Source organism: Chanodichthys erythropterus, chromosome 3 (assembly GCF_024489055.1).
Source record: "Chanodichthys erythropterus isolate Z2021 chromosome 3, ASM2448905v1, whole genome shotgun sequence".
Lineage (NCBI taxonomy): Eukaryota > Metazoa > Chordata > Actinopteri > Cypriniformes > Xenocyprididae > Chanodichthys > Chanodichthys erythropterus.
The window spans coordinates 28,613,570-28,740,524 of record NC_090223.1 but is presented as its reverse complement, the minus strand read 5'-3'; the positions used below and the strand labels follow the sequence as shown (position 1 = coordinate 28,740,524).

At 36.4% G+C, this 126,955-nt stretch overlaps 3 protein-coding genes across 17 annotated transcripts; all 3 read left to right on the top strand.

Annotated features, from left to right (window-relative positions):
• Positions 1-5,845: 5,845 nt before the first annotated feature.
• On the top strand, positions 5,846-35,505 carry arhgap27l (Rho GTPase activating protein 27, like). Of its 8 annotated transcripts, none has more exons than XM_067381657.1 (23): positions 5,846-6,070; positions 6,414-6,765; positions 6,901-6,974; positions 7,292-7,521; positions 8,134-8,261; positions 12,489-13,401; positions 24,590-25,063; positions 25,630-25,842; positions 26,609-26,689; positions 26,815-26,931; positions 27,306-27,392; positions 27,813-27,875; positions 29,013-29,077; positions 30,116-30,203; positions 30,726-30,827; positions 31,233-31,331; positions 31,438-31,525; positions 31,617-31,739; positions 31,904-32,002; positions 32,367-32,444; positions 33,569-33,703; positions 33,969-34,074; positions 34,231-35,505. In XM_067381657.1, exons 6-23 carry the CDS (start codon positions 12,538-12,540, stop codon positions 34,403-34,405), a joined length of 3,057 nt encoding a protein of 1,018 aa, XP_067237758.1. In that variant the 5' UTR covers positions 5,846-6,070; positions 6,414-6,765; positions 6,901-6,974; positions 7,292-7,521; positions 8,134-8,261; positions 12,489-12,537; the 3' UTR covers positions 34,406-35,505. The 8 variants fall into 8 exon arrangements, with proteins under 8 accessions (XP_067237758.1, XP_067237759.1, XP_067237757.1 ...); XM_067381658.1 differs by having other exon boundaries at positions 6,901-6,999; positions 7,292-7,381; XM_067381656.1 differs by having other exon boundaries at positions 6,901-6,999; positions 7,292-7,436.
• Positions 35,506-41,397: 5,892 nt separating this feature from the next.
• coa3b (cytochrome C oxidase assembly factor 3b) lies at positions 41,398-45,180 on the top strand. 3 transcript variants are annotated; one of them, XM_067372842.1, is made up of 3 exons: positions 41,398-42,097; positions 42,858-43,052; positions 44,141-45,180. In XM_067372842.1, the coding sequence occupies exons 1-3, from the start codon at positions 42,067-42,069 to the stop codon at positions 44,245-44,247; spliced, it is 333 nt and encodes a 110-aa protein (XP_067228943.1). In that variant the 5' UTR covers positions 41,398-42,066; the 3' UTR covers positions 44,248-45,180. The 3 variants fall into 3 exon arrangements, with proteins under 3 accessions (XP_067228943.1, XP_067228935.1, XP_067228925.1); XM_067372834.1 differs by having other exon boundaries at positions 41,398-42,172; XM_067372824.1 differs by having other exon boundaries at positions 41,398-42,502.
• A 5,873-nt stretch (positions 45,181-51,053) lies between these two features.
• wnk4b (WNK lysine deficient protein kinase 4b) lies at positions 51,054-120,467 on the top strand. 6 transcript variants are annotated; one of them, XM_067381649.1, is made up of 21 exons: positions 51,054-51,598; positions 51,680-51,998; positions 79,858-80,030; positions 82,095-82,315; positions 82,976-83,133; positions 97,172-97,260; positions 99,902-100,121; positions 100,202-100,604; positions 102,698-102,900; positions 105,183-105,256; positions 105,841-105,976; positions 106,164-106,280; positions 107,390-107,563; positions 110,383-110,437; positions 110,741-110,857; positions 113,116-114,005; positions 114,873-114,978; positions 115,689-116,268; positions 116,730-116,944; positions 118,620-118,714; positions 118,867-120,467. In XM_067381649.1, exons 1-21 carry the CDS (start codon positions 51,360-51,362, stop codon positions 118,867-118,869), a joined length of 4,587 nt encoding a protein of 1,528 aa, XP_067237750.1. In that variant the 5' UTR covers positions 51,054-51,359; the 3' UTR covers positions 118,870-120,467. The 6 variants fall into 6 exon arrangements, with proteins under 6 accessions (XP_067237750.1, XP_067237749.1, XP_067237748.1 ...); XM_067381650.1 differs by lacking the exons at positions 51,054-51,598; positions 51,680-51,998 and adding exons at positions 64,855-64,913; positions 66,587-66,623; XM_067381648.1 differs by having other exon boundaries at positions 51,054-51,998; positions 116,730-116,935.
• The last annotated feature ends 6,488 nt before the right edge of the window (positions 120,468-126,955 follow it).

The following is a 126,955-nucleotide window of genomic DNA, read 5'->3' as shown; positions in this document are numbered from 1 at the left end:
CAAGTGTACATTTTTGAGAATTTATTTTTGATAAACACTAGTGATGTGTCCACACATTTGTTACAAAGACATTCATTAAATACATTCAACATGTAAACGAAACATTCATGACCCGGATAAACAATATAAGACAATATAAGTTTATTTTGCTTGATGAAGACATTTTAGTGTAGTCTAGATTAGTTGTTCTGTTCTAATAAATATATTTCTAAACATCACAAGTGCAGAGCCATTAAGCCAGTTTAGACAATGGCAAATATAAATCTGGAAATACATTCATTCATTCATTTTACCAAATGAAAGTGAAAAGTGCAAAAGAAAAACAATAAAATAGCATTTTAATAAATTATGAGCAACATTTAATTTAATTTAACATTTAACTACATTTTACTATTATTTAGCCTATATTAGGCTAATTGTGTCTCCTTTTATGTGTCATTCTCCTGAAGTGGTCCATGACGACCAAAATCTCATTGCGCGCAATCTCCAACGCGCAGCGGCTAAAATTCTGTAAGGAAAGACAGTCACACATTAATCAGTGCAGATTTAAACTACGAAGGTACAAACATCTGCTAAACATTCTTTTATTTTCTGAATATCTCACCTGCTGTGTAAGAAAATTATCAAGCAGCTTGAAGTTCTTGACCAGCGTCTCAAGTTCAGAGCTCGTCACCGGGACCTAGATATTAACAATATATTGCATTACACTCTAGAATTGTTGATAATGAAAAGTAAATGTTGATTCACCCTAACCAATGCCTGTGACTTACGCTGTTTGATTTAGATTGCCGGTCGAGGTGCTCCATTAGATTCTGGAAGGCAGAGTTATTCCAGTGACCATGGGTTATTTTCTTTTTGAAGAGCTCAAAGATAGAGTTATATGATATCTTCAGTGCCTGATGTATGTCCTGTTTCTATCCACATGAAAAAGAAAAAAAAAGACAAAACATTGTCAAACCCCTAGGATTCTAAAACAATGAGTGCTTAACAGTGCACCAACAGTGCTAAATATTTCCGGCGATCAGCCTGCACTTTAAAGTTATAGCATGACACACCTGAACCAGCAAATCAAGTTCTTTGGGCTCGTTGAAAAATACAGACCCTACCCTAACTCTAACTGCATTTGAGTGAGGCATATCTCCAGGATTTAACATTTCTGTGTACTGTATCTTGATATTTTGTTGTCTACCTTTGTGGGAAGACTCGTGAACCGATCTGTCGTCTCATTTTCCACCTCTTTTAGGCATTCTTTTGGACCCTTTAAGAGAGAGAGAGAGAGAGAGAGAGAGAGAGAGAGAGAGAGAGAGAAACATGTTAATGTTCAGGATGTGTTTTTTGCCCGAAGGTTATTAAATATTGCGATCACACTTTTGTTAACATTAAACCATCAGGTATCATGAACTAACAATGAACAATAATAAGTTTTCATAAAGCAGTAGGCCTAGGTCTACAGAAGGTAAGCTCCATATTACAATAAGAAACCACTAGTCCTTATCATTGATTAGTATTTGTTAACATATTGATTACTATTTAACACAAGTTGTAGGCTATAAATTAACATTAAACAAATAAATGAACAATGAACAACAGCATGTATTAACATTAACCTAGATTAATAAAGTGTAGGCTATGTAATTTTGTTAATCCAGCAACTTTTCGCTAATAAATTAAATATGAAATATAAAAGTAAATATTTATAGAGTAATGGACCATGCTGTGGAGTGTGCGTGACATATTTAAAAAAAGAAAATAGATAGATAGATAGATAGATAGATAGATAGATAGATAGATAGATAGATAGATAGATAGATAGATAGATAGATAGATAGATAGATAGATAGATAGATAGATAGACCAAAATAAATTTGACTACTCACCAGTGCACCTAGAAGTCTAATTGTTTTAGAAACATTAATTCCGTCCTGACTAAAGGATTCTGCAAATAGGGTCGTAAAAACGATAAGGCACAGAAAACACAAAAAAGTTCTCATGATGGTTTTATATTGACAGCAGTACAGTGGAGAGCTACAGTTCAAATGATATGAATACTACGATATGGATACTGGTTCATGGTAAGACCCGGCTATATAGTGTTCTCCAAGAGAAAAAAAAATACCCTAGTAATTTGCATTCCGTTCAGCAGGTGCAGCGCGGGAAGCCCAGCGGTAGGCTATTACAATTGGATTCAGAAGGAGAAAATGAAAGAATCATTTCGTCTTGATTATTATTGTTTCACCTTGAAAATAAAGCGAGAGGGATCTCACTCATCTCAGTCAAACTGGGAATTTCATAATCACTATCACTATAGGCGACGCCGCAATGTCATCATCAAGCAAGTGATGTCAACAAATGATGTCATATGTAATCCATATCCCTATCTTTTATTTCTTCCTTTAGAAAAATCTCGCGTTATCTCTGTTATTTGTCAAAAAGAGAGTTTTTCACATTGTTGCACACTAGGCTACATTTTATTTTTTAAATTAAGTTTTTTTTTGTTTTTTTAATGAATAAAAATAAGTTTACACTTTATTTTAAGGTGTCCGTGTTACAGTGTAATTATGCACAATTTATAGTTGTTAGCCTACTACAGTAACTGCATGTAAAAGGCTATGCTTAACAAGGAATGCTGTAATCAAATCAAAAATATTTTTTTAAAACAAGAGCAATTGTATCCGTTCTTGTTTAGGGTGACGTTTGCCGATTGTGTGAGGTGATGACACTTTTCGGGATAGTGGTAATCCCTCATTGTTACAGGGCATTGCTTACATAGAGCATTTCACTTTCACTTTCCAATGTGACGAGCCCCGCTATGACGCAATTTTAAAATGACGCGTAGTAAAAACAATCGTCGATTGCAATGGTTTACAAAATTTCCTTCTTTTTTTTTTTTCCATTTATCTTTCAAAGTATCATCAAAGGATGTTAATCCAGGACCATATGTTATGCAAAACACGTTATGGACGACGAAGTCTTGTAAAAAGAAACAGAACTGTTTTACACCAAAGCGTAAAGAAAAAGGCTACTGGTCACATAAAAAATAAATAAATAAAAAAGGACAACATAGGGCTAAGTGTCTATGTCAGTTCAAAGGAAAAAAATTGTATTGTCTGGAAATTCATTCCAAAATCCCAGTCAGTTTCTTATGTTCAATTTAGAAAAATAAAAAGTAGGCTACCATTCATCTTGTAGGACCAAAACATTGTTGCTCATTCCAATATAATTAGCCTATAGCTTATATAAATTATCAATAGCCTAATTTAAGGACATTTGAACTTAATCTAGTATAAGCTATTAAAATTCACTAAAAATGACTAAATTACAGCTAATAATGAATTTAAAAATAGAAATGTATAATAATTTAATGTCAAACGTTGAGAATAAAAAATAAAAGCGAAAAGTAGAGGATTGTAGCCTATGCTGCTTTAAGGCTAGCACAAAGATAGTCTTAAAAAAGAAACCGCACACCTCATTTTATTAGAGCCCTGATTGTGAGGTAGGCCTACAGCTCCGACAGGCCACAGCACTAAATCATCTAAAATGATAAGAATTTGTTATCCCAGCGTTATTGCAAGGCTCAGTCGGTAGAGGGCAGCGCAACATTGCTGTGGTGAAGATTAATCAAGTCTGTGAGATTCGCAGCTTTACAGTTTACATTTACATGCAAGGTTTTTGCTCTCGAGAAACAGTTTTGGGGAAATAAATGCGGTAGGCTTGTTACATAACACCCATCACCATCGATTTACCACTTGTGTTGTTAACTGTTTGTATTGTTAACTGTCTTCTTATCCTACATATAGGCCTAACTGACAAATAATAAACATTAACCATAAAAGTTTATGTCGTGCACTGCTTGCTAGTTTGTGCTTATGGCTCGATTATGAATATTTGAGAACTGCGTGAATTAGGAAAATGTGTCCAGTGAATTGCAATATTGAATCTGACAGAGGCAAAACGTAGTACTTCGGACTGGAAAGAATTAGACGTTTTGCTAGATTACAAAATTTTATCTAGCTACTTCAAATAAGGGGGAAAAAAAATTCACAGATACATAGACTACTGGGACATGTTCATACTTGATCAAGAGATGCACACACCACCTGCCTTGTGATGTGACTGCCTAGCCTATATGTCTCAGTATGTCATAATATAATGTCTAATATAATGTCTCTTATAGCCTATGTTTATTTTATTTATTTAACCTTTATTTAACCAGGTGAGTCAATTGAGAACCAGTTCTCATTTACAATGACGACCTGGCCAAGATGCAGCATAAAAAGCCAGTACAATACGAAAAACAGAAGACATACAAAAGTATGTCTCAGTATGTCACAGTCCCAGACTCACACATTACCTGTCCTTTACTCCAGAGTGTATTTGGGGCAAGGACATGTGAATCCTCGACAGGAAATGAGATCGTTTGAGAAAAGGAAACTTTATGTGGCTGGCTTACTGAACAGGAAAGAGGGGGGTTCCTTCCAGAGGATGAGGAAGAGGGAGGACTGCAGGGAGAAAGAAAGATGGACAGACATGTGAATGTTTCTAGACCCTGACAGGGACAGTGTCAAAAATATCAATCACTGTTCAATTGATTTGAGCTTTTCTAGCTTTTGTAAATGGTGAATAAAATATGCATTTATATTAATTCGACTATAATACATTTTGATAGAGGAATTATTTTGTGTAGTTCAAATGATTTGATCAGTTTAAAATAAATAAACTGAACTAAAATGACTGCTTTCCCACAAATTATACAGTCAGTTATGACACAAATGACAACATAACGCATACAGTCAGAAATAGTTTGTCCTCTCTGAAACCCGCCATGTGAATCATTCATCATCACCATTCCAAAACACTGAGATCTTAAAAGGCGCCTAAAAACACTGGCACTCAGTCATTATGGAATGTTTATGGTTGCACAACAATCAGTTTGCCAAAAATGTACTTCTTGGAGTTGTTAATTTCAGGGAACAGAAAATATCCAACTACCTGACAGACGTGACTAAATCACACCTGTCTGGGTGACAGTGACAGCCTTAAGCTCTGTAAAGTGCAAAAAAACATGTCAGTGGAGCGGCCCACACTATTGTAGCCAAATCAGAAAAGTTAAAAACACTCTCTGCCTGTGAACCATTTTGCTTATTTAGGCTAGAAAAAATTTGAAACGTTATAAATGGCACTAGCAGCACATTTTATTATTATGTACAAGCTAATCTATTAAGTGAAAATGATTAATTATAAAATGAATTTAGCAAACACAGGCAGCAAAATATTTAGAAAATAAATAAAAAATCCAAAGGAAACTATAACATGTATACATGTTTGTAACAGTTGTGAAAATTTAAAATAAACTAGCCGTTGATGTAGCATTTGACACTCATTTTCCAACAATGCTAAATTCACCATGTGATACATGTGACCATGTGTTCACTAAACAATGTTGAGTAACTAGAATATTGTTTTATGATCTAACTACAGCTGATTCACTTAAATATCCGAACAACTATTTCCACCCTTTTTGTTCCAGAAAGCACTACACATTCCAAGAGCATGCCAAAATGGGGCATCACTGAAAGCACAGAGTCCAAAGGCAACAGTAAATCTTCACATGCCCCACCCAGAAAACATACTTTTTTTCTTCTTCAGGGGTGGGGCATGTTTACCTGCTCACACATCTGAGAACGAGTACCTTCCTCTTGGTTCCTGGTTCACTGTGAGATTTCTTAGTATTTATATTTAGTGGTTGTTCAGTTTTATGCAGCCTAAAAGTGATTAGAAGTTGTGTAAACTGGAAGGGAGGGAAGAAACCACCAGAGCCCAAATGGGTGTGAATCAACCACTGGGTGTTATTCATAGAAACTGCATGGAGAACTCTTGCAATAGCTGATGTTTGTCATTCAGTAGTTGACAAGAGGAGTGCATGAAACCGCCACAAGTGAGTTAGTACAGGGTAGCATAAAAATACCTTTAAAAATACATTTTGATACACACTGGGACCTGAAAGATGTCAAAAACCCCAAAAAAAACAATAATGAACAGAAGAGATGAACGCAGAACTTTCTGTTTGCAGGTAAGGAAACTATTTAAAAGTTAGAACATCCTGTCAGTTGTAGTCTCAGTCATGTGATCCTGTCTACTGCTTTTGTTGATTGATTTCACCCACCAACTTTCCGGTGACCTGATTTGTTGATGAGGCACAACACAACTTGAAACACATAGTAACATTGCAGAACATCAGACTGTTGAGCTTATTTGATAAGCAACATCATCTTTCAGAGTTAATAGAGTATTGCTTTAGTGGGATACAAATTGATTATGAGTTAGGAGGCTTTTCTTTCAAATGACTCAGTTGAACCATACCCTCATCTCTCTCTCTCTCTCTTCCTGTTGCTAACTGTCTGAACCTTCTGAAGCTGTGATGTGTGTGCTGGAACAGGAAATGAATGCAGACAGAGGAGGCAGGCAAGCTGAAACTGGCACAAAGCACTAGCGTGTATACACACCCACCCACATACAAGCATACAGACACACACACACTGGCCCTGAGCAACAACTGTCAGAGCAAGAACTTTGAGCTATAGGTGGAACGACAAAGCGGTGGCGGCAAAAGATCGAAGCCTGTCTAAGACATTAAGCGGAGTGAGTTTCTGAGAAAGGAAAAAAGATTTAAAGACGAAGAAAAACAAGAGACGGATCTAATGTAATTTGAACAAGACAAGGAAACAAAGGTGTGGAGAAGATGGTGCTCCGATCCTGCCTGAGCAGGTAATCTTATATGAATTTGGTTACTTTAGATGTACTTTGTATTCATTCTTAAAGTCCTTTGCATTTTATTCTTAGCCTTAAAATCTGTTTGAGATACCTACCTTCCTTTTTTCTGTCTTGTTATGTGACAAACAGCTGTCTGGCCACATAAACAGCAACTTGTTGCAGTTTACAAAGAGAAGGCACAGTGAGCCATCTTACGCTGTGATGTGAGACCAGAAAATCAGAGCATACGTACTTGATTTTTTTGGTTTTTCAGAGTTTTGCTTTGTGTTGGTGGCACATCAATTGAAACTGTCAAGCTGATTGGTGAAATGGGGATAAAAAGTATTGTGATGAGAGTAACATTGTTATTCATGGTCAGTCTTTGGATCTCATCATTCTCTGACCTTAGTAATTCAGCTTCATTATGCTCAATGGAACCTGTGAAGAAAGATAAGAAGAATCATTTTATATGCATGCTTAATCCATTTACAGTGTGCATGATCAAGCTATCTCCTTATGTTTTAAACGTTTTACTGTGTAGGCTTCAGAGTGAGAGTGCTCTTTCTGCATTCCTGAGGTGACTGGGCTGGTGGGTGTGGGTGTGGAGGAAAATTGGAACACCACAGATCTGGTACAGCTATCCGAGTACACGGCACATTCCGAAGGGAATCTCGGTTCTGCCTCAGGTCTTTGCTTTGTGCGCACCTCAAAATAACCCTTCTGACTTTGAGGCCACTGCTTTGGTTGGGTTAAAATCTGAAAGCACAGCAGGTTTTGTTAAGAATCATACTTCACTTGCAAGCATTTTCAGTGTACACATCTGAGTTTGGTTTACTGGTTAACTTTAAAATTAAAATTCTGTCATTTACTCACCATATTTTCCTTCTTTCAAGGAACACAAAAGGCGATGTTAGACAGAATGATCAGGCTGTTCTTTTCCATACAACAAAAAATAGCTTAAAAATAGATTAAAAACTATCATTAAAGTAGTCCATATGAAAGGAGCACTAATTTCCAAGTATACAATAGCTCCGCATGATGAGCTGACCAAAGATGCTGAGAAATCACATCTGCCATTGCTTTCACATCTCACTGCATATATATCACGATTTATGCAGGCAATGAAGTTGGAGATTATTGACATCAAACCTGGTGCATGTTTGAATGCACACTTGCACAGATCATTTTCAACAAATAACAAGTTAGTCTGTTTATCAAACAAAGCTATTGTGAATTATTTGGTTCCTCAATTCTTTTATTATTGCATGTACACAGTCTCTGGCACAATCTCAAAAAATGTAACAAGGAAGAGGAGTGGAAGACAATAGCTTTTAATATTTGTACATTTTTTGTTCTTGTATTTTTATGTTCCACACCTGACAGGCTATGAAAGACTATTCAAAACACAATGAGGATGTTGAAGACCTTGGACTGACAAAATATGGCAGGGGATAAAATGAAGTGTTAGGACAGCCCTAAATCCAATTCTAAAAATGACTGGGTGCTGCAGGGTGAGTGAACACATTACATAGAGAACCATTTTCCCCCCCGCCATGAACATCCTGTGAGAGATCCAGACAGCACAGCAAGGTCAAAGCAAGTCAGGCTAGAGAAAAACAAGGAGTTTCCGTGTTTAAACAGTGTCTAAATGGGAACGGCCTCCTCCAATTGTTCTGCACTAACAGCCATTTTCAACTGGAAGGACACCCCTCCCCCCCAAATACATCTTGTGCAAATTCCAAGATGATTTCTATTTAAACTGCTCCAACACAATGAATCACACATTGATGCTTCTCTCATTTTTGCTTTGCTGCTGTTCAACTCCAGGCTCAAAAGTTGTTAAGCAGGTTCGGTCTCTCTCCTTCAAAGGGGAACTGTTTGTGAAACACATTAAGTATCCAATCTGCGATCTAAGTTGGCATACTCTAAGTGCATATCGGTATGAAGATATATTCTCAGAATGTATGGCAGTGCTTTTTATCATTTCCTCCTTGGATTGTGTAATGTGCTCCTTTGGTAGACCACAAGGCCTCATCTTAATCCATTGCCACCCCCTGGTTTATAAAGTGAGAAGGGCATTTTGTTTACTCCCTTATTTAAGGAACTGCTCTGTTTGTCTACAAACTCTCTTTGTAAGCTTTTTCAAGTGTGCAAGGGTGGCGTTCTTCATCTTGTTTGTCTCTCAGGAGACATGTCTTAACTTGTTAAAAAAACAGCAGCTGATGTTGTTTCGGCAAGAGGCTGATAAAGTCTTCTGTAGACCACGTGGATTTTTCTCCTTTTCATATTGCTAAGAACAAATAATTTCAGTTTGCCTTATTTTTTGATGACCAATTTCTGGATTCCTATGATGTGATGCAGGATCAGTTAAAATAGTTATTAAAGTCATCTTTTTTTGTGACAAATGAGTGACAAATACTTTTTTTAAAAATATAATTGCTCAAATTACATTTACATTCCAGTATAGTAGTGGCTATAAGTGTACTTCAATCTGTCTGCAAACCGATTGAAAGAGTGTTTTTACAAATGAACTGCTTTTGAGAGTTTCTCAGACATTTTAAATTCATAACTGAAGAACAGGCTTCCTTTCAGTTGATGAGTTGGAACATGAATTTAATTGACCATCCCTTAATGGAAGCTGTAATTTGAATTACATGAAAAGAAATTTACTGAATTACAGAAAGGCAACAGCATTCTGAGAAAATAAGTGTTCTTCCACCCTGATCCACAGATTAATTTATTAATTATGATGAAATATATCAACTAAATACAAATTTACCAATCAGCTCAAACTTAAAAGCTTTTTAAACTTTAAAATATCCCAAGTCTCACGAGTCATGACAGCTGGCTCTATCACTCAAGCTTATACAAAAAAACAAAACAAAAAAAACATCAGGTCTGACAAGAAATTCTAAAGAGATGCCCTTTTAAAGCTAGTTTTACATATCTCTGTGTAAAGTGATTAAACAAAATCAAATATATAATTAATCAAATCAATCAATGCATATAATACATTATTTAATTATATATTTTGACCTGGTCATGTCTGAAATGCTGCTTATCTAATGAAACAGTCCTGTAGCACATGAGTTTACTTTGTTGTTTAGACTCTGCTGTGGTTAGACATAAAAGAACTACATATAAGATCCTTGGAGATTTGTTTGATTGAAGAAGCAAGCTTGCTTTGATTTAACGCAGCTTCAAACAACTACTACACATTGGATATTTAAAAAGAGCATGGCACACTGGGGGTGAGGGACTTGACCAACACAACCAAATATATATACTTATATATGACCATAGCCATAACCAGAACACACACACACACACAAATCTGTAGAAAGCAAATTTGTGTTGCTGACAATGCAACCCATGTCTTCCTCTCTCCTTCTCAGCAAGGGGAAGGAAGTCTTTAAAAAAAAGCCATCATGAAAACCATATAGTCAGTATAGGCTATGCAGCTACTCATTCAGTAATTCCCCCGAACATATCACGTACGATGCACATTATTTATATAATTTATTCATAAAAAAATTAACTCCCAATATATACTTCAGTGGGGGATATAGTCATGAGATACACAATATTGACGTGAGTTTAATACGTTTTAAAAATATATAGAATGTATTAATCTCATATGGCATTACATCCCACATTCAAGCATATTTTATATCCTGATCGATTAAAATGATTAAACTAGTAAGACATATTAATTTTCAACACCACACTGTACACACCTATCAGTCTTTGCATTAATGTTGCAACAGCACAATAATACTGTGCATAATGCACACTTTATGATGGTTACGACAGGAAAATATGAGTTAGAGATGACTTAAGTGTTTATATATATCCAGAAATATCCAGGGTGCGAGTGGTCCTGCTTTATGAATGAGAGGATCAGGCTTGCGTGATAAGGGAGCTGCCAATCATTTCCCCAGCATGTCGCTAAAAATACTCTATACATCTCAATGTGCATACTATCCACCCTAATAGTACTAAATATTACTAATGTCACATAGACTACTATTTAGGATGGCTAGTATGCACGTTGAGACGCAGGCACTGTCTTTACAGCACATAGAGCGCGATAATGCACAGCCGCGCCAAACAGACACAAAGAATATAACCAGATTAACCGCCATCACTTTGAATTATTTATTAAATGTAGCTCTTAATGAGAGCTCTGTAGTCTCACCAATAATTCACCAAGAACGTTCAAACATTTTCATGACATTTAATTCGTAAAATGACTTTGATTCCCGAGCTGGTTCTGATCGAGGCTATCTATCACTGTAACCGGAAAAACATTTACCCAGTGTGGATCATTCCAGATGCCAAAAACACGGAAGTATGAACAAGGTCTATAGATCAAACAATCCCTGCATCCCAATGTGCATACTATCCACCCTAAATAGTATTGAATATTACTAGTGTCACATACTATTTAGGATGGATAGTATGCACATTGAGACACAGACAATGTTCCTTAGAATGACAATGACATCATTTCCTATGTCTATACCTTAATATCTGAATTTCTACATAATTTGCTGGCAGCTGAATCCAAATAGCACTTTGATTACTGACACTATGCTGTTATCTGTCTTTCATATTACAGTAAACTTCCTTTTCAGTAGTCAAACCACACAGAAAAGATTATCAAGTGATAAACGATGCTTAGCAAACATTAACCACTTTTGCATCAAGGGTGAATCTCTTCAAAAGTACTTTGAGTACTTAGTAAACAAGATGAATTGTCAATCAATATAATCCTATACACATATATAAATATACACTGTAAAAAAAAATTTATTATCACAAAATTGTTTTATCAAATCAACTGTGGTTCAGATAACAACCAATCGACTTTTATTGTATTAACTCAAATTTGTCATTTCAATGAACTCAAAATTAAGGCAGCCAGGTATCTAACTTTAAGTTAAACCAACAATTCTTATTTACAGTGTAATAATAATAATAATAATAATAATAATAATAATAATAATAATAATAATATGTGACATGTATATAATCCGATTGATCTGGGCTGCGTTTTCCAAAAACATTGTGAGTTATGATGATCGTAGAGACCATTGGTAGTCTCTTTAAATTTTCTCTTCCAATTTTCTACGATGTTATCCTGTTCATTGAAACTACTAGAGCACTGGAAACAGGGGTGCTCTAATCTTACTTGAGTGGCTGTGGAGGTCACGCTAAATTGATTACTTCGGGTCATTGATCAGAACGATGGCATTTAACCTCAGTTATTGGTCCATATCAGTGCACTACATCACAGTTTCCTGCCTTAAATTTTCTTAAGTTAAACATCAGCTGTTGACAAAAGGTGGAGGTTAATGATCTACACTGTCAGCTTAAAATGATCCAGAGCTCTGGGAATGTGGTAATGTGATGTAATGAAATACTGTGCTTGCTTTTACTGCAGAATTTGTAGTCACTGCAACATGGCATGGAACTCATAGTTAAGGAAAAATCTTTAGATATAACTTTCCGGAAGGAGTAGTATGATTTATCTCATTTTGATTGAATCAGGCTTGTTGGGCAAAGTCTGAACAGCTGGACTAGTAGAAAGGTCAGCCAAAGTGCTGTTGTTTTTGCACTTATAGAGCAGGTGCTCTTTGCTTATGACTCAGATGTGAGAACAGCTATTAAACAGTAATCTGTGTCTTATGCTCAAACTGCTTTTTATAATCCTCTCATTTGTTTTCTATCCACAGGAGGGCCTTTCCTGAGCCTTGATTCCAGCTTGATTCCCTTAAGGGCTGAATGGGTGAGACGGGTAAGATGACGTCCTTACACAGTCTGGGCCTGGTATTGGTGGAGTTTGAATATGAATACGAGGGACGGGATGGCCACATGGTGTCCATTAAACCCAACGAGCGCTACATCCTCCTGTCCAAAACAAATGATCATTGGTGGCATGTGCGCAAAGATGAACAAGCCAAGCCATTTTATATCCCTGCTAAATATGTAAAAGAGCTTCCAGCCAACATCCCTTCACTTCTGGACTTCAGAGAGCCTCCAGCCCCTGATGTGAGGCTTGCAGTGCTTGACCTCGCAGATAAACGCAAACCAGATGAGGTGACAATTAGACATCGCTCCAAAGGGAATTACCACAAGACAGATAACCGCATGTCGACATTTGGCGTTCCTTTGGATTTACATGAGCCCCCTTCTTACAAACATGGGGGACCTTCAGATTCTCTCATCTCCCTGAACCCTGTTTCTGCTTCAGAATCATCACAGCAGAAGAAGAGGATGAATCACCCAACTAATCTGCTGTCCGGCTCTCGCAATGCTCCAGCTGAAACAGTGCCTGAAAAGCTTAGAGTTCCTAGCTTCAGCCCAGCTGACCCTCTCCATAGACCTACCCCTGCCAAACCTGTGGAGCTCCCCGTCATCAAGAACCTAAATGAGACCAGGCCTCACAGGAAGTCTCCCGAGCTGGAATCCCCAATAGAGCCTGAAAGTGAAAGTTCCAGTTCAGAACCACTGCCATCACCAGACTCGGAGAATATTTATGAATCCATATCAGACCTGAATCTAGACCTGATGTCACTGACAGATAAAGCACCTGCTGGATTGCCAAACCCTCAGACCAACACTTCATGCTCACCTCCAACAATAAAGGTAGAGATTTACCCGTTTATAAGCGTTGTGCCCCATTCAGAATTGAATTGATAATGCCTTTTAGATTCCAATTCAAATTTAAATTCATGCAGAATTCAAATTAATTGAAATTCAAACACATATAACTGCAATAAGTGTAATTTTAAATTAAAATTTTAAAGTTAATTCAAAGTTTGCGTTAAGTTTAAAATACCATATATGCCTTGCAGTTTACAGCCTTGGTTACTCTGCTGATAGAAACAAGAATGTGCATTTTCAAATCCTCTTTGTAGCTGTGGTTTCCCTTTTAAAATTTCACTTCTGACAGTTCCTTAAATGACACTGACTTATTTCTGTATGGACACAACCAGTGCTGATGCTAAAAGATGTGAACAATCTTTTAAGCAAACTGACGACATTGCCTTTTGCGCATATACTGTTATGTTATTTCAAATTTGTGCTTTCTATCTTCCTTAGAGAAATGTTAGCTTGAATGGAGTACCTTCAGAGATTTGTGATCAGTTTGTAGAACAAAATAAGTGCTGTAATGACTTTCCAACTTTAAACTGTGTATTTTTGACAAATATATTCTTTCTGTTTGGTTGGATTGGTAAGAAACAAAGCATTAATCCTTATGAGGGAAAACAGTAGGACAGAAAGTAATGTTTGGGTATGTTATCAAAATGGGCCACTGGGAGGCGATGTTGGCATGCTGCATAAATCCATGTGTAGACTAAAAATTAAGTTTCACTGTATGATCTAACACTAAATATACAGTACAGCTTTACTTGCACCCAAATTCATTCAGAATTTGAGACAATCATGATCTTGATGTGATCAAGTCACCATCAAAGTGACATTTTGTCCACTGAGTAGTAGTTACTCAGCTGTTTTGGAGACGGATGAAATAAAGCACCGAAAGCAATGGGAAATAAAGGAGAGCCGCTTCACAATACAGCCTTCCTACATGACATCAGAACAGGATATTACAGCTTTTCCTACAGTGAGGGAAGGATATAGTGAGGCAGCCTAAAGCTTGTGTGTTTTAGCATTTGAAAGACATCTAGAGACACTGTCATCTTATAAAAACGTATATGCCATTAATATCCCGTGATAGCCACAACCCTGTAAACTGACAAACTGCATCAAAAGAAAACATTAAAATCCATTTTCTGTTTGCATTCATTCTGTAATGAACTTACTCGTGTCTCTATACAGGTTGTCAGGGTGCCCATCCCCTTTTTTCAAGTGTGTGAACAAATTTTAGAGGTTACCGTGTTACAGATTTCATTTAATAAGAGCTACAGTGCGTCACAACAGGGTTAATGTCAGCTGTCTCTTAAAGAATACAGGATGGACATGTTTGCATATCACTTCTAGAAAGTAATGTTTTCAGTCAAATTCATACCTGAAATATAATAAGATAATATTCCTAATTGTGTTATTCATTTCTAAATACGGCTTTGGCAGTAGAGTAAAAAGAATAATTTAGCTTTTTGCATGTTCACTTCAAGGGGAACATGTTAATCTCCTGAGACACTGTTAGCACAGATCTTGGGATCTGAGTCAGGCTTGGTGTTGTAGCTGCAAGGTTACTATTGTTAGCACAGATGCTTTCAGCTTCTCAGTTTCAAAAACAGTAAATGATCCTGAAGATCATTGAAATTTGCCAGAAAGTGAGGGAGAGTGATAATGACCGAGTATGAAAGAAAGAGAAGGGTTTTTGTTCTCATTTTCAAATTGTTGTCTCATTCACTACTACTTTGGTAATTTAAATAATTATATGTCATAAAGCCACTGAAACATTGAAACTAGCAAGGAGGAGAGTGAGAGCGAAAGAGAGAGGCTTTTGGGTTACCTTTTAAAGAAGTAAGTTCCTAAGAAAACATATTTCATATAAGATGTTCATTTTCATTTCAGCTTCACCACAAAGCATTTTTACAAAATTCCAGGGAAAGTTCATTGTCATGTTCTCAGTTTCTCTGAACTTTACCTCATTCCAAAGAATTTGAGTTATGGAAGACAGTCCCAACAAAGTTCAACTAAACGGTGATGTTTTTCAAACTTTTTTTTTTTGTCTTTTGATTAAATATCACAAGAAATAGATGAAAGCAGTGACTGTCGGTTCCACTATTGTTTGGGAATAGCTTGGAATTTGTTTGGAAATGGAGAGGCACAGTGGGAGTGGAGCTCTCAGTGCACCTGTATCAGGTTTCAAAGCCATTGTTAGTCTGTCTACATCAGTGTGAAAAATGTTTCACACAAAACCAGTACTGTGTGTGAAGCTTTAAATGTCCTCCTCAGGTGACTTTATGCTTCTATATAGTTTGTCTATAGAAATGTCTTTTTAATTAGACTAAATGTCTTTTTAAAGGATTAGTTCACTTTCATATTAAAATGTCCTGATAATTTACTCACCCTCGTCATCCAAGATGTTCATGTCTTTCTTTCTTCAGTTGAAAAGAAATTAAGGTTTTGATGAAAACATTCCAGGATTTTTCTCCATATAATGGACTTAAATGGCCTCCAAACGGTTGAAGGTCAAAATTACAGTTTCAGTGCAGCTTCAAAGAGTTCTACATGATCCCAGACGAGAAATATGGGTCTTATCTAGAGAAACTATGTCATTTTCAAAAAAAAAAAAAATAAAATAAAAAAATAATAATTTTTTATAAATTTTAACCATGAACGCTCATCTTGAACTAGCTCTCTTCTTCTCTATTATAATTCCAGCAGTGTAGACAGTGCTAAGTGTACTACTGCCCTCCACAGGTCAAATTTTGAACTAAATTGTCATATATAATATGCTAGTGCAAGTATATAACAATTAGTTCAAACTTTGACCTGACCTAATACACTTAGCAGTGTCTACACTGCTGGAATTATAATAGAGAAGAAGAAGAGAGCTAGTTCAAGATGAGCATTTATGGTTAATCTATACAATTTTATTTTATTTAAAAAAAAAAAAAAATGATTGAAGGTTTCTCTAGATAAGACCCTTATTCCTCGTCTGGAATCACATAGAACGCTTTGAAGCTGCACTGAAACTGTAATTTTTAACCTGTCTGGAGGCCATTAAATCCATTATATGGAGAATAATCCTGGAATGTTTTCATCAAAACCTTAATTTCTTTTCGACTGAAGAAAGAAAGACATGAACATCTTGGATGACATGGGGGTGAGTAAATTATCGGGAAAATTATATTTGAAAGTGGACTAATCCTTTAATGACTGTAAAGTCAAGGTACATGGTTGTCACCATAATCATGCCCATGAGCTCAATTCAGCAACTGATTTTACTATGGGCTCACTTTTACTGAGTCAATATTATAGCTAAGTGTAGACAATTGTACCTCTATTTGTCTACTGGCAGCAACCATGAGAACAGACTGCTGGTCCATTCCTGCAAAAATGCCCCTCAGCCACCAGCACGTTTACAAAACAAAGGAGGAGTTCTTCCTGAAGGCCTCCAAATCTCATTTTACTGCTTAAAACCCAAACAAGTTAAGAACAACTCCCACCCTAACCAACACCACTGGCACTGTGTATACCCAGCTAACCGTGTCCTCTCCTCTGACCCTCAGCCGGACAGATGGCCGGAACACTGTGAAGAGGAATACACTTATAAAGGATACACCACTTTCGTTTTACACCGCAAGTACTCTTCGTATATCTGCCCTTGTGTTTGGTAGAGAAAGAGTTAAAAAACGAAGGTGGGTCGACGCTCCCTTAAACCTGTTGTTGGTAGCTTACCTGCTCGAGCGACTCTCTGCTAAGGAGTCGGAGAAACAGGTGAGATTTATCGCAGACGTCCAGCGGAAATCAAATACAGGTATTATTATAATTTACAAATCATTTATTTAGTAGCGATGAAGGTAGAGCTTAACCGACTCGCGCGGGTTTTGGACGGCTTCGTTGATTACAATGCGCGTTCCCGAGACTCCACCACAGCTTTGCGCGCGAATGATCACAGCGCTCGCGCTACTCTGCACTTGTAGTTGCCACAAGAATCAAGTCATTTTTGTTTAAATTGTATTTTTCACAGTACATATTGTTTTTAAGCAGCGTATGCCTTAATACCTTCCCCTTTGATTATTTGTAGCTGTAAAGTATAATAATGCTTTTAAAACAACCTTTTAACCCGGTATAAAATGTTTTACCGACCCACCTGATTTAGCATGGCTGTTTTTGTTCTGTGGTGTGCATTTCTGAAGTACTAAAAACTTATTTTCTCTAACTTCTGATTTCTTTTTTTAGATTTTTTCCCCTTTCCCCTCTGTTCAGTCATTTCTTTTTAACCATCTCTCCTCTCACACTTACACACAAACTCAGCAGTCTGTTTTGCCTTTCTCAATGGTGTGGAGCTATTATGAGCAGATAAGGCTACTTGCTCTCTGAACTGCTCTGATAAGCTGTAAATCAGGTTTAATTGATTGATATATGGTGCAAATTGTTTATTTAAAGCCCTTCTTGCACATTTGTGGGACTTTTTTGTAAGGTTAAATTTCAAGTTGATTAATGCCGCCTCATTTGGATATGAATATTTTGCAGTTAACAACATGAGCAAACCAAAAAACTCTCAGATGTATGCAAATATGATTTAAGTTTAGTTTTGTGTCCTCAACTTTAGATAATTATTATTTAGCCTACCTGTGTTTAACCTTTGATAGGGTGTCACCACTGATCATTTTAACTGACCGAACAAATCAGTGTCCACGTGATTTTTGTTGTGACTAATAGTTGTGTCATCTGGTTTGATATGAATTCCTTTTAATCAGATACATGTGACCCTGAACCACAAAACCAGTCATAAGGGTCATTTTTTGTTTTGTTTTTTTTTTTTAAATTGAGATGTATACATAATCTGAAAGCTGAATAAATAAGACTTTGATGGTGGAACAACTATTACATACTAGTAGATACAAATCTGAGGGTGTGAAAAAAAATCAGAAAATGGCCTTTAAAGTTGTCCAAATTAAGTCCTTAGCAATGCATATAACTTACAAAAATAGATTTTTGATGTATTTACAGTAGGAAATTTACATAATATCTTCATGGAACATGATCTTCACTAAATATCCTAATGATTTTTGGCATAAAAGAAAAATCGATAATTTTGACTTATACAATGTATTGTTGGCTATTGCTACAAATATACCTGTGTGACTTATGACTGGTTTTGTGGTCCAGGGTCACATATATTTTTTTAGGATTGCTTTTAGTAAGACCTAAGGGATAAGGAACTAAGAAATCTCAGTTTAAAGAAAAGGACTTGGTTGGATTCCTAGTTTATGTTATTGTTTGTCTTGAATAAGGAAGAACTGTTTGAGAAGTGGATAATCAAGAATGGAGTCAAATTACACTGGAATGTCAAGTCATAAGACTATTTTGAGACTTTATGCAACGTAAATGATTAACCAAACATCCCACTTAGTGAACATTGATTTTCAGCAGTTTAAAGTATGTTGAGAGTAGTTCCTGGGTTTACTGGGGAAATATGTTTAATTACCTGTAACCTGAGGGATTTTGATTGGGATTTTGGTTTTGTTTGATTGTTAAATCTGGCCTGTTATGTCTCTTTGTAAACCTGATTATTCTCATTGCAGTGCTGGATCTGTTTGGAAGAAAAGGTCTGATCCATTAAAACTTTTGTTTGAGATACAGATGAGTCCATAGGGCCAACTTTAAAGTGAAATCAGGCTTTTGAGGTTTTATTTGAATGACAAAACTCAGCCTGTAATCTCTTACCGCTTGATTTGATTACACCAGAAGCCTGTCTCACCCAGTTCTTCGCACATAGCTTGTTCAACAGGAAAGAGGAAGTAGCCTAATGGGAAAGACTAAATTTGTGATTTCAGTTTGCAAGCATTACTTCCCCTAATGGAATTAAGTGGCTTTGCAAACACTAAAGCTTATTACGTGAAATTTAAAAACGTAAAATTGCAAAAATCAGCATTTATAGTTTTGGTTTTACTTCAAACGCTTGACTGTTGTCCGGGTAACCTTTTGACAGATCACAGGATGTTTACTGAGCCTATATGATTGTTTGTTTATTTTAATTAGCATTACTCCACCTCAAGAGGAAATGATAGTCCCTCCACCCACAGCAGTTAGTTTGTGTTCCCAGTTGAGTTTTCTGTGTTTGTATGTGCGCTTTAAAATGCGTATTGGACCCTCAGGAGATCCCCTTTAGCTTTCCTGTCAAATAATCTGTTCCCCTCCCCTAAAGCCTGATGACAATTCACAAATTTCTGTGAATCTCTACTCGCTGTATACCTGCTGATAATGTACTCTTAGCCAGAAGCTAAGCTTTATTTCAGAGGGAAAGCGTTTCCACATCTTGTGGTGTTTTGAAACTCTCGCTCCCTCCATATGTGCTATGAACACAATAATTAGGGCCCGAGCACTGATGGTGAGAGGACCCAACTGGAATTGCTCCGTTTATTGAATTTTTGTATGCTTTCTGGTCCTTAGAGGAATTTTATTTTGATAACCGTTTGGATGGAAGTGAAAGAGGTGATCCTTAAGGCTTGCCGTACGCTTATGCCCAGGCTGCAGACCTTTCTGAGGTTTCGTAAGGTAAGCGGTAAACACAAGGTAGCATTGTGAAGCTGAGACTGGGTTTTGTGGGAATGCTGTGACAGATACGTAGGTAGGATATCGTGAACGCATTGATTGCATCAGTGCTTGTGAGACTACCTTTGTTTGCTTAAAAGAAACTGTTGTTTACCCATTAAAAGTTTTCTACTCAAAGTTTGTTATTACTAGAAAAGAGAATGATTTACTTTCGTTCTGCTGCCTTGAACTGACACCATAAATAATTTGTAATTGTTACTGGGTCATTCCTAATTTAATTTCATAAAAGAGGTTTTGGATGACAATATAGCCTGCATGGGACCAGAATTTGAATTGTAGATAATGCAAATCCATTACTTGCACTTGTTAAGAGTTTTGCATTATTATTTTTTTTTTTACTGTTTATTTTAATACTATGACAGTATTATGAATAATATTATGATAAATAATGGCTTGGTTTTTTTTTAAACAACATTTTTCTAATTCTTGTACAAGTACCTAACATGCAATTTTATGATTATATTAATTAAAGGAACACTCAACTTTTTTTGAAAATAGGCTCATTTTCCAACTCCCCTAGAGTTAAACAGTTGAGTTTTACCGTTTTCGAATCCATTCAGTCGATCTCCGGTTCTGGCGGTACCACTTTTAGCATAGCTTAGCATAGTTCATTGAATCTGATTAGACCGTTAGCATCGCGCTTAAAAATGACCAAAGAGTTTTGATATTTTTCCTATTTAAAACTTGACTCTTCTGTAGTTACATCTAGTACTAAGAACGACAGAAAATAAAAAGTTGTGATTTTCTAGGCTGATATGGCTAGGAACTATACTCTCATTCTGGCGTAATAATCAAGGAACTTTGCTGCCGTATCATGGCTGCAGCAGTGCAATGATATTACGCAGCGTTTGTCACAAACGTCTCCATGGTTGCAAGGCACGTTCCCTGTGCAAGCAGGGGCTCACGGGCGCTGCGTAATATCATTGCACTGCTGCAGCCATGGAACGGCAGCAAAGTTCCTTGATTATTACGCCTGAATGAGAGTTCCTAGCCATATCAGCCTAGAAAATCACAACTTTTTATTTTCCGTCAGTCTTAGTACACGATTTAACTACAGAAGTGTAAAGTTTCAAATAGGAAATATATCAAAACTCGTCATTTTTAAGCGCGATGCTAACGGTCTAATCAGATTCAATGAACTATGCTAAGCTATGCTAAAAGTGGTACCGCCAGAACCGGAGATCGGCTGAATGGATTCAAAAACGGTAAAACTCAACTGTTTAACTCTAGGGGAGTTGGAAAATGAGCCTATTTTCAAAAAAAAGTGGAGTGTTCCTTTAAGAGATTAATACATTAATTATTTCTACTTAGTCACACTGTATGAACATAAAAAAGCTAAAATGTAATTCAAAATTCTGGATCTATTTACAGCACTTGCAATATAAACACTTTTATTAATATAATACACATACACAAACACAAACATATATGGTCTGTTTGCTATAAATTACAAATATCTTTCAGATGTCACACAGAGACAGAGTTGATTAATTTTACATTATTTGGACATAACTCTCTTTAGCTGGCACGTGTGATTGAGTTTTTTTGTGAGACGGCTGTACATTTTGGCAGTCGTCCACACTCCACCATTATGCGTGTATCAATCTCTTCTCAAATGTCTAGCGTGCAGCGGAAACCTCTGCCCGTTGTTCTGTTTTGATCTTGGCTTCCCTTCCCCAGAGAGTGTGCTGTGCTTTGGAAAACACATTATCTGGATGCATCCAAATTTTGGAAGGATGTGGTATCCAGAGAAACTTTCACTTGGACTAAACAAACACAGGTTTTCATTAAAAGGGCCTGTTGTTGATGTTTTTCAGACCTCACATTGTGGATTCCAGTGAGCTTTGACTGGTGTGCGGGTCAAAAGTCTGCAGCCATGCAATGATAGTTCTAAAACAAATTCAAATCATGTCATCTACTCACCCCTCTTGATGTTTGAAACGCATATGATGCCATTTTCTCCTCAAGAGGAGTTGGCTATAGCAAAATGTCCAGGTAGCTTTTTTCCATACAAATGGTGATTATGACTCTACTGCAAGTTGTCCATACAACTCTATATTCTTATATAATGCTATAAATGTTTCAGGCAAGATGAAGAGAATAATACATTGAGCAAACTTTCCATTTAAGTGCAGAGACATGTTCTGTTTGATTGAAGCTCCCTATAAATGGGAGAAAAATTGAAGGACTTAATATGAAAGCTGATGAGAATTTGATTCCACATAAACGTCTTTGTGTCTTTCCTGAATCGAGGGAGCGGTTCCAGCAGGATTTTCTCCCCATAGCTTTGTTTTCATGAGGTTTCTATAGATCTTTGTACAGATGAATACTGGATGTTCTTGCATGGGTTATAGATAGATACACTCCTCACTTTGACATGATGTCATGCAAGTGCTGTGTTCCATGGGAACCCCATAAACATTTAATTAAAAATAAAGGTTCCAAAAGAGGGTATTTGAAGTGATGCCATGGAAGAACCATTTTTGGTTCCTCAAAGAACCTTTTACCTAACAGTTCTTTAATGAACCAGCGTGAAGAACCTTTTTATAATCTAAAGAAGCTTTTTCCACTATAAAGAACGTTTTGTCCAGTGGAAAGGTTCCATGGATATTAAAGGTTCTTCATGGAACCATCAATGCCAATAAAGAACCTTTATTTTATTAAGAGTGTGGTTTTCACTGCTTATGTACACAACAAAATTAGAAAAGACCAATGATATGTTAAGATTTTCAATCTTTGCTACACTGTAAACCCTCAAAATAATTAATTGGTTTGAGTAGGACAAACAAATTAGTTCAGTCAAATAAACTTTTATGAGTATTTAGAACTTTTTTTCTTTCAAGTTCACAAAACTGATATATTTTAAGTAAACTGAACTGTTTCATTGTTTTATGAACTTATTTCTTTTAATTTAGATGAACTTAATTTTAACTGAAACTGGGCTGGGATTACTGTTTCCCAGCATGCTTTGCCTATGGTACTCAAAAGGGAGAGTAAATGCTGACAGTGTTATATAATTTTTTTTGCACAAGATTAATGTAAAGTGGGAGATTTAGTAGTGATTAATGTTTTGTTATGCTAATTCAGAAGAGTTTCTGTTAATGTGGGTTTTTGGATAGTTACCATCATGGTGACAAGCAGTGCATGCAGGTTTGAGAGCAAGTATGTTAAATATTTAAAATGTTTTTCTGCACTCATTCAGCAAGTGTTATACCATGCTAGTGTTAACATGCTAGCAAATTAGCAAGTTAGCTTTTTCTGAATTAGCTTGTTATAGCTAAGTTTACACTAATAAAAATGTTTATATTGCGGTTACATGATAATTATAAGTTAAATGTATGAATTAGTGTACTCAAACATTAAGTACAATTAAAATGTATAAGTACAAAATAAAAATCTACCAGTTCTGCTTACTTAAACTTTGAATTTCTTATCTTAAAAATTGAGGCAACTGATTGCCTCAAATTTATTGAGTTTTGCCAACTTATTTGGGTTTACAGTGTACTAAAGTCAAACTATGTCAGAATTCCTCCTTATTTTAAGGACCTCCCAAAATAACACATGGAACCTTTTTCTGACTGAAATAACAATTCTTTGCTTTTGTCATCTCCTTGTAATTCAGTCAAAAAGTGACTTCAGTTAATTTAAATATGATAACATTCCTTTATGTAACCTTAAAGGAACACTTTTTGAAAATAGGCTCATTTTCCCACTCCCCCAGAGTTAAACAGTTGAGTTTTAATGTTTTCGAATCCATTCAGCCGATCTCCGGTTCTGGCGGTACCACTTTTAGCATAGCTTAGCATAGTTCATTGAATCTGATTAGACCGTTAGCATCGCACTTAAAAATGACTAAAGAGTTTCGATATTTTTCCTATTTACAACTTGACTCTTCTGTAGTTAAATCGTGTACTAAGACCGACGGAAAAGTTGTGATTTTCTAGGCTGATATGGCTAGGAACTCTCATTCAGGCGTAATAATCAAGGAACTTTGCTGCCGTATCATGGCTGCAGCAGTGCAATGATATTACGCAGCGCCTGTGAGCCCCTGCTTGCACAGGGAACGTGCCTTGCAACCATGGAGACGTATGTGAGAGACGCTGCGTAATATCATTGCACTGCTGCAGCCATGATACGGCAGCAAAGTTCCTTGATTATTACGCCTGAATGAGAGTATAGTTCCTAGCCATATCAGCCTAGAAAATCGCAACTTTTTATTTTCCGTCGGTCTTAGTACACGATTTAACTACAGAAGAGTCAAGTTTTAAATAGGAAAAATATCAAAACTCTTTGGTCATTTTTAAGCGCGATGCTAACGGTCTAATCAGATTCAATGAACTATGCTAAGCTATGCTAAAAGTGGTACCGCCAGAACCGGAGATCGGCTGAATGGATTTGAAAACAGTAAAACTCAACTGTTTAACTCTAGGGGAGTTGGAAAATGAGCCTATTTTCAAAAAAAGTGGAGTGTTCCTTTAAAGGTTGGTAGACGATGACTGAATTTCCTTTTTTTCATCTTTAGATGAGATTTAGTCTTGTAAAAGCACCTTTCTTCTTTCATCTCTCCCATCAGACTGAGAATGACCCCACCACTGCAGTGTATGCTAATGTTTCTGACCTGAAGAAGACCGTTCCTCGCTCTTCTAACTCCTCTGCCTCCACCTGCTCCTCACCCGGCATCGCCCTCAGTCCCGCCCCAGATACCGTCTCCCCGCCCAACTCGGCCGGATGGCAGGTCCATACTGACCACGACAGCGGAAAGGATTACTACTACCACCCTGCTACAGGACAGAGCAGTTGGTCTGATCCCCGTAACCCCCACCCAGGAGCTGGTATGGAGTCTGTGACCTCAGCCATGCCTGAGCCCACCCCATCCTCAGCACACTCGCTGGGCTCTGACTGGGTGCAGCTTTTGGATGAGACAACTGGGAGACATTATTATTATAATAGCACTTTGAAGCAAACCTCTTGGACTGCCCCAGAGCCATCGTCATCTCTGTCCTCCACGGACGAGGCACACAGTCATGGCAAGGAGGCAGATTTCCCGGTAAGATTCTGCCTGTCTCTGTAGCTACTACCGTTTGAAGACTTTTTTTTTAAAGAAATTAATCTTTTATTCAGCAAGGATGTATTAAATTTAAATTACATTTAAACTGACAGTTTAAATTTTTATTTAGATATAGATTTTGTATTTCAAATAGATGCTGTTCTTTTGAACTTTATATTCATCATCATCATCATCATCATCAAAAAAAAAAAAGTATCATGGTGGTTTACACAAAAATATTTAGCAGCACAACTGTGTTCAACATTGATAAGAATAAATATTTTTTGGGAGTACGTAAATGCTTCAAATCATCATATCGGAATGATTTCTGAAGGATCATGTGACACTAAAGACTGGAGTAATGATGCTGAAAATTCAGCTTTGACCACAGGAATAAATTACATTTTAAAAATAAATAGAAAGTTAAAAATAAGTTATTTTACTGTTTGTACTTATTGATCAATTTAATGCAGCTTTGGTGATCTTCCACTCTAGACTCTTGACCTGTCTGTCTGTCTATCTATCCATCCATCCATCCATCTTTTATTCATTCTTTGCATCCTCAGCCACCTCTTCCAGATGAGGACTACCCAACGAATCAGTGTGAGGATTCGCACATTTCACTTCAACTCCCTAAAGATTTTCAGTTGCCCTCAATCAAGCGTGCCGTCATCCCCAGGGCTGTTATGGACCCACGTAAAGATGCCCCTCTGGGCTGGACTCACTCTGTAGGGGCCGATGGCAAATCTGTCTACACAAGTGATCTCGCTCAAGAAAAGGTAATGAGGGTTTATCAGAAAACACAGACTGGGAGTACTAATGAATATACTACAGTGATCATAAACTGCTAAACAGGCTGTGAAAAAGCAATCATATTTTTATAGTTTATTTTTATAGTTTAGGAGCCCTGATCCAGTCCTGTTTTTTCCCCTTTCAGTGCTGTGAGTGAAATACTTAATTATCATAATTTTTAATACTCATATATGTCAAAACATGTGAGTTCTCATTCATATTTATTTCATATGATATCAGAAGATATATTCTTTGACATTTTTAATGCTTGTCACAGTAAATAAAACATAGCAGAATTATGACTATTGTTTTGTGTGTATTAGCGCCTTCTTCTGGCACCTTCATGATATTGCAACTGTGCACATGGCAACATACTGAGGACATGTTGCAAATGAATCCAACCAGCTCCTTTTTTCACATTTATTCCTAATTTAATGGACAGTCATAGGGGAAATAATTTTAAACATGTTTAAAATGGAGCTGAGCTTACTACTTTCTTATTGGTAGCTAAATGCACAATCAAATTAGCTAAATTATTTAATAAATTAACATGCTAGAAGAGGTAAGAAATGTGTTGAACTTTGTGAAAGATTTATCAGCACATTAAATAAACTCAAAATATTTTATTGGAGTCTAAATAATTTTGTGGCTAGTCCAAGTCTGAAACGAAGTTTTAAATAAATAGCTTAATAAATAAACCAAGACATTTATTTCACAAAATGACTGCCTAAAATTTTTGTCTCCCAATTGCAGTGGATCCAGTCTAAGGATGAAAAAGGGAAGTTGTATTACCACTTAAAAGATGGGTCTAAATGTCAGTGGACCCTTCCAGAGGTCTGTGCATGTTTTGTTGTTGTTGTTATTTGTCAAAATCGAAAGCATTTTATATTTTTTTTACAAATGTATGTCTCACCCTGAACTGTATTAACTCATAAGACCTTTATTGACTCTTTGTGAAGGCTTCAGCCCCGCCCAGTCAGCCAATGAATGGAAACGGAATAGACCAAGATGCTCAACCTGTTTTGAACAACTGGAGATACACAATGGCCCAGTTCAGCATGTCTCAGGAAGACCTGGTGAGTGTCAGCTCGGGACACTCTTAACCCGGATCTTTTCATCCCCATAATTTAAGATATACACAATTCTTTGACTCTTTTTATCCTTTTGCTTTTTAAATAGTTAACATTTATCTGATTTATAAACCCCTAGAGAGCACATAAACCTAAATGTTTCTTCACAGTTTCAGCAAATTGTGTGAGGGATGCCCTTAAAGCAAAGCCTGTTCTCTCTCATGTGAGACATTTCATTTTCAGCTATTTTCTGCAGCTGACATCACAGTGACCACAATAGGAAGGAAGGAAACATCTGGTACCTGATCTGACACACAACTGCACCTCTTTCCACCACCTAATATTCATTTATTTTTCTTTCTCTTCATTTCCTCCAACAGAAATTTTCCCCCTCACACAGGCGGATCGCCTCTGACAACGCCAGTGATGCATCCAGCACAGGGAATTCACCGGAATCACAGCATTACGTATGTAACGTGACCTCTGTTATTTCCAACCCTCGCTAGAGCCTATAACTTCCCCAGAACTCATTCATGTGTAACAGTCTCATTCATATTTTATTATAATTTCGCTCTTATTCATGTTAAGTTTCTCTAACGGAATACATTTGCATGCATGATCTTAAACCGATATTAACCAGTCATGTTAATAAAAGAAAAGATGTTTTTAAGTCTCAAGTATGTGATTTTCTGATGTTCTTGTTTAGTTATCAGTGTTTGGTGTGTATATATATATATATATATATATATATATATATATATATATATATATATATATATATATATATATATATATATATATATATATATATATATATATATATAAAAAGACAATAAAAAGAAGTCCAAGATTATGTGAGAACCCATGATTTTGTTTCCTTTCTCAAGGATAAAAAGTTAAGACGGCGGAGAAACCTGTCCAGTCAAAGCTCAGATTCACATTCTCATCATGTACGCATCCTGAGCTTGTTTAATAGGCCTGTTAAGTTGTCTGCATTGGAGTCCAAAACTAACATGTCATGCATTAGACAAAAACTAACTTCACTGCTTGTTCTCTGATGGTCTTTCTTAGCTTTAAAATGTTTGACGCTCATCAGTAGCTGTAGATAATGTTGTTTTGTGTCATGCTATTCCATCATTACTTACTTATGTAACTTTCTACCAACAGACCTGCACTAACACACACTTTTTAACAACTGTTGCACTCACATCACACAGCATTTTCTAGCTCTCTAAGCTCTGAAATTTAGTTCTTGTTTACTTGTCATTATGAAATGAACAAATGGTTTATTTTTAAAAGGTTAGTTCACCCAAAAATGAAAATAATGTCATTTATTACTCACCCTCATGTCATTCTACACCCTTCATTCATCTTCAGAACACAAATTAAGATATTTTTGATGAAATCTGATGGCTCAGTGAGGCCTCCATTCAAAGCAATGACATTTCCTCTCTCAAGATCCATAAAGGTACTAAAAACATATTTAAAACAGTTCATGTGAGTTCAGTGGTTCTACCTTAATATTATAAAGCAATGACAATATTGTGTGCCAAAAAAAACAAAATAACGACTTTTCAACAATATAGTGATGGGCCGATTTCAAACACTGCTTCAGAGCTTTACGAATTGAATCAGTGACTCGGATCTCCTATCAAACAGTTAAACTGCTGAAGTCACGTGACTTTGGCGATCTGAGTCACTGATTCGATTCGTAAAGCTTAGAAGCAGTTTTTGAAATCGGCCCATCACTATATTGTTAAAGTCTTTTTGTTTTGTTTTTTGGCGCACAAAAATATTCTCGTCGCTTTATAATATTAAGGTAGAACTACTGAACCTTTATGGATCTTGAGAGAGGAAATGTCATTGCAGAGTCATCAGATTTAATCAAAAATATCTTAATTTGTGTTCTGAAGATGAACGAAGGTCTTACAGGTGTAGAACGACATGAGGGTGAGGAATAAATGACATTATTTTCATTTTTGGGTGAACTAACCCTTTAATGTTAAAAAAGAGCTTTTTGTTTGTCCATGGATTGAATTATTTTTTTTAAATCTGACAAACAACCCCTTGTCTTTTGCATTTAACAGTCATCACTGGAGAAGGCTGGGATTCTCAACAAGACCAAAGTGGCTGAGAATGGAAAGAGGCTGAGGTGTGGCCTTAAATTAACAGCTTTTATCTGTGGTTAAACAGTATAGTCATACTTCACCTAAGTATTGATGGGGGAAAAAATCTGTCATGTAAATCAGTCATCTGTTTAGGGGCCATTTACACGACACCATTTTCAACTAAAAATGATTTTTTTAGATGCGTTTTGGCTGTTCATTTACACAACTGTGTTTTGGGGGCCTGAAAATGCAAAGTTTTGAAAACGGGGTTCAAAGTGCACGTTTTTGAAAGTGATACCGTTATTGTCTCTGCGTAAACTCCAAAAATTTAATTTCAGTAGTAATATGAATATTTATTTCAGTAAATATTTTAATAATTTGACTACAAATTTGCATGTTTATGGTACTTTGATGTGCAGGTAAACAAAACAAAAAAACATTTTATCCTTTTTTTTTTTCATTTTTATGATTTAATTTATTATTAACTTCTCATCAACTCATGAAACCCTGGTTTGGGAAACCCTGCATTTCTTTATGCGCTTCTGGCTAATGAAAGTGTAACAATGTTCAAGGCTCAGGGAAGAAGGAGGTGGGAACCCGCAAAAACCTAACATAATATTACAGCAAAATAAACATAAACAACAAAATGAAAGGAAACGGCACCCCCTCACTGACGACTGCCGCATATAACACAACTTGCTGAATGTTAAATTTGGAACTGCATGCTAGCATGCTACTCTTACTCCTCCTGCCATAAAAAGAGATGTTAAAAATAGTAAGCGAAGCATGCTAGTATGCGGTTCCGAATTCAGCAAAAGTCCCAGGCCTGGTCCTCTCTTGTCATGCACTGTTGTCACTCCTCCTTTTATCCTTCCGGAGCTCCTCCCCGGGACTCGATACAGAGTGTCACGCAGGTGTCGCTCATTAACATCCGCTCCCACGGCTCTCGGCCCCACCCTGCTTCACGCCACAGAGAGTTTACATGAAGATTCCCTTTCATATATATTGCTCAGATGCTGAGAATAGAGTGAGATTAAAGAAAATGTGTTTCTGCTCTGAAATCTCTGCTGCTGTCTTTGAAGGAAGAACTGGGCGCAGTCGTGGACTGTTCTTCATGATGGCATACTCACTTTCCACAAAGACCCTAAATTTACACCTGCTGGGATGTCTGTAAGTTCACCTAATCTGCTTACTTAATAATTTGAAATACACAATAGATCAGTAACATATCACTTATCAGCTGATATTGTTTTTGTTTTTTTTAATTATCATATTAGACTATATTGGATATATACTTGTTTATATTCATTTCCACATGCTCATTTCCTCTATTTTTACATACAGATTACCTTTGTCATAATCTTTAAATCTTGTAAAAGATAATTTAATAATAAAAAAATTAATTCAATCTTTAAATCAGATCTCAAAATGAATATCCATTTTTCATACTCTACATTATTATGTTGTGTTGCCTAAATTTACATGTACCATTTCAACATTTGCTTTTTTTTAGTATTCAATTTTATTTATTTATTTATTTATTATTTACGGTTATTGGCACCCTTAGTTTGGTACAATACAGATATAAAGAAAACACATAGCACCTATGTAGGAAGGGGCTGTTTTCTTGATTAAGTCTACAAAAGAAAGCAACTTTCATATACACTGATTGCCATTGGTTGACTCCTGCAGACCAAGTCCAATCAGATTGTCCCAGAGTACACAGTGGAACTCAAAGGAGCAACTTTATCATGGGCGTCTAAAGAAAAGTCAAGCAAGAAGAATGTTTTAGAGGTAATCACTGTGACTTAGTACAGTCTCTCAAAATATATAAACAAAGGACTTGCATCCTGTGAAATTTATTACATTGCTTTTCCACGAATTAAGACTGAATTTGCCTGAATTGTTTCTCTGAATTCAAATCTGTTCCATTGTGATGAGTTTAGTCATAGGCCAGTGTGACTGGTTACCTTTGTTTTGGCAATAAAACACAAATGCTGCTAAAACTCTTGCACTATGAAGAACATGTGTTGCAGTTTAAGGAGTGGTAAAGCCAAGAAGTATGTTATCTGATGCACGAAAATGTTATTTATTGCTTTGATATTGATTGCTGGCAATAATTGTTGACACTTGCCCTTTAGAGATTTTCTTGTAGTATTATTTTTTAATAATAAAGCCTGTAATACCGTCCATGAACAGCTCAAGACACGTCACGGCTCTGAGTATCTGATACAGTATGACACAGACAGCATCATACATGACTGGCACAAGATTATTTTGGACACCATCAGGCTGCTGGTGAGTGCTGCCCCTGCTGGCCACATACAGTATAACAGAAAATCTGAAGTTGTCCAGATCACATTTGCTTAAAACGATGCTGAAAATATGTTGTGATCTTTCACAGCAGGACCATGGCCATTACTCAGAGGACGAAGTGGAAGACATCCCAGAAAAATCTCAATTGCCTGCAGATAAAGACAAGAAGACTGAATGTGAGGAACTGAATCAGATGTGCATCAAGTACATCACTGTTGTCAACGACTTAATTCAGCATCTTTGTGTTTTTACATATTTTTCTTATAGCAACAAGACTGAGTTCATCAAGTAACACAGACATAGAACAGGGCCGAGTCCGTACCAAGCTACGCAAGTTCCTCCAGAGGCGGCCCACCCTGCAGTCGGTCAAAGAGAGGGGCTACATCAAAGGTTAGTATCAACATTTGTTGCCTTTCATCAATGACACTGTTCAGTCCATAAATACAAGCAGATCAATGAGAAGCTGACAGTCCTGCACTGGTTGTTATCTTCTATTCACTTCTAATATAGTAAATCATTTTAACTTTCAATTTGTTCCTTCACTTTGTTTACAGAGAATGTGTTTGGCTGCCACATAGACACCCTCTGTCATAGAGAAAACACAACCGTGCCCAAGTTTATGGAAAAATGCATCAGATCTGTTGAGAAAAGGGGTAAGCATTCATTTTGATGTGTGATAATGAGTTTAAGTTATGGCCTGATCACACCAAGGACGATAACGGTAAAACAGTTATTTAAAAAATCATTCTAAATGTAAACAGCAGAGTCCACACCACAACTATATCAATTACAGCACAGAAAAACAATGTCGTTGCAATCACTTTCACAAAATTTTTGTTGTGATAAACGATAGAAACATTGACATCTAATCAGAATCCATCCTGCTTTAGAGAGCCCGAGCATTTAAAGCGGCAGACGACAAAACTGCAGCGCAGTTATGATGAAATTAACGTTCTTGGTGTGAATGGGCCTTAAGAAAAGTCATCTAAAGTGTCAGTGTCTGTTTGCCTGGTGCAGGTCTGAAAATAGATGGAATCTACAGAGTGAGCGGGAACCTGGCTGTCATCCAGAAGCTGCGATATAAAGCTGATCATGGTAAACAAGAGCTGGACACATCATGAAAGATCACCGCAATGTTTCAACCGTTTCACTGAACACATCCACCATTCACGACTGAGCTGTTCACTATACCACAGTGCATTTATAGAATGCTCAGCAAATAAACAAAACACCATAATTGCTACAGATATTTTTAAAGATTTTATTTCAACATTTTTTTTAAAGGTGCTAAATAGGATGATTTGTTTTATACATTTTTGCAATATTACTTGAAACTGTCTTTACTAAATGATAAAAGACTATTTATTAGGTGCACTGAAAGGAATAATATTAATATACATCATCTGTGCACGAGGTAGGGCCTTAAAAACATCAGCCATCGTCACGTAAACGACTGGCCCTCTGGCTTGTCAATCACTGACGTTCCTCGTGAGATACGTGCGCGGCTGCGCGCTCCAGTAACGTTCCACACTCCACAGGCGCTGCATGCAATGTTTTTGTCCAGAGACAGGAGTAACAACTGCAGATTATGAGTTACTTGCGGTGAGTCCGACACAATGAATCCACTAACACCACACAGTGAATGCCGGTGGTAAACAAACACTCCTGTTCCAATACTCGTGCACGAGTTTTGGGAGGCGTTCCCTCGAAATGAGCTGTGAAGGAGGGGGGTTATTCTTACGCATGCGCTCATTTCAAAAACTCACTAACAGTCTTTGGTTTCTCAGTCGACGAAAAAAATCCTCTCTATCACCTTTAATCAATGTTTTTAAAAAGTTCTCACCAGGAGGATTTTTTTTTAGAATTTCATCAAATGTTGAATTGAAAGAGCTTACATAGTTTTCTTACAAAGTGGTAAAAGTTTGTTTTTAAATGTTTGTCGTTGTACTGTTCTGTTCTAGCCATGTGCTGACATAAAATTATATATATATATATATATAATATGTGTGTGTATATATATATATATATATATATATATATATATATATATAATGTATGTGTGTGTGTACACATATACACACACACACACCCATATATATATATATATATATAATATATATATATATATATATATATATATATAATATAATATATATTAGTATTTAATTATTTATTTTTGTTTTGACATTACAAAACTATATATACCTTTCTTTCTGTAGAAGAGGATCTGGATCTGGAGGACGGGCAGTGGGAAGAGATCCATGTGATTGCAGGAGCTTTGAAGCTTTTCCTACGTGAACTTCCTGAGCCTCTTTTCCCCTTCAGCTTTTTTGATAGGTTCATTGCTGCTATTCGTGAGTGTGACTGTCCTGTTTTAGAGAACAATTGAATCATATACATAATGTTTTTTTTTTTTGTTAGATATTAAAAATAATGTTTTTGACATGGAAACTAGTGATGTACAGTATATTTGCTTTGACAGTGATTTGATTTGGTATGATTCTTTATTAAATGCTGCATTGTTTCATGAACTCAATGTATGATTCATGATTCTTTTTGACTTAATTGATTATTTTTTGTTAAAAAGGATAAAAATCAAGAATTGTATTTGTTTTCTAGAAATGAGTGACTACAGCCAGAAAGTGTCATATATACGAGATCTGGTGAGAAACCTGCCTTTGCCCAACCACGACACCATGGAGGTTCTCTTCAAACATCTCCGCAAGTATGGACCTCTTTTTTTTGTTTTGTTTTGCTCAGTTTTAATGTAGTATATGTCAGTAGTATTATGACCATGTTTGTCTCTTTGTTCGTCTCGGGTATTAACAGCGATCAGACAATTCAAGAAAGTCTTAAATCCATTTACCCTTCTGTCCTCCAGGGTGATTGAGCATGGTGAGCAGAACCGCATGTCTGTCCAAAGTATGGCCATTGTGTTCGGCCCAACGTTGCTGAGACCGCAGGAAGAGTTCAACATCACCATGCACATGGTCTTTCAGAACCAGATTGTGGAGCTCATACTCAACGAGTTCAATGAGCTCTTCCAAACCAAATGAAATTACCCGATAATACAACCATCAACACAATCTTCTGACATTCCCATTATCTCTCCAGAGAAAGGTTACTGACTAAGTGGATATCAACTGCCCCCATCACAACAAATAAGAGGATCTGCACTTCGAAACCGAATACAATCTGTGTTTTTGGTACTACTGAAATCAAGAGAACAAAAAGCTGAAGGGATCATCAGCCGATATGATCAAACCGATCTTATAAAGAAAGACAAATTCTGATTTGTCATGGTTTTATGTTTGAGTTGAGACAGTTTTGGAGTCGACGGTAAGAAAGAAATAACGTACAACAATTGCTTTGAAGATATTAGATAAGCAAAGCACATACTTGTACTTGTTACAGAATAATATACTGTATATTATTGCTACTCATCCAAAATGGTTCCTGTGGAACAACAACATTTTTCAATTAGCCAAATGAGATTTTTGTGCAGGTGTTGATTGAACAAGCAAAGGTCCTCTACAAAGGTATGGACATTTGCTTGATTTGTAATTTTTCTCTGAACAAAGATCTTGATGATGAGAGACCAATGTGGAGGAAGCACAATTAATCTCATCGCTGAGGAGACTGAGATTTTGAGACATACATCAACTGTATGACTAACGTTTTTCTTTAATCTTTAAGATCAAACATTGTACTGACAGTACAATGTACAGAAGTATGAAAATGAATATAATGAACAGAACAGTATGCAGTAAAGTAAAATGGTGGATGTGTGTTGAAAACAAAGTGTTTGGATGTAGACTAAAGCTGTACATATTTTACATATGTTGTTTATATAAAAATATGGTTAAAGAAATAATTGGCAATTTAATTTCATTACAGAGATAAATATTCTGTAAATAAAACACCATATTTAATTTTTTGCAAATATGTGCATAGTTGTTACACTGGTAATTACAGAAATCTAGGAAATATATCAAGATATAAGAAATAAATGTTGTTTTTAGTATTACAAGACTGCATATATACAAGAATTATTGTGCAAGCCAGATGAAAAAGATGTACATCAATTTAAGGTAGTGAACAGATATTATCACTGGACTATATATCAATGAAATGTGAGAGATTCTAAATAAATATGGTGCCTTCATTTTCACTTATCGGTTCCTTTTTTTTATTGTTCACTGAAATACTTTCAATCTTCCAATAACCAGTTTGTGAATTTAAAAAAAGATTGTGTACATATCTAATTGTCAAAAACGTGTGATTAAGTTTTTTTAAATATATTTTTACTAGGGCTGTCAAACAATTAATCTCGATTAATCGCATACAAAATAAAAGTTTGAGTTTGCCTAATATATGTGGGTGTACTGTGTGTAATTATTATGTATATATAAATACAAACACATCCATGTATATATTTGAGAAATATTTACAAGTATATGTATTTATTTATAATTTATATTATATATAAATACATTTTTTTGTACATAAATAACATATTTCTCTTAAATATATATATTAATTTGTGTGTATTTATATATACATATTATTTACATACATTACTCACACATATTATGCAAACTCAAACTTTTATTTTGTATGTGATTAATTGCGATTAATCGTTTGACAGCCCTAATTTTTACGCATACTATATACTACATCTTCCTGCAATACACTATCTATGATTATGTTTATAATTATTTAGTCTTTTAATGCAGTGTTTCTCAACCAGGGGTCCATATCCTAGTGGTCCTTGACTTAATGCCAGGGGGTCCTTATAAAATATCTGAATACGATTTTTGTTTATTTTGCCAATTGACATGTTCCCATAAAAGAAGATAATATATGTATAATATAACCGACTATATGAATATAGGACAAGTCAGCTAATGTAATAGTAAATTACACTCGATTGCATTTGTTTGTCACAAAGATGAACAAATAATGATAACAATTAATGATACCAATGAGCCAATCTTATTTTGGGGTCCTTGATGATGATTCCAAAGATGACGGATGACGGGGTCCATTACTCAAAAAAGTTTGAGATTCACTTTTTTAAGACTAAAATGTCTTAAATAGTCTAGTAGTAAAAGTAAATATTACAGGGGAATTCTTACACATAATACATAGAAAGAGAAAATGAATAGAAAGATAAGTTCCAACTAAACTTTGTTAAATATTTTCTCATTAGGAAATAATTATGAATCTATTTATTTCAGGTTTGGTCCTCAATAATGGAATAGAAGTAGATTAAGGAGGTTTAATTTAGCTTTCTGTCATACTAATGCTAGTTTCACAGACAAGGCTTAAAGGGTTAGTTCACCCAAAAATGAAAATAATGTAATGTATTACTCACCCTCATGTCGTTCCACACCCGTAAGACCTTCGTTCATCTTCAGAACACAAATTAAGATATTTTTGTTGAAATCCGATGGCTCAGTGAGGCCTGCATAGCCAGCAATGACATTTCCTCTCTCAAGATCTCTCATAACACTTCGGAGTGTTATGATTCTTCTGTGTCGAAACAGCAGTTCGGGTCACGTATCAAACCGCCAAACTGCTGAAATCACGTGACTTTGGCGCTCCGAACAGCAGATTCGACACACTGATTCATTTATGATCCGATGCTTCCTGAAGCAGTGTTTTGAAATCGCCCATCACTAAATAAGTCGTTATTTAGTTTTTTTTGGCGCACTAAAAATATTCTCGTCGCTTTATAATATTAATATCGAACCACTGAACTCACATGCACTGATTTAAATATGTTTTTAATACCTTTATGGATCTTGAGAGAGGAAATGTCATTGCTCCCTATGGAGGCCTCACTGAGCCATCGGATTTCATAAAAAATATCTTAATTTGTGTTCCGAAGATCAATGAAGGTCTTACGGGTGTGGAACGACATGAGGGTGAGTAATTAATGACATAATTTTCATTTTTGGGTGCATGTTTGAGCTGTTTTAACTGAAAGCAGCTTGCAGTGACATATATATTAAAATATGTCAGTGCCATTGTTTTGTCACAAGGTGCACTCCAGTAATGTTTTGTTTTTAATCTAAGGCACGTTTTAAAAAAGCTATTTAAAAGTACTAATTTAACTATTTAACTACTTCTAGCTTAATCTAAACCCTGTCGGTGAACACCCATAGACTGTAAAAAAAGACCCTGTTGGGTGAACTATCGCTTTGAAAATCCTACATTCCTCGTAGTTATAGCGACACCTCCTGGTTGTTCGCAGCGAGACACCTGCCCTGACGTATCGCATATGAGTTATTTGATTGGTGCAGCGTCCAGCGTCACAGAAGACGGAACAAACATGGAGGGAAAGACTCTTTTTTTTTTTTTTTTTTTTTTATTGAAACAACAGTAGGGGAATACAAAGACATTTGAATATATAAAAAAAAAATCAAGATTCTGTATCTTATATCACAAATCAATCATGTTTCTATTACATTAAGTATCCTTTTCAACAGTTTAGATGTCTTAACAGCTTTTCGATTGTTCTGTATTGATGTTAGAGAGTCATAAAAAATTTTCAAATCAGTGGAAAATAGTCTACTATTTGGTACAGTCGATATACATTTTGCTTTATGTATATGATATTTTCCTAATAGAATAAGAAGTTTAACTATATTATCCATTTCCAATAAACCAGTATCACAATCCATAAACAAGACCATTACATCAGTTATAGTGACAAACTTGTAAAATAAGTCAAAAAGAAAAATAGAAACTTGGGACCAAAATAATTTTGTATAATTACAATTGAAAAATAAGTGTACAATTGTTTCAGTTTCTTCTTCACAAAAACTGCATAGTGGCGAAAACCCTTCTTTAAATTTACTAATAAAATTGTTACATGGATAATATCTATTTATTATTTTAAAGTGAGTTTCTTTGACTTTGTTAGGAATTACAAATTTATTTATATCTGACCACAAATTATGAAAAACAAGGGAGTGATAATCCTGTTTCCACCTCACTATTGCCTTAGGTGAAACACTTTTTTCTTTGATTAATATTTTTCTGATATACATATTATTAAATTTTTTATCCCTAATGGAAAGGCCCTCAACAGTCAGAGCAGGAAGAGAACCAATTACAGGATTATACATCTTTTCGTTTTTTATAAGATAGAGTAGTTTTGGTGAGATACAATGAATGAGTTTTAAATATTCTTTAAAAGATATATTTGTCCCAAGATGTTTAACTATGTCATTATAATTATATAAGTCACCTGACTGATTTATTAAATCTGTAACAAAAATTAAGCCTTTGTTAAACCAATCATTCCAAAAAATTGTTTTGTTTTTGAATAATATATATTGGTTGTTCCAAATTACACAGGAATGGGGAGAGAAATTATGTTTGTAGACTAATTTCCAGGCATTCAAAACCTGTTTGTGAAAATTGGACAACTTAATTGGGAGTTTAGTACATTTAAAATCACAGGTAAGTAGAAAATTAAGACCACCACATTCTTTGAAAATTAAATTGGGAATAAAGAACCATGGAAAGTTGTTATCACAAAGACAGTGCTTGATCCAGTTAATTTTAAATATATTATTGATAGTGTCAAAATCTAAAACATTTAGTCCTCCTTCTGATAAACTTCTGATTATAGTTTTCCTTTTAATATACTCCGTCTTGCCTCTCCAGATAAATTGAAATAAAATTTTATCAACTGCAGCACACATTTTGGAATCTACATAAAGAGACAATGCAGGATATACAAGTCTGGAGATCCCTTCAGCCTTGGAGATCAATACACGACCTTGAATAGATAAATTTCTTTGGAGCCAACAGTTAAAAATATTTCTTGTTTTTTGTAATCTCTGCGAAAAATTCTCTGTGATTCTCTCTGAGGCTGATTTACTAATTACAATACCCAAGTATTTAACTACCTGTTTAATCTGTATTCCAGATATACATGAGTCTTCTAGTTGGTGTACAGCCATAATCTCACTCTTAGATTGATTCACAGAGAGACCTGAGGCATCAGAGAATAATTTGAGTGCCTCCAGAATCACAGAGACCTGATCTTTGTTTTTCAAAAATAAACAAGTGTCATCAGCAAGTTGACTTATAGTTAAAGTGAAATCTCCTATCTCAATACCTCTAACTTGGGAGCAATGCAGAGTGTAAAGATTTAATGTTTCAGCTGCTAATAAAAATAAAAACGGGGAAATAGGGCATCCCTGTCTAATGCCTCTTCGGATAACAAAACGAGAAGACGTACCACCAGATAAAGAAACACTACTTGAAATATTATTATAGAATGTGTGCATCATATTTGTAAAGGTTGGGCCAAAACCAAAGTGATTAAGGGCCTGATACATGAAATTGTGCTCAACGGTATCGAAAGCCTTACAAAAATCTAAAAACAAAATAAGAGCTTCCTTGTTTACTAAATCTGAGTAATCTAAAATGTCTAACACCAATCTAATGTTATTTGAAATACTTCTTCCCTTCATAAATCCAGACTGTGTGACAGATATGATTTCCTCCAAACAAGGTTTTAATCTGTTGGCAAATAGAGATGCTAATAATTTGTAATCCGAGTTAAGGAGTGTGATTGGGCGCCAGTTGTCTAAGTGCAAAATGTCTTTATTAGGTTTTGGAATTAGTGTAATTACTCCCTGTTTCATAGATTCTGTAAGTTCCCCATTTACTGCACACTCATTGAACACATTCAAAATAAACTCTCTAATATCTTCCCAAAAAACTCTGTAAAACTCAAAAGGTAAACCATCGGGTCCTGGGCTTTTGTTAAAAGGTGTTTTTTTAATGATATCATCCAATTCTTTCAATGACATTTCCTCCTCACAAAGGTTTTTACTATCTATACTTATACAAGGGGTGAAAGGTTGTATCTTGTTAAAAAATATATCGCTTAAATCAGGGTTAAATGATGATGTATATAGTTTTTGGTAAAAGCCTGAAACAAATTTTGAGATTATTTTGTCATCTGATATAATAGTGTCATCAATATATAAAGAGGAAATTTTTTTAAGTTCGGCTCGTTTTTTTTCCAAATTGAAAAAGTATGAAGAGTTTTTTTCTCCGGCTTCTAGCCATTTGGCCCTAGATCTAATGAAGGCCCCTTTAGCCTTTTCTATATAGAAGGTGTCTAGTTTTTCTCTTAATAGGTATAAACGTTCCTTCTCTGAATCATTTGGATTGGCAAGACAAGTAATATGGTTAATTTCTTTTAAAATAGATTCAAATTGTAATCCTTTTGATTTTAGAAGATCTTTACTAAATTTTATAGAAAACTTTCGACACTCATATTTAAACAATTCCCAATTTAAGGTATGAGAAATATTAGTATTTTTTTTAAAAGAATCAATTATGCCTTTAATACCCAAACAATAATTAGAATTGTGTAATAAAGAGGTATTTAATTTCCAATACCCTGGTTTCCTAAATGAGTTACAGTTAAGGTCAGAAATTTCTAACTCAATACCCGAGTGATCAGTTAAAGGTGCACTGGAAATAGAACATGATTTAACAGAAGAAATCAGACTATCAGATATTAGCCAAAAATCAATACGTGATTTTTGTGTCAAATCAGATTTGAACCAAGTAAAGGAAGAGGAAAAGTCATTATGTAATAATCTATGAATATCTACCAACGAGAGACTGGAACATATATCACTAATTATTTTGTTAACAGTGGTAGTGCTATATTTTGGAGGAAATCTATCATAACATAAGTCAGGAGCCTCATTAAAGTCCCCGCCCATAATTAGCGATGTAGATGGGTATTTTATTTTTAAAGTTATTAATTTGGATGTTAAATCTGTAAAGAGACAATTATTAAGACTGGATCTGTTAAAGCCATAGACATTAGCCAAAATAACAATGCTTTCCCCAAACTGGATAACAATAATTAACCATCTGCCTTCATTCGAGCAATGTGATTCAAGTACAGTGTAATTAAAGTGCTGATTAAATAAAATCATAACCCCAGCAGAATTATTGGAACCATGACAGTAGATAATTTTACTCCCCATTGATTGGACCAGAAACTTTCATCTTTCACACATGAATGCGTTTCTTGTAAAAAATAGACATCTCTGCATTTTGATTTACAAAAAAGAAATAAAGCTTTACGTTTGGTTAAGTCTCGGATTCCCCTAACATTGAGTGAAAAACAATTCAACTTAAATGACATAAAAGAACAAACAAGAACTTGTAACCAAAATCTATTGTTTAGTAAATAAAGATAAAACTTCTTAACGGATTGAAGTAGAAAAAAGTAAGTGCAACACTTAACCAGACCTCCTCACTGTAGTAAGAACCAGCTTAACATTTCTCTAGTCTAGGTTGGAACCCTAACAAGAAACAATTCCCATGAGGATGAAAAACCTCACTACAGAATATTAAAGTCACTGTAAAGAGTCATTATATGTTGTCCACTGTAATTTTCTTCCCGTCGATGATGGCAGCTGAACCCTGAAACCCTGCACGTTTACCTTCCAGTCTAGCTTGGTTCACGAGTGGCCACAGTTTATTTCGAGCTTCCCTTGCGCGTTGTGTTAAGTCCTCCGTTATCCTGATAGTCTTTTGTTTGAGAATTTCGGAGCGCTTCGCGTCGGCCCAGATGAGGTCACGGTGCGTGCGAGAGGTGAACTGCACAATAATGCGACGAGGCTGAGTAAGTCCTTTCTTCCCAAGCCTGTGGGCCACGTCGATGGAAGACTGGAGAACATCTGCTAGACATGGTGAAACTAAACGCAATATTTCTATCACAGCCATCTTTACATTTTCACCTTCCACTTCAGGGATACCAGCAATCCGTAGGTTCCACCGTCTTTTGTATGCCTCCAATTCATCCAGCTTTTTCCAGAGTTGCTTGTTTTCAGTCTTTAGTGACGTAACTTGGTCCTTCATCGCACTGGAGTTAGTAACGGCAAGATCGGCCTTATCAGAGATCGCGTCCATTTTAGTTCCAAGTTCAGAGATGCGGTTTGAGTTACACGAGACAGAATTTTCAATTGCGGTTAATTTCTCTAAAAAATCGTCTTGTTTTTTCCCTAGTTTCTCAATTGCTTCCAAGAGAACTGCATTTGATGGTTCTGTAGTGTGGCGTCGCATCTTCGATTGTGGACTCTTGGTGGGAGTATCAGGTAATAAAGTTGAAAGAGCAGCTTTATCCTCCTGCACAGGTGCCGTTACGTAATCATGCACACGTTTCACTGCTAAAGCATCTTCCATTTGTTGCGATGAGGGAAATAAATTTTATGACGAGACCGAGCCGAACTGTTATAACCGATAGAAAGTGTCACATCTCAAATACTAACTACTACTAGCAGGCTAATTTCCAAGAAAGTGCGTATAGGAAATATCCATCATCCTCAAGAAAAATAAGGGTTCTTAATTTTGTCAGATTAATATTTAACACTGTCTACTCACATGAGGACAAGTTAGATCAAGAATTGCACAAAATAAGTTTAAGAGCAACTAACAACACGACTTACACAGGCGCCATCTTGGCCCCGCCCCTGGAGGGAAAGACTCAGGACGCGTCCTCAACAGCGCCGAAACATCTCACACCTGCCCAGAAACAGCTCCTCAAGAGACAGCAGGAACTGGAATACTGGAAAAGGCACTCAAAACAAATCCGAAGCCGTAATTTGATCACGGGTCTGACCATCGGAGCCTTTGTGGTGGGCCTATGTATCCTTCACAGTTTCATAACATGACAGCTGAGCCTCAAATGATTAATTTCCATGAGTGGATAAACATTGTTTTGCACATTCAGTTAAAAAATTATATATAAAAATACCATTTATACTTTACTATTTATTTTAGAATACTGTCATACTAGTAGTATTTTTGCAAAATTTTACATGGTAACCTTAGTTTCTTCTAAAATGCCATCGTTACTACACTAAAACATTGTGTTATTATGGTAGCATACAGTAAAAAAAATGGCAGCACCACATGTCAATAGCACATTTTCATATACTCAATTATTAAATGTCTGTTTATTCTTTATTAAAGGATTAGTTCACTTTCAAATAAAATTTCTGATAATTTACTCACCCCCATGTCATACAAGATGTTCATGTCTTTCTTTCTTCAGTCGAAAAGAAATGCAGGTTTTTGATGAAAACATTCCAGGATTTTTCTCCTTATAGTGGACTTCAATGGCCTCCAAACGGTTGAAGGTCAAATAAGGGTTTTATCTAGAGAAACGATCGGTCATTTTCTTAAAAAAAAATAAAATAACATTTTATACATTAACCATGAATGCTCATCTTGAACTAGCTCTCTTCTTCTTCTCTATTATAATTCCGGCAGTGTAGACACTGCTAGGGGTATTACTGCCCTCCACAGGTCAAAGTTTGAACTAATTGTTATATACTTGCACTAGCATATTGTATATAACAATTAGTTCAAACTTTGACCTGTTTATGGTTAATGTATAAAATTAAAAAAATTTTTTAGAAAATGAGCGATGGTTTCTCTAGATAAGACCCTTATTCCTCGTCTGGGATCATTTAAAGCCCTTTGAAGCTGCACTGAACCTGTAATTTTGACCTTCAACCGTTTGGAGGCCATTGAAGTCCACTATAAGGAGAATAATCCTGGAATGTTTTCATCAAAATCCTTCATTTCTTTTCGACTGAAGAAAGAAAGACATGAACATCTTGGATGACATGGGGGTGAGTAAATTATCAGGAAATTTAAATTTGAAATTGAACTCCTTTAATCTTCTCCAGTTGTGTGACGTTATGGCCTTAACTACATCTCTCCATCAGTCAGCTACACCATTCTCTCAGTCAGGCAGGAGAGAATCATGGACGAGATTGATGACGAAGCAAAGACCTTCGTCATGAAAGGGCCTCGGACGGGGGCCAACTCTTAGTCTCAGTGATGCAGAAGGAGCTGCAGCTTTACTATGTGGGCAAGACGGTGAACATTTGTCTTGATGTCTGAGACTGTGGATACTTTGCATCCAGTGTAAATGAACATATATTTTCCAGTGGCCACAGTATATGATACAAAGCAAAATGCAAAAGTTTTTCAATAAGCAATGATTTAAATACATATTTATTTATTTATTTCAATCATTCCTTGTATTTGCCTTTTCTTCTGTTGGTTAATGTGACTTAAAAATAAAGTAAAAGATAATCTAGAATTTGACAGGTTTGGTATATTGGCTATTGTTTAAAACGTGACATCTAATTGTATTTCCGAACTGTATAATATTCTGTTGTATTCCACTAGATGGCAGTATGGGAAGTCACATTAGAAGGAGAAGATGGTAGTGTTTTTACACAGTATATGCTCACATCTTGATAAGCTTACAGAACACACTGTACCTCTCCAGTCATGTGTCACTCAAGAACAGTACTGATGTATTGCTTATCACAGAAAAAATGATTAGTGATATAGAGGGCAGGATTCCTCAGAGAATTCTGGAGAATATCATAACAAATGTCATACTTAGATTGTCATAATACAAAAATTGTGCATACTGTATTTATAACAGTCCTAAAATCTGCAAAACCCATAGCAGCCCATAGAGCGGTGTTAAATTTATCTTTCGTAATGTTCTCCACTCTGATAATATTCTTACTGGGGATGCTGCTGAAATATTTCAGATTTCATACTGTACATTTAACATCAATTGTGGTGTAATTTCCATTTAATTAACTTAAAATTTCCCCTCCTTTTCTTAAAAGAAAATCAAACATTTGGATTACAGTGAGGCACTTATAGTAGAAGGGAATGGGGTCAATCCAGAAACGTTAACATACTGTTTTAATAGTATATAGCCACAAGATGTAACATGACTTTTGGGCAAAGTTAAAGGGTTAGTTCACCCAAAAATTAAAATTCTGTCATTAAATTCTGTGAGACTTTGATTCATTTCAGAACACAAATAAAGATCTTTTTTTAATGAAATCTGAGAGCTTTCTGTCCCTCCATTGACAGCTACGCAATTGAAACTTTGATGCTTCAAAATGTTCATAAAGAGATCATAAAACTAATCCATATGAATCAAGCGGTTTACTCTAAATTTTCTGAAGAGTTTTCACAATCGCTTTATATGATGAACAGATTAAATTTAGGCTTTTATTCGCATATAAACATTCATCAACGCACACATCAGTTGTGTAAACGGAAGCTCAAGCTTGTTTGCTTGACACGTGCGAGAACCAATGAGGTTCATTCTCGTGTGTTACAGCACGTTTGAGCTTCCTCAAGAACCAATGAGGTTTGTTCTCATGTGTCAATCATGTTCGGTTGAGCTTGTGTTTATGTTTGCTGATCAATGTTTTTATGTGTGTAAAAGCCTAGATTAAATGTTCATCATAAAAAGTGATTGAGTCCATTCAGAAAATTTGGTCTAAACCGCTCAATTCATATAGATTAGTTTTACGATCACTTTATGAACTTTTTGAAGCATCAATGTGGTAGTTGCGTAACTGTCAATGGAGGGATATATATATATATATATATATATATATATATATATATATATATATATATATATATATATATATATACAGCTATGGAAAAAAATAAGAGACCACTTAACATTGATTTCTGAACTTGGAGTGGTCTCTTAATTTTTTCCATAGCTGTATATATATATAATATTCTGCTTTTAAATCCTTTGATTTACTTCCATTATAAGTATCTCACTGTTTATTTATTAGCTTTTTTTGTTTTTAAAGAAACGGTGGATTAGGCAACAGTTTCATTCAGAAATTTTATTCATAGATGTTTTCCAACAAGATGTTGTTAATATGAATTATGATTAGGCAAAAGTTTTACAGGGGGAGAGGTTGATAGTACAGAGTGGAGGTTGAGAGGCCAAGCTGCTCACGGAGCAGCAATATGTTCATCCTGATAAGCGTGCACACACAAGTCCGTCTTGCGAGCTTGTGTGTCACGTGGGGCATTTCAGACCCCAGGCACTAGCTATGCTGTATCAGGGGGTCTGAGATATCTCCTCCACACAAGCTCATCTATAGCTCCTTTCTGGACCACATGCATATCTTTATCATTTTTAGACATGTTATTTTGTTTAGAATGCTTGTGAAATTCGGTCATTCAGTTCAGCGAAGCTTTCCAGCGAAACTGTCACAACAGACAGCCTTCAGTGTTTTGATACTGTTTTAGATGACATTTAAATGCATAATTCAGTTTGCAGGCCAGCCAATTTAACTGTTCTGAAAACTTCTTTAAAGACACAGCTACAATGTAAAACTCAATCATTTCAGAATACTCAAAACATTTAAGTAAACGAACTCTTTTATTTAAGTTAGTAGAACTTAAAATTTTTGTGACTAGTAGGGCGGGGCCGAGAGCTGTGGAAGCGGAGCAAGTTCAGTGTGGCACAGGTGTCTCTCATTAACAATCACGTCACCGGCATCACTTCACTCCCACAGTTCTCAGCCTCGTCCAACTCATCATAATGTTAATTACATACAGTTCATTTACATTGACATAACATTTAGATCTTGGTTAAATGTTAGAAAGCAAATAACACATGCTATTATAAATATCAATGAGAGTGTCATTATATACTTGCATGTATATAATCAAACCAAATACATTACATACAACAACAACAAAAGTTTTGCAGCCCATCCTCAACCTAATCACAATGTTAACAATACAAAACTAACATAACAGAACTCCCTGTAAAACCCAACAGAACTTATGTCTCACTATATTAATCTTGTACAAAAACACACAAAATAACACTTAATTTCAACATTTATTTATACAGTATGACGCAGAGCATGCTGGGAATTAGAAATCTGCTGCAGCTCAACTCAATCATATTAAGTTTAGCTTACTACAATGAAATTTTGATTTCACACAACTTTTTTTTTTTTTTATTAAGTACAATGAACTTTAATTATTATTTGAGTGAAACAAACTCATTTCATTTTATTAATTTCACTGTTTAGTTTTACAGTGTACTCAAAAGAGAAAATCCTGTCCATTTATTCACTGTCATGTTATTCACTTCATTTTCAAAACTGGATGACTATGTTTTTTCTTTGAAACACAAAAGAACATAATTGTGACCCTGGACCACAAAACCAGTCATAAGTCGGACAGGTATATTTCTAGCAATACCCAATACATTGTATGGGTAAAAATTATTGATTTTTCTTTTATGCCAAAAATAAAAATAAAGATAATTTTCCATTAAGATATTTTGTAAATTTTCTAAAATTATTTTTGTGAGTGGATATGCATTGCTAATGACTTCATTTGGACAACTTTAAAGACGATTTTCTCAGTATTTTGATTTTTTTGCACCCTCGAATTCGAGATATTCAAATAGTTGTATCTCGGGCAAATATTGTGCTATCATGACAAACCATACATCAATGGATCTTTCAGATGATGTATACATCTCAGTTTAAAAAAAGACCCTCATGACTGGTTTTGTGGTCCATGGCAACATTTAAAAGAAAGTCTTTTTTGGTCAATAAACTCTTAAAGGTTCCAAAGGGTGCTTTTCACAGTGATGCCATAAGAGAACCTTTTTGAACTGTGAACTGTTCTTAAAAGAACCTTTTTTTTTTTAGCATGAAGAACATTTCATTAATCTAAAGAACTTTTTCGACTATAAAAACCTTTTGTCCAATGGAAAGGTTAAAGGTGCTTCATGGAACCATAGATTCCAATAAATAACCTTTATTTTTAAGATTGTATAATGAAGTCAGTGGTGTCCAATGTTGTTTGGATACAGTTTTTGGTGAATGAATAATTGATGACTTTTTGAGTGAACTATCCCTATTCTGTTTCCCCTGAGTTTTCAGTGCTCCTGTGTTCAGTGTTGTCTAAATGAACATAAACACTGTTGTCAAGTCAGCTGTCGCTGCAGATAAAATCTCCCTGGTGGCCCTCTGGTAGAACAAGACGAGTCAGAGTTAATCCCTAGAGTATTTAATCCAATAAAAACACACATCCAGTCAGAAACAGATGACCTGTGCTCGAGTGGCTAGACCCTCATGCTTCCCACTCCATGTCCTTTAATTGGACATCAGCTAATTGCTAGGAAACTAAAGCATAATAACAAAGACACTGACAGAGATAGACAAATGACTGGTGTGAAAAGGTTTCAGTGATTGCCACTGTATGTGAACAGGATCATATTAATAGTCACATGATCCCATTAAAAACATTTGTCATTTAGTATATTGTCAAACAGGTTCACCATACATCTTAGCTAGAGCAATACCAATGCGTATCGATGTATGGCACACATCTGAGTTTACAGGAGTTTAGAGGTTTTTCATTACACCTGGTGTCTATGTTTATGCTACTCTGATACTGCTCATCAGCTGACCAGCTATTATTAGTTTCTGTTATGTATGGCCTACTTATTGGGGTCATAACCATGTTGAGGGGGGCACGTTCTCCCCAATATTTAGAAAAGTGTTTGGCTGATGGGTTCACATATTGAATTTTGGCATGATTCTTGCATGCACTTCAAATTCATGGAATACTGCAGGATTTAATCATTTTCAGTGATCAGAGAGAATTCGGGAATGACAGTCTGAAGCTTGACCAATCAATTCGAAATAAATTCATCTGTTCGGTTTGTTAAATGGGGAGGTTTGGATACATGCCTTTTGGATTTTCATTAAGCAGCTGTTTCTTGAATTCAGAGCTGCATGATTTCAAAGATCTGGGTTTCCCTGCACTGAGTTCAACCTACTGAGTTTGTAATGATCTTGCATCAAACAAACCCAAAGTAACTTGTGCAACAGACATGTAGCAAGCAGTTTCAGCATTTATTCCTTAAAACTAACTAGAATCTTTTATAGAATTTTTATTTCTGCTTTTAAGTAATTCATTTGTGACTTGCTAGTGTTTATCCTTACAAGTATGTATTTGAATAGTGACTATTCACTAGTACTTATATTGCAGTCACTTTCTCAATAGTTCCATTATGTTACTGGTAATAAATTGCAAAACTTGATCTGTGGTTCAGATATTAACAACTAGAGTGAACTGAAATGATCTGGGGTGAATATATCCGAACTTCAGATCCTCATGGAATTCAATGGCAATTTTTAAAAATGTGCAATTTGTTACCCATTTAGCGTACTTGACTTAAAGGGATAGTTCACCCAAAAATGAAAATTTTATGTTTATCTGCTTACCCCCAGGGCATCCAAGATGTAGGTGACTTTGTTTCTTCAGTACAACACAAATGATGATTTTTAACTGCAATTGTTGCCGTCTGTCAGTCAAATAATGCGAGTGAATGGGAACTTGATCAATAAGAGTCGAAAAAACAAAAATACTTATTGAACTATAAGGCCGTGTGTCCACCAGAGCATTTTTTCCAGCTGCTAGCATACTTTTTCAATTGTTTTCAATGGGAACGGCGCGGTTTTTTTAAACGCCGCGAGCGTAACGAGGCACTGAACGTCTTTTTCACGCTCAAGCGCTGAGAGCTGGCCGTTTTTTACTGGTCGCCTCGAGTTGAAGAATGTTCAACTTTGAGTAAAACGCTGCGCTCATCACTGTCACTTTTTAGCCAGCCGTCCAATCAGAGTGGAGGAGGGGCGGGACAAATACAACTCCGACCAACTGTCACGTTCTTGCTGTACAGCGACATCAACAACCAGAAACAAAATGGATGAGAAATTAATATTGCTGGTCTACGAAAATACATAGCAAGTAATTCCACATTGTGTGAACATTTTTAGTCTGAAACAAATTACCTGCAAAAATCAGTTATGAGTAACAGTGACGCGGATATTCCGTATCATAGCAACAAAGCGTCTCAACGGAAAAAAACGCTGCGCTGCAGAAGCGCTCTCAAGCGCTCACAGATAGGCGTTTTAAGCAGAGCGCCTTGCTGCTGTTGTCAGAGCGCGATCAGACATTACTAACCGAGTGCTGAACGCAGTTGGACATAGTGGTGTTTTAGAGTTAAAAAATGATTTAAATACTTAAATACTGTTCAGTTTCTCACAAAAGCCGATCGTTTGGTGACATCAATGTGTCGTCACGAGCCGCAGGATTGACTGTTCAGTTTCTACTGTTCAGAGAAACTGAACAGTATTTAAATCAATTTTTACCTCTAAAACACCACTATGTCCAACTGCGTTCAGCACTCGGTTAGTGAGGTCTGATCGAGCTCTGACAATGGAAGTGATGTCTCGCGCTTATACTTCAATGAGTATTTTTGTTTTTTCGACTCTTATTAATAGAGTTCCCATTCACTCCCATTATTTGACTGACAGACGGCAACTGTTGCAGTTAAAAATCATCATTTGTGTTCTACTGAAGAAACAAAGTCACCTACATCTTGGATGCGCTTGGGGTAAGCAGATAAACACCAAATTTTCACTTTTGGGTGAACTATCCCTTTAAGCTATCAAAGGAAAAGTGTTTATTGAATAAATACTAATTAAACAGATATAGTCATTTTGGCAATAAGTACTAGTATCTAACGAACCTAATGAATGGGAAAGTTACTGAAATATAATTAATTAACACAAATATAATGAAATATAATGAATTAACACAAAAATAAAAAATTTAAAGAATAAATGTTTAAACGGCTTGCCATAACAGAGGACTGTAATCTGTTTAAGACACGAGGGATTGCATTTATGGCAATGTAGCTTGACTGTTAGTGGTCCCTCACAGACTTAATTACTAAGGTGTTTTTTCCACGGGGAGGAGCAACCAGAGGAGCAGAGTAGCGTACTAGACGTCACTTGCACTTGGAAAGCGAAGGCACAACGCGCGCTCCGTGGAGACGCTCGACAGTCACGCCATGATATTCGAATTATTCAAATGACCGAATAATTGTACTACTATCAATTGCTTTCGTAATATTTCTACAGGACGTTCGCATTTAATTTATAGTCGCGCTGACTTTTTTCAGAGAACTGTTGTTATGGTTTGGGGGATATAGTTGAGCTAAATGTAAACGCACAGAGAAATTCAGAATGCACTAGGTTATGCGCTGCAATTCTAATGTTAACTGCAGAGATATCCACAACAATGTCACAGGCTGAGGTTGATATGGCTGGTCTTGGCTTCCCGAAGTTGCCTGCAGGTTTTGACGCGGACTCGTTCTTCCCAGCTCGCCTGCCGCCGAGACGAAGGAGACACTCGGCAAACTCCAGGAGAAATGCCTACAGGTTTAACAAACTCCACACCATGGACGTAGAGCAACAGGAGAGCATCGCACCACTGACAAAAACTCTTTCATGGTCAGCCGACAACATTTTATCGGAAAGTACCAACGAGGAGAAAAAGACGGACTCTTCACCTCCAATGTCACCTGTCTCCAGCTCACCACCTGAGACGCAAGACTCGGACCCGCGACCGAATGCTTCCTGGGCCACCGAGGAGCCCAGCGCACAGGAGGCTGATGCCAGCTCGGACTCCGACGATGAAAGCACCCAGAAGAAAGCTGTTTTGTCAAGAGCCCTGTTTGAGAGTAAACGCGAGCAGGAGGAAAAGGATGAGGTTGAGACTAAAGCTGTGGCGACTTCACCTGATGGAAGGTTTCTGAAATTCAACATTGAGATCGGAAGGGGGTCTTTTAAGACTGTCTACAAAGGCTTGGATACGGAGACCACCGTGGAGGTCGCTTGGTGTGAACTGCAGGTAAGGAGTCTAAAGTTTCATGGGGGGTCAAATTTTCTGTCAGTGACTCGGTTGAGGTTCTCCTCGTGAAAACGAAATTGTCTTATGGCGCCCCTAGCGAAGTTGGGAATATTTTAAAGACGTTTTAAACAAAACACCAATGACTTTTTTTGACATATCTGTAATGTGTAAATCTATAATAAAGACAGTATGTACTTAGGCTTTATCGAGTAGGCCTGCTTTGCATTTAGCACACTTGGTGACTAACTTGTACACTACTTTGGTTACTAAAACGTTGTTTTGAGATATAATTCTAACTAAAATACTACTATTACTACTTTTAAGACTCCCAACCTTAACTGTCTTAATTGTTTTATTAGCAGTACTTCATATTTGTGTATTGGAGCCATCAGGTAAGGACCAGAGCAAGTCTGTATAGTCAGAATCTTGTGATGATGAGGCGGTGGTGATGAGGAAGGGTGTAGGCCTTTTTAAAAACAATAAGCAGTGATAGCATTTAGATTGTCTTTGTGTTATACAGTGACTGCAACCAGCTGATAGACTCACCCTATGATGAATGGATGAAAGTATTTGTTATCTTTCTATAGTAGTTGTCAGATTCCCTCTGCATCTGCTCTTCACTGGAAATGATAGGGACACTGATGTCAGATGTTACTTTGCAAGGCAGCTGATAGGTTTTATCAGCATGTGACGTTACAGTCTAATCAAGGCAGTGGCTTTCTAAAAAATTCAGATGTCACTTGATTGACACATTGAAAATGCATAATCTCATCCTAAGAGGCATCTACTCACATGGAGAGTCAGTAGGTTGAGGTCAGGAAAGGCTAGCTCAAGGTTGCATTTTTCAGTGGTAAATATAGATGGGTTAACCTATTTTTATTTGCACCTCAGACAGCTAAGGTTGAACTTTCCTCTAGATTAATACCTTTTGTGTGGGTTGTCAAACAATTTATAATACGGATAGTTCAGGCTCTAAATAAGCTTATTAGTTTATAAGCAGCACAGTGCTTGATACAGTATAAATCATGTGAATCAAATCTGCTGGATGATGTCTGATATTTTTAACTTTACAAATGGATGTCGATTGAATTGAATGTGGTAGAGAGTCTGATATAGACCTTAATTTTAGGTATATGTATGTGTTCTGTTAATTATGCTTTCGTCTTGAGTCCAAAACCTTTTCTCTATACTAGTGTTTTGTGCAAGGAACTTTCTTTTTGTGATGCTGAAATCTCCTCCATGCTGTTTTGTCTGATGTCCGCAAGCTTATTTGTAACCTGTAATGGACAATGGACAAGAGAGACCTTCTCTCAGGCTTTCTGATATGCAAGATGTCACATGCTGTGGTTACTAGGCAGATATTAGGTTATGATAGTAGTCAAGTACATTTTTTTCCAGCAAAAAAAAGCACACTACAGATGGAAAGGTCACCGATCTGATTCTAAGCCTTTCAAATCTGTTTTTGGCTAATTCAGTAAATCACTCTAGATCTGGGTTCATATGTGGTTCACATTTGGTGGATTGGAGATTCAGATGGGGTTGTAGATGTCAAGAAAACAAACAATGCAAAAAATAATATGCAATTAACTGTATTAAGGATAGCGAATTACTCTAAATCAACTTTTTAAAGGAAGGAGAAAATGCTTCCCATATTGTTTGTTGTTGACGTCAAAGATTGAATGTCCTAACTCTGTTTTCAGGTATAACTTGGTAGTAGTTAACCAAATTAGCCAGATGCCAATGTGAACAGGTTGGGTGACATACTCTCATCCTTGAAAAATATGAAAAAAGCTACGCCTCTGAAAGAAAACATGACCCAAAAGACATGATACAACACTATATATATATATATATATATATATATATATATATATATATATATATATATATATATATATATATATATATATATATATATATATACACACACATATAGACACACACACACACACACACACAAAAGTCTGTTTACCCCTTAATGTTAAGATTTTAAGGACATTTTTGTTCACTTTTGTACAATAAACAATTTGATACTGTGTTAGGTCATCACATTATGTAAAATGCGGGTCCTGAATCAAAATCACTACTGTACAAAGAGCTCAGCATAGACTATTAGACTTCAGTTCATGTATTTCTTTAATTTAACTCATCACTGCGCAGGTTCACATTGCTATTGTTGTCATTCATTGCCACTGGCACTTTTCTTGGACAAAGCAGCTGATGATCTGTCAACATTGGTGCGCTGCGAGTTACTGATAGATGCTTCTTTAGCTATTTTCTTTTTTCCTTGATGTACTCTTGCAAATACGGCAGAATATTGGATATGAGTAAAAAGAAAAATCTGAACATTAAAGCCTGTATTGTGAATGTAGCTTTAGAGGAGGCACTGACTGTTCTGCTGAATGTTGTCAACAGCACTTGGAGTCTCTCCTTGTACTCACAGGACATGTTGTCTGTCTTGTTAGAAAAAGGATGCTTTTGAACAGCCAGAGAAATGGTTTTGTAAGTTTCCCAGACTGCCGGCCCCTGGCCACTTATTGCTTTCCCTACACAGTTTTATCTGATTTCCTTTTTCCGCCTGCTTATCTCACCTCAGAATGTGTCTTTTACTGCCCGTGGCATGCTCATTGAGCTAATCTTCTTGAAAGAGTTTTTTTATCCAGAATGCAGTGCTTTATTACCTTGATAAATGGTCATCTGGTGGAGGTGAGCTGCCATGGTGACAATGGCTTGTGACCACTGAGGATGGCTTCATGCTCTGTGTCAATGAGACAAGATTTGCTTTGAGACTTAAGGCTGCTAATGGGATTGAAGTCTCTCACACTACAATGTCTCTTTCATGATAGCTGACGTGAAGGGAGATCAAAGTTAAGAATGACTTAACCCAGAGCTTGGGTGCACTGTTGCTCATTCAATGTATGTGTAGGAATCACCCTTATATGTGTGTTTAAAGGATTAGTCCACTTTTAAATAAAATTTTCCTGATAATTTACTCACCCTCATGTCATCCAAGATGTTCATGTCTTTCTTTCATCAGTCAAAAAGAAATTAAGGTTTTTGATGACAACATTCCAGGATTATTCTCCTTATAGTGGACTTCACTGGAGCCCAAATGGTTGAAGGTCAAAATTACAGTTTCAGAGTAGCTTCAAAGGGCTCCAAACGATACCAGACGAGGAATAAGGGTCTTATCTAGTGAAACGATCGGTCATTTTTGGAATAAATAGAATGGTATATGCTTTATAAACACAAATGATCGCCTTGCACATGCTTCTGCTTTCCGTATTCCTCAAAAAGTGTACGCTGTATGTCCTACGCCTTCCCTGTTCTAAAAATGGAACTGGCGCTGCGTTTGTTCTGTAAAGCCGAGCACACATTGAACGACTAGTTAAAACATTCTAAGACTGTGCTGAACACACAGTGATTGATTCCTGCGACTGAAGCAGATTTAAATACTTACACACGGGATTTGAGTGCCGACTGTAATTGCTGATTCACGGACGCGTTTGAGCGTGATCAGTAATAAGTTTCAATTTACATTCCTAATCGGCCTTACAATCGTTAAATGTGTCCTTGGCTTAAGTTGAATAGGGAAGGCATAGGACAGGGATGGACAACTCCGGTCCTGGAGGGCCAGTGTCCTGCAGAGTTTATCTCCATCCCTGATAAAAACTCACTTGCCTATAACTTTCTACTAATCCTAAAGACCTTGATTAGCTGGTTCAGGTGTGTTTGATTAGGGTTGGAGCTAAACTCTGCTGGACACTGGCCCTCCAGGACCGGAGTTGTCCATCCCTGGCATAGGACATACAGCGTAAGCTTTTTGAAGAATACGAAAGTGTGGTTTTGTTCGTTTCGCTAGATAAGATCCTTATTCCTCGTCTGGTGTCGTTTAAAGCCCTTTGAAGCTGCACTGAAACTGTAATTTTGACCTTCAACCGTCTGGAGGCCACTAAAGTCCACTATATGGAGAATAATCCTGGAATGTTTTCATCAAAAAATCTTCATTTCTTTTCGACTGAAGAAAGAAAGACATGGACATCTTGGATGACATGGGGGTGAGTAAATTATCAGGAAATGTATTTTTGAAAATGAACTAATCCTTTAAGACCCTGTGACTTATGTTGAATCATTTTTTTTTTTTTTTTGCAAATTTTGTTTTGGAATTATATTTTTTGTGATAAATTCCTTACAAATAGATTAAAGTCGGATTGCAAAAGTTATTCCCACTTTATGTAAATATGCATTTTTAAACATATAGACATATTTGTACATGCCTATCTCCGCCTCATTTCTGCTGCTCACTGATTAGAGGCTGAGCATGCTGTGGCCTTGTCTCACACTTGTTGTCTAATTCACAGGTCCACATGGCCCAGCTGTAGGGTCTGATATTATGTTTCCTGTAGAGGGGGCACAGGGGCGGCGATGTAGAGACTCACATGTCTGTCAGGTGGTTAGGTTGGATAGAGATAGAATGTAATTGACAAGCCAGACTGACATTGGCCCCAGAACTTGAGGGGGAGGGTGGAAACAAGTATGTCAAAGTGTGTAACAGATGGTCTATGGTGTGTTTATACTATAGCTAGCTTAGGGTCAGACAGTTGTGTAGGTGGGTTAATTTAATTAATTAAAAAAACCTGTGCAGACTAAGCGTGCACTCTAAAAATGCTGGGTTAAAAACAACCCAAGTTGGGTTGAAAATGGACAAACCCAGCGATTGGGTTGTGTTTGCCCAATGTCCTAGGCAGTTTTATTTAACCCAACTATTGTTTAAAAATGACTATATGGCTGGCTTAAAATGAACCCAAAATATTTTGGAAATTAAAAATCAGACACATCATTACTAGAGGCAAAAGGTGAACATTTATTAATAAGCAATTTAAAAAAAATTTAATTTCCAACATAATTTGGGTTCATTAATTTTAAACAAGTAATTTATAGTTAATAGTTTAGTTTAATAAAACTACCCAGCAGGTTAAGCAAACATTTAACCCAACCACTGGATTAAAACAACCCAATTGCTGGGTTTGTCCATTTTCAACCCAACTTGGGTTGTTTTTAACCCAGCATTTTTAGAGTGTGCCGCACAATTCCTGAAAAGTGAAGCCAAAGCGCCTTGATCGCCCTCAGGTGGTTGGTCCCAGTATAGGTCATAATCCCCACCCTCCGCATGTAATGAAATGGGACATGAGACAAACTAAACAATTAAATTACACTTCAAATAATTATTTTCCAAAGATGGCTTCTGTCATTTTAGGTAGTTTTTATCACGCTGATGTTAGTTCAAGTGTCCGTTTTTTTAAAACAAGTTTGGTTGTAGTTCGTTATTTGATGCTATAAAAACAGGGACGTTACGTCATGATTGACAGCTGTGATTGACAGCTTCTCTGTGTGAAGTAGTCACTGAGGCACCAAAGGGCTTTTTTTGAGATTTTCGAGAGGAGATTGGAGCTTTAACTGTAATTTCTACATTTCCATAACTGTTTATTTCACTCTAACATAATGAGTTGTTCGGCAGTAAACTATACTAACCGATTCTGCGGGAATGTGGGCAGGACTTCGATAGCACGCGGCTCCACTTCATGCTCACTACGCCGCAGATTCGGTTCCCGAATTCACTACTGTTCAGACTTTGGTCCCAAATCAGCTCAAGATATCAGTGTCATATTGGGACATTGGCGACTTTACCTTTCTACAGTGGAAGAGTGTTGAGGTGCGTCATCCAGCCTGAAATGTAAATGGCTGAAATATAATTTGTAACTGCACATATAGCCATCATATACTGTGTTAGTGAAGGAATTTTCCATATTGATTTTTCACAGATGTTTTACCCGTATTTTGAATTAATCATTGCATTGTTTTGTGCTTTAATTGAAATGGAAATCTCTGTTAAATATATTCTTGTAATTTTTTTCTGTTGTCTATTCATGTCTAAACTATTTTTGTCATGTTTATTTTTCAATAGCACAGCACCAATAGATCTTATTTATGGATAAGTACATAATATTTATTTGCACTTGCATTATAAAAAAAAGAGCTGCAGGCTTGTGGCTTTTGAAGGTGGATTAACTCTGAAAAAGTCGTTTCCTCCCAAGCATTCATCATCTTTCTGAACTGCAGGCTGCATAAGTGTTTGCCAACTCCCTAAGGCTTTGTATAATGTAAAAACCAGCCTGAATATCTCTTGAGTTTCTCTTTAAATCCCAAATGAACTGCTTCACACCCAGTCCCTAGTGTTCAATGTAACTAATTCTCCTCTTTGTCAAGTCAATATTATGACCTTAATAACTGTGTAATTAAAGATAGCAGTGCCTGAAAGTCATAATTTTGATGGCTTGAATACAACCCATTATAATTCAGCTCAGCAGGTGGATTTCACCAGCTGATGCTGCTCATTTCACACCCTTTATCTCACTTATTCCAATGAAGTCAGACATTAAAAGCATTCATAAAAGGATAAAGGGCAACAACAGCTGGTGGAAAGAAGATTTGTTGCCCAACACATCATTAGAGGGCTGAGACCGTGCCTTGCTTCGCCACGCGTTCTGCTCTTGAATGACATGTCACTCCTACTTTTTCGTCATTCCAAAAACTTCTCACACAACGCCTGTGGCCTGGAGCTCTGCTGTGGCATCAATTGTGTAGCATATCAGTTTTTTCCCAGCCAACTGTGAGACTTTATTCTCTTTTAGATTTTCATGTGACGTCTGAAATGAACTTTTAGCTGATATATGGATTTAAAATGAACTTTTCTCTCTTTCTGGAAAATGAACCAAACGTGTTGATGACTTATTCTGCACTAAAATATTTGTCAATCAATGAGAATGTTCCCTTCTATTCTTGCATTGAATGCTGCCTCTAAACTATTGACAAACTAACTTTTTAATCTGCATACTTTTTTCTTTTTTTTTTTTTTAAACAACAAACCAAGGGTTTTACTAGCTTTTTGGTTAACACACTTTTGACTCAGTTTGGACTAAATAGCTTTATGCTAATAAAATGTAAAATGTAGTTACTATACATTTCTAATAAAAACCCTTGAAATATTTTCTGAACACAATTTTCTTTCTTGAATTGATTTCCGGTTGAGGAGGAGGTTGGGACAGGATATATTAAAAGGGTAGTTCTCTCTCTTTTTTTAACTAGCTAATAGCATTTAGTGTACATCACAGCCCAGCAAAACCATGTTTTGCTACTTGCCACATTCCATATGCCTCTGCGAACAAGACGAACCATCTGTATATTTGGTCTATTTTCCTGAATATATTATAATATTTAATGCCTGTCAACTTTTAGGACTTACACCTAGCATGTAGATGCTAAAAGACTTGCACTAAAAGCTGCAAACCTTCCATTTTGATTTAATTTGTTGTCAAATAGTTCAGAAGTTTGTCCCTCTAATGTTTCATATCAGGAAATGCCTCACTTTCCCTGAGAATCTTGCATGGTAAAATAGCTGATTGTATGACATGTCATCACTTTCCATACATGCTTGACAGGCCACTTGGACACAAACCATATGTTTTACGCTGATTTAGCCATGTTTTGGATCCTATATTGCAAACTGACATTTCAACTAAAGGTGTGGAACTTTCAGGCCAAGTGATAAGCTTCCCTTAGAAAAAAGTGGTAGGGAAATTTCTGCAATTAAGGAAATATTGTCTTATTCCAACGATAGTAGATGTAGTAGATGATAATTAGCTGTGTGAGTCACACATCCAAAACTCTCTGTCTGTCTATATAGATGGTTAAGCAGTGCAACATTCCTCCTAATTGCAACTTCCTCTGGCTGTGGTATTGGTCACCTGCTGTTTTATGAGGCATAATAGCTTGTGTGACTATAGCTCAGACCCAGGATGCTGTATTTCACATGAAAGTATCAACAGGCATTGAGGTGTTACGTTAACAGCAATGAGAGTGACGGCAGACGTGTCTGGTTCTGGGATGCCAACATTAACATTTACTTTCACTGGCTCTTCACAAGCCTATCAAATGCTACATAATCATACTTGTGGGGATCTTGGAGATTATATCCCACATGAGCTGAACTCAAAGCTTTCGTTTCCTGGGAAATCAAGTTTCTAAGAGCATTTTGGGAAATGTAAAAGCCTTTTGATTTTTACAGTTAACTGATTGCATTCAGCCCTGATGAAATGTTAATGTACTACTCTATACTACTACAATTTTTATGTTTTGAGGAAGGTTGCATTTATTTGATAAAAAAAAACTGTATTGTGAAATATTATTACATTTTTAAATAATTTATCTATTTGAATATATTTTAAAATGTAATTTATTTCTATGAAAGCAAAGCTGAATTTTCAGCATCATTACTCCAGTCTTCAGTGTCACATGATCCTTCAGAAATCAGTCTGAAGGTAAATGTGAAAATGCGTAAAAACACTCTTGATTAAATTTATGCTTGGTTTTAATAAATAGAATATTACATAGTTTAAAAATACAAAATAAAATTGTATTTGGTCTCTCTTTTTATGTAATATGAACTTAACCAGGAAATAAGGGATATAAATGGGGACGTTGCCTACTCATTTTAAAACAACACCGCACACCATATATGTATGTATATATATAATATAACATAATATCTGATATACTGATTTGATGCTTAAAGGGTTAGTTCACCCAAAAATGAATTTTCTGTCAAAATGAATGACAGAAAATTCTAAATAAAAGTGACAAAGGCATTTATAATTTTACAAAAGATTTCTGTTTCAAATAAATGCTGTTCATTGAACTTGTTGCAACAACATAAAACATTTTTTTTATTTTTACAGTAGCTTAAAATTTTGACCTTAGCTAATATGTTTACACATAATATCTCCAAATTGTATCTTTTGTATTTGCAAACAGGGCTTTAAAGTTGATGGTTACATGAAACCTTTCCACCTGTTTGTACTTTAAACAAACCACAGCTCTGCCCTGCCCTGCCCTTGTAGCTTAATGTCAGCAAGGCTGGGCAAACCAGACACCAAGCACAGAGAAATGCTATTCTTGTGATGTGTTTTCTGTCTTCTGTCCCATTTAATGATTAAACACTGCCTGAAAGACAGTTATTGGCAGCACTTCCAGAGTTACGTATGTTTGAGACTGACACAGTAACAGTGTTTGCGATCTGGCAGTGTAGAAATTAAAGATTCATCTTCGTGTCTGTGATGAGTGAAAAAGAAAAGCTGAATATTAGTTTTTAAATAATGTTTAAATTGTTACTGCCTTTAGTTATATTTTGAAATAAAAGTAAAAATGCGTAAAAACACTAACTTGATGAAATTTATACTTGGTTTTAATAAATAGGACATTACATAGTGTAAAAATACCAAATAGAGTTGTATTTGGTCTCTCTTTTTATGTAATGTTAACTTAACCAGGAAAATCAGATAAATACAAAGTTTAGCTTTTTTTTTCTTCCCTCATATTTAAAACTTTACTATCAAATTATCTATTTATTGTCAAAACTGTCAGTAGAATTTGGAGATGATGAAAATCGAGAGATGTAAAACTTAAAGTTAATGAACTGTGGCTGATCACTTTACATATCAATCAGATTGTAACTTCTTGTTAAATGAAAAAATAAGACAAAAATAAGGTGCAGTATGGACAAGTCAAAAGTACGCAAAATTAGGTTAGGGCTTCACCACTGTAAATCACGGGAAGAGTCTTGGCTAAACCAGACGGAAGAAGTTTTATTGGCTTTTTGCATCTGGCCAATAGACTGTATGTTATTCTTTTCTTTATATAAATGTCTTTTCTTCCTCTATGAAAATGTCATAATTTACAGCATCCTCTGACATGGACATTTTCCAGATATCACGTGTCATTGAGGAGCCAGTGGGATTAGCAACAGGTGAATGCAGGATATTCATAGACTCGCTATTGATGCTATTTCATCACATGCAGATCTGTTGCTGTTGGAAGTTTGCCAGGGCTTGATCCCGTCTGTCTGTACTACTGCAATACCTTTGGTGTTATATTCTTTTCTCCCTAGTTCCTTGTGGATCTTTGTGTCCAGCTTAAATCATTTCTTCTTGAAGATGTCGTAACGTGTTGCTGCTTCCATGCTCGCGCTGTATGGAAAATTAAGTCTCATCTGCTCACGTGTCATGATATGTTAGTCTGTATGAATGAGATGACACAATCAAAATAGGCTATGCATACCATTATCAGTGTTGCTAATCATTAATTTAACACTCCCTTCCTCACCACTGACAAAAATACACTCATTTTTGTGCAACTTTTGTAACACTGTGTATTTTTATGTAGTGACGTAAAAGCATGTGAACTGTGTATCTTTTGAGATTACATCAGATCTGGTGTTGTCATACTCTGATCACTCGTTTACAGTAACTCGAGTATTTTAGTATGGAGTGTTGCATATTCAGATGAGTTATAGCCAGAGGAATAAGACTGTCTTATATCTGGATCTCTAACATCGTTTGGCCTTCACAGTGTGTGTTATATTTTCAATTCAGCTGTCAATAAAATATTAAATGGAAATTAATTAATCATTATTTGTGTCACGCTGGGATGACATGACGCAGATAATGAAAAATAAAGGATCTAATTGCAGCTGTAAGAAATACTTTAAACACTTGATACACAAACAGAACAACCACCATATAATGATGAGAATGGACAACCAAGAAAACAAACAGAGGATTATACACTCCTAGGCAAAAAAAAAAAAGGCCAAGCCCAAAATGGCTAAACACTATGCTTTTAATTGTCTTAACCACAAATTATTGGTCAGGAAATTAGCAAATTTAAAAAGCACTACTTAAAAAGCTATTGCTATCTCAAAACAACAAAGACAGAATGAAGTTTTGGCAGAAAATGGGAAGTTGTGTGTGGAGTGATGAATCACAATGAAACATGAGTTGCATGGTGAGGCTCCAGAGCGGTGTCTTCGAAAATCTGCTGAGAAATATAATAATAAATGCATGGTGAGCTGCAGTACTTCACTGTGAAAGTCACTTAATGCTTTGGAGTAGAGGAGAATATTGCAGAATGGCTTTTTGCCCACAAATGAAGAGTTGTTATGTAAAGAGGAATGATCAGATAATATTTTTCAACAAGACAATGCTCCTGGTCAGAGTCCAGATTTGAACTCAATATTTGAACTCACATTAAACTCAGATGAACTTGGAGAGATTTTTCAACTATTCATGAGCAGTTTGAAGCCATCAAGATCGAGTGGAACAACACTGACTCTTCTTCCTGTAAAAACACTGTCTGCAAATTGGGGAAGGCTATTATGTGCTAAGTTACTTAATCTACAGTATTTCTTGCTAATTTCCTGACCAGTGATTTGTGATTAAAATGGTTAGGACCATTAAAAGATTACTAAATATTTTGCCATTTTTGGCTTGGCCCAATTTTTGTTGCCCAGAAGTGTATGCTGGAAAAGTAAGGAAGGGAACAAGATAACGAGCAACTACAAGCAAGGCGTGTAACTCAAATCAATAACTCTATATGGGCAGGAACAAAAAGCCTCTTTCCACTGATTGGTCAACCAAACATCAAACATTGTGCCATCATCAGTTATGTTTCACGCAAAAGAAGAATAGTCATCCGCTGCTACAGTTGTACAAATTAAGTGTCAATGCAGCAGTTATAACTTTTGTTTTAGGCAATATGCTCAGGTTATTTTATTAATATTGATTATTAATTGTTTTCAATCAAAATGGTGTGTTTTATTTTCTCTGTTAGCTAAATTTCCAAACCAAAGTCACAGAACTGTTGTGCCACTGACTCGCAGCATAGGAGCACAGAGCGGTGCTTCATTCCTGAATCAATCGGAGCTTTTAAATGAATTGGTTGAGTGACTGATTCAGTGACCCATATATAGACAGCCACTTTTTTATTCCTAAAAGAATCAGCATTTTGAGCAAATCGGCTGAATCACCTACTGGCGATATTTCCTAATCCAAGTATCGTTTCATTTTGTCATTCATGTCATATTTCTGTATTCAAAACATTATTCTCATTACATTATGCAATTGCAGTTGCTGTGTAAATGCATTTACTGCCCTCTGAGCAGCATTAAACTGCATAAAAGCATCTAACAGCAACTTCAGGTGCAGCTTCTTTGCATGGTTTTGGTTGATACTGATTTAATTGGTAACAGCTTATAGTGTCACATAACCCTAATTTAATTGACTAAATTTAAGAATTTAACATTTAAGATTACATACATATTAAATAAGCTTAGAAAAAGGTAAAAAAAAAAACCCAGAAAATATTTTCATTTACAGGAAATTTAATTTCTGACAGTGATAGATCACAATAAATATAAATAATAAATTAATGTGTTAAATTGACAGCATTATTTTGCAAACCATGATAGTTTACATATTTATTGTAATCTTCTTTATAGAGACTTTTTGTCTTCCTAGTAATATTTTCATTAAATTAATATTAATATTCACATTTTTTTGTGATTTCTTATTTTAATAGAACAGTCAGATATGTGAAAAAGTTGTAGTAATGTTTATTTTCTGACTCAAATCTGATATAATTTATAGGTTGTAAAATCCGTTACTAGCCACAATTGTATGGAAATTATGCTTTTGTTTTAGTCAGAGTGGATTAGATCAGATGTGAACAAGTTTTGGAAATATTAGATTACACGTTTTACGTCATTCAGTATGCAGTACGATTATTTTTTATTTAAAGCATGCAATAATTAATCTGTGCAAATTTGTCCTTAGATGCATGCATGCAATTTACTCCCACACAATCAAACACACGCATTCTCCCTGCAGTAGTGTTTGTTCCCTTGTGTGCACACCCTGCAGTCCTCTGTACACTTCACACATTCATTCTGTCTTTTGTAGGGCCACGGCTGCTCGCTGTTTTGTTTCTGTATAATGAAACAACAACTGCTGTCTTCAATGGAGGGTGAGAGTTCACATTTAAATCTATTACCCAATTAGAACATGTGACCACACTGGATTCAAACGCAGATTAAATCTCAGTCGTACTCTGATGTATTGTTTAGTCAGTGACCAAACAAGCATGGAGGATGACACAGTTTCAAACCTGGATGACTTACTTGTGTGGAAGATATTTTGAACAACGTTTCCACTCTTTCTGTTCATATAATTGAATATTTTGGGGGGCTGAACTATCCCTTTAAGGACAAAATACTAGCATACTACATGACCTACTATAGTACATTTATCTAAATGTGTATTACGCATTTAGAGCACGCTGTGTAGAATATTACACCCCACAATGCAATTGACTTGATTTTTCATTTTCAATATGAGGGGGCAAGATTAATTTGTTCTTATTCACTCCAGTTAAGAGCAATGTACTAACGTACGTTGCTTTGGGAAATCTTTTCAGGAGGATAATCACTTAATCACATAATTTCACAATATTGATGTTACCAGAGGTGATATGACAAACACATGAATCCCAAACAGAAGGTTTTTATGCAGTTAGTCTTGAATTAAGCAATTCATATTATTCCGTCAATCCCAGGTGGAATGTAAACTGTTAAATGTGCTTCCGATTGATTTTGAAATGACCTCATGCTGCATTCAAGTACTCCTGGATCATATTTATGAGCCATAATTATGATTGGATGTGCATTTAAGTTATTTTGAAGGAGAAAAATTAATGTGGTGGCCAATTTGATATTTCTACCTCTCTTTTTAGAGCACTATCGCACATTTTGGTCATACAATTAGATGTTTAGTATGTTTTGGTGAGTTGTATTGCTATTCCACACCAACATTCTCAATTACTTAATAACTTATGATCAATACCTTTTGGTTCCCACCATAATTCTTTAGTTGACATGGAAAATCCAACTCAGAAAATTTGTCTTGTAATTATGATAGTTCCAACATGACTTGAACGCAATAATTTTTAAGAGGTCATTTTCGACCACTGAGTGCGTCAACACTCTCTAGTAAAAAGTTTTGATTTATATTTGTATTGCATTAGTGACAGTTCAAACTGAGATAAACCTGATGTTTATGATCCTTCATGTGAAGGGAAAATCATTATCTCTTCTTGTTGGCATTGCATTTAAGTCTGTATTCAATGTCATTTTGTTTCATAAACATTGGCAATTTCCAGTCACGGTGACCGTGTATCCTGGCCCGGGTTAAGCTGACGTGTAAGCTCATACTTCATGGACACAGTGTTTAATTTCTAATAACTTCTGAAGCTTTATAATCTACAGAATAAGATGCATATGGATATACTTTACTCCTTTGACAAGACCATAGGCCATTTTTTTATTATTTAAGTTAACTAGCTTTTATTAAATTTAATTTAGTCAGAGAGAAAGTGGGAAATTACTGTTTATAACAAATATATGACTGTTTTGGTGCAAGAAAAACATTGAGTAATATTATAACAGTATAAGTAGACTTCAGGGGAAGTACAAAAAGCTACACGTGTACAGTATATCTTCTTCTTAAAAAAGATAAGTGTCTAAGGAAGAATATGTGGCCTTGTTCTTGCATTTGACTATCATGTACTTGAGCTCTTCATTATACAGAACTGTGCAGGAAAGTTATTAACAGAAGCGTTTAACTGTTATTTTGCATTTACAGAACATACAGGAGTATTTAAAGAGATGGAAGCAATCAGGTTAGTTGTCCGTTCCACACTGATTCCCACACATTGTTTTTGCCCGGATTGTCAGCTACACTGGCAGTATGGATTGGATTGCTGTGTATGATTTATTGCACACACCCTGTGCATATTAGAACTGTGAGTCATGGTTCCTTCTCTATGGATGAATAATACGATGGAAAATGATTTATAAACGAGCAAGAGTAATTTGTCATAGTGGATTTATATAATTACCCGATCTTGCCACTGTGGGCTGTGCATGTGGTGACGCTTGTTCAAACTCTATTAAGTGACACTTAGGGATGAGAGAGAGTCTCAGGGTCTATGAGAATTTATTATTATCATTTTTAATCTGTGGAAGGGACTCAAGATATGTGAATAAAACTGATTTTTATGTAATAATGGTTTGTATTATGTTATTTAGGTGGTTGCTTAGAAATGTTTTGTCCACATGTAGGGCCCTATGAAATCCATTTTATTTTTTCCCAAATTCCGTTTTATTTTTTCCCAAATTCCGTTTTTTCCGTTTTAATTTTTCTGGATTCCATTTTTTCTGTTTTGTCTATTTTTTGACTCCATTTTAATTACATTTTAATGTCTAATTAATTGAAATAATGAATCTTGTCCAATTTACCAACGATTTAATAAAAGTTTAACAAAAATAAAAAAAATTTTTAGGGCCCTACGATAAACATTTTATTCTTTCCCCTCAAATTTTATTTTAAATTCAGTTTTTTGGATTCCATTTTAATGGTTTAATTCCATTGTAATAATCAAAAAGCATGTCTAATTAATTGAATTCATAAAAACAACAATATTTATTAATTAAAAAATATATTTTTATGATTTTTTTCCCCCAGAAGTTCTGTTGTGTATTTAAATTTTTCTAGCAATCAAATGAACGTGTACCATTTAATTTATCTTTTAATCATGATATTAAACTTTTTTGTCAAACAATGTGCTGCACAACAGAGCTTTACTGTTAAAATTAAAACATGGAAAAAAGAGATTATTGTTTAAAAATATATTTTAATAATTAAATATATAAATATGTAAATTCTACTGTACAAAAGTAATATGTTTCTGTCAAGTTAAATCGTACTTTTATTTTGACGGTTTGCCTAGAGCTTTGAGTTTCTCTGTGTTTATGACACGTAAATCCACTTCACCAGCTAATTGTTCTTTAACAGCAATGCCATAGAAATACAGGGCTACCGCGAAAACGGAAGTTCAAAGACAATATTCTAAAGATGGCGGCGCGCATGTTTCTCTGGAAAATAAGGTCTATAGACCTTATGTAACCCCGCCCCTTTTCAGCGTTGCGCTCGTTGTCTTTTGACTTCCGGTTGTATTTCCACAGCGATATTAATTATGAATGAACTGCTTGTTTTAAAATCTTCCCGATCTACTGACAGTTGTTAAGACATCTGCTTTAAACATAACAATGCTCATGATAACTTTCATTAACTCTACAACAAGTAAATCCACTTAACCAACTAATTATTCTTTGATAGTGATGCCATAGAAATGTACAGAGCTACCGCAAAACGGAAGTTCAAAGACAATTTTATAAAGATGGCGGCACGCTTGTTTCTCTGGTAAATGTCTATAGAGGGTATGCACGTGACGTCACCGTCGACCGTTACGAACTGCAGTCCCGCCCACTGAGTGGCAAACGACTGAAGGGGCTCACACACCGGAAGCTCAGCGCCTCACCACGTCTTTAAAATTCGAACGCATTGTTTTCTATGAGTGTAACTTACGCACACCGGCAGAGACATTCGGCGTCTGTCCACGGCGCCCAGCTACGACTCAGAAAAAAATGTAAAACAATGCGTTCGAATTTGAAAGACGTGTCGTGGCGCTGAGCTTCGCATCCGGTGTGCGAGCCCCTTGAGCATTTCAAATTATTTGAGCGCTAATTTAAAGGGGTCCTATTATGCCCTTTTATGAAGTCTTGATTTTGTTTTTGGTGTGTATAGAATAGGTTTTCATGCTTGATTGTTCAGAAAAAAAAACATATTAAAGGATTAGTTCACTTTCAAATGAAAATTAGGCCAAGTTTTACTCACCCTCAAGCCATAGGTATATATGACTTTCTCCTTTTTTGATGAACACAATCTGAGATATTTTAATAAACATCCTGACGCATCCGAGTTTTATAATGGCAGTGAACGGGATCAATGAGTATGAGCTGAAGAAAGTGTCTCCATCCACATCCATCCATCATAAACATACCCCACACGGCTCCAGGGGGTTCTGAAGGCCTTCTGAAGCGAAGCGTTTGTGTACAAAAATATCCATATTTAACAAGTTATGAAGTAAAATATGTAGTTTCTGCCAGACCGCCTTCTGTATTCAAGGTACGAAGAAGTGTAAAACTCTTGCAGTTCAAAAAGCTTACACTACGTACTACGCCTTCCCTATTCAACTTACGGAAAAAGCTTAACTGAAGTGACACCAGTTTACACTTTCTTCGTAACCTGAATACGGTAGGCTGTCTAGCGGAAGCTAGATATTTTACTTCATAATTTGTTAAATATGGCTACATCGCTTCGCTTCAGACGGCCTTTATCAACCCCCCGGAGCCGTGTCAAGTACATTTATGATGGATGGATGTGGATGGAGACACTTTCTTCAGCTTCATTGATCCTGTTCACTGCCATTATAAAGCTCGGCTGCGTCAGGATATTTATTAAAATATCTCCGAGAGTGTTTATCAGAAAGAAGAAAGTCATATACACCTAGGATGGCTTGATGGTGAGTAAAGCTTGGGGCAATTTTCATTTGAAAGTGAACTAATCTTTTAATATAGAAATATATAAAACCCCCACATACCCGCTAATACCATCAAACCACATGTTTTTCTCTAGGGTTTTCAAAACCATCACAGAGACATCACAAAATAATACAATTTCTTTTTTCTTTTGGAGAGTACTGTATTTCAGATTTACTTGCAGTACATGGCACCTAAAGCAATGTCATTTTGTGTCTGTCAAACACAATTTCCATCTTATATTCATATTCTGTTTTTGGGCCTGAATAAAAAGACTTTATGGTTAAAAACATACATTTATCAATACTGTTTGGGATTAAAGATGCAACACCAGCTCAGTTGGATACATTAACTTAAAACCAACCATCCCTCACTATTGTAGTAAACAGATGCTGAAATATGATGGCAGCAAAATTGTTCCCTTTTACTGCTGGAAAATGGTTCTGCCAGTATTTTAACAGCCTGCAGTTGCCAAAGAAAAACAGTTTGATCTATGTAAAATATGATCAAGTGCTTATTATCTCCTTATTCTCAGGGCACAGGGTCACAAAGCTTGCTGATTTACACCATGCTTCTTTGTTGAAAATGAACTATCACTCGATTGATAGATGCTTTCTTGTTGTTGTTGTTGCTGGCTCTGACTTTAGCTGTTATCCAGAGGAGTATGGTGGTAATCTAGTACAAGTGCTGCCAGAGGCTCCAGTGAAATCTTATAATAGGGAACATCCAGACGCTCTGGATCTCCAGTTCCCTTTATAGATCTGAGAGCTTTATGAGCGAGATGCTGCTTTAATGAGACATTCCACACAGCCACCAGACGGCCTCCCTTCCCTCAGGCAGGACGTACACACTCAACTAGTAAAGAGGAATGAATCACACCAACGCCTCAAGAACAACTTACTATCATTTAGAAGCGCAAACCTGTGAAAGAAGCAGAATCAGATCAAGGGAATAAAAACAGCACATGCAATTAATTTTCTCAAACGTTTGTTTATGTTTGTTAGTTATTTGATTAGTACAGTATATTAGTCCAACAAGCCAAATTCTTCTCATATTTTGAGATTTTGACTTTTTATACACTATAAATAATGTTCGTAATATTATATTTGAAATTTTATTTTTACTCAATTTTTAGTTTGTGATCTAAAAAGTTCATTTAATTTTTCAGTTAGATAGAATAGGATTGGCACTGAATATTTAATTCATTTATCCATTCATTTATTTTTACTCAGATATTAGAATTTCAACTCCATTTCTTCACCATTAAAGGGTTAGTTCACCCAATAATGAAAATTCTGTCATTTAATACTCACCCTCATGTTGTTCCACACCTGTAAGACCTTCGTTCATCTTCAGAACACAAATTAAGATCTTTTTGATCTTAATTTACAAGATAATTTACACTTTTAGCAAGATAATTTACATTTTTAGTGTCCAGAAAGCTACAAAAGACATGAAGGCTTTTTTAGAGTTTTTTTTCTTTTTCTTTTCTGAGTGACATACACAAAAGTAAAGACTTTTTAAATTTTTAGAGAATATAAATTACATTACATTTGGACATTTTCATGCTGAGAAACTGCTGTTAAAAGACATATATATATATATATATATATATATATATATATATATATATATATATATATATATATATATATATATATATATATATTTTATTTATTTATTTTCTTCTAATTTTTCAGTTTTTTTTTTATTTGACATGGAATAACTCAGGAAGGCAATAAGATAGGAGAAAAATAATTTTTTTGGTGATGCTCTCCTACATGTGAGCTGCATGTGGTTTATATTTTGTGGTGATAGCATAAAGTATAGTTGAATAAGTTGTTACTCATTTTTTGCAGCCAGATAGCGCCCACGGGCGGTAAACTCCGGTTTAGAGGCACTTCTCAGCACTCCTTAGGAGTTTTTCAAAATTGTTAGATGCATTAAAAAGATGAGATTCTACGCTTTAAGATGATACCTATTTTGTGTTATTCCACATTGGAAAACGAACATGGATGGGTCCGGGAACATTGGATACACACTGCATCCCGGAAAGATGCGAGACATGTTTTTAACTAAGTTAAATCATTCCGTGAGTAATATCTTATGATCAACGCAATATATTATGTTGATAATATTTGGGACAATCTGCTTTAAATTAAACTTCATTTTTCATGAAGTTACGAGCACGTGAAATGTACATATTTGTATTCAGTTTGTATTGTTTTTTGTTGTAAATGCATATTACTCAGACTCATTAGAGGATGAAATCAACGCAACAGAAGCATGTTGGAGGCTTGATCTGAACGTGTAAAGTCTCTGTTTTTGTATGTATAAAGAATTTTTGTGCTACCTATATGGGTTCAGTTTTTATTGCCTCTTAAAGAGAGACACGCAATTGAGAGCACCAACGCTCTATCCGGTCTTATTAAAGCGGTTAAAAAACATAGAATAGAATTACCTTTTTATTTTATTTTATTTTTACCCAAGTTTCAGAATTTTAACTAAATTTTCTTTAATTAAAGTGATCTTAAAAGTGCATTGAATATGATATATCAATTTCAATAACACTTTTACTTCAAGACTGCAGTTGAAGTTAAATTCAATTTTAGTAGGTTTTATGCATATCTTCTCATGCATTGTGCAGTCCTGCTTTAGTAATAAATTTTGTAAGTGCTCAAACGATTTTTTCTAACCAATGAATGATGTCAGACTCGTGCATCAGATTTTTTTTCCTCAGTTTAATAATGTCAAACCGGTGATATGACTTCTCAGGGTCTGGTTCTGTTCAAACAAACAAAACAGCATTGTGGAAATGAGCAGATATTTCCACACCTCATTTCCACTTTGTCAATTTTAACTGTACAGTCTGTTTTGTATTATAGCAAGAGGCTGTTCGTGGAGTTTTGGTGATTCATATATCTTGGACTTTCATAATTTGGAGAGAGATAGAGAGGAAGCTTCCAGTGAGGCATTGGGTCTGTTAGTTCCAGACCGATTCGTCTCTTACGCAATGGAGAAATCATCCATCGTTCCTCTGGCTTCTTGAGCATGCCAGACTTCCTCCTGCCTGACAGAAGGTTTAAAGGAGTAGTTCACCCAAACGATCATTTTGTCATCATTTACACGTCATTCTGTCATCATTGTCATGTCATTCTGATTCTTGATTAGGTGGTCTTGATGTGTGCAATTCTCCTGTTTAGACATCTGGATTATAGTGAGATTTCAGGTGATCCATCTGGCAGGTTACCAGTCCTCGCTCGAATCTGCTGACTCCAACCATGTGGATCAGAGCCTGGAATTATATGGATTACCATGGGTATCTTTGGAAGTACTTGGCTTCCACTTGTACATTGAGATCAGCCACATCATCTCAGATACCAGAGAGGAACCTGAGAAGTTTCCAGTAGCCTATTACGACCTTAGATGAACTTGTGATGTTGTCACCTACATTTGCAGCTACCGTGCTTCAGTTCACACACTGAAGGGATAGTCCTACTTTCTTGTGTGGACCACAAAAGGAGATATTTCGAAAAATGTGTCAGTGAGAAAGGTAAAAAGAAAAAAGGTCTAAAAAAAAAAGTGTTGGAACGACATAAATGATGACAGAACTTCAATTACGGCCTGTATGCGGAAAAACATTGTCTCCTAGACAGCAGTGTATCATAATTCTGCTATCTAATGTACATCTCATGGCATTTACCATTATTCAGTTCATCATTATAGATGTTATCTTTATATCCTGGCCTTCAGTCATTGTAAAAGACACAGAGGCAAGTGAAGAGTCTATAAACACCCTAACACGGGTTAGGTAAGAGTGACATGCAGGGCCAAATATTCATTGCTCTCTAGTGTAGGCTAAGAATACACTACCCAGAGCAGATGTGGAGTCTGATGACCCATGGAATATGAGTATTTGCACCGACATGGTAACTGTTGCTATACATGTACAAGGGCAGAGAATTGATCCATGTTAATAAGTGTATGGGCTGAAATGCTTTGGATAAGACTTTCTTATCCAGTACAACTAACAAAAGTGTATTAGCTTCACTTCTCATATGAGATTTAGAACATTGTTGCTAAGAAAAAGAGCTTGCTTTTCCAATAAAACAAACATTGGACATTTACTTGGATTTCAGAAATGGTCCCAGCTATTTCAAATATTACTGCTACTTTCTTTTTATAGGTCATTTTATTTTAGATATTAATTATATTCATATTTAATTAATATTTCATATTAAATTCACTGACTTTTTTTGGTAAATCTAAGCATAGTATGAGACCGTGAAACCTTACAATAGTAGTGAGTAAACGCTGCTGATCCAAACAGTGACTGAGACAAATTCTGTCACATTCAAATTCTTGCACATATTATTGTCTGAGATTCCTGGCATGATCCAATTTTTTAAAAACCTGTTGAAACATTCACAACAAATTTAAATCTCAAGTTTCTAATCAATGGTACATTACATTACATTATTCAAAAAACATTTTTTCTTTTAGAATGATTTCTGAAGGATCATGTGACACTGAAGACTGCAGTAATAATGCTGAAAATTTTGCCATCACAGGAATAAATTACATTTTAAAATATATTCAAATAGAAAACAGTTATTTTAAATTGTAATAATATTTCACAATATTACTGTTTTACTGTATTTTTGAACAAACGTGTGTGTGTATTTATATATACATAATTATTATACACAGAACACACACATTTATTACGTAAATAGACTTTTATTTTGCAAACGATTAATCGTGATTAATCGTTGTGCAGCTCTACTCGGGATAAACAGAAAGACTAATATTAGCGTAGATGCCATTCTTCTTCCGTTGTAACAAGTACATCTGGTGTTATAGGAGGTGTTCCCGGTTCCGGCTGACCTAATTTATGCAGCCTAATAATCCTTTAACAGATTTGAAAATATAAATTGATAAAAGAGAACTGAGCCTTTGAGACCATATAGAGCGTGTCTTAGAGCTGACACAGCTTGTTCCTGATAAAGATCAGGTCTTTGTAACCCACTCATGCTCAAACACTATTACATCACATCCTCCATTTATTCCCAGTTTATGATTTGCTCTTTAAATGCACATTACATGTGTGTGCTTTTTCCCGTGTCTGGAATACATTACATGCCTGTTTTGACGTCACGACCGCTCTCACAAACCCCAATCACAGCCCGCCACTTACCACCATCATAAACTACAATTACAGGTTTCACTTTGCCAAGCCAGTGTACAGTTTAACATAGTCTTTCTCTGTTTAAATGCATTTTTTGGGCATGCTGAAACAAAGAAACCCCACTTTATTGTATGTTTCAAGACCTTTTCTTGCTTGCACAGCCTTTGTGTTGCATAAGGCCTTGTGGAGTGTGTTTAACAGGTGTGTTGAGTTGTGGTGCTGAGTTTCCCACACTTGGAGTTGACAAATAAGATTATTTAACTATCAAGGACAATTCTTTCCCTTCATTAAAAATAACCCTAGTGGGACAGACTCTTAAGAACTCAACAAACAGCTTGGTTGGAAAGTCCCTGCTAAAGTAGAAAGAACTAATGAATCGATATCATGAGCAGTTGATTTCTTCGTTGGGTAGATCAGACAGAACTGCATTTAATGATTTAAAGAACTGCCTGATAAGATTAAAACATTGTGCAAATCAGGCTATACTCACTCACTAAATTCACTAAAAGGAACTGGCTCATAAGTGTCATTTGTTCGTAAATTGAAATATACTGGTCATTTTGTATGTTAGGTTTTGCATGCAGCCTGAGAACAAATCATGTCCAAACTTCCAAAAAACTTATGATTTCTCCTTTTTTAATATATATTTCTATGAGTGGTCTGTCTCCTCTATGGTAAAATTCAAGGCAGTCATTCTGAATGTGGTTCCCTTAGCAGTTAGTTAAGTTCTGGCAGCCACAGCTAAGCGATCCACTAACCACTAGAATAGGGCTTCTGCCTGAGAGTTACTATAGGAGGGAATGAACATCATAGAGAGCGCAGATCCACTTTTACTGTGAAATATTATTTCTTTTTGAATGGTTATAAATGCCCAACTAGATTCTCTACTTGACTGACCTGTTAAATAATGTGGCAGGAGATAAGAACAAGCACTTTAATTTTCTGGGCTGTAGCCATTACATCTTTTTTTATAAATCTGGATGGTGTTTGATCACTGATAGTGGATCTAAATTCATCGACCACTTGCCAAATTATACATATTTATTATTATTATTATTATTATTATTATTACTTGCAATTATTTAAATCTTTTTATTTCATGTTAATAATTTTGCATTATTTTTAACCTATGCAGATCACGATTTTATGGAGAAATGTAAAAATGTGCAATTTTGTTGCTGAGGCAAAACCAGTTAAAGCCCCCCTCTAGTCAATAATTTTATCCCTTAAAAGTTTTTCACAAATCTACATGATTTTTCATAACAACAGAAAAATATACAGGGATAACCTGGCTTCTTTTGAGACTCCCTTGTGCAGTCAGTTAATGATATTAACTAGTAGTTTTTGATGTCAGAAACACCAGTGATTTCAAACTTTAGATCACTTTAGTCTTTAGATCACTGCAGTTTTAAAAAGAAAATACTCAGCAATGGTGTTGACTTATGAATTTGCTCATGTTTTTTATTAAAGCATGTTAAAAACACCACATAGACATATAAACGACATTAAAAACTTGATTTTCACCACAGGGGGACTTTAAGAACAACTTGTATTGTAAAGCAAAGCCAGCTGAGAACCACTTATCGTGAAGCAAAACCAGTTAGGACCACTAATCATGAAGCAAAACCAGCTGAGATCCACATATCATGATGCAAAACTAGTTAAGAACCAATTATTGTGAAACAAAACCAGTTTAGAACCACTTATCATGAAGCAAAACCAGTTGAGAACCGGTTATTGTGAAGCAAAGCCAGTTGAGAACCACTTATCATGAAGTAAAACCAGCTGAGATCCACATATCATGATGCAAAACCAGTTAAGACCCAATTATTGTTAAGCAAAACCAGTTTAGAACCACTTATCATGAAGCAAAACCAGTTAGGACCACTTATCATGAAGCATAACCAGTTAAGAACCAATTATTGTGAAGCAAAACCAGTTTAGAACCACTTATCGTGAAGCAAAACCAGTTAGGACCACTTATCATGAAGCATAACCAGTTAAGACCCAATTATTGTGCAGCAAAACCAGTTAGGACCACTTATCATGAAGCATAACCAGTTAAGAACCAGTTATTGTGAAGCAAAACCAGTTTAGAACCACTTATCATGAAGCAAAACCAGTTAGGACCACTTATCATGAAGCATAACCAGTTAAGACCCAATTATTGTGAAGCAAAACCAGTTAAGACCCAATTATTGTGAAGCAAAACCAGTGAAGACCCAATTATTGTGAAGCAAAACCAGTTTAGAACCACTTATCGTGAAGCAAAACCAGTTTAGAACCACTTATCGTGAAGCAAAACCAGTTTAGAACTACTTATCGTGAAGCAAAACCAGTTTAGAACCACTTATCGTGAAGCAAAACCAGTTTAGAACCACTTATCGTGAAGCAAAACCAGTTAAGACCCAATTATTGTGAAGCAAAACCAGTTTAGAACCACTTATCGTGAAGCAAAACCAGTTTAGAATCACTTATCGTGAAGCAAAACCAGTTAAGACCCAATTATTGTGAAGCAAAACCAGTTTAGAACCACTTATCGTGAAGCAAAACCAGTTAAGACCCAATTATTGTGAAGCAAAACCAGTTAAGACCCAATTATTGTGAAGCAAAACCAGTTAAGACCCAATTATTGTGAAGCAAAACCAGTTTAGAACCACTTATCGTGAAGCAAAACCAGTTTAGAACCACTTATCGTGAAGCAAAACCAGTTTAGAACCACTTATCGTGAAGCAAAACCAGTTAAGACCCAATTATTGTGAAGCAAAACCAGTTTAGACCCAATTATTGTGAAGCAAAACCAGTTTAGAACCACTTATCGTGAAGCAAAACCAGTTAAGACCCAATTATTGTGAAGCAAAACCAGTTAAGACCCAATTATTGTGAAGCAAAACCAGTTAAGACCCAATTATTGTGAAGCAAAACCAGTTTAGAACCACTTATCGTGAAGCAAAACCAGTTTAGAACCACTTATCGTGAAGCAAAACCAGTTTAGAACCACTTATCGTGAAGCAAAACCAGTTTAGAACCACTTATCGTGAAGCAAAACCAGCTGAGAACCACTTATCTGATGGGAAATTGTGGGTGGGCAGGGAAAGCAACTGAGGGAAGGAGAGAGTAAAGGTGATGATACATGTGGCAACCTTTTGAGCAATGTTGCCGAGCAACGTTGCTTGGGCACTTTCCCAATGAGAATGAGCAACAAATTTATATCTGGATTTGTTAGATCAGTCGTGGGCAATTGTTTGAGATCCTCCAATCATAATGCTAGCAGCCGATCACGTGACTGGTTCGGAGTTTTCAGAAAAAAATCAGACAAGATGGTGGCCTCTCAGCGGCAGTGGAGCGGAGAAAAGGGGTGTGAACTTATATCTTTTTACACTAGTAAGTTGTCATGCGTCAACCCAAAACAGGGAATTTACCTCATATAATGCTTAAAATACCAACAACTGTCCAATGTAATGCGTGTAAACTGTAATTAAGCCATTGAATGTTTTCAGTTAAATACTAAAAAGACGGGACCTATTTCACGTTTGTAGTAGTGTTGGCTGTAGGGCGTATGGCACATGAATGTAGCTTTTGATGCGATCGACGCGGGTATTCATTGGGTTGGCAATAGATTTGCTCCTCTCCGATTAGTTGCTGCCAACTGTCCGTTGCCCTAATTAGTTGCCCGTTGACGGCAACATTGCTCAGCAACATTGCTCAAAAAGTTGCCCCGTGTATCATCACCTAAAGTTTCACACAGCTGTTTTTGCTGGACTGTAGCGTGGTACTTCCTGAAATAGCGTTGTCAGAGATGGAACAGCATTCCTCAGCAGCTCTGTCTAACATACAAGACATTGGATCTTCTTTCCTGCTTTCCCTGCAGTACCATATTACTACATTACTCTTATTAATGCACTCTCAACACGCTCATGCACTCTTCACCCTTCACTCCCACCACCTTCATCCAAATCTGTCAAGACTGTCCTCATCTGCCTTGGTTACATAACCAGCTGTCTTTGCCCCACATTCAGGATGTTTCAGATCTATCAGAAAGATGTTTTCTATTAGACTAAGCACCAGAAATTAGCCTTTTCACTGAGCATTTCAATGTTTTGCGCCCCCGGTAGGGTTGTCTTCCTGAACCAAACACATTCACACATGAACTCATTCAGAACAATCAGTTCTCTGTTTTAAAGATGAAAAATACCCAATTTGAGTGTGTTTTTGCTGGTTACAGGCTGACAAACATGAGCATGAGGCAGTCAATGGTCCAGTTGACCTGTCAACTGTCTCAGGGGCCCGAGACTGAGAGGGTCCCCCATGTTTTTGGCACCATCTGGCTGTGCCTTTGACAGGTCAAGCTGTTTGAAGAGCCAGATGTGGCATTTCAAACAAACTTAGGTGTGCTAGATGTGTTTTTACCAGCAACTTCTGTCAACTACCTCCTCTTTTTACAAAAAATTATGCAGTTCAGCCTTCAAAGCCCAAAGCCACAAATCAAAGTTATGAAAGAAGACAGCACTGTCAGGTTTTCCATGTGCGTAGCACAGAATCTTTTAGCTAAGAGTGTGTGCAAGCTTATGGATTTGGCACATTTTCCACTGCATTTCTGATACTTTTAAAACACAGAATAGCTGCTAACTTGATTTACTGAGTTGTGTTTTGATTTGTCAGGGAATTCTGGTCTGTTTATTCTTAGTTTATTTGCAGTGCAGTTTGGAGACTGACTTCTCAAGTGACCCATGAAGTTTAGGGGGAAAGTATATGGATAATTTCACTTGCTTTTTGACCTTCTAAATTATTTTTTTAGGAACCAGAAACAACATTTCTATCAAACTATCATACTTTAAACACTACATATTACCCCGAACTCTAAATGAGAAGGATTGTTTTGTTGTATTGTTTTACAAGAACATTGTTCAAACCTCCAACTCTTAACCTAACCATAAAATTTGATTGGTCAATAGGAATGTTGTTCCATGATTAGGCAGATTGACCCAGGAACATGTCCTACTTGGAGAAATCACATTAGCATATTAAACTTCAAAGAAAAGGGACTAAATGGCAAAAAAGGCTTTAAGTCGTAATTTGAGACCTGAAGGTTGGTTAACAAATGTTGTTATGAATTCTCAGCCACTGAAGTCCCTTTCAACTTCAATGTGGTTGAACTTCAGTTGACAAAGAACTGTCCCACAAGTCACAAAGTGTACAAAGCTCGCCATACTGTATGTCCGATCATGTATCAACATGAATGTTCTAACCCATAAATTTACTTGAAATATGTGCCTCTTCAACAGACCCGAAGGCTGACGAAAGTGGAACGGCAGCGTTTCAGTGAAGAGGTGGACATGCTGAAGTGCCTGCAGCATCCAAACATTGTCCGTTTTTACGACTCCTGGAAGTCCACAATGAAAGGGCAGAAGTGCATTATCCTTGTGACAGAACTCATGACGTCAGGGACTCTGAAGACGTAAGTTCAGTCTGTGCATAGATGTGCAAAATTACTACAAAACTACTTGCAGATGGTCTGGCCATTAGAGATGCCAGTGCAAAGACGAGAAAAGATGTTTCTCTTCTAATTGAACTTCTGCTCATTCTTGTGCATTCTCACACGAGACACTGAAGCCCAGCTGCTTTTCCAATTCTTTTCCCCAGAATAATAAACTGCACTTTGTCATTTTGCAGACACATTTATTAAGAGTTGACAACCATAGAATAATTGCAGTCATATGGAAAAGTGTTTTGCTCAATAAATGGAAGATCTCTTTTTATTGAGCTCACTCTTACTCACAAGTTCTGAACCTATGGATAACTACCCAAATCTTTCACAACTATGCCACCACCATAGTATAAATTTGTATCCCTGTATGTTATTAAATAATTATTATATCCATTCCTTTGGCACTGTTTGTTAAAAGGTAAGTTCACCCCAAAATGAAAATTTTGTCATTAATTACTCACCCTTATGTTGTTTCGAACGCTTCTGAAAAGACTTTCGTTCATCTTCAGAACACAAATAAACATCTTTTTGATGAAATCTGAGAGATGTCTATCTCTCCATTGATTGCCTTTGCAATGACCACTTTGACGCTTCAAAAAGTTCATAAAGAGATCGGGAAACAAACTAATCCATATGAATTGAGTGGTTTAGTCCAAATTTTCTGAAGAGGCTGGATCACTCCTTGTGATGAATAGATTTAAATTAGGCTTTTACTCGCATGTAAACATTGATCATTGATAAACATTGATTAAAAAAATGATCCGTTGTAAAAATCAGTAGTTATTAATTTAGGTAATATATCTATATATCAGCACCGGAGAAAACAGTGATCGTCCAGCTCAGTTCTGTTTGCATACAAGGGTGTCAATGCAGGCAGATCAAAAACATTGTTGAATATCAAGTGTCCCCAACTAAGCAAGCCAAAGGCGACAGCAACAAGGAACCCAAACTCCAACAGGTGACATCAGGTGACCAACAGGCGACAAAAATAGAGCAAAAAACCTTGGAAGAACCCAAGCTCAGTCGGGGGGCCAGTTCTCCTCTGGCCAACAACAAACAGTGCATGATTATGATTCAGGCAGCGTTACAGGTCATAAATCTGATTAGGATCGCAACAGTCAAAATATTTAATCCAGTTCTATCTAGTTGAAGATCGTATTCATCACGCCGTTATGGGACGGTTTGTTGGGAATCTGTGCCACTGGCTGTCGTGTCGGTGAGGCCTTCACAGGGGATGATCTAGTTGACGCAATCTCTGCTGACACTTCAGGGCTGCGTTGTCGTCATGTCTAGGCACAGGTCCTCCATCTGATCTGGATATGGCTTGGAACCGACTGACTACGGTAAACCTTGGGATAAACAGAGACAAATATTAGCATAGATGCCATTCTTCTTCTGATGTAACGAGTACATCAGGTGTTATAGGAGGTGTTCCCAGTTCCGGCTGACCTCATTTATGCAGCCTAATAATCCTTTAACGTATGTGAAAACATAGATTGAGAATGTGTTATGTGTATGCCAAGTTAGAAGTCTAGATTTAATCTGACAGAGTGTGTCTGCTTCCTAAACAATGCTAGGAAGACTGTTCCAAAGTTTAGGTGCTAAAAAGCAAAAGGATCTACCACCTGCAGTTGATTTTGATATTCTAAGTATTATCAACTGGCCTTACTTCTGAGATCGCAATAAGTTAAGAGCTCGCTCAGGTACTGGGGAGCTAAACCATTTAGTGCTTTGTAAGTGATTAGCAAGATTTTAAAATCAATACGATGTTATACTCAACCGAACACGAATAACGCACAAGAACAAACCTCTTGATGTTGATCCAGGAACATGTTGTATTGCCTTAGAATTTAACTAAAAATTTAGCTACTATAACTAAAATGCCTACCTTTTGGAATAACCTTCATTTTGAGAAAGTCCCTAAAAATGCAGGCAGCTTACAATGTTTTGGAACAAAGCACAAATTTTTTGCATTTTGTTGTTTGTCTCTGTTTTTTGAGCTTAAGAGAATTCGTATTTGCCGTTTCCCTTTAGGTATCTGAAAAGGTTCAAAGAGATGAAGCTAAAGCTCCTCCAGCGTTGGAGTCATCAGATCCTCAAGGGCCTTCACTTCCTGCACACCCGAACACCTCCCATAATCCACCGAGATCTTAAATGTGACAACATCTTCATCACTGGCCCTACTGGATCTGTTAAGATTGGTGATTTGGGCCTAGCCACTCTCAAGAGTGCCTCATTTGCTAAGAGTGTCATTGGTAAGGTTTAGTGCTTATTAAATTTAAACTTTACTATGTCAACAATTCCTCTTCATTCACTCCAGCAGAACTTTCTTTGACCTTCACAAGAGTTACTGTAAACAGTGCCCTGAGCTACCTCTACTATAGGCTTATCTTGTTTGTTTTCTCTGTCAACTGTATTTATGCCCCAACAAGTGCTTGACACAGATTTCTCACCTTGCCTGTACACAGTGCTGCATATACCACATTAACTCATTAGCTCTGCATTGGCTCTACACAGTTTAAAATCTGATCTGCTCAGATTAGGAGAGTTCAATGACATGAATAAGTAAAGAATGTGTGACCTGGTACATCAGGCAAACCCAACCAATAGCTCAAGTTCCCAGAACTGAGTTTTCAAGGGTTGCTTGTTCAGTATCTTAAGTGTTTGTGGAAGTCTTTGCCCTTAAAATGTAATGTATCGCCCTCAAATGTATTGTGCATGTTTATGAGTGCACGTTTAACAATAAGAGACTTGGTGGGCTAAACAAAGCTCTGGGATCACCACTGTGCCCTTGAGCAAAACATTGTATCCTAGGATACCACATTAGGACTGTCCTTGTATGCTTTGGATAAAAGTCCCTGCTAAATGGATGCCTTAATGCTTATTTTTTGACATTGATCTTTACTCCCACATAGGAACCCCAGAGTTCATGGCTCCAGAGATGTACGAGGAGAAATATGATGAAGCTGTGGATGTTTATGCCTTCGGCATGTGCATCCTGGAGATGACCACGTCAGAGTACCCTTACTCAGAGTGCCAAAACGCTGCGCAGATCTACCGCAAAGTCACCAGTGTAAGTCAATCCTCGCATCTGTATCGCAAGGTTGAGATGGATGTCACTGCCCCGGGCTGCATTTAATATGTTATTTACCGTCAATACACACAGCATTGCCTTGTCAGGTTACATGAAAAGTATCACCTCTTTCTGTGTCTGCTTCTCACACGTACTACACATGCCATTTTGTGAAACCATGCACCAATTCTCTGTTCTCTCAGCTCTCCACCACCTACTTCTTCGGCCATCTCCTCTCAAAGAGGCTCCAAAGCTTTTATGAGTCCACTAATGGTTGTTTGAGGCCTTTATGAGGTGCTCAGTGACTTTTCTTTGCAACAAGGGGACAATTAGCGCATCTCTCTTGAGCTGTAATTCTACTTAGAGATGCTAATCTCGCCCAGATCTCTAATCAACCCCTTGGTTAACCCCAGAATCCAAGTTGATTTCTGATTACAGTGCTACAAATGTGTCATTTCATTGTACTTGTGTGCATTGCATGCTAACCTCTATCTTGGGTGAGAATCAAGTTGCATGGTTATAATTTCTTCCACAAGGGGTGACTTTTTCCCTTGGGATGACCCATTAAGAGTCCTAACTAATCAGCATGTTGATGTGAATAATATACAAAGCAAATACTGTACAGTTAAACAGTTTTAGAACAACACTAGCAGCATTGTTGAATACAGAAGCCCTAGAGGAGATCCATTATTTTGGTAGGAAAAGTGCCTGATTTCCTTTTTCTCGTCCTGAAACCGCAGTATTTCAGTTCCATTTATGATGTATTTAATGGCCAACACATGTTGAAGAAACACTTTTCCAATTCACTACATTATCCTGTCCTGCATCATGGTCCAGTGTTTGTGACATTGCAGCCATTCAGTCTTCAATCAGTGCGTCCTTTGGTTGTGTTTTGTTCCTGTTTTTCCTCACCGATTAGTGTTATAGCATTGTCAAGGTTAGGCAGATTCAGATTCAGCTGATAAGGAAAGAGGAAGGAAAGCGTGAATTAGATGCTTGCAGTCATTTGTGTGTCTGACATGACAAACAGACGTCACCTTTCATCTTGCTGTTCCTGATACAATAGAGCAGTGAATTTGTGGAATATGTGGCTCTGGCTTTGAAGTTGGCATGCATAAATTACATGGTTGGTCAGAGAGGACATTTCCGTTTTCCAGAACACTAAGCGATAAGAATAGACAGAGCAAGACAATAGCGTTTTTCCAAAATGTAGTGTGCTTCCAATCTAGGCTACATTTTTAAACATTATGGGTTTGCTTTTGATGCAAACAGATCTAAGGAAGTGTCGTACATATCCACTGAGGTGAATGCAGTCCCAGAAAGCACTGCAGCAAGCTTTGTGGTATATTTGTTTATGTTATATATTTACATTTATCCAAGTATACACTACTGTTTAGAAGTTTGTGGCCAATAAGATATTTTTTTTAAAGAGGTTTCCTACGCCTACCAAAGCTGCATTTATTTGATTATTAATATAGTAAAAACAGTAATATTGTGAAATATTATGACAATTTAAAACAGCTGTTCAAGAAACACTTCTGCTTAATATTTTTGTGGAAACCATGGTAATGTTTTTCTCAAGATCCATTGATGATAAATAGATCATTTTTTTGAGATATATATATATTTTTTTATCTGTTAAAGTCTTTTTTTGTCAATTTTGGTCAATTTAATATATCCTTGCTGATGTGTGTATGTATATATATATATATATATATATATATATATATATATATATATATATATATATATATATATATATAATATATATATATATGCTTGCAGTCATTTGTGTGTCTGACATGACAAACAGACGGCACCTTTCATCTTGCTGTTCCTGATACAATAGAGCAGTGAATTTGTGGCATATGTGGCTATATATATATAATATGTATGTGCAGTTAAACCAAATTATTCTGACATTTTTTATATTTTTGATATATATTTTTACTAGAGGGTACAGGACACTATAGTTCATTTATGTAAGTGAGGATAACAGAATAAAGTAAACTGCGACATATTGTACCCAAAAATTCTTAATACAGTGGACTACTTAAGTGTTATCTGACATAATTAAGATACATTTTTTTCTGAGACAGTTTAACACTGAGATCTTGTCATATTTTATTACCATATTTAAAACTATAGTGAATAAACTGTATTAATGAATGAAATGTTCAAGGTGTCTGAATCAATTTTGGTTTGACTGTATATACACTGCCCTGCCAAAAAAGTCTCTGTTTGGATTTTAATAGGCAAATACTTAAGAATCTATGAATGGATCATTATTACAGTGATTATTATTTTTCTAGCATGTTATATGTTTGGCAACAGTTCTTGTAACCTTAAAGATGTAGAGTGTAGCTTTTCATTTCTTAAACAACCATGTATTAAGATGTATCATGGCCAAATTCCAGGATGATAATGTCAAGATTCCCCAGGGTTAAAATTGTGAAAGAATGATTCAGAGAGCATGAAGAATCATTTTCACACATGAATTGGCACCTCTGAGTCCAGACCTTAATTTCATTGAAAGTCTTTGGGATGCACCTCTTGATGGAAATAGCATTACAACATTTATTTCCATTGAGAGGTGCATCTATTTTTGGTCAAGATCTTGTATTGACAATGCAAGAGGTGAGCACTCTGTAAAGTCTCCTCCAGCACATCCCAAAAAATTACACTGAGGTTAAGTTCAGTGCCAATTCATGTGTGAAAATGATTCTTCAAGCTCCCTTCCAACAATTCCTTCACAATTTGAGCCTGATGAATCTTGGCACTGTCATCCTGGAATAAGGCTATGATACATCCTAATACATGGTTATTTAAGAAATGAAAAGCTACACACTCCATCTTTTAGGGTTAAAAGAACTGTTGCCAAACATATAACATGCTAAAAAAAAAAAAAAAATCACTGTAATAATGGTCCATCCATAGACTCTTAAGTATTTGCCTATTAAAATCCATTTTAGACATTCTACTAACTCTAAGTAACTTTGCAACTACATGCCATCTAACTCTCATTATTTTGCAACTATATGTCAACTAACTCTAATTAGAGTATTAACACTGTAGGCTATTTGAGTCCGGGTTAGCAGAATAAGTTGACGTACGTAAAAGTACTAGTAGTAGTATGTCTGTTGGGGGGCATCAGAATAAAGTGTTAGCAGATATTAAGCAGAAACTGTACTAATCTGTCTACTAACTAGTTGACATGTAGTTGCAGTGTTACTTATAGTTAGTAGAATGTCTAAAGTGGATTATCAAACCTAATTCTTAATTCCTACTGTAATTCAAGCAAGCCTTATTATCTTACATCATTTTTATAGTTGTTTAAAAATGTTTACTAGGACAAAGACAGAAATACTGATTAAGACAGTGATTTTTTTTTTTCTGTGTATGTATATCTTGTATATCTCTATTTTGCATGTGTATCTCGTATGTCTGTATTTGCATGTCCATTTACATCACCAACTCGCACCAATCATAAATCACTGATTTTGACTGTTAATTTTCACATTGCACATAGTGGATCAGCTATGCATGATCTAAGAGTGTGGACACAAACGATACCATGGCCCCTGACAAGCGTGGGAGGGACACCGAGGAGTTCAGTGGGGTAAAGTGGAGCCCAAAGGGGGTCGAACAATGTGCCTGAGCATCAGCTGATCGGAGAAAGTGTCTCAAAGGCACATTCATATTTGATCCCGACGGGCCCTTGCACTTCCCTGGGTTAATGAAAATCATCCTCTCTGTGTCGCCGGGGGCTGAGAGCGTGGGGTTTGTGATACGGCTGTCATGATCTGTGGAGGAGGCATTTGACCCTGACATGTTTATGAGAGCAAGAATGATGCTGTTGTTTATAGATAGCTGTGAGTTCTGTTTAGACTGCGAATGGGTTTTATGATCTGCATAAGCCTTTAACAAGCATTTAAGAGATGGGAAAAGGAATGTTCAATTGTTCCTGGAGCAAAGGAAGTTAGAAAGACAAACAGCAGCTTTTCAAAGCTGTTTTTCGAAAACCACGCATCCCAGGCACCCCAGAGAGATGAGGCATGTGTAACACAGAAAATCATTTACATGCAAACGGTGCACATTGCAAACAACAGGCTCCCCTTAGCCATGCAGTTCTTTTTGTTTACGTTTGTTTTAGGCGATGAGCAAATGCCACAAAACACATGAATTTTGTGGAGGATCGAGGTTGAGCTTCAATATATAGAGTCTTAAGTGCACAACACGTTCTCCAACAAACACAATCCTCAATCTCACTGTGTTTGTTTTTCAGATAGGGCTGGACGGATGGGCCCTTGAGCGCAACCTTATGAATTGCTGTCCCTGCACTTAAAATTCTTGTGTTGTTATGCCACAGGGTTCTCTTGGAGTTTTAGGGTTACCATAGCAATGCAGTCTCTTATTTAGTTCTTAACCTGAAAGTCATATTGTAAGGTAAAGGTGCTTGACTCATTCCTGAAATATAACAGCCCTCAAAAGCCTCATACCTTGCAAGTAATAGGGTCACCTTTTTATTTATTTAAAAAAACAAAAAAAACAAACTATAGATACGATAGACAGACAGACAGACAGACAGATACAGAATGACAGATAGATAGATAGATAGATAGATAGATAGGTAGATAGATAGATAGATAGGTAGATAGATAGATAGATAGATAGATAGGTAGATAGATAGATAGGTAGATAGATAGATAGATAGGTAGATAGATAGATAGGTAGATAGATAGGTAGATAGATGGGTAGATGGGTAGATAGGTAGACAGACAGATACAGAACGACAGACAGATGGATACAGAACGATAGATAGACAGACAGACAGACAGACACAGATAGCTATAGATACAGTATGTTGGTAAGAAATATTGTTAAAGCTGCAGTCTGTAAGTTTTGCCTCTGTCGCCATCTCTGTTTGAAACCTGCAATTGCAGTTATTTGCGGAATTATCATCTTTACGTGGGTTGTGCATCGGCACGGCTCCTCAGTGCGGATGAATCTAATGTTTACTGTCAGTCACTGCACCGGTGTGGATACTGTACTGCAGAATCACAGATTGTAGTCTTGGAAGTATCACCAAAGTAAGAATTTTCACTGGAAAATGTCACCTGAACAAGTAAGTAACATGTCTGCCACTTTTGTTCTGACCAACTGAGAATAAAAGCATTACAATAAATCGCATTGCCAATGGTGATTAAATCTAACGATCGCTTAGCTTGGATTATATCAAACCGTGCAAATTATTATTATTGTTACACTCTGTTCTCAAATCGTTAATGTTAGCAACATCAGCATTGCATGACTATGTGTATTTAGTGTGTATTAGTGTTACCTGTAGATTAGCCGCTCCGCAGTCCGAAGTCTTTTTCTTTTGACTGTTGTCACTGATGTTTGTCATTTGGTCCTTTCTGGATTACAATCCACCATCAAAATAAGTTTAATTATTGCAGCTGCTGTGAGAAAAGGCTATAAATGTGCCGCATCTGCAGCATCCTCCACATTTGATTCAGCCTACTAGTGGGACTCCTTCTTTATGTAAACAGATGTGACGTAATGACACAAAGACAAATGGCGGCATGCTCGAATTTCCTGCAGAAACCCACCACAAGTACCGCTCGAATTAGAAAACATTATTACAAGCTTACCGTTGTGAATCAGGCTAAGGTAAGGAGATAGTTTTGAACACTGGCCAGTTATGTACTTGCTCAAAAATGTGATATTGGATCACTTTTAGCCAAAAAAAGTTACGAACTGCAGCTTTAAATACATTTATATATTTTTACTTTTAATGTAAATTAATTATTTATTTAATTTTATATACATATATATATATATATATATATATATATATATATATATATATATATATATATATATATATATATACTTTTTAAATATTTTTTCATTTTATATATTATTATATTATATATAATAATAATAATTATTATTATTATATATATTATTGTCCTACATCTAATTTTAATATATTAGATTTTGTATTTTTAATTTCAGTTCGGTGTGTTCATCTAAACTAGATTTCAGTTGTTTCAGTAGTGTAATGCTGCTGTTGTCATGGCTTCAGCTAATTAAGTGTAATGCAATTAGTCTCTCTTAGATGTGAATCTGGGTGCTGTATTGCCATGGCGACAGATCTGTTCTCGTGAGTTTGTGGAGGTGTTAGGACCAAACTTACTAATGTTCATGTTATTGGGAGGGCAAAAGATTGTGTAACACCTCTATCAGAAGTGCTATAATTAGACCATGTACAGTACACATCGCTATGAAGACTGTCTCCTCATCTGCCTACACAAAAACATGGATAAAACTTTGATGAAACCTCATTAAATTTAACCTACATGGAATATGGAAAAACAGTGCACCTTGATCGCGAAAGTGTGTAAACTTTTTCTTTCTCAACTGTAGGACTTCTAGTGTATGCAGTGAATTGAGTGACATGCAGAACGAGAGGGAAACAGACAGATAGAATTAAGGCTGGATCAGACGTTAATTATGTCTGTTAGTCTTTGTGGAGCCAGTGATGTCACTGAAGCATGTGGTCGTACCACATTAGCTCAAATGATAGAGCATGGCGCTAGCAACACCATAGTTACAGGTTTGATTCCTAGGTAATGTATGTACTGATAAAATGTGTAGCTTGACTCATGACGTAACAAACTTGTATCTATCTTTCTTTCATTCATTCATGGAACAGAAAAGAAGATATTTTGAAGAATGTTTTAACTGTTTTTCCAATAAAATGGAAGTCAGTGGGGTCCAAATGTTGTTTAGAACCCCACTGAGACTGAGACATTTCTCATAATATGAAGACTTCAGATGCAAAAGCCTCTAAGTGCCATCTGAACATTTTTTTTTATGTTTAGGTTCAGTAATTTCACTTTAATGGCAATTAATAAGTCCTTTTAATTGCCATTAAATTGAAATAGCTGAATATAAACATACAAGCTTGATAAATGCTCATTTTAGAAGAAATTTTAGAAGGCTTTTGCATCTGAAGTATTCATATCTTCTTTTGTGCTCCACAGAAGATAAAAGTCATGGCAGCTTAAACCGTTCTGGCAGCTGATGCCATAAAATAACACTGATGTCATGTTTACTTACAATGTTACCTTGCTGTTTTTTTTTTTTATATATTTAGCTTGCAATTCACTCCATGCTGTTTACCTGTTAAATTAACAGCTGAGATGAAAGCCTTCCCATCAGGCTCGAGGTCCGTGCCAGCAAGATGATTGTGGTCAATTAGCAGAGATGCTGGAGTAAACTGACCCAGCCTTTTCACTGCAATCAAAAGCTTTCAGGTCGATTTATTGGCTTTGCATGAGCATAATGAATCTTGCCTGTAAAATGAACAAGAATTTAGCCAAGCTAATCAACCTAATCACAGTTCTCATGAGAGAACGTTTAGATGTAAACTACAGACCTTGGTTTCTGTGGACACATTTGTGACATAGTGCTCATGTTTAAATGCAGTATGAGTACATTAATGATTTGAAGTTCAGCACAGATTGTTTTTGAAGCTTCCAGTTTGGTACACAAACAAGTGGCGTTTTTAATGTTGACATCTAGTAAGTTTGGCATATCTGTCTGCAATCCCTAGGGAAAGGTCATTTCATATCTACAACTTTGATGTCTTCTTACTAAGAGCAACTGGACCCGACAGGGAACAGAATCGTAATGATCATAGTTTGCTCTATGATAGCTCTTTATGTTTCATAAAAATATCATATGTTCAGCCAAAATATTCATTAGGATAAAGACTCAAATGAGACAGTAAGAGAAATGAAACGAATAGGTAAAATTAATTCATAAAAACATTCAGTTGTTTAACATTAGTTAATGCAGTAACTAACATGAACTAATAATTTTAAGACTGTTACAGGATTTATTAATCTTGGTTAATGTAAATTTCTACATTCAAAGAATTAAAGTTTTAAATTAACATGAATGTATTTTGAACAAACATTAATATAATAATTAACTGTTTGTAATTTAACCCGTTTGCAATTAACATTCGAACCTTTGTTCATCTCCAGAACACAAATTAAGATATTTTTGATGAAATCTGAGGGTTTCTGAACCACACAGGCAACAATTTCATTGCACCTTTTGAGGTCCAAAAAGATATTAAAGACATAAAAAAAAAGCGACGAGAATACTTTGACGTAGTGAACACAGTTCAGAGCTTCCGTGTTTACGTCAGAACACTGACTCATTATTGGCCGGCTCCTGCGGCAGCATCACATGCATGCGTCGTGCTGCTCACGTGTACAGTGTCGGCCAATACTGAGCCCACGTTCTGACGCAAACACAGAAAACTGTGTTCACTACATCAACTTCTTATGACAAAACTTCAAATTGTTAAATAAAGTTGTTATTTTTGTTTTTGTGCACGAATATTTCTTGTCACTTCATAACAGTAAGGTTGAACCATGTAGTCACATGAACTATTTTAACGATGCCTTCAATACCTTTCTGGGCTTCAAAAGGTGCAATGTCGTTGCTGCCTATGTGTGGTTCAGATACCCTCGGATTTCATCAAAAATATCTTAATTTGTGTTCCAAAGATGAACAAAGGTCTCTTTAAATCTTGTTTTCTTGATTTACAGTGAGTACCATGTTTTACCATGTCTAATATCGATCTAGCTTACTGCAGTGTGAATTTAAGTGTCTCATAGTAGCCGCCAAAGGAACGCAGAGTTGCGCTATAACAACTTTCAACACACAAATGTATCCAATATGATAAAACAGCGCTGCTTGACCGGAAAAAGCGGAAGTGGCGACTGCAGCATAATACAAGCTCCACTGCTCTCGAGACGTGTGTCACGCTCGTCTCTCATTAGCAATCGCAGCAGCGGCCTTGTTTCTGCTCACACAGCACTCGGCCCATACTACAGTAACGTTAATAATCTCATCCATGAACATGATTTCTGACCGAGTCCCGTCCCGATTCTTTTCCACCAGCTGAAGACAACACATCCCATGATTCTGTGAAATCAAGGTGTCATCAAGCAATGCCTTTGTTTTTGTATAAGCAACCTCTAGCGGTGAAAATTTACATAGTGCACCTTTAAGATAACATAATAATGTTAACATTACAATAATTTTAACTGATGTCATCATATTGAACTTCATTGTAAAGTGTTACCAACTAACGTGATTTTGATCCTGTATGTATTTGGTGAAAATAGTATAATTTTTGTTTACTTTTGATTCAGATAATCTGTTGAGATCCCTAGAGAAGACATTGTGCAATTGCTGAAGGTTATTTCAGGGTTTTCACTTCTTACAGAAAGTTCATAAACAAATGAAATTATAAAGTTTATTGATGATAGACTTGTGTATATAGAGCTGAAATCTGCTTGGAAGCCACCAGCACGTAATGGCTGCAGCTCATTTAGCTGGATGTAATGTTGTGCTTCTTGCGTAAATGTGAGGTAATAAACATTCCTCAAGGCATTGGCGAGGAAGAGGAAAAAGATAGAACGTTTCAGAGCAGAAATTACATTGATTTAAGAATTATTTAAGATGTTTCTTGTAGCAGGACTGGGAATGTTTGCTGGTTTTAGGTGGTTTAAGCCAGTTCAGCTGGTCTCCTAGTCTGGTCAGTTTGGTCTCCCTGCCTGACCAGCTAGTAATTACCCCAAACACCTATAAAACCAGGACCAGACTAGGATAAGAGAGCTTTTTTTTCTCAGAAGGAAGAGAAAAAGAGTTGGAAGGGATTAATGGAGTGTGAAACAAACATAAATGGGCATTTGGTTCTTTGCCTCATGCTCTCAAGGGGTCTCCTCAAAAGACTGATGTCATCAAGAGGTGCCTGACCAGTGAAAAATCATTCTGTTATATTCAGCTAATCCCTTTCAACACTCTGGTCTGGATGACTCCTGAACCCCTGTTGAAAGCCTATGAGATCAGTTTTGCCCAGTGCCTCAGACAGAAGTGGTTTTCAGGGGTGAGAACTCCACCCCCTTTACGCTGAATTGCACCTCTGTTTTGTATTTTCTGTTTTCTTTTCCATCTCAGCATTTCAATGGGCCTATTATCTGAATGAGCAATACCAAAGCGTCCTGGTTACGTCAACAAGTTCTTCTGTGTATTTTCTAGGCAGCTCAGAACATTGAGGTGCCTGCTGTTGCCACTAAAATGTTTTATCCATCAGCACCATGGATCTAGTTCATAATGCAATGAGCATATGGCACCAGGCCGGGCTGGAAGAATACTGTTATAAGTTATGTCACAGCTTTCCTCTGTGAAGATTTCAGTCCAAGAACACTGTTTTAAGTGATGATGTGATGGATTTGAAACTGTTTTTGGCTCACATGTACTCACACACTAGGTTTGAGTAGGTTTTGAGTTTTCAGTTTCACCGTAGTGAGGATATTTACTTAAAATCAGCTGGTTGTGAAGTGGGTATAATGCTGTGAAAATGTCCTCAGCATCACAATTTTCACCTCATCTGTTTTACAGTGTGGTTTCAGCTGCCTTACATTTCCAGAACGAGAGCTTGATTTAATTTTGCTTTTCCACCTAGCAAAGGAGATGGACTGTGAAAAGAGCGTTTCCTTGGATTCTAGAATTAGATTTATTTATCTAAATGAAAAAGTGAAGGTCTTTCTAGGAAATCAATAGTTTTATAGAATGACTGTGCAGTGTTTATTATGTCCAATTGGGGAAGCATGTCTTCAAACGGCTTCTAAAATAGAGTTGTGGAAACAGGCAACCAAACCATATTCCACAAAGCATGTCTTGTGGGATCAATGTTTTTCCACAATATGGCGTCTGTTCCCTGTCATTAGCTGCCCAACAGATAACACAGATAACATGGTCTGTTTACTCCAGAAGGACTAAACGTACTTCTGGCATGGTGTGTTCTGTTTACTAAATATGCGCAAAACTGCTAACAGTTTTATACGGCCAATCTGTTAAAAAGCCTAGTTTTTTTGTTGCATATTGTAATATGAAGGCACATCAGATGTCATCAATTAGGTTTGCATTAGGTTTTGCTAGCTTCCTTTCTATTAAAGTGCCCCTATTATGGATTTTTGAAAATTATCTTTCATGTAGTGTGAAACATAAGTGAATGAAAAAATTTTGAATTTTAAATCTGAAAGTGCACCATATATAAAGTTATTGTCTCTCAAAAGTAAGAGTCGACTCTGAGTCAATGAAACGAGTCGTTTGTAAAAACGAATCCCAAGCCCTTTCGTTGTGACGTCACAAAGATACATTAGCATATTGCCTGCCCACTTATATTGTGTGCAGACTCCAGGGAAATTCATTTTTTCAACAATACCACAGCAATGCAATCTTTTGTTGTGGTCCCATCATTTTTCTGATGACTGCTTCTCAAACCTCGGGGAGTTTAGCGCAGGATTCACTTATAATATGGATCAATGCTCAGTTTATTTGGACCAGCTTGCTCCTCTGAATCTCAATCTGTAAGTATGATTAATAATTGACGTTTATATTTTCTAGCGATCGTTCAAAATTCATAGTTTTGGATGTTATGTTGTGTAACGTACACCTTAATCTGTATGTCTCCTGCTAACCGGCTAACTCATGTTTCTGTAGTTCTGCTATTCAGATGTGAGTCCAATATCGTCTAAAAATGTGTCGATTAATGCAGATTGTCTGTCTTATTACTGAAGTAATGATCAAAGATGGAGCATGACTTTTTGTTTACAGAGTTTAATGCATTATCAACTATTCACGTTTGTGCTCGGCTAATGTGGGAGTTTACAACATAACCATGGGCCCGGTTCGCTCACATAAAGTACAACAAACTGTTTTTTCCTCTGCGTTTTTATTATTACAGTAGTATGGAGCTCTATCTGTATTGTAATAGGATGTTAAGATGCTAGTCGAAGTATTCTCTCTGTAAACAGTAAACACCCATTGTAATGTCAAACAATGATATAGCCATTTTTTTTTACTTAACTTAGTTAATAGTTATGATGAAAAAGTCTGTGTATACATCTGACCTAAATGGTTATCTTATGTTAGAGGTTTTCAGCTTCGCTAGGCATTCTGATACAGTTCCCACAGGTGCACCTACATAAATTATAACAGTGACGCTGCTATCGCATCTTATAAGTAACGCAAACTAAGGTGACACTTACCATAGACACACGTCCTACTCCAGTCGTGATTGCGAATCAGTTTCTGGTTGATCGACTACTTCAGACATTTCATCAACGTTTCATCGCTCGAATTGATACGGTAAAATCGATGCTGTCTTTTCTGTCCATACATTGTATACAGTGTCTTGCGAATCTTCTTCTTCTTGGTATGTCTTGCGAATTGATAGCTGTCATTCAAGGGATAGTTCACCTAAAAATGAAAATTTTATGTTTATCTGCTTACCCCCAGAGCATCCAAGATGTAGGTGACTTTGTTTCTTCAGTAGAACACAAATGATGACTTTTAACTCCAACCGTTGCCGTCTGTCAGTCAAATAATGCGAGTGGATGGGAACTTCTGTTATAAGAGAAAATAAAACTTGCATAGACAAGTCCAAATTAAACCCTGCGGCTCGTGACGACACACTGATGTCCTAAGACACGAAACGATTTATATCATTTTTTACCTCTAATACACCACTATGTCCAACCACGTGCAGCACTCGTTAGTAAGGTCTGACAGCGGCAGTGATACTTCAATGAGAGCTAGACATCACTGCCGCTGTCAGAGCGCGATCAGACCAAACTAATCAAGTGATGAATTGCAGTTGAACATAGTGGTGTATTATAGGTAAAAAATTATATGAATACTGTTCGGTTTCTCGCACAAACCGATCATTTCGTGTCTTAGGACATCAATGTGTCGTCACGAGCTGCAGGGTTTAATTTGGACTTGTCTATGCAAGTTTTATTTACTCTTATAGTAGAAGTTCCCATCTGCTAGCATTATTTGACTGACAGACGGCAACGGTTGGAGTTAAAAATCATCATTTGTGTTCTACTGAAGAAACAGTCACCTACATCTTGGATGCGCTGGGGGTAAGCAGATGAACATCAAATTTTCATTTTTGGGTGAACTATCCCTTTCAGTTATGGCACAGTAGAACAATCATGGTAGTGTAGGCTCACAGAAAGGAGGGGTTTAGAGAGACTGATTCTTCGAACTGCTTCTAATGAAATGTTTACGAATAATTGAGAACTGAGGTGAAATGAAATGTATATTATGAGAAATCGAAAGTGTTTTTTGACCTTGCATGCATGTAAACCTGTTGTAGGAGACTCACAAAACAATATTAGGAACCTTTAAAAAGGCATAATAGGGGCACTTTAAGTCCCTTTTAAAGGATTCTTCTGGATTCAGTTCAAATAAAGCATAAACAGCATCCCAAAGGTTTCCATTGTAAGTACCTATAAGTATTATTAAATCTAATTTTTGTTTATTTTTGCTAACTGAGAGATGAATCAATGCTGTCAATTGAACTTAAATTGTATTGAACCCAGAACATTTAATTCATTTAATCAGGTCTGTATTATTATATTCATTAATTGGTTTTAATTATATTTTTCTTCCCCAGAAGTCCACTCATTATGTTAGTCAAGGTCATAATTTAGTTTTTCATGACCTTTTTCCATGTATAACAAAGTGGTGGTTAACTCTGTATAGCCATTCCTAATTCAAACAGAGACTGAAGCTTCAACAATAATGAAACGCTGAAGGTCAAACCGTCAAGCCTTGTCTGTAACATTAGTTACAGCTGTTTACACACACTCAACATGGTTTTTCGTCATGGTATGGACTTGGGTGGATTCAATTTTGGTAACTAGATACTAAATAACATCAATATGCGCATACAACATTACATTCACGCTTTTAAAAATTCCCCAATATAGTGTTGACTGCCCTCCTGATTTTTCTCCAGTCCATGCTATCCATCAAAATGACTGAAACCTGTGACATTTCCAGAATCTAAAATTAATTTCCATCTCTTTTACCTCTTATTTTCCCTCCAACTGCCCTTCTCTCTCTCTCTCTCTCTCTCTCTCTTTCTCAGGGAATGAAGCCAGACAGTTTTTACAAAGTGAAAGTCCCTGAACTGAAAGAGATAATTGAGGGATGCATCCGGATGAACAAAGACGAAAGGTAACTATAAAGTCTACTAGGTCGTTCAACAAACAAGAAAATCTGTAACCAAAGAACTGCAAAGTTGTGTATGTGCGCCAGCAGCCATTGTAATGTTTTAACACCTGCCAGACGGGTTTTTACTGTGTGCACATTAAAACAACAATACCCTGATTCTTGTCCTTTTGACATTTAAACAATACCAGTCAGGCTCCTCAGAGAGCCCTGCATGCCACTATTTTTGTAACCCAACTGCACTGATTGATGTTTCTATTCCACCCTGTATTGGTCAGGTGACACATGTTGCAGAATCAACAGTGTCAAAAACACCGACACAGACTCTTTTCAGATTTTGCAGTGTTATTAGGGTATAAACATTCTCCCCTGGGTTGTCATGACCTTCAGGTGTCAGAGGACTTTGGGTCACTTAAAGAGTTAGACTAAGAGTTACTAACACGTTCCTGTCCATCTTTTTGACTCCTAGCTAATTTCAGTCACATTATTAATATATTTTTGGGTTATTTTTACCAACGTTTCTAAAGCAACTTTATAACCAATATACCTCATAAACAGTGTTCGGGAAAGTTACTTTTAAAAGTAATGCATTACAAAAGTAACTAATTGCATTACATTTTATGGAAAGTAACGTGTAATGTTACTTTTGAGTTACTTTTTCTCACCTGGGCTGGGCTTGCTTGTTATTTTGTTTTGTTTTTTTTATAACAAAAAAGTTCTATTTTTGGCAAATATAAAGGCCCTTTCACACTAAAAGTGAATGAGCAAATTAATGAGTAAATGAATAAGCCTCATGCTGATGGAAATGAAATTCATGAATGTACAGTAGAGGCCACAGCTCAATCAAACCTTTCAGCTGCGCTGCCATTCTGGATTGCAGAAGAATAGGATGGAGAAGAAAGTTCAGCACAATTACTTCAGCAATAAAAAAAAGAAACGCAAATGTGATGTTTAGCTAAAGTCATTTTTGCTTATTAGTATGGTTGAATTGGATCAGTGAAGGTCAGCAAGAAAGACGTTGGTTAATAAATTGAGATTAAATACATAAAGTATATTTGTGTTATTTAACATATTTACTTATTGCAGGTTTGTGTAATTTTGCATTTCACTGTTTTTATTCATTTTGAGGAATACTGAATCTGTTTTTGTGCAAGTGAGATGAGTAAATGCATGCTCACATTTAGTCTAGAATTACAATAACCACCATATTCACACAGCGCACACATCGCCTCTGCACCTTACTTCTGATTTCTCTCAACATGAGGACAGAAGAGGTGTTAATAAATTGGAAAACAAAGTAACTTGTGTTGCTTGTTTGAAAAGGTAACTCAGATATTTTGTTTTAAATTGAAAAGTATTGCGATACTTACTAGTTACTTGAAAAAAGTAATCTGATTACATAATTTGCATTACTTATAATGCGTTACCCCCAACGCTGCTCGTAAGTGACCAATTTAGAATGCTGTACTTAGGCAGCTACACAATTACATTGCTAAGCTAACATAATGGTACTCTAATAAGCATAAAAATACAGTAGTACAGAAATATTGGGTGAAATTGGGTGAACTGTTTTAGTGAAAGAAATGTATGCATATTAATTATCAATTTTTCTTGTCTCTGTAGGCAGCTCACTAGATTTTGAACAGAACAAATTGTGCGGACTTTTGTCACCTTTATACTAAAAAACAATTGACATGAGTCAAATATTTCTATATATATCCGTAGAGAAGTAACTGAAATTTGGATTTCCATCAGTAAGCAACCTGTTCTGTACTTGAAATCACTCAAGCACTTTTGTTCTGCCCTTAAACTGGTGTAATTAATTCATCATAACACATTTCTGTCTGGATAATGGTCCATTTAATGTCATCTAACCATTATGTAAAGCATTTGGTCAGTAGCCACTAGTAATGACTCACTCCATTCAGCAGCAGGTCATTCTTATGATTAATAGTGTTGATTTAATTAATTCTGAATGTTCTTACTTTTAGTCAGATTAGGATTTCATAGTGCTTGCCTGACAGCCTTATCTCCCATAAGATATGAGATCTTATTATGCTAGAATTTTTTTTTTTTTTTTGGTTAGCTTTTTCATACAGACAGCAACAAGACAATCTAGTTATAAATTGGCTTAAAAGATTAAGAAAATAATAAGCATTTATTAAAATCAATTTCTCAAGGAAGCAGCATTTAGCTAGCTCAGTATAGTAATTAAATATTTACTATTTGTTTGTTACGTATAAAAAAACTATTTGGTCAAAATACAGTGGTAATTTTTTTTCTTTTTGCAACTAGAAGCCAATTTATGGAGCCCCTAAAAGCACATGGTGAAGGAAAAAATTTGAGATTGAGGAAAAATTATTTGTCAATGCTTTTGCGTTCTCTCGCAAATAGCTCAAAAGGTTTCTTGGGGGAACGCAAAACAGAGAACTCCCTCCCGTTTCATATTTTTTCCCACCACCATGTTCATTTAGGGGCTCCATAAATTGGCTTCTAGTTGCAAAAAGATGTTTTTTTTTTTTTTTTTTTTAGCCGGATTGTGTAGTAACTCCTAACTATGCCATGCTAACCAATCGAACCTTGATGTCTTTTTGTAAAATCGAGAGGACGTATATGATCATATGTGTTTTCTTGTTATCTTGTTTAGGTACACAATCCAGGACCTGTTAGAGCACACCTTCTTCCAGGAGAATAATGGTGTCCATGTTGAGCTGGCTGAGGAAGACGACATGGTGAAGTCTGGCCTTAAACTCTGGCTTCGGATGGACGACACCAAGAAGCTCCATGGCAAATACAAGGACAACAATGCCATCGAGTTTCTATTCGAACTCTACAAGGATGTCCCGGAGGAGGTGGCTCAGGAGATGGTGAGATCTGAGACCTCAAATTAATTTCCATGCCATTACTGAACAGATCAGCAAACATAATGGCTAATCCATGTCCTCAGGTGGTTCTTGGCTTTGTCTGTGAGGCTGACTACAAGCTTGTGGCCAAAGCCATCCGAGACCGCGTCACCGCTATCAAACGACAACGAGAGAAACTCCGCCGTCAGGCCGAAGAGGTGCAGAGGCGGCGTCAAGAGGAAGTGATTGAGGAAGAACCGGAACCTAGTCTTGAAACCGAATCTTCAGTTTCCAACCCAGCAGCTCCAAAACCTCCTGTAGAGACGCCCATATCCACCCCTATACAAGCTCCACCCACTGTCACGGTGTCAGGTCCCATTTCTCTGCCTGCAAATGAATCTCTGGACTCTGGATTCAACGCCAGCTTTGCCACTGAACCCGAGGAGCCGGACGCGGACCAGCGGCAACATTTCAATATACGCCATGCCAGCTACTCATCAGCAACATGTGAGTTTGTCTGCATCATTTATCTAAATGCAAGTCTTAGATCTACAATTCATCCAGGCAAATGTGACATACACAGGACTTCTGATTTAATCAACTTAAACCCCGACCCTTCAAGCTCATTTTTATCTTAAAGGGTTAGTTCACCCAAAAATGAAAATTCTGTCATTAATTACTCACCCTCGTGCCGTGTTACACCCGTAAGACCTTCGTTGATCTTCGGAAAACACATATTAAGATATTTTTGTTGAAATCCAATGGCTCCCTGAGGCCTGCATAGCCAGCAATGACATTTCCTCTCTCAAGATCCATAAATGTACTAAAAACATATTTAAATCAGTTCATGTGAGTACAGTGGTTCAATATTAATATTATTACGTGATGAGAATATTTTTGGTGTCTTGCGGGTCTGGAACGGCACGAGCGTGAGTAATAAATGACAGAATTTTCATTTTTGGGTGAACTAATCCTTTAAGTCCATTTCTCAAAATCCAATCAACAACCAGTACATAGAACCGGTCCTGCCTTACTTTTATTCTTTGTCGATAGTCCGTTACACTCGGATGTACGTCACAATTTGCTCTGGGCATTCACATTTGTTGTAACCATTTCAAATAAGTAAACAGACCGTCTTTCAGTCTGTGTTATAAGTTTTCCAAAAGCCTATCTGCTGTTGATCTCCATTTCTTGCTGAATGTATTTTTCCATGACTTTGTCTCATAAACACAACTTACTATAAGAGCACATCTGAATGAAACCCAAAACTGTCACTGTGGCATGTGAGCACAGAAGCAGTGTAGAGTCTTGTGCTGGTTGCCATGATTTTACCAAGACATGTTCCTGTTCAAAAACATAGTCCTAACCTAATCCTAACCATAACTTACCTTTAAAATCGGAGAGAAGTGATAGATGAATAAGAATGGAGAGTGCAGAAGCTCCTGACTATGGTTAAATCTGAAGGGGTAATTGTAATGTTGTTCCATTAGATGTGAGGATGTTGAGCCACATGTCTCCAATGACCAGCCGAACATTCAATGTTCATGTTTCTAATGACCAAATGTCCTTTAAACCAATATGATTTAGTGGATTAGTGGATAAGTGGATAGTGGGTTAGTGGATAAACAGTTGCTACATTGTGTGTAGGCATACATTTATTACTGGACAATTTGCATGTACAGAATGTTTACTAACTTGAGTAAATTAAAAAGGGTAAATTTGATTTTAAAAATCGATTTTAAAAGTCCAAGGTTTTAATTTGAAACAACATTTTACCACTAAAGAAAATAATAATAATAATAATAATAAATAATTGTCTGTTTGTTTGTCACTCAATTCCATTTTGTTCTATTTTGGCTTCAATTAGTGAACATGTTATGTATCATTTTATTATAGATTTACATATCACAAACACACTACTGTTCAAAAGTTTGGGTTAGTAAGATGTTTCAGTAAGTCTACATTAAATTGATCAAAAGTGACAGTAAAGACAGTTGTAAAGACATAATGTTACAAAAGATTTATATTTCAAATAAATGCTGTTCCTCTGAACTTTCTATTCATCAAAGAACCCTGAAAAATGTAGTGCATGCATTTTACACAAAAATACTAAGCAGTACATTGGTTTTCAACTTTGATGAAGATAAAAAATGATTCTTGAGCAGCAAATCATCATATTAGAATGACTTCTGAACGATCATGTGACACTGAAGACTGGATTAATGCTGCTTTGAAATCACAGGAATAAATTACATTTAAAATATGTTAAAATAGAAAGTATAAATTGTAGTAATATTTCACAAATCACAATATTACTGTTTTTAATCAAACAAATGCAGCCCTCGTGATCATAAGAGACTTTTTTCATAAACATTTAAAAAATCTAACCAAACCCTAACTTTTAATAATGTACATTCAATAATTCAACAGACTTTAGAATACTTTTTTAAAAAATTTAAAATTCTTTTAAAATAAACAATCTCCATGAAAGTTACTGTATAATCTGGTGCCTTGCCAGGTCACACATGACATCTCTATGTACTATGCACACTAACAAACTACTTTTCTTTTGTTTGATTGAATTATGATTACCATGGCAGCTGACTGTGAGACGGACGGCTACCTCAGCCCCTCTGGGCTTCAGGAACCTTCAGAATCTCGAGCTCCTGTAACAAACCAACCCTCCACAGCTCCACTACCAACCAGTGGAGCGCCTCGTGTGGAAACCCCACCCATTGAAGGCCCACCCACTGAAGCCCCTCCCACTCCAGCTGCTGCAATCCCAGCTCTCCGTTTCCCCTCGGTAGGTTACCAGTTTGACATATTATCCAACTTACACTTATAATTACAAATTTGGAGTCAGTACAGTTTTTGGTCAGTACAAAGACTGGATTAATGGCTGCTGAAAATTCAGTTTTGCCTTCACAAGTATAAATGACATTTTAAAATATATTAAAATAGATTAGCAATTGTAATATCATTTGACAGTTTTACTGTTTTGACTGTATTTTTGATCAAATATTTTCAGCCTTGGTAAGCTTTAAAACCTAATAAGCAGTAAAATCTTAAAGGGATAGTTCAGTGGTTCCCAAACTTTTTAGCTTGGAGTACCCCCTGAAGGGATTACCATCCTTCCGCGTACCCCCGCTCTTCCACTTCGACTGCAGTCACACCTTTACCATTAAGGGACAATATTTGCCCCCTAAATTGATTTTCCAGTGCATTTTTTTACCTTTATGAATAACTTTATAAAATAAATGTTTTAAATAAAAATGTTCAATAGAGAAATATGCAATGATGGTAAAACTAAATAAAACTTTTAAATATTAAACTAAAACCGCCAGTAGGTGGCAGCAAGTCACTGTTTTTATGAGTGAGTCATCGAGTCATTCATTCAGTAACAAATGGCTGTGAATGAATCACTGAATCATTGACTCTCACGATTCGTTCAAAGCCGCAGAATTGTTCGCGAAACACAGACGTGTGTTGTAGTTCTGCTGTGGTTTTCGTTATTATTTCATTGAAAAAAAAAAGTAAATACTGGCAGTACTGTGTTTAAAATGTACGTTTTGTTTTTTGACCTGTTGTATAATAATGTACGTTTGCAGTCATGTGTGTATTTGGGAACAGTTGCGTTCTTGCTCGTTATCATCATTAAAGACAATAACTCACACAAGGTATGTTTTTGTATCGGAGAAAGTTTGATAATATAGACACATTATCTGTGTCTATATTTGTTCTTCATGTGAGTAAGTGCTAAATCCCCACTTTTACAAATGTGCACTGTCAAGAACGACAGTAATTTAGCGCGATTTAAGGCAGATTCTGCAAGCAATCTATCATATGCATGCTGCTTGTGTGGACACAGTCATTTTTTACTGCAAATGATGAGGTAATCTGATTAAATGTACTGGATTTATGACATTTTGGCAGTTAGAAATACATGCTCTATTTTAAAATTGTTTTAATGTAGAATTAAATGAACTTCTCAGCATTTTGTTCGCGTACCCCCTTTTGTCACCTCACGTACCCCCAGGGGTATGCGTACCCCAGTTTGGAAACCACTGGGATAGTTCATCCAAAAATGAAAATTATCCCATGATTTAATCACCCTCAAGCCATCCTAGGTGTATATGACTATCTTCTTTCAGAAGAACACAATTGGAAGTATCCTTAGTTTATAATCCATATGGGTTAATAAAGGCCTTTTGAAGAGAAGGGAAGTATTCTTGTAAGAAAAATATCCATATTTAAAACTTTATAAATTCAAATAACTACCTTCAGGTGGAAGACCTGATGCAGTGACGAATGCGGAGACAGAGGAGAGAGCAAAACAAAACACCGGTCACGAATTAGAAGTCTAAATCGAGAAATTTTAAAGAGAAATTTTAGAGGATTTCGATATAAGAGAAGAAGAGCTTGAGTTTGTTACACAGCCTATTTGTTTGAACCGTGAGAGGCGTCTAAGCTTACGATACTCCTACATCCTGCGTCACACATCACGTCAGAAGATTACTTGTTTGGTGCAAGTCGACTTGCGCATTCTGCATACGGTCATCCGCTAGAAGCTAATTATTTGAATTTATAAGGTTTTAAAGATGGATATTTGTCTTACAAAAACGCATCTCTTAGTTTCAGAAGGCCTTTATTAACCCACTGGAGTCGTATGGATTATTTTGATTATGGATGGATGCATTATTTTTGACTTCAAAGTGTGGCCTCCCATTCACAACCATTATAAACCTTGGAGGACTAAGGATATTTTTAAATATATCTCAGATTGTGTAAATCTGAATGAAGATAGTCATATACAGCTAGGATGAAAATATAATTTTCATTTTTGGGTGAACTAACCCTTTAACGAGCCTAAACTTTTGAATGGTTGTGTACATAACTAATCTTTTCAATTTAAAGGGAAAATATGAGATTTCAGAGCACTACAGAGATTATAATGAATAAGCAGCCCTAAAATGCCTTAAATGTGTTTAAAGGATCAAATAAAATGCTTGTTTTTTATTAGATTACTTAAACTGAGTTATGATTTGCATTGTTAATCATTTTTCTATGCCATCGGTCCTCCCACAGAGCATTGCTGTGTCCCAAAATACAGAGAGGACCCAGTCAGGAAGTGCCAGTGGTTTTTCCTCTCCTGTCGACAGGTAAGCTAAGATCTGATTAACATTTCCTTACACACTAAACGGGATATATCTGCCACTTTAATGCTCAGTCCGATAAAAAGACCCCCCTCAGTGTGTATGTAAATGTGGGTGTGGCTTTTGTTTTGACGTCAAGAAAATGTGGATCTGATCCCAGCTGTGAGAGCTGTAATCTTACTCACCAACATCATGCCACGTATACCCACGGTGGCTGTAATGCTCCAGTGGAGAGCAGTTCCTTTCTCATATACAGGCACACACACATACACAAACACTAGACATAGCCCAGTGGTTAGTGCATTAATGGGAATGATTTAGCTCAGAGGAGCAATTTACCTTGAAAAGCATTTCTGTTGGAAGCCTGACGAAGGTAAAGCAAAGGTGGCATATGGTAAAATGAGTACACAAGGACACAGCTGCATTATACTGAATTAGCTCAACATGATTTAGAAGATCTATCATAAATGACTTGGCCTTTGTGTGCTTATGGTAAACTGATAAAAGAAATGTTCTGTGAAGTCAAGTTCTGTGAAATTCAGGAACCCGGAATGTCACAAATGTGTTTTCTATCCTTCCTCTCGGAACAGTTACGCCTCTGATGTCACCTCTGGTTTGAGTGACGGAAACGAGGGTCTTTCGGAGAAGAGCGGGAAAGGTCAGAACAAACGCACAGGAACCAAGCTGCTCAGGAAGAGAGCTCGCTCACGGCTACGCATCACTGGGGTGACTCATCAGTCAATTATCTAACTTTAATTAACTGTCCATACGTGGTTCCTATTAAACCTTACAATAATACTGAGGCTGTAAATGTGTCAAACTCAAAAAATGCATAACTGCTTTTAAAATCAGTAGCTTTTTTGTAATATACACACATACGCCTCATTCTCTGCCTGTGTCTTTCTACATGCAGCTGTCAGATAAAGTGGATCGAGTTGTAGAGTGTCAACTACAGACCCATAACAGCAAGATGGTGACATTTAAATTCGATCTGGATGGAGACAACCCAGAAGACATTGCTACAGTGATGGTGAGCTAGCAAACACATAGTGAAAATAAAATAAAATATAAACTAAAAATGAAAAAATAAAATATATTTTAAATATAATTATATTATATAATAATTTTGTAATTAAATTAATAATATAAAAATAAATTATTGTAAATAATTTGTAAAAGTCTAATAAATTTTAATTTCAAATAATTTTACAAGTCCTTTATTGATCAAGAATATAAAACATGTTACAGTTACCCCTGGTCTCCACTATTACGTTACTGAATGTCTGTAAGCTGAAAGTTATGGACGTTAAAGAGGACACAAGGTCACAGATAAGGTGGCCCTCCTTGTTAGAACTGCATTATACCGTGAGAAGTGTTGATGTTTCAGCTTCTGTGTTTGCACAAACTCTGCAACCTCAGACGCACAGTGGAAAATCTATGCACCGTGTCTCTCATCTGTTCATCTAAAACGTTTTGTTTCGTCTTCTATTACCAGTGGAAAACCAGTTCTTATGTGTCCATTGTGACTTGTCAGCTATATTTGACATATTTTTAGTGTACAGGAGACAGAACTGGTTTTGAAATGTTTGTCATCACATTCTCAATTAGCTCTGAAAACCACTGGAAAATGTATTTCTGTTTCTTGTGCTGCTACTAAATTGTTTTTCATGTGAAATGTGTCGTGTTGGACCGCTGTGACCCGTCTTTTTTTTTTTTCAGCCGCACAATTAGTAGTATGTTTTTAAGATGCCATATCAGGTTAAAAACAGTTCAACTTTTGTCAGTATTGATACGAGACCAAAAATATTTATGTAAAATGGAATCTGGAGTGAGTGTGTTTTCTGAACATCGCTTTTGTTAGCTGCTTTCTTTGGCTCCTTTGTGTTAGCTGAGACTAAAGTTGTTTTGATCAGCCTGTCCATGGCCTTGAGACTGAATTTAAGAGTCTTAAATATAGACTGTAGTGTTTCTCTTTGCTGCATTATGAGTACATGTCTTTGTTCACTGCTTTCTATCACTGCTCTGTATTTAATTCCAGTACCTTTAAAGGAGACCTTTGAACTCTTTAATAAAGTCTGCTCGACAGAGCATGCAACAAGACTCAAAATTAACTTATTCGTCTCTTTGCACCCCTTTTAGGTACATAATGAGTTTATCCTACCTGGGGAGAGAGAGGGTTTCATCCACCGCATGAGGGACATTATCCGTCGGGCGGAGGCCCTGATGAGGAGAGAGCCTTTGGAACCGCTCGGCCCAAGAGACAACGCTCATCTGCCTTACCTGAGCGGAGTCGGCACACTGTCTGGTTCACAGGTGTGTATCCACTTTTTTTAATATTTCATAATTTTATAAGAATTTTATATATTTTTTTATATTTATTATAGTATTTATTATTACACACAATTTAGTGCTATCAATCGATTAAAAAAATAACGAATTAATCGCATCTAACATTAAAGTTTTTAATATATTATTATTAGTGCTGTCAATCGATTAAAAACAAAATTAATCATACATTTTTTATGTCATTAATCGTGATTAAAACATCAGCGTTTTTAATATTTTTATAGTGTAATAATTTCACAGTTACTCTCTAAATTAATGTAGAAACAACTTGAAGACAGTACATATTAAATATTTGTTGTAATGGCATTTTTTTATTAATGAAGGCCAGTATCACTGATACTTATACAGTATCAATACATAAATTAACTAAATTAATAATTTTGATTCTTAGATCGGAATTAATCAATACTGAATTTACTTAAGATGGATACTGACACCATTTTCTTTAAGAGCTGCTGTGCAGCCAAAATTATATACCAGTTATCACTGTAAAGCTACTTTGACACAATCTGCATTGTAAAAAGCGCTATATAAATAAAGGTGACTTGACTTGACCTTAGTTTGCATTATAAGACGTGATAGCAGCTTCACTGTTATATATCCTATTACAATACACTCTACTGTAATAATAAAAATGCAGAGGAAAAAAACTGTTTGTTCTACAGTTATGTAAGCAAACTGGGCCCACAGCTATGTTGTAAACTCCCACATTAGCCGAGCACAAACGTGAATAGCTAATAATGCATTAAACTCTGTAAACAAAAAGTCATGCTCCATCTTTGATCATTACTTCAGTAATAAGACAGACAATCTGCATTAATCGACACATTTTTAGATGATATTGGACTCACATCTGAATAGCAGAACTACAGAAACATGAATTAGCCGGTTAGAGGGAGACATACACAGTAGGGTGTACGTTACACAACATAACATCCAAAACTACGAATTTTGAACGATCGCTAGAAAATATAAACGTCAATTATTAATCATACTTACAGGTTGAGATTCAGAGGAGCAAGCTGGTCCAAATAAACTGAGCATTGATCCATATTTTAAGACCAAGCATTTTGTAAATCCTGCGTTAAACTCCAAGAGGTTTGAGAAGCAGACGTCAGTAAAATGATGGGAACACAACAAAAGATAGTACTGCTGTGTTATTGTTGAAAAAATGAATTTTCCTGGCGTCTACATGTGCAATAAGTGGACGTTCAATATGCTAATGTTTCATGTGACGCCACAATGAAAGGGCTTGGGGTTTGTGTTACAAACGACTCGTTTAATTGACTCAGAGTCGACTCTTACTTTTGAGAGATAATAACTTTATATAAGGTGCACTTTCAGATTTAAAACTTTGCAGGATGTTTTTATTCACTTAGAGCTATGTTACACACTACATGAAAGATAATTTTCAAAAATCCATAATAGGGGCACTTTAATAGAAAGATCTGGTGCATCTCATTTTCTAACCACTCTTTAAGTTAATTTAAGAAGTTAATTCATTTAAGACTGCTCCTATGAGAATACTCGACAAAATGGGCATTTTGTTCATCAAGTGTGAAAGAGAACTTGATTCTGGCCTTGCGTCTTTCTGTGCGTCATGTGGGTATAACACAGGCATGACATTCAAAGACAGCGCATTCTTTTTTGTCATGCATGAATGGTTTAAAAGCACTTGCATGAATAAGAGCATGATCATATAATGTAACACTAGCCAAAGGATGACCGAAAAATCAGTTGCTGTGTTAATTGCGTTAAATATTTTTAACGTGTTAAACTGGACAAAATTAACCGCACGTGTTAACTTGCTAATTTTGACTGCACTAATTTTTATATTTAATCTAATTTCACATTTAATCTCCAAATTAATGTAGAAACAACATAAAGACAGTATATTGAATATGTGAATAAAGTTATCAGTGTCTTCGCAACATAAATTCACAGCATAAATTATAAATTAAATATAGATTAATCCTTATTAAAGCTTTTTATGCACAAAAGCGAACTCTATTGCGGCCAGACAGCGTGCCAGTACAGATTTAAGTTATTTTTTGCGTCTTATTGCACTTGAATGGTTTAATAGCACTTGAATGAATGATAGCGTAATCATATGATGTTATGCCAGCTAAAGGATAATGGAAAAAAATGGATGCTGCGTTAATTGTGCTAAATATTTTATAACGCATTAGACAAAAAATGAATCTCATGCGTCAACGCGTTAATTTTGACAGCACTAATGCAATTATTTTTATTATACATATATATTTTTACAGTTTTTTCATTAATTAATTGAGAAACTGTATAGAATATTTTCTCTTATAAAAAGTCATTTGTCACACTACAGGACCATTTAAATAAAACGTATGAAGGTGAAAAGGTGTTTAAAATGGAGGGAAAAAAAGTTAAATCATGATGTTAATATATTTTCAGTGGTTTTCATATAACAGCTTTTATTTTTATTTGTGTGTATGGTGAGGGTTTAGAATTTAGTTGTTTGCTGTGGGCTTTTAGGTGATGTGGTGCAGAAATTCAATCTTCTGATGTCATCATGTTAGAGATAACAATTCACGAAGACACGGTGTGTTCCTCACTCTGATTGGAATAAGAGAACTTAATCATCAATATTCAACAGTCATTAGTGAGAAAGGCCTCCGGAACAGTGTGATTGGAGACTTTATTCGTGCTTGAGTGACAATCTTCTTATCTTGTGTCACGCGATTTCCTAACTTTGTCATTTCACTAGATGGTGACGTTAATGCCAACGTGTGCTCTGTTTTTCCCCACAGCCCAATCTCTACACACAGGGCCTTGCTCGCACGCACTCCTCCTCCTCGTTGCCAGGTAACAAACATGCAGGCCACATACACACACGTGCACACAAACACTGATCGTATAAAGCATATGCAAAGTCTAATATTTGCAAACAAATGCTCAGTGTGCTCTATATCAGTATACAGCCTTGAATCTTATTATCAATGTTTTTGGTTCTCATAAAAAAAATGGTTTAACGAAGGGACTAAATAATGTCTTAAAATCTAAAAATGCAAAAAGCTTTCTCTAAGGGTTAGGGGATAGAACATTTAATTAAAACAATACTCAGTATAAAACAATACAAGTGAACCTGTTTGTGTGGATGTCCTTCAGATTATGCTGGTCCAGTGACCCGGGGTTCCTCTCCTACTCTGAGCGCGGACTTTTATGTTGATCCTGATGCTGTTCCACCTGTCCGGCCCCTGCGTTCACAATCCTTCCACACTACAGGTACATTCATCTGTCTACACAATAAACCACTCTTCTTCTTGATGAATCATTCAATGCTTTCCTTTAATTTTTGAATGTGCTTAGGTTTTGTTCTATTGTTTTTACAGTAAACAATGTCCCTCTGCAGCTCAACATGTGTTGATAATACCCATAAATGATAAAATTGTCTATCAGAGTGGCCCATTAATAATTAATACAAACATGATCATGCTGAAATGTAATTCACATGAGGACAAAGGTCAAATTTATATCCAAATAGTAATTGTACTACATGGAACTGAATGCAAACCCAAAAATGTAGCTATAAACTTATTAGATAATGTAGATTCAGTCAGATTTGCTGAATAGAAAGTGTTATATGCCTGTTATTGCATGCAACTTGAATCAAGTCCAATAAATGTCTTTTTTTTTTCTTCAAACACAAAAATTGCTAAATTTTGTGCTGATAAATAACTTCATAATCCGTTTTCAATGCGTTTTCTGTTTTAGCACAACTTCAGGTCTGTCAATCAGAATATGAATCAGATTAACGTAAAATGTTTGTTTTTAACATGAAGGAGGTTCAGATGATTTATATTTTTTCAGATCACCACCAGCGCTTTCAATATCAGAACCACTCATCTTTGGTCTCTCCGTGTAATGAGCACTATGTTCGGTCACACAGGTACAGTCCGGACCACCTTGAGAGGCATCATAATGAACATTCCCTGTCTTGCTCTTTCATCTTGTTTTTTTCGCTGATGTCATTGTTACTTCGAGCACTTTTCCTATTTTTTTTCTGCACAGCATTAGCTGTGAGCTACTGGAACAAACTTGATATCTTGTGTATCCCACTTTGCGATTGGCTTTCCAAACACCCATCCCCATGGAAACCGAGCTTTGATGCCAGTGTCATTGATGACGTATTCCAGGATTTGTTTTTGACACCTGCTGCTTCAAAAAGTAGATTTCATTATCTGATAGAACATGCTACACACATTAGACAGTCTGAGGACAATATAAAAGCTCTATGTCAAGATTACTAGCCTTTCTTTTCTTTAAAGACACATATTGTATGGTGACAAATCATTGTCACTGTATCCGCACAGGAAGTAGAGGACTGGCACAGGGAGTTTTATAAATGCTCCAAAGTGGTTAGCTCCTACTCCAGGTCACATCCCAGTTTTGTGGCTTTATTTTTATGCCACAATGATGTTTAAGGAGTTTTTTCTAAAGTCAAGCACAGCATTGACAGGTCAAATAATGTCAGAGAGTCCATCTTTAACATGAATTCTCAGTTGAACATTTGTAAGGGATTAGGCATGTTCACATGGACACTGATAAAGTGATTCATCTTTAACAAGAATTGGTGATTTCAGGAGACATGCAAGTAAGCACATTGTCAGTGATTTTATTTACCGTAGCATTTTCACACCTGGCTTGTTTGGAGTATTTGTTTCTTAAACCTGGCGCATTTTCTTCCTTAGTTCTGTTCGTTTAGGCATATTTGAACACAACAGTTGTGCTCAGATCAGCACCAAAACAACTGGTCCGAGATCGCCTGAACGAGGTGGTATCGGCCAGATTGAAAATGAACACTGGATACATTTAGTTGTGGTGAGAAAACAATGTGTCCCATCGGACCAGTGAACCAAGTGGTATCATAATTTATAATGGCAAATGCGTTACATAAAAAACAATAAGAGTGTGTAAAGATGGCTTCAGATAAAGCCACAATAAGTCCACTGAGAAAACTGGCCAATCCATCTTGATGGATGATGCTATGAGTGGAATCCCAGAATATAAGCAGTTTGATTAATGAGAGGACAGTTTTACTCTCATGTGACTTGCATTAACATAAACTTGGAAATGTTGCCCTGTGAAAGCAATCTGAATCAAGAAGAAAATGCAACATTTTAACATTTTAAGTCTGTTTTGGAAAAATGTCTACAGGTCTGAAAATGCCCATAGGGCTGGTTCAAACAAAACATGTTTTTCCATTTCACTGCGCCACTTTTCCATTGTTTTTCTACAAAAACATGCAATAGCACTAGCTCTTAACTAGTACCCGGTTCATGCTGGTGGAAAAGGGGTAAACGACTGCTGATGACATGACTGTGAAAAGAAGATTTAAGTTTAAGAAGAGAATTGAGAAGAGGCAGGAACCCCTCCTAGCAAAGACCACTACAATGACTTGGCAACCAAGATCGATTTGATTGCTGTGTATATATGTATAGAGCTTAACCCAATTTTTTTCTTTCTATTTCTGTTTCCCTCAGGTTCCTCACAGACCTATCAGTCTTCTGTGCCCAACTACCCGCAGTACTCCCACCCTGATGTCCTGCCACATCTGCCAAATCAGATGTCTGGCGTGCCCCCTCAGTTCACCAAACCACCTTACGTTCAGAACACCCACTTCCCCTACCCCTACCAAATGGATCACGCCTCCCTTAAAAATTCCCTCAACCCAAGTCCACTCACCCGTGTCCCCAGCAACCCGAACTTCTCCTCCTCTTCTTCGTCATCTTCTGTTGTTTCACCAGTTCAGCAGTGCTATGAGATGGCGCCTCAAGCAGAATCCAACACTCTGCCACTTCCAGTTGCCCCTCCACCTGGTCCGCAAGCTGCAGGCATGTGGCCATCGCCTTCCCAGCAGCCTTTTATTTCCCTGGCCAATGTTCTTTCTCTAGCTATGAACTTTGCACAGTCCATCATACCCGCTGGATCCATCCCTCAAGGTTTCCACCCGCAAATGACCCCTCAACCAGGGTATGGCCCCATGTATCCAGCTCAGCATGCAAGCATGAGCAACTCCGATACTCCATACCACCAGGGGGCAATGAGCGGACAGTATATGGATATGTTCCAATACCCTGCTCATACGCAGATTCCGGCACCAGTTCCTGAACCTCAAGAAGGGAACCAAACAGTATCTCCAACAGTAGTCCCTCTTGGGGAGGCAAGAACAGGCATGACTCCTGAGATTAAACAGCCAATTCCCACAATCCCAAGCTCTTCTCCAGTGTCCAGAAGTAGCCCACTTCCAGAGAGCCAGTCTAACCTCATAGGGCAGCTCAGAGAGCGGGCAGACAGTTCAGCATCAAGCACCCGCACCCCATCCACCACAAGCTCACCAGCATCCTCCACATCCCCCAGCCCACAAAACACTGTGAGTATTCGAAATAACAGATAGTTTAGACAAAAATAAAAATTCTGAGGCATTATTGAAAACCAAAAGCAAATACTGCTGAATCTTCTGTCTGCTCACGAATATTCAAACTTAGATCATCACGTTCAATTATGAGACTCATTACGAGGTGCCATTGATGTTTTTAGTGAGCCAAATTTGAATCAATATACAGTATAACAACTTAAATATCGGCCCGTTTCTCACACAAAACTATCATTTGGCTTAAGCCGCGCACACACTTAACGATTGTAAGGCCGATTATGAATGTAAATTGATACTTATGACTGATCGCGCTCAAACGCGTCCAGTCAGAGCCAGTTGTGTTCAGTCTGCGATTACAGTCTGTGTTTAAATTCCATGTGTAAGTATTTAAATCTGCTTCAGTCGCAAGAAACAATCGGTATGTGTGTTCAGTTCAGTCTTAGAATGTTTCAGCAAATCGTTAGGTCTGTCCCTGGCTTTAGAGAAAGACATTTTCCATTTGTGTTCTACTCAAGAAAAGTCTTTCAAGTTTGGAACAACATGAGGGTGAGAAAGAAACAATGACAAAAGTTTCTTTTTTTGGGTGAACTATCATTTAAGTCTCCTAAACCCAAACCTGTTCTTCTACTGATGTGTACCGCTTAAACAAAGACGCAATAAGTTCTTTTTAAGTGTTTCTCTCAATATAAATATGATGGTGTACTATTAAGTGGAACATTGCTCTCAGGTATCTTTGTTACTCAGACAAACCTGTTCTGAGCACGTACATTATTTGACAAGGGTGTTGTCTGTTATTATACTGTATGTCTTAAAGCACGTAGAAGGACGCCTGTGGTTGACATGTTTTTCAATTTGCTTTAAAAGGTGTCCCCGCCTGTCCCAAGGTCCTCCCCCACTCTATCCATGTCTCTGGCAGTGTCTGAAACAAATACCATTGCAGCAAAATCCAGACTCTCACCTATATCTGAAGGTGAGTTGCACTCTTTCTCACACACACACACACACACACACACACACACACACACACACACACACACACACACACACACACACACACACACACACACACACACACACACACACACACACATAAATAAGTACACGCCCTACTGTATGTTCCATGCACACAAAGAAGTTCTTGTTTTTACTGCATTTTTGATCAAACGAATCCATCCTTGGTGAGCATAGTAGACTTATTTCAAAAATTAAAAAAATTAATAAAAAAAAATATCAAGACTCTAAATTTTGAGCAGTAGTCCACTCAGAAGGTTAGGTTTTTTGCTGTCTTTCTGAAAATAAACATGCAATGTTCCACCTTTAGCAAATTATCTGACAGGAATTATCATCTGGTTGCGATAGAATGATGATTGTGAAAGCCGTAAAAAAATGTTCTGGTTTTGTTGCAATATTCTGCTCAGTTTTACTTCCATGTAGTAGTGTCCCTCCAAGTCAGTTCCTATAATGTCAAATAGTGTTGCCAGTGGTTAAAATGAAAACACACAGCTGCCATCTATTGACTGGAGGAGCTCACTGCATACTAAGCACATTGTTTAGTTGGTTTTATAACCCTTATTACCACTCACATTGTGTTTAAAAAATGTAAAAATCTAGTTTTTGATTGTTTTGCTTTTCTAACATGTTCACTGTCCACATTGTAATAGAAATTCTCCTTGTCCACAGAGAAAAAGTCCATTGTCACAGTGGGACGGTTCCAAGTCAGTCCAAGCAAGGAGATCCCCATTCCAACTCCCAGCCCGACCCCCAGCCTGACGCCAACTCCCACCCCTACAGCTACGCCAACATCCACGCCAACTCAAACATGTCCTATAAAAGTTCCCCAAATCTTGCCCCCCACACACAACAGCCAATCAGACAGCAGCACAGATTTACAGGCAGAATCAGAAAGCAGTCCCAGCTCTCTGGAGAAATCACCACCACATACCAAACGGCCCAGTGAGACTTTGCCCAGCTCAGACAGTGCCCCCTTGTGGACCGGAGAAACACCGAACACCCTGGACAGAAAAGTTGTAGAACCAGACGAGGGGCGTGGAGGTGAAGAAGAGGAGGAGGTGGAGGAGGAGACAGAAAGGAGGCGGAGGAGGATAAGTGTGAGTTTGCTGGACAGTTCAGCCGGGAGTCCTCAGTTCAGTCTAAATCAGCCGTGGATGAGCTACACGCGCAGCACATCATACGCCAGCAGCGACGAGACAGAGAGTGAAGACGAGGGGATGTATGAGGAGCTACAGGAACTCAGAGAGAGGTGAGCCTATAGTATGTTTTGTGGGTTGCTTGTGACACTTGAACAAACCCTCAGGTCCTTATACATTTTGTACATTTTATGAAGAGCTTCATCAAATTCCAGCAGTGTGCCTCAGCGTGATGTAAAACCTGTTAAGCAGCAAACTCTTATAATTAAGACACAAACCATCTCTGTCCTTTATAGGTTTAATCCCAAATCATTTTTTGAACATGTCCAAACATGTTTAGTGCTGTGAAAAGTTTTCAATCATGTCATCTTCAGTTGTGGAAAAAGCCTTTTCTTTGTTTTATGGACAAGTTAATCAAAAGTAGAGCAATCCTGTCTTTCATATTAAGAACATAATACTTGTGTCCAAATTCATTTTTGATAAATTGCCATCTGAAAAAGGTTTGAAAAGCACTGACTTGAGAATGTTGTCTTCCTATCCTGTTCCTCATCATTTCTCTTTCCTTCTCCCTCAGACATGTGGCAGAGGTGCAGGCTCTCCAGGCCTCTCAAAAGCAAGAGATTGAGGAGCTCTACAAACGGATGGGGAAAGTGCCCCCTCCGGGAATCGTGTCCCCAGCGGCCATGTTGTCCAGTCGCCAGCGCCGTCTGTCTAAGAGCGGAGGGTACCCCACCTCTCGCCGAAATAGCCTGCAAAGATTGGAGATACTGCAACCTACAGGTACCATAGGTGAAGTTACAAAGTTTTTTAATTGCTTTAAACCACATTTCAACTCGGAAATGCATTCAGAGCCTATTTTATACTTGAATAATGTGAAACCGAATATAAGAAGAAAATATCTTGGGTAGGACTTAAAGGGATAGTTCATTCAAAAATGAAAATTATCCCATGATTTACTCGCCCTCATGTCTTCCTAGGTGTAAATGACTATCTTCTTTCAGACGAACACAATCGGAAGTATATTTAATATATCCTTAGTCCTCCAAGTTTTATAATGTTTGTGAATGTGGGGCTGCATTTTGAAGTCAAAAATAATGCATCCATTCATAAAAAAGGTAATCCATACAACTCCAGAGGGTTAATAAAGGCCTTCTGAAGCAAAGCGATGCGTTTTTTAAGAAAATGTACATATTTAAAACTATAAATTCAAATAACTAGCTTCCAGCGGACGACCGTACGCAGAATGCGCAAGTCGATTTGCGTTGGAAGAGTATCCTTTGACCCGACGCACAACATAATGACAAACGTGGAGGCGCAGAGGAGAGAGCAAAAAAAATCACAGGTCACGGATTATAAGTCTAAAACAATCATTTTTAAAGAGAAATGTCAGAGGATTTCGATATAAGATTAGAGGAGCTTGAGTTTGTTGCACAGCTCTATTTGTTTGAATCGTGAGAGGAATCTAAGCTTACGATACTCCTACATCCTGCGTCACACATTGCGTCAGAGTTTTACTCATTTGGTGCAAATCGACTTGCATTCTGCGTACGGTCAACCACCGGAAGCTAGTTATTCGAATTAAATATGCATATTTTTCTTACAAAAACGCACCGCTTTGCTTCAAAAGGCCTTTATTAACCCACTGGAGTCGTATGGATTATTTTTTTATTGGATTGATGCATTATTTTTTACTTCAAAACCCCCCCCCCCCCCCCCCAAATTCACAACATTATAAACCTTGGAGGACTAAGGATATTTTTAAATATATCTCTGATCGTGTTCTTCTGAAAGAAGATGGTCATATACCTAGGATGGCTTGAGGGTGAGTACATCATAGGATATTTTTGGGGTGGACTATCCCTTTAATTGTATCCATTTTGAATTGATTGGATCATGAAAAGTGGGCGCTAAATGCCAAAAATGAAGTCAAGTTGTTGATGAGGTTAAAAAATACAGTAAGGGGGCTTGATGATGTCACCTGCAATAATAGTTGTTTCAGATATTACATTTTGAATAAATATTACTTTGGCATTTGGGATGTACAAAATTTCCACACCATATTAATTATCAGCCCACATCTGCGATATTATCAATATATGTTTTTATTATTTGGCATCAGCAGACAGTGTAAGTTTTTTTTTTTTTTTTTTTGGCGGATGATGGACATATACTGGACATATTTCAAGATTTCAAGTTCATCATCTAACACTGACTTTAACCCGATAAGTGCATCTCTTAAAGAGCACATGAGTTGCTGTGTGCATTTAATGATATTTGAAAAAGTACAACAACTTTATTAATGTTACTTTGTAATGTGCATGTCTGTTTCAGACCCACACAAATGCATTTTTCTTTACAAAGTATTCTATAATTACAATAACAGCCATTTATTGGTTATAGATGACAGCATAAATGGCAGTAACTCATACATGTGTACAATGTAATTTCCACAAACACACTTCAGGTATCATACGGAAGAACTCAGTGAGCGGCAGCAGCAGCGGGTCACAGGAGAGGACCAGTAAAGGAGTGACCTTTGCCACCGATTACGCCAGAATTGTAAGTGTAACCACAGACCTTCTATTTACTTTAATTGATTATTACCTTTCTGCACCTCTTTTTTTGGTTTGTTCTTTACCCCCACTAATGGAATTCTCATTTTAGATGCTAGATGTTAGATGCACTGACCTTCCTTTTTATCTTTCCAACAGTGATTTCATTTGCTGAGGAGCTCTTTGGCCCCCGTCCTGCTCTTGTTATGGATTGAAGTGACAACACTGCGTCCTCATGAAACTGCATGTGTGAGCACATGTTTGTAGAACGAAGAGTGTTTTCTTCACAGGCTGTGATGTGAATATTTTAACCAGTATACCTCTGCTCAGTATTCTAAGGATGACTTGCTTACCTAGTGAGCTTTCCGAAGAGACACAGCATTTGAAAGCAGACTATATACATGAAACGTGTTTAGAGATGCGATGTAGTTGATCTCAGCACTGATTTATGGAGAAATGCCCACTCGTTTTCAGCTATAGCACCCCCGGTGGTTGAATGTATTAATTGCAAATGTGTTTTTACTTATTAGGCAGTCCATGTGGTTGCTCTTTTCACTATGATTTTGTCCATATTGCATTAATTATAGCTCAACTTGTTAGTTAATTTTTATTTTCAAACTCCCAGGAAGTCATAAATACCTGAACGAATCGGTACTGTAAACAGTTTAACTTTTTTCTTTTGGAAAATTACGATGCAATTGAATGCATGCAAGAACTTTTAGGCCTCGCTGTAGGTTTGCTTTTACATAAAACAGTATCATGTATATATTTGACAAAATGTAAAAACGTTCATTATAGATTACAGTTCAAATGTGACTTTGTTGCTGAAATATTTTGCACACACCAATTGCACAAATAGGTTTTTTTTTAATTATTATTCTCATAACTTGCAGTATTTTATTTCTCTTTTTTTGATAGAGAACCTTCCTAAAAGTATCCACATCATAAAACAATGCAGAATGCAAGTTCTGGAATCATTGTAATATTTAAATGATGATAATAAGCATATTTTAATGTGCTTATCAGTCAAATCTCATTTAGATGTTGCATAAAAGTGACTGAATAAATGGATTTCTGGAGATATCAATCTAAACAAAGTATCTAAATCCAACTTTTAGAGAACAAATAGTGGACAATCACTCAAATAAACCTGCCTGCAATTCATTAAATACCCATACTGCCTTTTATTTCTATATTGTAAATTATACATTTAGTTTTAATTTACTGATTAATAATTTAATTCCTCCCAATGTTAAAACCTATCATACAGTGAATTTGCTTTGAAACTCTTCCGTCTTAATGCTTTTCCTTTTGTTAGTCGTATCTTAATAGTTAATAGAGTGTGAAATGAAGATGTTAACTCGTGTTTTCTTAATTGAAAGACGAAATACAAGCAAACACTGACACATCGCACTTTTCTGCAAGGCGTTTGCCAGTAGATGATCTGTATATAAGGACAGGGATGAATTGCGGCGTGTCTAAGATTATATTCCACTGCCTATGCAGCGATTTTACATATATATTAATGTGTGAAGACAAAAAGAAACATTGACAACTGAGAAACTGTGAAGTTTGAACAATTGTTGCCTTAAAGTATCTGCGTTTGATGGGACAGCAGGTGTGTTCTACTGCATAGCAAGAAAAGATTTATATAATATAGATATATTTAGATAAAGAGAAAATCTGTATTATATTATGTGGGGGAAAATGTTGCCATTCTGCCTCTTTTTTCTTTTTTTTTTACTCTGATTTCTGGATGAAACATGATTGTTGTAAATATACAAATAAATAATGATTCACAAAAAAACAGCTGTTTTTTTTTTTTAACTACATATGATTATTTTTCTAAATACCCCACATCATTAGGCACATATCAAACCTCCAACAAATTTCACCTCAGGCATGAAAGACCTTTTATTATTTTCAGTTTTTTAATTCTCAACCCTATAACAGACGAAATGGAATTGATTTAAAAAGGATTTTACACAAAATTTGTTATAAAACAAACATCTCTGCTCATGTGTCCCTCATAACAGTTTAATAACTACAAATGTAACATTTGTGATAATTTTCACATTTTTTATGGGACTGAAGTTACTTTACTTTTGTAAAAATGTTTTCATTTTAGATGTTTAACGAAAACCACAATTTTATTGTGTTCGTCCTTAATATGTCAGGTGGTAATCAGCAAGCCTTAATTTTTAATTGTCTTCCCTTTTTTTTTCCTAAAAATATTAATGTGACAGGGATGAGAATACAGGGATTGAAGACTGTAACAGGTTTGAAGGTAGATATTGCCTTCAATTTTATGTTTTTAATTCTCTCTCATATTTCTGGTCATGCACAACACTGTCTTTCTGCTGCTGATGTGGGTGCCATTTTGTCAATGTTTAAGTGGACAAATTGCATCAAATATTCTATTCATAAAAGGTAGGCCTACATTGTATATTCTTATGGATTAAAATAAAAGTTTGAAAAATAATCATTATCCATATGTGATGGGGCTGAGTTGTTAAGCTTTATAGTGCCCTCCCTGACTATAACACACCTCAAAAATGTGAATAATACCACTGCACCACTGTTAAAGATGTCATTTCTGGTAAATTGTCACATATGGGTGGAGTCTAAATCATTATGGCAAGGCAAGGCAATTTTATTTTTATAACCCATTTCATAAACAATGGTAATTCAAAGTGCTTTACATAAAGAAGAAGAATAAAAATAGAACATAAGGAATAGAAATAACAGTAAAAACTGAATTTTGCTATCTGGATGGAAGAGCTAGGAAGTCTCAGGGAGTTGTTGTTGTTGTTGTTGTTGTTGTTGTTGTTGTTGTTGTTGTTGTTGTTGTTGTTGTTGTTGTTGTTGTTGTTGTTGTTGTTGTTGTTGTTGTTGTTGTTGTCTGTCAGAGTGGGTGGTCACAGAATGGTTTGGTGTGACAGACTTAAGTTCAGACCGAGGGACATAACTTAATAGTCTGGTTTTTATAAAATATCTTGCATTTTTTTTAAGGAAAAATATTTTTCACAAGAAAGTAACACAAATAAATGCGTACATTATTGCCAAAAATTATAGACACTGCTCATTTTGTTAAAAATTTTTTTTTAAATGCAAACTCAGTGAAGTGCCTCAGGGACATGACAAAATGCTTGGTGTAAAGATGGAAATACTATTGTTTCATTAAAAAAAAACAAAAAAAAAAACAATACAATAATTATGTATATTCATTATAATGGACATACCAAAGTATTGTGAAAAGCTTTTAAAATTTAATTTTTTGTGAACCGCCATTTTAAAAATTCTGGGGTGTCTTTTTTTCTTCATTAGAAATGTAAAAAAAAAAAAAAAAAAAAAAAATATTATATTATATATATATATATATATATATATATATATATATATATATATATTTTTTTTTTTTTTTTTTTTTTTTTTTGATGAAACTGGTCCTTTGTGATTCATATAATGCAAGTCAGCGGCTACAGTAAAATTAATAACAAAATTAATAACAAAATAAGATAAAATAAAAACATATACAGGCAAAAGAAATGTAGTGGCTCCTGATGTCATAATTCCACAGGAAGCTCGCGCTCCAGACACTTAATCGTGAACGCGCTCAGGACAGTTTGCTAAAAGGCTGTGTATTACAGGTAATAATGTTGTAAATAATGTTCAGTTTTTTTGGCACAGACCGATCGTTTTGTTTCATAAGACCTCATGTATTGTCATGGGCCACGGGTATTAACTTTGTTTTGCCTGTGTATATATATTTTTTGACTATCAAAGTTACCGTGGCCGTTGGATTATACCGTGTGAATCACCGAGCTAAAAACTTCTTTACTGGCACCTAACGTTACATCTCGGATGGCCTGAGGGTGAGTAAATTAACAGCAATTTTTTTGGGTGTAATATCCCTTTAAGTGGCAACAAATATATTTGCATCCATTTCTTTTTCTTTTTTTAAACAAATCCGAGCACGAATGTTCAGTTTGGCGTTGAGCAGCTGTTATTTATAACTGCATGCATTCCCCAGATAGTCTCAACGTCCAAAAACATCATCTGTACTGACCCTTCTCCTGCTGGAGGATGAGGAGAGTGATATTTTTAGTACCTATTGTTTCTAAACTAGGTTGATTCAGGTCATCATCACATTGTGTAGCGTATTTATACTGCAAGACAGCCAAAGAGCAATAAACCAAAAACCAGCTCCATCCAAAGACTACATCGGGCGGAGATTGTTCCCTCTTTGTTTAATGATCCAGTTTGACAGTATGGTCGGATGCTGGCTGTAAAATTATGTAATGGCTTGAATATGTCCTTGTTTGGAAATGAGCCTTCTTGCTGCTCTGTTTATGGATTCAAACAGTCGTATTGGCCATAGCACAGCCATAAAGAAGAAGAATTAATGCTATTTCTATTTATTCAGCGGAAGGGAATGAAGTCATGCGTTAGTATATTGTTGCATCAGTATAGAAATATGGGTTGAAAAAAAAAAAAACATCTGTGAAGAACAAAACTGTAATTGAACTTGGGTTTGCTTTCACCTCACGGCCACTAGAGGTCAGTGAAGACTCTCTTTCGGTCTCAGATTGGATCATATGGTAAAAATAAGCTACTCTGTCAGTCACTGCATTCCAATAAATTAATAGTATGTGAGATTAGTAACAAAAAACACAACAAAAACATTTGGATGACAAAGGTGCACAGATAGATTTTTGGAAGAATGCTTTTTTTTTGCACTTGCACTAAGAAATGAGTTTGTGGCAGTTGTCAATGCTCTTTAGTCAGGGTAGATGTCATATTTAATTATTTTCATGCATGAAAATGAGGCTGTGAGAGATAGAAGTACAGTACGTTTCGTTTTTCACTTACAGGTAGATAAATTAAATTTATTATGGAGACGTCCACCCTGACTACATAGAAACTATGAACCAGTGTTGTTATCGATATCTAAAACTTAATTAAAGCTGCAGTCCTTAACTTTTTTTTTTGTTAAAAATGATCCAAAATCAATTTTTGAGTAAGTACATAACCAGCCAGTGTTCAAAACGATCTCATTATCTTAGCTCGATTCACAACTGTAAGCTTGTAATAATGTTTTATAATAAGAGTGATACTGGTGGATTTCCACAGGAAATTCAAGCATGCAGCAGTTCGTCTGTGCATCATTACGTCACGCCCGTAAACAGAAAGGAAGGAGTCCAGGCTAATTGGTTTTATCACGTGAGGATAAAATAGATCATTTATAGCAACAGCAGCTGAAATAATAACACTTATCATTTTGATGGCGGATTGTAATCCAGAAAGATCCAAATGACAATCATCAGTGACAACTGGAGATTCACTTGTAGTCAAAAATCAAAAGACTTTGGACTGTGGAGTGGATACAGAAATTGAAATCTACAGGTAACACTAATATACAAATAGTCATAGCAATGCTGATGTTGTTAACATTAAAGATTTGAGAACAAACTATAACAGTAATAATAATTTGCACGGTTTGGCATGATCCGAGCTAAGCGATCATTAGATTTAATCATCATTGGCAGCGCGATTTATTGTAGGCCTAATGCTTTTTTCCTCAGTTGGTCAGAACAAAAGTGGCAGAAATGTTACTTGCATGTTCAGATGATATTTTCCAGTGAAAATTCTTATATTGGTCATACTTTCAAGACGTAGAATCTGTGATTCTGAAATACAGTATCCACACCGGTGCAGTGACTGACAGCAAACATTAGATTCATCCTCGCTGACGAGCTGTGCCGATGCACAACCCACGTACAGATAATTGTTCCGCATATGACTGCAATCGCATGTTTCAAACAGAGATGGCGACAAAGAGGAAAAATCGCAGACTACAGCTTTAAAAAAAAAAAAGCTGAAATAATATAAAACATAAATATAGGATAAAAAAACAAACTAAGCGAGAATTAGAATGATGCTAAACCAACTGAAATATGTTGAAGTACTAAAATTACTAACTGAAATAAAACTAAAATTGAAATAAAATTATTTATTACTAAATTTAAACTAAATTAAAATAAATAAAACTAAATAAAACTATAATAGTATATTTTAATACTAAAATAACACTGCTTTGAACATATGAAAGCAATAAGCCACTTGAAGCTGTGGTTTACAGTGAATATAAAATAAAACAGCGTTGTTTAAAACCCTGTTAGCTGTTATAAATTCACTGTAAACCATGACTTCACGGGGCTTATTGCTTTTATAAAACGGTTACCACACAATAAAAATAATAAAGCCAAAAAATATGTATCAATGCAACTTTAATGAAGTAAAATCATTAAAAGCCTTCCTACCGCTGGAAAAAATAGTCCCTGACCGTGAACAGCAACAGAAGTTACATTTATTACACCATTAGATGGCGGCATGGAGTCACTCAGTCGCAAAGACTTTTATATTGAAACTTGTTGTGAACACGGAACAACAAATGCTTTGACTAGTGCTGCGTCCCAATTCGCCTACTTAGACTACGCCCTAAAAGTACTCTTTCCGTGAACAAAAAGTACTTACTTTTGAGTGTGTAGCAAAAGAGTAGACAAGCTTTGGGACATACTATCACGTCATACAATCGCGTCTTTTCTCTCTGTCGCATCCTGTCACCGTAAACTGGCCTGTCAATCATCTTACATCCTCCACATTTCATTTAGCTAATTTCCTACCGTATCGGAGAGAAATGCAGCACGTCGATCTGCAGTCGCGGGTCTTTCATGTGGAGAACTCTACTCATATTAATGAATAATGATGCATTTAAAAGTTAATGGCCAATCAGATCTTTATAAAAGTCCACATTGATATTTGCAGATAAAAAAATAACACAGATAACATTGAATAAATATTTTCTATCAGGTTAAACTGATTATTAGTCACTCAAACCTCTCAGAGTCAATCGCGCATATCCGCCAAGTTTTGTAGTTTTTTAACACTTTTTACTCGTGTTTGTAGTTCTGAACTGAATCCTCGTCCAACGTGCAATGGGTTGTGGGCAATATTAGCCTTTATAGTGTGCACGGATCCACACTTCGAAAATCTACCGGAAATAGTAGACCATCCGGGGACTTTTGGCATACTCTTTTCAACATACTATGCTTTGGGACACACTTATTTTAATCTTTAGGATGGATAGTATGGACATTGGGACGCAGGACTGCACTGTCAGTGTCAGCAGGACACGGAAAAACCCATTAAATGTTAAAAGAACAAGATTGCAGCGGACATTTAACAGATTATTTATTATGAACATATGACTGACCTGAAGGAAAATGCTGTATCTGAATGCAGGTAATACAATCGGTCACTTCATATCTCTTTCTCACAATACTCTTCTACATAATACAGTCATCTTCAGTGAACAAAATCATTTAAGAACAAACATAGGTTTACGTTGCTAAGACACTCAGTGAAGCAGCAATACATGTAATGCGGTCAGTATGTTTTCGGGAATTTTACAACGGCTTCAAACGCGGCTCAACCAATCAGAATCAAGGGCTGGAACTATCCATTTTATAAACCTAATTTTTAAAGGTGCCCTAGATTGTTTTTTTACAAGATGTAATATAAGTCTAAGGTGTCCCCTGAATGTGTCTGTGAAGTTTCAGCTCAAAATACCCCATAGATTTTTTTAAATAAATTTTTTTAACTGCCTATTTTGGGGCATCATTAACTATGCACTGATTTTTTCAGCACGACCCCTTTAAGAGATGCGTTCCCTCTGCCCCATGAGCTCTCGACTATACATTGCATTTACAAAGTTCACACAGCTAATATAACCCTCAAATGGATCTTTACAAGATGTTCGTCATGCATGCTGTATGCATGCTTCGAATTATGTGAGTAAAGTATATATTTAGATGGTTACGTTTGATTCTGTGTGAGTTTGAGGCTGGGCTCCGTGGTTAACGGCTAATGCTACACTGTTGGAGAGATTTATAAAGAATGAATTATACAGACTGCACGTGTTTAAAAATGAAAATAGCAACGACTCTCGTCTCCGTGAATACAGTAAGAAACGATGGTAACTTTAACCACATTAAACAGTACATTAGCAACATGCTAATGAAACATTTAGAAAGACAATTTACAAATATCACTAAAAATATCATGCTATCGTGGATCATGTCAGTTATTATTGCTCCATCTGCCATTTTCCGCTGTTGTTCTTGCTGGCTTACCTAGTCTGATGATTCAGCTGTGCACAGATCCAGATGTTAATACTGCCTTTCCT

What these genes read in the sequence shown, in the direction of transcription:
- arhgap27l (XM_067381660.1), top strand. Translation starts at nt 12,538, where the DNA reads ATGGGTGAGACGGGTAAGATGACGTCCTTACACAGTCTGGGCCTGGTA. An exon ending in AGAGAGGGGCTACATCAAAG is followed by an intron (nt 31,740 to 31,903) that starts GTTAGTATCAAC and finishes CTTTGTTTACAG; the next exon opens with AGAATGTGTTTGGCTGCCAC. An exon ending in CTCTTCAAACATCTCCGCAA is followed by an intron (nt 34,075 to 34,230) that starts GTATGGACCTCT and finishes TCTGTCCTCCAG; the next exon opens with GGTGATTGAGCATGGTGAGC.
- coa3b (XM_067372824.1), top strand. Translation starts at nt 42,067, where the DNA reads ATGGAAGACTGGAGAACATCTGCTAGACATGGTGAAACTAAACGCAAT. An exon ending in ACTCTTGGTGGGAGTATCAG is followed by an intron (nt 42,503 to 42,857) that starts GTAATAAAGTTG and finishes CGACTTACACAG; the next exon opens with GCGCCATCTTGGCCCCGCCC. An exon ending in AGCCTTTGTGGTGGGCCTAT is followed by an intron (nt 43,053 to 44,140) that starts GTATCCTTCACA and finishes TCTCTCCATCAG; the next exon opens with TCAGCTACACCATTCTCTCA.
- wnk4b (XM_067381647.1), top strand. Translation starts at nt 51,360, where the DNA reads ATGTTAACTGCAGAGATATCCACAACAATGTCACAGGCTGAGGTTGAT. An exon ending in AGGAGGTGGCTCAGGAGATG is followed by an intron (nt 100,122 to 100,201) that starts GTGAGATCTGAG and finishes CCATGTCCTCAG; the next exon opens with GTGGTTCTTGGCTTTGTCTG. An exon ending in AAGACATTGCTACAGTGATG is followed by an intron (nt 106,281 to 107,389) that starts GTGAGCTAGCAA and finishes CACCCCTTTTAG; the next exon opens with GTACATAATGAGTTTATCCT.